Raw genomic sequence first — 132,089 nt, 5'->3', positions numbered from 1 at the left:
AGTTCAGCAGAGGGAGGGAGACTGCACTTCTGGTGGAGCAATTTTGGGGCCTTGTGGAAGGAGTAAGCCTGGGACCCCATGTTGGAAGTGGGAAAATAGTAGGAATGGCCTGTGGCCAAAGCTTAAAGAGCCCTAGGGAGACGGTAAATCCAGGAGAATGTTGGGAATGGAGGCGGGGGAAAACAGGTGTGGGGCGGATGCATGAATGAGATGATACACAATTAAGAATTGACGAGAGAAAGCTGGCAGAGTAACAACAGCAACGACGTGAATGGGAAGTTTCATCTGAGGATTTTAAGGGCCCAGAACCTCAGTAGATACCTGCCAGGAACTGTCCCCTAGATGCAGCAACAGAGCAGTTGTACCAGTTTGTGGTGTGGCCTCTATTACTCAGGTGCGTGAGTGTGGCTGAGAAAAGTCGGCCTGAAGACCTTGGAGCCCAGAGGTGTCCTGTTTCCTATTAGGTGACATCTACGTTAGCACCTGGACCACTCTGCAGAGCCTGGGACAACTGGTGGCCTGCCCCCTGCCCTTGGGGTCCTCACTCGGATTGTCTGAGCCCATGGCTGGCTCTGTAGGCTGCCCGCGGGCTGTCGGTTCCCCACCAGGGCCTTAGCCTCGTGGCTTCTGGTCCTGCCTCAGGTCATTTCCAACTGAGGTGAACTCTTGGGAAAAGTCGTTGTGGCTCCCATTACTTTCCACCCCAGGCCAGTCAGAGAGCTGGCTCCCAACTGGGTAAACTCTTTCCTCAGTTTGGGAAGGAAAACAAGTGTGAAAAGCAATAGCTCGTGTGCCCTGAAGGCCTACTGGTTGCCGAACACTCAGAGGAAACCAAGATTCAAGCCTGATTCGCGGAGAGCACTGGTCCAGCCAGGATCAAACACACAGAGGTGTGAACAGCAGCCCTATTCCCAGGGTTGCTGAGAAGCGGCTACCCCTCAGGACTGAGGGGTGTCCATGGTGCGCTGGGAACAGTCTCTGGCAGCGGAGCGCTTTTCTAGGAGCATCTCAGGAGACTTGCGGGGAAATGGTGCTGTATTTCCCATGGGCGTGCTTGACATTATGAGTGGGGTGCAGCCTGGGAGCTGGAGAAGCCGCAGAAAGCCAGAGCCAGCAGCAGTGCTGGTCATTTAGAAAGTACACGTGGCAACAGTTTTTGCAATGCTCCTAGGGAAATCACTCCATCTGAATGTCCGGCCTTCGATCCCCTGAGGATGTGTGTCCTGGTCACCTCTGCATCCTAAGTGTCCAGCATGTGGCATCAGCTTGTAGCGTTCGCCCTGTGATTTGAAACGCTGAGAGAGTGTTCGCCCTGTCTTGTCACAGGCAAGGAGGACGTCAGGTAAGGAGACCATCTGCTATGGCTACTTATGGATGGAATGTTGCCTTCTCAATAGTGGCCCCAAAGGCCAGGCCATTCAAGTGTTTTTTTCACTTGTTGGTTTGTTTGTTTTGTTTTTAATCATAGTAAAATACACGTACAATTTACCATTTTGACCGTTGGAAGTTTACACTTCAATAGGGTTAAGTATATTCACATTGCTGTGCAATCAATCTCTAGAACTTTTCCGTCTTGCAAAACTGAAACTCTGTACCCGTTAAACAATAATTCCCCATTTCCCGTCCCCACTCCTGGCCCCTCAACCAGCCCCTGACAACCGCCATTCTACTTTCCTGTTGCTGTGAATTTGACTACCCTAGGTACCTCATTTGAGTGGAATCATACAGTATTTGTCCTTTTGTGACTGGTTGATTTCACTTAGCACCACGATCTCAAGGTTCATCCCTGTTGTAGTATGTCTCGGGATTTCTTTTCTTTCCAAGGCTGAATACTATTTCATTGTATGTCTGTACCACATTTTGTTTATCCATTCATCTGTCAGTGGACGTGTGGGTGTCCTCCACCTTTTGGCTATTGTGAATAAGTGATGCTACGAACATGGGTTACAAATACCTCTTTAGGACCCTGCTTTTAATTGTTTTGGATATAGAGCCAGAAGTAGAATTGCTGGATTACATGAAAATTCTATTTTTAATTTTCTGAGGGACCACCGTATGTCTTCCATAGTGGCTGCACCATTTTACATTCCTACCAACAGCACACAAGGGTTCCGTCTTTTGAAACAGCTGCTCTTCTAAGACTGAAGTGTGTTCTTTAAATAGCTGTCTGTTGAAATTGGACACAGAAACTTTTTCTTCTCCTTTCCTTTTTCATCTTCCTGCCTCCCAAATTGTAACTGGTTCGACTGCAGATGATCTGATTTTAGGGGTCTGATGCAATGAGAAAATACTAGAAACCCTAAGGCTGATTAAGGAATCTATCTCAGCCTATGAGCCTCCACTGCTAGAGGAGCCAAGTAGACTGGCCTGGGGGATCCGCAGTTGTGTGCATTTTTCTCTAGTCCGTCGTAACTTCACTGTTCCCTCTTTAGGTGACACTTAACTGATCTTTGAAGTTACTCGATTTTTTTCTTCCATCCATAAAATACTACTTCTTCTCTTCTAAGACAAATCATTTCAAATGGACATTTATTCATTGAGAACAGGCCAGAAGTACCCAAATTGCACACACTTTTTATTCTGTGGCTCACTGAGCTAAAACCTAGAGGTGCGAATGAAACTCATTCCCTAAAGATCTGTCCCAGAGAGGGGAATTGGGCCAGTCTGTCCTCTCCAGAATGTGCCGTGTTGCATCTGGAGCAGGTGAGGAGGGATGGTTCCTGGGCTTTCAGCTGGCTGCGGGAAGGTCTTCAGGGACAGAGTCCAGGTGGTGGTGGAGCAGGAAGTCGGAGCAGCTGGAGGAACTGTGGTTAGGGAATCTCCCCCAGGGCCGCAGGTTTTGCTCCATCTAGTTCTTTCCGTGACAGCCGGATTCATTTCTTCACTCCCTGGCCAGGTTCCGAGTTTCCCTGATCGCAGCGCTGGAGGGCCTCCCTCTGCTTCAGGAATGTTGAGGGCAGCGGGTTGGGCTCCAGAGGCTGTCATGAGAAAAGCATCTTTAGGTCCCCTCCCGGGGATGTTGCAAAGATCCTTTAGCATCCATCCTGCTGTAAAGCCCAGAAAATCTGACAATGCCATTGCCGAAGTCACAGCAAAGCAAGTAGAAAATGAAAGCCAGCGTCTGGACGATAGAAGCTTCTAGTTATTCTTTTTCTTCTTTTTCTTCTTCTTCTTCTTTTCCTCAAAGGATAAGCTTTCCATTGTCACTTCAAGCCAGAAGAAATGGTGTATTAGGAGTCCGATTCAACTTCTCTGTGTCTGTGTCAATGCTTGTCTTTTTCAAAACGTGGCTAACTTTTGTTTTTCTCTCTTGACTTTCCAAGACTGGTGAGATACTCAGAGGGGTTGGAAGGGCCAGCATCTGTGGAGCAGCATCTGTAGGTGCTTTGCATACCGGTGAGGTTGATTGGAATAAAGTCAACAAGGGCATGTGAATAGAAAATTCCTTTGTCCTTATAGTGCCTTTAGAAGCAGAGCAGAAAAAAAATTCCTTTAGTGCACAGAAGACTTGGGAAAGTTCCTTTTTATTTCACAGATGAGACGGCCACCAGGTAATATGTGAAAAGCACAAAGGTCATTCAGGTCAACATTAATTGAGCATCTAACTGTATGCTTGACTCTATTTGAGGTGCAAGGACTAGGATGGTTGAGAAGAATAAACAGGACTCTTGTCCTCAGATGTACAAATAATTGCAAAACAATTTGTGGTATAATAAAAAGATAATATGTATATTTGTCCTTTGCCCCCAGTTCCTGGCATAGAGTTCCCAAAACCCTTGGAATTTCAAGAGTGAAGGAAGTGTCTTTTGTTGTTCATAACAAGCCCCTTTCAACCGAACCTGAGTTTATGCTAATGAGGTGACAGAGGTTGGCAGTTAGATAGTTTCCAGGAGGGGCCTGGCCTTGCTTAGAGGATTGGAATTTTCAACTACCATCTGTCACCTCCCACTTCCAACCTCTAGGGTAGGAAGAGGGGATGGAGATTGGGTTCATTCATCAGTGGCCCATGATTTAGTCAATCTTGCCTACATAATAAAACCATCATAAAAAAAATTTTTTTTTCCTTTGCCCACGCCTCGCATCCTGAGGGATCTTATAGTTCCCTGACCAGGATAGAACCCGTGCCCCATGCAGTGGAAGCATAGAGTCCTAACCACTGGACTGCCAAGGAATTCTTCAAACCACCATAAAAATTCTTGAACTATGAGATTTGGAGAGTCTTCAGGTGGGTGCATACATTGAGGCGCTGGGAGGGTAATGTGTCTGGAGAGGGCGCAGAAGCCCTATGCCACCTTCCCCGTCCCCTCCTTGATCTGTGTATCTCTTCATTTGGCTGTTGATTCGTACCCTTTATAATGAACCGTAATCTTAAGTACAGCGTTTACCCACGTTCTGAGCTGTTCTAGAGGATTAGCAAACCTGAGGCGGCATTGTGGGAACCCCCCAATTTGGAGTCAGCTGGACAGATGTGTGGGTAGTCTGGGGCCCCCACTTGCAGCTGGCATCTGAAGTGGGTGCAGTCCTGTGAGACTGAGCCCCTAACCTGTGGGGTCTGTGCTAATGCTGAATGGTGTCAGCACTGACATTGAACTGTAGGACACCCGGTTGGGGTCAGAGAGTGAGAACTGTTGTTGGAAAAACCAAACGGTATTATAAACAAGGTCTCTGTTCTCACCACCGCCACCATCACTATCGTTACTGTTAGGCTGGACCCTATGAAATTGCCTTTTGCTGTATGTAGGTCAAAGCTAATTGAGTCACAGCGAGTTCACATAATTCAACCTAATGCCTTTTCTTCAGCATTTATAATTGACAGTAGGCACAGTACCAAGTGCTTTATGTGTGTCCTCTTGAATATTCTTTACAGTACTCTTGAGATAGGTACTGCCATTATTCCCAGTTTATACATGAGGAGACTGAGACTTCCAGAAGTTAAGAAAAAGGCTGAGGATAAATGGCTAGGGAGGGGCAGAGCTGGGTTTGAGCTGAGGCCGTGCGTCAGCAGACTCTGCGTTCCTCTCCTAGGACTGCCTTAACAGAGTATCACAAACTGGACGCTTTTTAAATTTAATCTTAGGAGCCAGAGTAACTTTGAATATAGTTCACGTTAAAAGAATAAACCTATGATGGGTACATTTCTTTGTGTACGAAATGAAAAAATATACAATGCGGTGAAGCTAATACATATACAAAGTGATTTTTTGTGCATTTTTGATCACGAGGTTTATATTCTATATTAAATCATAAGATAAAAGAAGCTATATAGAGTTTTTTGGGGTTTTTTTTTTGTGGTACGCGGGCCTCTCACTGCTGTGGCCTCTCCCGTTGCGGAGCACAGGCTCCGGACGCGCAGGCTCAGCGGCCATGGCTCACGGGCCCAGCCGATCCGCGGCATGTGGGGTCCTCCCGGACCGGGGCACGAACCCGTGTCCCCTGCATCGGCAGGCGGACTCTCAACCACTGCGCCACCAGGGAAGCCCTATATATAGTTTTTTGATAAATGTATTCTCTCACAGTTCCAGAGGCTAAAAATCAGAAATCAAGGTGTCAACAGGGTTGATTCCTTTTTGGAGGCTCTGAGGGAGAATCTGCTCCTGGCCTCTTCCTAGCTGCTGTCCTTGCTGGCAATCCTTGACACTCCCTGGCTTATAGCTGCATCCCTCCCCTCTTTGCCTCTGTCATCACATGGTTTACTCCCTGCCTGTTTCCATCTTTCTTTTAAGGACTCCAGTGATTGGGCTTAGGGTCCCCCACCCCCCATGCAATATGACCTTATCATGACTACATCTGTGAAGTCCCTATTTCCAAATACCGTCACATTTACAGGATCTGGGGGTTAGGACTTCAGGACATTATCTTTTCGGGAGGGGAGGGACACATTTTGACCCAAAATGTTGGGGTCAGATGGGAAATCTATGGCTTCAGGATGCTGTGTGCCTGTGTTGGGGCCAGGATCCCAACATGCCCATTGGCCTCCTGGACCTCGCACGCCCTACGCACAGAGCCAGGCTAGCTGGGGTGACAGCAGAGGGCTGGGAGGGAGGGGCCAGGCTCCTCCTCTGCGGGGGAGGGGAGACCTCCCAAGTGCAGTCCAGGTGGACCACCCAGGACATGTGGGCAAGGCAAGGGGGCATTTTTCATGGCTGCTATGACCACACATCTCTCCCTGCAGCATGGTTTAAATCACCTGGACAGGAAAACCTCAAACTTAGAGTCTGGGCTGAAGATGCTTTGTTTTTCTTGCTAATCAATTCTCTTGCTTTTGGCTAGTGGTTAGAAAGGTTTCAACACTTGACAGCTGAAAAGCTTGTTAGAAGCTCCTGGAAGACATCTTGGAAATACTCTACAGAAACGGAGCAAGTTAAATGAGAAATAATTACCTAGCGAGTAGGATTCACGACTGCACATTCTCAATGCTTGCCCAAAGAGAGCGCAGGGAAAATGTGTTAAGTGCTATCGTATTGTAGGAAATGTGAGGCCCAGGAAGGGTCATAATAAATAGTACCTAGGACTGTGGTCCCACACGGCTCTGCCTTGCCATTTCCTGGGAGAGCTGGGGAGTGCTTGGATGTCCATCTTGACCTGGGGATCTGCCTGGAGCAGTTCTTGGTTGAGAGTTTAGTGCTTGTGGGAACCAGATAGGAGCCTGTCTCGTTGAGCAGACAGATAGAAGCTGGTTCTGTCCCATCTTTCTGGCACGTCAAAAGGAGTTCATCTGAGCTAACATGTATCCATCTGGTGACACTTGAAAAGCATTTGGTTTTCCCCAGGGTTCTCATGAAGCATGGCCTCCAACATTTAAGCAAGTCATGCTTCTGAGGCCAAGCAAAAAACACTGTCAAATGTTGAAGTCTCCAGGCTTCACTTAGGAAGAAATTCTACTTTGGTTATTTTAACAATGGCTTCAGTTACTAGGAACCCGGGTGCCCGGGTAGATAGACCCCTTGGGCTATCTGCTGACACTACCCTTCACCTTTTGGGCCTCTGCCCCAGGGCTGGCCACACAGACTCTTTTTCTTGGGCCAGACTGAGGTCTCTTACATGTGACTCAGACTGGAGATTAGGCCCAGCCAGAGGAGGTAATTGTTTCTAGTCTGGTTTTTCCCCGGGAGGAGGAAGTTCCCCTCCGAACTTCGCTGAGACGTCACCCGTTATGAATTTCCCTTCAGCTGCTCCCTCCTGTTCCCCAGGTTTTGAGCACTGGACCTTCGCATTCTGCACGTCCCCGCTCCCAGTTTCCTTGAGTCCAGAATCCTAGCACCCACCTCTCTCCTGAGGGCCAGGTCTAATGTCCCCACGTCTGCCGGGGATTGATCATCACCTCGAATGCAACATTTCTTACAGTCACTGTTCGTTCTGCGGCTCCCTTAGAAACGACCTGGCTCTCTCTGCCTGACTTACTTCACTTAGTATGATAATCTCTAGGTCCTATATTCACTATCTTGTAATAAACTATAATGGAAAAGAACACGAAAAAGAATAGATATAGGTATGTATAACTGAATCACCGTGCTGTACGCCTGAAACTAACACAACACTGTAAATCAACTATACTTCAATTAAAACACTTTAAGTTAAAAAAAAACAAAAAACAAAACCCTTAACGACCTGGCCCGTGACGAGTGAGGCTTCAGTCACTCAAGCTTAAGGTAGATCTCATGGGCAATCAGCTGTTCGGCCTTGCAGGGTTCTTCTCCCTCCTAAATTCTCACTGTCTTCTTTTCCTGTCTCACCACCAGGCTGGCTCACAGGCCTGTCAATGCTCGGCAGCAAGAGCTTCCCTCCTGACCGCTCTCTGGCTCGCGGCGACTCAAAATTCTTACGGCAGCTTGATTGGTGCTCTTAACTTCGCAACTCTGTGCTCCTGTCGCTTTCCTGCTAAGAAACCTCCCAGGGCGCCCCTCTTCTCCATCACGTGAAGCACGCATTCCTCCTCCTGGAATGAAGGCTCTTTTCAAAACGGGCCTTTTGTCGGGGAGGCATGGCATTCCCTTCGTGTGTTCTGTTGCAGGCACGATGACTATCATCGTCCTTTTTCAACCTCTGGGCCTTCCCTCTTTTTCTTCCCGCCACACTGCACCGCATGTGGGATCTTAGTTCCCCGACCAGGGATCGAACCTGTGCCCCCTGCAGTGGAAGCATGGAGTTTTAACCACTGGACCACCAGGGAAGTCCCTGGGCCTTTCCTGATAATCCATTCTTTGCAATGCCCAAGCTCTCATCCTCATCTCCATCTGTTTCATCACCAACCTTCAAGGCTTATCTCAGTTGCCTCCCCACCTTGCTGAAACCTCATCACACTTCTGAGGCCTCACCTGTGGTATATGCACAGAAAGGTACTTGTATTTGAACTTGTGACTTGCACGCTACTTGAGTCCCTGGGCCCAGTAGATGCCTGGTGTATCAAACTGAGTGTGGGCAAAGGCTGACTCCACTCTCCCTGGCCCCATGTCCCAGCCACTTCTGGCCCATCACAGCCTTGCTTTGTCTCCTCCTTTTTAAAATTTTTTATTTATTTATTTTTTGGCTGCATTGGGTCTTTGTTGCTGCGTGCGGGCTTTCTCTAGTTTAGGTGAGCAGGGGCTACTCTTTGTTGCGGTGCACGGGCTTCTCATTGCGGTGGCTTCTCTTGTTGCGGAGCACGGGCTCTAGGCTCGTGGTCTTCAGTAGCTGCGGTGCATGGGCTCAGTAGTTGTGGCGCACGGGCTCAGTTGCTCTGCGGCATGTGGGATCCTCCCGGAGCAGGGCTCGAACCCTTGTCCCCTGCATTGGCAGGCGGATCCTTAACCACTGCGTCACCAGGGGAGTCCTCTCCTCTTTTTAATCAGACACAGGCAATAAATTTGACACAGGAGGAACTGCCCTCCTCCCCCAACCCTCACTAATTTTATGTTCTGTTGGAGGCAAAAGCAAATTTCCAAGATTCAAGTCAATACCAATTTCGAATTATTTCTGCCAGTTGGAAGAGAAAACTTTGAAAAATACATGTGACTTTTCTTTTTTCAACTTGGGAAAAAATTTGAAAGCTATAGCCTTTCAAGGAAACAGGATACTTTAAAGAAAAAAACAAAAAAACACCAGCCTGGCTTTATGTAGTTCAATCCTGTCAAGCTAATCTAATCTTTTGTGACAAAGCAACAGACCTGGTAGATCAAGGGGGAAAACAATAGTTGGAATTTATCTTTGCTGCCTTCAAAACTTTTGATTCCTGGGCCCCAAGATGAGAGAGAGCCAGTTCTAGCTGGGGAACAGAAGTGGCCTCTTTAGGGGGTCAGCCCTGAGCCCAGTGGTCCTGAACATCGCCTAAAAGGGCCAACTGACAGAAAAAGGGAACATATTCAAAGTCAGCATTGATCTCAAGGTGGGGTCGGGGGTGTCGATAAATAAGCGGCAAGAAAAGGAACACTGGTAATTACTTAAATGATCAACACAAGTGTGCAGTCTTGACTAGAAGAGAGTTCGCATTTGGGGAAAACTACATCATCAATATAGCTTTAGGCTACGAACAGGAGACTGGTATGAAGCTACATAACACGTAGGAATCCTGCAGTCCTAAATTTGCATTAACTGGGTCCCCTTCCAAACTCCACGGCTAAAGATGGGAAAGAGAATTTGGACAACATTCAAGGGAGAGCCACAGAGGTAATTCAACTAAGGCTGGGACACGGGAATTGAAGACTTCTACCAAAAAGTTAAATGAATTTGGTTTATTGAATTTAGAGATGGACAACCTTATAAGGGCAGCAACAAACAAGAATAGAAATAGGTTTAAGTTATAACACATGAGAATAAAATTAAATGTAAAGAAGACTTTCCTTAGTCTTAAGATTGTTAGGTGGGTTGTTAAAGTAGAACGGATCTCTGTAGGATGGTTGGAGGGTGCTAGGGATTTACTGATGGGCAGACCCAGAGAACCCCTGAAAATAAGTCTCCACCCACATTGTTATGAGGTTACTTCAAAGTACAGTTGGCCTTGAACAACACAGGTTTGAAATGCACAGGTCCACATGTACATGAATTTTTTTCAGTAGTGAATGCTGCAGTACTACACAATCCAAGGTTGGTTGAATCAGCCGATGGGGAATTGCGGTTAAGGAGGAACCACGGATACGGAGGGCTGACTGTAAGTTACACGTGGATTTTTGACTACACGGAAGTCAGGGCTCTAACCCCCGTGTTGTTCAAGGGTCAACTGTTCTTAAAATCCAAAATGGAAAATAAGAGGCGGCCAGTGCCTCAAGTGTTATAATGGCTTCAGGTTTAGTTGTCATTTATAAAAAGAAATTCAAACACAGAATGAAGCTGTTCCTTAAGACCAGTGTTGGGGACGCTAGCAGTGAGCCAGCACTATCCCGTACGTGGACACAGTGCAGATTTGAGCTGTGGTGCAGCCAGACAGCACACAGGCACTGGGATTCTTTCTGTCCTCTCACTTTCACTATCAACAAGCTCCTGATAAAGCCTCTAATCTAAGAAGATGGTAACATGGGAAATTTGAGTGTAGGGCAACCAAAGCTATCCATGTCTGTTCCTGAACACTATCCGGTTCAAACATTTCTCTTTGAGGTGTGAGATGGCAGGGAGAAAAAAAAGAACACAGTGTCCCTGCAACATCGCTGAGAACTAATAATCACACAGTCATTTGTATGTAAGTTTTCTTTAAATTTAATCAGTCCTTTATAAAATTTCCCAATTAATTAGTAAAAGATGGCTTATTTGAATAGCCTAAAACATTGGTCACTATTTAAACAGGACATTCTAAAAAAAAAAAAAGCAATCACATAACAGTTTATAGTAATTTACAAGTGGACGGTATACATTTAGATACAGAGGTAGAAGTTCACTTTTACAACGTTTCACTAATACACATTTACCAAATTCAAGGCACAAAATAGTTTGCTTTACAAAAAAATACTGTAAAAATGTCATTTGCTGTTCTACAATGTGAATAAAACTTTCAAAAGAATCTTTACACCCTTCCATATGTACTCCACAGTATAAGATTTTTTCCCCCTTGCTAATCATAGTTGGCACAAAAATGGGGACGTTTTGAAATGCAGAAGTTCCCGTTTTTAGAAACTGTTTCTTTGCAGAGCTGCTATGTATTCTAGATCAAAGTCCATCCAAAGAAATGAAACACAGCAACTTCCTGAGGAAAGGGCACTTTCTATATGCAGCAAAATTCATAGGTAGAAAATGTATGATCTTTTTTTGGATCAATAGGTCTCCAGGGGAATAGATACTCAAGGAAAGACCTCAGAGACTCATTTTAAAATTCGACCAACACTGTAGTCGTTATGAGTTTAACAAAGAGACCTGATCACCTTTACTGTAACAATCAGATATCATCATCTACTTCCAATTGACAGAGATTTCAAAATGCCATTTTCAAAGAGCTGTACGTACAAACACAATGAAAGAGCCACACAGGCTTTGCAAAACTGAAACTTTGAAAACATGAGAAAATATAGCACGATCAGTCCTTGATGTTGCAAGGGTGTCGATTGGCTAGAGATTAATTACAAGAATTAATAAACTCTATGGGAATTAAGAAAAACCACACACATGAAACACACTGTCGTTATCGTCTCGAGACTCCCTGCTCATTCAGAAAAAATAATGGTAGCCTGGAGACATCACACAGCGCTTGTCTAAAAGATAAAACTGGTTTTAGGGTTCTGCCGGAAAAGGACCCCATTGGCAACAGCTTAAGCTCATTTACGCTGATCACATTTTCCAAGCACTCTAGTCGGTTAATTTACACTTTATTTTTTTAAAAAGTTGATTTGAAAAAAAAAAAAAAAGTCAACGCGGATTTAAAATCCAGAGAGTATCAGTCATGCTGATGTGGGTCGGACTGAGATATCTTGATCGTCTTCTGGTAGAAATGATATTCCATACAAAAAAGATCCTTAGATTCCGTTTTTTGCTTCGTTATTGTTTGTGGCTTGTTTTCTCTGAGCGATAAAAGGGTACATACACTTGTCCGCTCCTAGGAACCGATACATACACACAACTGCTTCGAAAGGGAGGATGCTGAAAAGGAAAAGTCACAGTTAGCCACTGTGAGGCGTGGTGTGTTCCTTACGTTACGGGGCGGACAGGGGAAGACCTGCCGAGGAGGGAGCCCCCTCACACTTACCTCTTCATGAAAGTCACGATGTACATGAGGCGGGGGGTGCAGATCATGGGCTGGTCCGTGAGGATGGCCTTCATAGCCTGCTTCACGCAGTAATCGGGCTTCAGAGGGGGCAGGAAAGGCTCAATTTCTTTCCTGAGAGTTACACATTCAAAAGACGAAATTAAGAATTAACACAAAATAGGGAAGACTGGAAATACACATCAAAACATGAAGGATGACGTTATCTGAGCAACAGGATTTGGAATTCGTTTTGTTTACTTCGTTGTGCTTTTTCTGTATTTTCTAAATTTTCCTACTATGAACACATTTTATTTGCATAGTCTGGAAAACAAGTTAAAAAAAAAAGTAGAATTGGTCTGCTTTTCTGTAAAGTGAGAAAGTCGTGTTTTCAAAATGCCTTGAAATGTATTTCAAATTACTTTTTTTTTCTCTTTCAATTGAAAAAGGAGAGGGTGTCTGGCATAACAGACACTAAACCCAAACAAGATGCCAAACTTTTAAGTGCAGTTCAAATGATGGTGTGTAAACACCAACATAACCTTTCTGAGTGAAATATAAGTCAGCTGTGTGCTTTCCCGGGTGCCTGGAGAGGGAAAGCCGTGGCATTTTCTCCGGAGGTCTCTGAAATGAAGTGTACAGAGACATCCTACCTTCAGCTGAATTCATCCAGGCACCCACTGAAATAACTTAATTTATTCTTTTGACTTTTCATCGTCCTCCCCCACCAGCTCTGGACACCTGCTGTGATGCTAAACAGGATGCCAAACAGTCTAAGCTCCTCAGACCAGCAGTGTCCTAAGAGGCAAAAAGCAAAGCAACACACACCCCGCCCACACGCGGGAAAGAGGCAGGGCTGAGTCTGTTCCTGGTCCAGACTTGGAGTCAGCCTGAAATGGAAATGACTCAAATCACCTCCACCTGTTCAGAGCGTGGCCAGACTCAGGATGTGTCCAGATCGGCCCTGACCCATGGGGAACTCGTTTGGTTCTCTCGCTTTGCCTGTCAAATTCGTCCAAGCAAAGATCTCACACAGTCAGCATGTCTTTACAAGTGTCCTCTTGATGAGTCACGGCTTTGTTTACTCCGCGTAGCTCAAGTCAGATGTGACTTGATATGGCTATTCCCACGTGCCTCCTCCTTCCAAAGTGTGGTGGTATTTCATTTCATGTTTAGAAAATCTCAACGTTTCTTCTCATTCTGTCAGAGTGAATCTAGCTACATACACTCTCTGCAAAAAGGAAGTTCCCAAACCTGGGGTGTCTCATTCAAGGGTCTTTTTGGAAGAAAGACCACCCTCTTCTATGGCAGTGACATTGTTTTGTATCCAAACCAAAGTCGCATTGATGTACTAACATTAATATTAAAGAAAGAAAATCACTCCTAAAGAAGTAGCTTCTGGGCTTCCCTGGTGGCGCAGTGGTTGGGAGTCCGCCTGCCGATGCGGGGGACGCGGGTTCGTGCCCCGGTCCGGGGTGATCCCACGTGCCGTGTAGCGGCTGGGCCCGTGGGCTGTGGCCGCTGGGCCTGCGCGTCCGGGGCCTGTGCTCCGCGGCGGGAGAAGCCGCAATGGTGAGAGGTCCGCGTACCGCAAAAAAAAAAAAAAAAAAAGAAGTAGCTTCTAAGGCAAATCCTGAGTATTTGCTACTTGAAGGTGCAGAGAAGCCGTTTCCTACTGGTGCTCGTAGGCTACCTTCTGTGAGCTAATACCAGTCCTTGCTTATCAATCGTACACACCTCAACTTTACAGACCTTGACCAACGAAAGCTACAAGTGAGCTGCCAAATGACAGATACTGAAGTGCGAGGCGGGTTACGGCTGGAGATCTGACTCATTCCACATATTCTCCCGGGATGGAAAGAGGATTTGTTAGAACCGCTTCTGGTCAGTATTAAGGCGGGTCCCTACTGACCTGATTCGGCAGCCCCTGAACATGCCAGTGTCTACAAGGTAAGGGCAAACCAGCGTGGTTTTAATTCCATCCTTCTCCGCAGCCTTTAACTCATGGCTCAGGGATTCATGAAAACCCACGACTCCAAATTTACTGGCGCAGTAATCCTGAGGCAGAGGGGAAAGAGCAGAAATCCTCAGTACATGTTCACATCCCTGACCAATCCCAAGCTGCCCTGGTCCCGTGACTCCGGTTACATGTTTGATATAAAAGGCTACAGGTGGCTAAGCAAAGAAAAGGAGAGCATTTTAAAAGACAGATATCTGATGTGGTTTGGTGCAGAAATAATATTTTCAAAGTAACAGCAGAAACAGATGAACACTTTCTGCCACATCAACGAAGTATCAGGTTACTTTGGGGAAGTTACCACAAAGGACTCTATGAAAGCTAACAAGCTGGAGTTAAAAATGGAGAGAGGCTCACTTTGAAGTGTCTGGAAAATTTACAAATGGTCTCTTGTTCAGTAAAGGAGACTGAAAAACCAGTTTGTTTAAATTAATGCTAGGAGAACAAAGGCGAGTTTAGCTGGGGTTATAAGCTGTTATGATCCAGTTTTCTTTTTAGGGCCAAGTGAAAATGGAAATGATAACTCTACCTTGTAAAGTTAAACTAGAACTTAACCTAAGGACTCACGGTATAGAAAGAAAGTTCTTCTCCATTACCCAACTTTAAAATTAGGAGTTGAAATGTAGAATGTAGAAGCTGTCTCTTCTGCATCCTTTTGCATATTTGCATGGGATGATGTTTTCAGTTTTCTGCTACAGGCACCCATGGGACGAACAGCACACAGAGCAATATACATATACACGCTTTGTAACTTGAATTTGGTGAAGAACAGGGTCTGATGAAGCCCAGCTTTACAGACTTAGGAGGCACACACCTCACATCAGCCCTAACCATCTCATCCGATGAGCTAACACAAGACAGCTCGCTTTTGGCAAGTTGACCAAAACAGAATGTCAACCTTTGGCCTCATTTATCTGTTCCCTGTGGCACTGCCACTGCCCTCCAGTTTCATCCTGACCCTGTGCCTTCCCAGTATTGTCAAGCACAACTGCTAATGAAAATGGGGCCATGCTGAGGACGGGCCCACCCACTTCTGCTGCTGCTGCTGCTTTGTCAAACTAGCATAAGTGACTTTATGGCAGAATACGTAGAGCCACGTGGGTTGCTGGGGAGCGTTCCACAAGCAGCACACAGGTAGCGTGCTTTCATGGCCTTTCAGGAACATGCGGGCAGCAGGTACCCTTCCTAGGACTTTGGTGTATTCTTCACGAGATAAACCGACTGAAAGAAGGACATGCTTTATAATGACAAACCTCAACTCCAGCAGTACTGAACAATCCCAGGGAACTTGCAACTGTCACAATATGACCATGATTAATCTCCAGCATGGTAGGAAGAAAAGCCTTAGTGGTCTGAAAGAAAAGGAGGATTCAAGCTTTAGAACTGACATTATGGGTTTCACCTAAAAAACAACAGCAACAGAAAACAAACAGAAGCCCCACAAACCCAAGATCACGAAACAAAGTTTTACCCACATAATGTTACATTTCCCAATCTGTTTGAAAATATTTTACATTTATCAAAAAGAGAAGATCCTTTAGGCGTCTGGTTCACTGAGCCCCGTATCATCGGCATGGCAGGCCTGTTATAAGCCGTGACCAACAAGACTGTAACACAAGAGCTTTCGGGGACAATGTCCAGAGATGAAAAGAAAGCCATTAGGAGAAGGCTCTTTATCACCTTTCAAGTGATAGTTATCTGCTAATCTAAACTACTCCCAGGTCAGAGATCCTTTCATGCTCTGACACTTCAGTGCAGCATCTCATGGTCTGTGAGGGACCTCCCGCTTACCCACGAATAGAAGCCTCGTGTAATGTTTACCACAGACCCATGAATGAAGAGATATTCCAGAAGCATCTTCCAGCATCCAAGCTGTATTATCAAAGTATGCTCACAGGAGGTAAAGTATTTTAGGGGTAAAAAAAGGAGGATAAAGTACAGAATCATTTTAATGAAAAACGTGTCCTAACACCAACTCTGCTGTGATAATTTATAGCATTTGAATGACCACACTCCACTGTGGGGTATACTGGGGGCTGACTTCCCCACGGAGGCAGGTGACTGGCCACTCAGGGGGCAGAGCACGTGGAAGAAGCTCCAGGGCAGTGGACCCAAAAGGCGCCATCGATTTCTCATTCACTGAACTTCTCTTTTCTCTCTAGCTTTCATGCCTTCCAGGTGCAAGGTTGTATTTTTTTTTTTTTAATTACTTCAAATTGCTTAACATGATCCATTAACTACTGCACCAGGCTCCCAACAGTTTTATAACCTGCTTCTTAAAAGAAAGCAGCAAAGAGCAATCTGTCCACTGCTGAGTTATATCCCACTGCCAACACAGCTTCCCATGATTTATGAAGTTAAAGAAACCCAAACACTGACCAGTGGACTTAAAGGAGAGTTGCATTCCCTTCTCAGAGGACTTCTCAGCTAAGAGATCACTGAATTTTTGCATACATAGTTTATTTGTTTTGATAGCTTCTGCATGTACAAGATCAAACAGTCATTCCATTAGTTTTGAAATTTTTCCATGTCCCAATCCATGATGCATTCAGTTGCCAGATGAATCTTTGTGAAATACCCCAAGGTCTTCCCCAGTCTGACTCCTGATCATCACATAACCCCCTGGTCCCCACTTATATCCATGTGTCTGGGCCTCCTCACTGCTGTTACCTGTATCACGCTTATTCTCACCTGTAAGGTTTTACCCATGATCTCAACTCTTCTCTGACCATCTACCCCGATGCCCTGCTATATAATTCAAAGTGTAATATTCATCACATATTTACATGGCCTCTCATGCTTTTCAAAGTGCTTTATGTTAATTATGTCACCAGAGTCTCTCAATAATTCTCTATCACAGGTAGTTATGATATTAAGCCTTTATCTAATATTATCCTATTCACCTTGACTTTGTCCATATTTCTTTAAGACATATAATCAGCATCATTCACTGTAACATATAATTATGTTCTGTGGTGCTTTGTTTTGTTTTGTCCTTTCAGTCTACAGCACCCGGAAACTTCAGGCTTTATAGCTTATATATGGGGACAGAATTTCAATATAGTAACATCACAAGGAAGCTTATCTATTCCAATCTAAACTACAAAACACATCCTTAAGTAATCAGGCCTATAAGTCTTATTTTAGATATCTGATTATAATTAATTGTTCCTCAATTAGCTAAAAGATATAAAATTTAGTCTTGACATTATCCAGAGACCACGTCTAAGTTTTAAAAGTTTGCTCTAGTCTTGAAAGAGAGGGATAGATTTAGTATGAAGGTCTTATTTTTAAGTTAAGTAAGTAGAGGGACTCAAGAGTACATCCTAAGAAAGTACACACAGTACAGAATACCAGTAGCAATTTTCTACTTGGTTACCTGACAAATCCGAATCGCTGACTGTGCTCATTCCCAGCCTGTTTCCACGCTAACTCTACCCGGTGGCCAGGCCTGACTAGAAACCCAGACACCCAGTGGGCGGGCTCTAATGACTTCTCCATGTTCGTGTTCCATGTTGGTGCCTGCAGGTGTTAAATGACTAATCCAGATCCCCAGCACATATGAAGGTAGGTGACAGAAGATTACCAAATTCCTCACTGTTCTGATTTTATTTTTTTAAGCCTTCATTGAATTTGTTACAATATTGCTTCTGTTTTATGTTTTGGTCTTTTGGCTGCAAGGCACGTGGGATCTTAGCTCCCGGACCAGGGATCGAACCCGCACCCCCTGCATTGGAAGGCAAAGTCTCAACCACAGGACCTCCAGGGAAGTCCCTCCTGTTTTTAAGTTTAATTTCTTGCAAAGTTCTGAAACGGATTCATGTCCCCTCCTGACCTGGCAGAATTAGCTTATTCATTCAACAAGTATTTCCTGAACACCTACTACATGCAGGTCTTGTATTATGATCTGGCCAAGCGATGACAGGTAACATGGCAGCAGGTCTCATTCCTGTCTCTAAGCAGAATTTATCCTCACCAGCATCTAACTGTGTCACATCAGTACATCAAATATACAAGTTTTAGTTTATCCTTTACAAAAGCAGGGTGCTATAGCTACATATGCTAAAAACTGTGATTTGGGGGGCTTCCCTGGTGGTGCAGTGGTTGAGAGTCCGCCTGCCGATGCAGGGGACACGGGTTCGTGCCCCGGTCCGGGAGGATCCCACATGCTGCGGAGCGGCGGGGCCCGTGAGCCATGGCTGCTGAGCCTGCGCATCCGGAGCCTGTACTCCACAACGGGAGGCCCGCATACCACAAAAAAAACAAAACACAAACAAACAAACAAAAAAAACACAAAAAAACTCTGTGATTTGGGCCTGCTTCCCTCCCTTCACCCCCCCACCAAAGTAGTTTGGAGGGACATTTAAGCTACTGGTTTTGCACTTAAAGGAAATAAGAAAAAAGAGAGAAACAAAAGAATCCAAATATAGCTATGTGACTAAAGTCTTTTCCAACTGTGGGTTGTAAACATATTTTTTAGGGAAATAGGCTTCACTTTAAGCTGCTAGTAAAGTGTGGCACAGGTCTGTCTGTTTTAGTATGAAGCTTTCTTTTAAGAGGAAGGGGTTGATTTTTTTTAAAAAAGGGCTGTGGCAGGTCAACACTTCTTATAAAATCTGTGCCTCCTGCCTCATCCGGGACTTTCTGTAGAAACAAAATCCAGCGTGCCACTGTGCTTTCTACACGCCAAGACAAAGGCCTATGCTCTTTATTTAGAAAGGCTCACCACTTACACGTCTACTACTATAGTTATTACAACTACTAGCAATGTCGGAAACACCAGACAAGGTGCTGGGGAAACTGGGAGGGGAGGAAAGCCATCCAAGGGCCAGGAGGCCTTGGGACCCAGACTGGTTGTCTTCCAAAGCTGGTGGCCACCACTCAGCTCCTACTGGATGCCGGGTGAAGGCAAGCCTGGGGGAAGAGCGTTCATACCAGGGACACTCAGGTTTCCTTTTAAACCCGAGCTTGCAGGGCTCAGGCTGGAGCCTGATCCGTGTGGCTGAGCACTGAGGCTGTTAATCATTTCCTTTGCTGCCTGAGTGGAGGTGAGCAATTACCGCCCGGGCCTTCTTTCCACAACGAAAGCCCTGCCTTGTGTCTGGAACACATTACCAAATAAACTTTGATCAACACGAAGTCTAGTCCTTACGTTATGAGAAAAAGTGCTGTAAACGGGTGGTGAGAAAGCGTCACGCTCTCGGGAACTTTCCCGAGTAACCCGACGAGTTTTCTTTTCTGATTACTCTTGCCCTCAACAGTCTGGTGGGTGACATCTGAGCGAGCACAGCACCGTCTGTCCTTGACACCGTTTGACAGCACAAAGAAATCTGGCGCTGTGTGATGAATTATTAATGTGAACAAATATTGTAGCACGTATGAAACGGGGACCAGCAAGAGGTAAAGTGCTAGTTGCCATGACACCAGTCAGTTCAAGCTCAGGTTCGTGATCTTTGTCTGAGACTCGTGAGAAGAACGAGCAAATCTGCGGCACACACCCGAACGGCTTGAGCGTAAGCTCACGCACGTGCTGCTGACAGTGAACCCGAGAGGGGCAGCTCCGCCGGACACCAGGACCGTCGTGTTCTCTTACTGTAAGGACGAATTATCCAAATCGGGAGTTACCAGCTGGCAAAGGGATGGCTAAAGGAAGTACATTGGATCAGTCACCAGAGTTAGCTGGTCCCAACAGTGGGTGGCAAGGTTAGCTAGATGTTTAGTCTAAGAGAACCGCACTCTGAGCTCTGTCCTCTTATTCAAATGTCTGAGACACAGGGGAGGACATCTAGATCGTCATGAGGAAAATGTGGTCGACTCTTGACCTGGGGGCGGGGGAGTCTCAGAGTCAGCAACCAATTTGTATGTTCAGTGAGACAATTTAGAATTGGAAGGGACCCAGGGATTATTTTATCTGCAAAAGAGAAAACTCTTTCAGTAATGGATCCTGGCTAAAAAGTATGATGATAGACCTTTGATTACCTGTGATTAATTTTATCACAAGACCATATCCAATACCATAAGCTGCCAAGCTGACAGGGTTGCTAAGTGACTACAAAGAAAAAAAAGAAAGGAAGGAAGGAAGGAAGGAAGGAAGGAAGGAAGGGAGGAAGGAAGAGGATATTCAGACAGACACTGACATTCCTATGAAACATGCTTCACAAGTTTAATATCTCCATAGCTCCTCGGGGTTCCTCTTCAAAGCACTGGGCACTTTGAAAGATAACTGTAAAGGTCATATTTATAATATAAACAAGAACTTCTTAAACAGAAGTGTGACTGGACACAGACATGACATGTCATATCTTGAGAAATCTTTGAATGTTAGGTTTACGCCAAATTAACTCCCAACAGTTCCAACCCTCCAGATCATTCTTGGTGCTCTTAATGACAGACTGCAATGCAGAGCCCACAGCTGCACTGTCAGGACAAATTAACCTAAAGTTAAACAAAAGAGAACGTGAAGAAATGTGGTATCCGGCAAAGGCCGACTTTTGAAATTTCAAGACTGACGACATTTTAAAGGTATAGGTAGAACACTCAGAATGTTTTCCATATTTGCAAGCTATTCAAGGATAATGGATACTAAGGGAAAAGCAAAGTTAATTCCTCACAGTTGGAAAAAGGCCTCAAGCTCTATTTTTGTGCATTGGCATGACTGTCCTGTGGTCAATTCAAGAAAAGGTATCTTTTTAAAAGAATCATCTCGAAGTGTTTCTCTCATTTGAATGTCCAAGAAACAGAAAACTTTCATTTCTAAAGGGGACCAAAAATCATATTACAATGGGAAAAGGCTTAACACCATGAGCACATGTACAGTACAGTTTTCTGATGTATTTATGTTTAAGGATTTTCAGAATCTCCAAATAGCAGCAATATATATGATCTGGAAAAAATACGAGCAAGACTCCATTGAACAAAGAACGTTTAACTGGACATCCCTATGGTACCCCTCCAAATGGTTCAGCGACTCTCCTTGGTGTTTTGCTGTTTCCGCCTGCTGCTGTGAGAGTAACTTATCTTTGTCGGAATCACAGAGGAACGTACTGCTTATTTACAAGGCTAAAATGACATCTGGTGGCACTCTTCTATGAAAATTCAGTCACTTCTCCTGGAAAACGATGATTCAAGAGTACAAACTATTGATGGTGCTGAAAATACAGGGAACTGGGCTTAAAAGGCTATTTAATAGGGTTAATCATTAGTGTGCTCAAAGATTAAAGAAAGGGTGACGTACTCCCAAGCTAATCTGGGAAAGGCACCCATGGCTAAGTATTCTTAATCCAGTAGATTTACAGGTATCTGCTTAATCAACGTACTGAGCACCAAACTCTAGAAACTTCACTTTGACCACACAAAGTGTAACTTGAAATTTTTCATTACAAAACTGTCTTCAACTAGGATGTAACCCAAATCTGTATTTGTTAGCAATAAACTGACTTTAAATACTTTAGTTGCAGTTGGCAGCACAAATTCTGAAATTCATGTAATTCGATGACGGCTTTTTTTTTTTTTCTTTCCTATTTGGGTGCGTTCGTAGAGACAAGAAAGGTCTCCGGACAAATTGTGCAACAGAGCCCCAAGATACTGAAACCTGGAACGACTCTCAGACTTAACAAAATGTTCATGAAAATCTCTACCTGCTTGACACAAAATGTTCTCTCTTTAGCTATAAGGAAGAATTTGTCATAAACATCAAATCCATATCAATGTTACAGCTACTGTCCTTTTTGTCATTGTGAGGCCACAGGGATTGGTTTAATGTTTAGAGGCATCAGCAGTGAATACTTAACGCACGTGCGCGAGTATACTCCTACAGCTGCCCTGCAACCAAGAAGCTAATAAAAGAGCGAGGCTTTTCAAATGAACACCTAGATGATGACACCATTAGTCATTCAGCAAAAATAAATGCTTCATTACCTTGCCTTCCCACTGTTAAAACATGGGATGAATCTACCCCAAGGCAGCAACTCAGATATCAACACTCCCTGACACTTCGGAGTTCCCTGTGCAGAAATATCAGAGAGGAGGGGACTTAAAACTCAATCTGTCTGGAAAGTACACTGGCCTTTAGAGTCCAGAAACCACATGGTCCTGACTGTCAATCACTTAACCTTCCTTGTTACTTGACCTTTCTTGGCTTAACTCATTTGTGAGACAAAAAGGAGATCTCCGAGGTTTCTTAGCTCAAAAATGTTACGACGGCTTATATCCAATAATTCGTTCTTTCTTACCACGTGTTCGATACACAAGTCGTAACACAGAGGTATGAGTTGCCTAAGACTTTCATAAATGACTCAATAAGGTATCAACTCCATCAGTGCAGTTCCCAGCAACTGGTGAGCAGTAAATATCTACTCATTCAACATTTATATGTTGTCATGGCTGTGCCTTTTAAAATAATGCAATGTGAATCCATGCCTCTTACATGTTAAAAAAAACTACAATCATCGTTTTTCTGTCTTTTACTTGAGTCCATGGAAGCTCAATGTTTTAAAAGGAACGATGAATGCTGCACACTGGTTCTGAAAGGCTGCTTTCCCTGACCCTCCCCCTGGCTGAGTCCTAGATGATCAAAGGAGTGTTCCCCAAGCCCCTGACCCGATTTAGTAACTCTTTACAGAATAGTGAAAATAGCCCACAGAATTGCAGCCAAATAGTCTGCTAAACAACAGGTTGTCATTAATCCCTCTGCTTTGCCCCAAACTCAAATCACATCGCCGAAACTGTAATGAAAACAGACCTTCCACAGGGCAGAGGCTTCGGTTCTGCTCGAGTGACTGGCAACTACTTCCATGAGGCATAACCACGTGCATGTGAGCTCAGCCACTGCTTAGGCCATCTGAAGTGGCAGGACCCAGCCCAGCAAGGCCGCCGTGATCCCCTTCCGTCACCCTTCGTATTTCGTCTGTGCAAAGGGTTCAAATTCTTCTCTACTTTCCAGGGTGCTTACTGTGGAGGCTTTATAGAAAATTAAATCTTTACCTGAACTCCAGATACATAAAATCAAGAGGTTACCCCTGAAAACTGACTTTATTCTTAAGCATGCACTGTAACTTGGAACTTGCTGTGTAAGGGGGTCTACGAGATACCTGGATTGTGCTAGGCGTTGTTAAAAAAACAAAACAAACAAACAAAAACTTTGCAAACCTCTTAAAGACACTTAAGGATTGTAAAAAGCCACCTTTTCTAGAAATCAGTTATCAAACTATGCTACACATTGGAATTATCTGGGGGAGGTGCTCCTTCGGAGGCCCAGGCATACCCGGGAGGGAATCTGGCCGGGGAAGGCGACACTCCCCAGGTGACTTGACTATGCAGCCATGTTTGAGAGCCAGTGTTCTAGAGGAGAGCATCTCAGCCTCAGCCCTGTGGCTGGGTAATTTTACATTGTGGGGACTGTCCTGTGCGTTGTACAGTGTTTAGCAGCATCCCCGGACTCTACCCACTAGATGCCAGTAATAACCACACTAGTTCTGACAAGGGGAAATGTCTTCAGATGTGGCCAAATGCCCCTGAGGGGAAAAGAACCCCATGAGAACCACTCTTTGGAAGGAACGTGAACATTAGCAAATCAAGTTCCATATAGTCCCGCGATGATTTTTTCTAAGCTCTAAGTCTCATATTGTAATGACATTTTCTAGCTTTGCAAGACATTCTAGGCTTAAAAAAATTTCACATCTTAAATACGGACTCAAAAGCCCATTGTAGTTTACACGCCAATACCTTCAAACCACCGCTCTACCACTAAATTCAGAAATACCACTGAAGGGAGATAATGCTGACAATCTGCAGGGGCTAGGAGCAGAGAAGCAGGGTGCACAAGAGGCAAGGTCTCTGCCCTCCTGCAACTTATTTCCAGACAGCTGTTTGGTCCTGGGCAGGAAGAACATCTCTCTTCAGTGCACAGCCTTGACTCTGTACCATGATGTTTATGGCTTTGGAAACTCCATCCTGGGCACAGCAACCAAGGGGGATAGTGAGCAAGAGAGCACCTGGGCTCCTCCTTTAACAATGGCCTGGAACCCAAATAAAAAACCAAAAACAACACCTAGACAAGGCGGACCCTAGAGTGCATGGTCTAGTATTTTCCTAGTCTACAAAATCCCTAAAGGGCTAATTAGCTCAGGGAATAAAATAATAATAAAAAAAAAAAGCAGAGAATATTGAGAAAGTGGGAAGGGAAATACGTGCTCAAGAGCCATTTCTCCTCAAACTTTGATGTGCACAAGGATTACCTGGGATCTGAATCAAATGCAGACTCTGATCCAGTAGGTCTGGGAGAGGAGAGGGCCTGAGAGCTTGCTTTTCTAACATGCAGCCTGATGGGGTGATGCTGTTGCTGCCATTCTGGACCACAGGCTGAGCCTAAGGTTGTAGCCTGAGCCAGGTCATGTCTACTGTAAACCTCAAGTGGCTTCAGATCAATTTCTCCTAGAAATTCCGCAAGTAAAGGCAGACCAATTTCTCTGCCCTCTATCCTACCTGTGTTCTCTGAACCACAGTATTTATTAGGGGTTGAGAGGCCCCATTCTCCACTTCCCACATCCTTTCCCCAGTAATGTTTATCAGACAAATGCCAGTTCAAATCGATGCCAAGATCCCTGGGAGCTTTGTATGGGCAACTATGGGAGTTTACAGACTGACTGTATGTATATTTGCCTTGGATCCATTTTTAGCACTAGCAAGCCCCTCTGCTGTGGTTTGAATGTTTGTGTCCCTCCAAAATTCATGTTGAAACCTAATGCCCAATGTGATGTTGTTAGGTCAGGAGGGTGGAGCCCTCATGAGTGGGATAAGTGCCCTTATAAAAGAGACCCCAGAGAGATCCCTCACCCCCTTCCACCGCATGAGGTTACAGCAAAGACGGCTGTCTACAAACCAGGGAGTGGGTCCTCACCAGACACCACATCTCCTGGAGCCTTGACCTTCAACTTTCAGCCTCCAGAATTGTGAGCAATAAATTCCTGTAGTTTATAAGCCACTCAGTCCATGGTAATCTGCTAGAGCTGCCCAAATGGACTAAGACACCCCTGACCCCATTAGAACAAGCTCTCAAAAAGAGACCTAGAAGATTTCAAAATCCTTCCCCCTTACTCACAGAGGCTTTGAGGGCTTAGCTTTCAGGACACGGAATTTAGACCCTTTTAGCCTCAGCATTTATTTACCTTTTAAATTTTCCACATTCACCTTTCTGAAGTTTTCACGCTTTGGTAAGCCTGTGAGAAAACCCTACCTAGGAAAAAGTTACCCCTTTAAAAGTCAGAAACTTGGGCCACAAGTTTGGACACCATCAGCTGGCCAAAACTGCCCAATTTTGAGAATCCATGATTAGCATTTCCAAAGCAAATCTCGTGCAGTTACCTGGAATTCTGCTCTCAAAAGAATATTATGTAACAGAATAAAGGTTTTATATTTTCCAGGAGATAAGCTTAAAACAAACAAAAGCCTAAACTAAAACCACACTGTTATTGCCATTTCAGTTCCAAGTATTTATAGAACTTTGTTCAGCCAGTCTTTGTAGAAGAGCCCTTTTTATTCATTACTTTTTATGTCTGTCCTGTCAATATCGACATGCAAACTAGGAAGAGAAGGAAGCTGAGTGACCAAGGATACACCACACTCTCGTCAATGAAGTAACCATCTCAGACACAGACCATGGAAAATTACAGAAAAGGGACAGAAGAACACATGAATTGGGCTTTGGTAATAAAATTCTAGTGTGGTATTGGGTCTTTAGAATTTTACATGTTTGTCTAATTTATGGAGCAAACTTTCCGGGGATATTAAGCTAGGATTAATTAGTCATTGCTAAACTAACCGTGCTAATAAAAAAAAAATCAACATTTGAAGGTGGATTCTTACATTATACCACAGGGCACAAGCATAAGTGACTCCTAGGAGAATCTACCAGGAGCTTTGAACATGTTGCCCAGATAAGTATTTTTAGAGCTTCTAAACTAAGTCCTAGGCTGAGGGTCTGGGTCCTAGCTTCTTCCTTCCCCAGTGGTGACCTTAGGCAAGTCCCATAACCTCTCTCGGTTTGTTTCCTCATCCATAAAAATGGGGATATTGGCTCTACTTAATTCAGAGTTGCCATGAGGAGCAAATGAGAGAAAAGTGTTTATGAAAGGGCTTTGTAAAATTTAAGTGCTATGTAAAAGTAGAGTAAATGTACCCAAGGCTAATTAAGCATATATTTATAGGCTATTTGGGTGAGAAGTGCTATCTATTTTTGGTTATGTCGTTTCTTCAAGTTCCTGCAATTCCTGGTTCTTACTATGTACGGCTCGCCCTGCCCTCCACGTAGTGTCAGACCACACTTCCGGCAAAAACCCAGGACCTGACCACTAGAAGCAGCCTCACAAACACAGGGCTAACAGCCGCTTCAGCTGCCTGCCCCCTTCCTCCGGAATCCTGGGAGATGCTGGGAAACAACCGACACTTTCCAGTAACACCACTTCTGGAATCCTTTTCTTTAGTTCTACTGGGGTCAGAAAATCAACGCTTAAAAATACAAGTTACACTGCTTGACGGAGAAGAGTCCAGCAAATGCAAAAATACTAAAAGTTAGTACAGAACTATTTAAAAATAATTTATTACACCTGATGTTTCTCTTTCCCAAGAGATTGTAGAACTATCCCCATTTTAAAAAAATCCTTGAGAAATCAGCAGGGGGCAGTATGTTAATTACAATTTGCAGGTGGGAAAAAAATTCAGGCTTTGAATTCTAAGTTGCACTTGTCCTCAAAATACCCGTGTGCTTACATAAGTTACACCACAAATATTTTCCCAGTTACACTGATTTGGAAGTGTTATTTTGAGCCCCATTGTTTAGAATAACACTAAGAAGCTGAACCGTGTTAATATTCAGAAATTCCAGTACTAAGCCATTTGAAGGAAAGGCAAGAAATTCACATTTTTGTGCAAGCAGCAAATGAGAAACACTGTGGTTTCCCCAAACCCCCCAAACGCCAATGTTCACGATGTTAACACCGTTGTCACCTTTCACACATCTTTGCGCGATCTTTGAAAGTTTCACAGACCAAGTCACGTTGTGTTTCCGAATGTGAATTCACTGTAAGTGGCTTGTCAGTTGGGCTCATTTGACAGCACTCAAGGTTGCAGCAGTAATTGCCCTTCCTTGTTAAATATTCTAGCAGCACTTGCTGCGGTGTTGAAAGTTTTATCATCATTATGAGAGGATATTCTTTTTTTTTTCCCTGTGGTTCACTTAATTTTAGCTTCAGAGCATTTAGGAAAATGGTCCCTGACAGGTGTGAACTTGAGTTTTGAGGGAATTGACAAATAAAGTAAAAAAGAAAGAAACTCAAGAACGGGCCATGCTGGGTAAGAGCAAGTAAGAGATGTTGGCATCCTTCTGTTGGAAGGCATGCCTGCCAGTGCTGTGATGGTATAAGCCTGCGTAAACCCAGAGGTCCAGGTGACGGGAAGCGGCTGGCCAAGTGCGTCAGGGTAAACGAGATTAGGTCCTAAGGCCGTACGCTGACAACCCGTACTCTAAACAGTGGTGTCTGAACAGGGTTAGGTCACAATACAGGGAGGTTCTCTAAGGCGGCCCTATTATGGGGCCCAGCTGTATGCTTTACCTGTCTACCATATATTTCCAAAGAATGAATTAAAAGACTCCATCCTCCAAGTTATTTTCTGGTTATGCTTACAAGGGATCTCCGCCTAAAAGGAGTTTTTAGCTCAGTTAATAGAAGTATAAGAAGGGGTTAGTTCTTTGAATAGCTAACTACTGATAGTAACTTCCGAGATAAGAAATCAACTAATTAAACCAAGAGAGATTCACACATTTTAATCTGATTCCTAGAGTAACAGGCTCAAAACATTGGGTTTAACCCATTCAGTTGAGGCAGGGAATAGGTCCCTATTTCTTAAGGACTATCAGTTTGTCATACTCCAGAGATCAACGACAAAAGGTCCTTTATCTTGGGACAATTGCTGGCTGTGTGCGGAAGGAAATAAGATACAAATCCACCCTGCCAGCACACCCCCTAGTGGAATTTCAGCATAGTACAACTTGGGGGTCCAAAACCATCCCGGGGATTTAGGACTTCACACAGGCTCAAGTGCACTTTTCCAAGCGCAGTGTCTGTAGCTGCGCCAAGGTCAGAAGCCTCCTTCCCTGAGCGCTCCAACACAAGCTAGCAAATCGCACACGTCCTCTCTGCATCCAGCCACGCAGGCAGACAGCGGGGTTAGACAGAGGCAAGTTGCCTACTTATCTTAATTGAAATAGGCTTTAATTTTAGTTTCTGAAAGAACTAGAACAGAAATTTTAGATGAATCTGCTATTAATATTCCTCAACTCAAGAAAAAAAACTTAAATAGAAAGGGGTTTCCTACTTTAAAAAAATCATTCCACCTTCCCAGTGAGGTTATTAAACTGCTTGGAAAGTGTTTTCTGATTGTCACATCTTAGGTATGTTCAAGTTACTCAGTTCACTAGAATTTGCCAAAGATCTTGAAAAATCTGAAAAATGGTTAGGGTAAAAACAAACGTAAAGAAAAAGAATAAGTTGAGAATGTGAGCAGTTAAGCATTTAACCATAGGGTCCGTAGCCCTCCTCGGGGCCGCAGTGACCCGATCACGCATTGGATCCAGTGGCTGAGGGCTCTGCCGGGCATTCTCCACTCAGTCTTTCTGAAAAAGCTGTTCCAGCAGTGTTAGCCTTAGCGCAGGTTAACGGATGCTTCCACTTTGACATGCCGTATAGATTAATTTCTACCTGGGCAGATACTGGATAAAGCCCTGGATGTAGAAATAATGAAGGAGAAAAGAATACCAAGTTTGCTTCCAGGAATCAAGATAAACAGCACATAATCAAACAAGAGAGGCCCATTCCCTGAACCAGGAACTTGACACTATCCTACAAGGACTGCCCCCTTAATATATAAAGACACTATGAAGTCAACATGAAAAGATTTTGAATGTATTCGTTTTTCTTTCTCAGGACTAGTGATACATTTTGTCTGAACTATTCAACTTTTGTCTCCCAGTAAGACAGGACCCAAATGGCAGAAGAGCTGCGTGTGCCGGGCCCCTTCAGGCCCAGCATGATGTCCAGCCCGGCTGGTGTTTACAGTCTACCAGGGGGTGTAATAGGTGATGAGCTTGGAAGGCAGGTGGAAAGCAGCGTTGGAAGGCCTAAGCTGCCATGCTCACAAGCCTGGACTTCACGCTGTGAACAATATGGTCACACAGGGCTTGGGGTAGGTTCTAGTCAGCATCATCTTTAAGCAGGCATGTAACAAACTCAAATCTGCTTAGATCACCCTGGGTTGGAGAGCTGAGACAGTTGTATGAACTTGGGAACTCTTAAAATCACAGTTGAAGCCACCGAAGTAAACAGATTACTCAACTAGGGGTGCACAATGAGAAGAGGTCTGCGCATGCCATACTAAACAGCCATTGTATCTCGGAGGTAGGGAGGCTAAGAGGATTGGGAAGACAGGAAGAGAAGCAGGAGAAAGGGGGCTTATCGTGGAAGCTAGAGCACCAGCGTTCCAAAGAGATGGTCAACAGGCTCACGTTCTGTAGAATGGTCACGTCACACATTAGATTTGGCCATTAAGCAAGCCCCTGCTATTTTTTCATATGACACTGGTTACTTAGCAATATTTTCTAACCAACTCAGATAACCAGACACAGATTACAACATTTATCAAAGGTGTTGGGAAGATTTTTATAGGATGGTTCCCTGCTCACACCAGTTATGTAAAGTGACAGTTTATCATGTCATAGATGTTTATTTCTAGTAGCCCTAGATTTGGGTCCAGCATGTAATATATCAAATATAGAAACTTAAAGCTCAGTGAGCATGTGATCTTATTTTACGTTAGGAAAGGAGGCTGTGAGATGACCCTGATAGGTACAGAGCTCCAAGTATCCACGCAGTTGCTATCTAAAGAGATGTTTTACTCGGTTTTTAACTGTGACCGTGAGAATTAATAAGATAAAGTATGCTGACCCTACGTCAATTTACAGTTTGGTTCAAGACATAAAAAGTTTATTTCTGAAGCTCAAACATTTGATTTTTATGCATGTGAATTCATTTAATAACAAAAGCCAGCTCTAGTACAGACTTGAAAATACACCAAGAATTTCAAGTTTTTAGTAGGGAAAACAATACTCTATAGAATTCTTAATATTATGCTTCGGAGGGGGAAGCATCAGTCAAATAATTTTATAAGAATAGAAATGTTGGGCTTCCCTGGTGGCGCAGTGGTTAAGAGTCCGCCTGCCGATGCAGGGGACACGGGTTCGTGCCCCGGTCTGGGAAGATCCCACATGCCGCGGAGCGGCTGGACCCGTGAGCCATGGCCGCTGAGCCTGCGCGTCCGGAGTCTGTGCTCCGCAACGGGAGAGGCCACAACAGTGAGAGGCCCGCGTACCGCAAAAAAAAAAAAAAAAAAAAAAAGAATAGAAATGTTGGGCTTCCCTGGTGGCGCAGTGGTTGAGAGTCCGCCTGTGATGCAGGGGACACGGGTTCGTGCCCCGGTCCGGGAAGATCCCACATGCCGCAGAGCAGCTGGGCCCGTGAGCCATGGCAGCTGAGCCTGTGCGTCCAGAGCCTGTGCTCCGCAACGGGAGAGGCCACAACAGTGAGAGGCCCGCGTACCACAAAAAAAAAAAAAAAAAAAAGAATAGAAATTTTTTTTTTTTAAATTCTAAATCTAAGAAGCCTTGACCACAACTAGATTTCTCTAACCAGAGAACAGAGGAATATAGTATTTGAGATTAAAAACCAGTAAATCACATAAGAACTTAAACGTTAATGATTAGGGACCATTCATGAGATATTAGGTACAACCATAGCACTAATGTCTTTAAGTGCTACATTACTCAGATCTAGCTGGTGGGCTTTTACTTTTCCTGGATGGATTTTAACTAAATAGACTTTAGACACTTGGATATAGATAAATGCCTAATTCAGTAATTAGTATTTTAAAACTGTGAAACCTTTTAAGTTAAGTGGTCTATTAATTAACTACCAATTATCTTGTCTGACTATCATATCAATAGAAGTAAATTACCGAATAGCGATTTGACAGATTTAGTCCTTTACCATGCAAAACTTCTTCAGAACATAAAAGGCCTGGAGTTAAATGCTTTTGCTTCCCCCTTTTGGTTAATCGGGGATCAATTTGCTGCTCTCGTATAAATGTCAAGTGCAGCTCTTTGGTCAAAAAGGATCTACAGATAAACTTTGTCTTTTAGAAATGGCAAGCAATGATTTTTTTTTAAGATTCCTCTTAAAAAATAACAAATGAAGCAATACTTAATGTTTTGGGGGAAACGTGTTTGCAGTTGCTATATGGAGGCCAACTCTCCAGATTTCAAAGGATACTAGAGAGGTATTTTCAAGCTTTTGCATCTCACCCAGATACAGAGAGAACCTGAGTGGACTGTTTCTGTGGCTTATGCCAAAATTCAAGTGCACTATATTGTACACGTTCTCACGTTCTTGTCCTAACTGTGAATGTTGCACAACAGATTACGCTGATTAGAACCTACCTCAAATCTGTCGCTTCTTGACTGCTGACCAAGAGAAGGTTCCTAGGAGAGCTGCTGGTGATAGGAGAACACTGGATGATAAAGTATCACAGCAGACTGGGGGGCTGTGCAGAATAATGCCGAGTACTGCAAAAGCTTCTAATGTGTATGCAAATAGGTTTGAGGTTAAGAAGCAAGGAAAGAACTGCAGCAGGAGTCCTCTCCTTGAGGCTCGGCCACTGGCAAATATGAATGGCTGCCATAGAGTCAAATTGAGCTGATTCAAATTGGTCTATCAGCACCAGCCTTCTCAAAGTCGCTAGCCTCGCACCAATGAGCGGAGTCAATGTACTATCGTAAAAAACAAGCTTACAGGTAGGGCAGGGAGAATGGAAAAGTTGTGGAGGAAAACAAAAGGAGACAGACACAGTAACGAATGTGAGACAGCCTCACTTTGAGATCCCGTCAATCTTATGCAACATAAGGCTTACCCTTTGAAACTTCAGAAGCCAGACCCATGGGAGCATTCTCTGAATCGGTTACCTTCTAAATGTTTAAGCAGAAGCTTAGCCTATACTATCAAACATTTACTGAGTGACTAGGAGTAGAGTTTTGTTCCTGGCAGGGGAAAACAAACAGTCGGCCATAACAAACTGCCTACAGACAGCTTGCCATCTACTTGGGGATCTCACGGCACAACGAATCAAAAGTTACACCAAAGAGCACATACTATGCACAAAGGATGGGGGAGACAACAAACACTGCGAGGGATCAAGGGAAAGAAGAGGCAAGTCATTTAACGGCAGCTTCGTCAGAAAACAACGGGTTGCACAAGATGGTCTCTAAGGATCCCTGCGGCTCTGATAAGCAAAAATGCCAGGAAAGGGCTGGAGTGGGGATGGAGGTTATATGAAGAACTTGAGCCAGGCCTCAAAAGATATGCGGAGCGGAGAAGTGGGCCTTCCAGGCTGGGGGAGTGGCACGAGGCATGGTTCAAAGGAGGAGCCCCCATAGCTCTTCAGTGAACGTCCGCATGGTTTCTAGTTCACCGCCTATGACTTTACCTCTGGGTCAGGATCAACACGCTCTTTATTATGTTATGAACACAGACACCAACTGCTACTTAAAAGGCTGGTTAAAGATGATCTGTTCAAATGATGAACAAGTCTTTGCTCAGCTGATCCACTCTTTAAAATGTATGGGGCAACTTCTTTTCCCCACCCAGATGCAGTAAAAAGACATGCTGGTTATTTTTTCTGGAAGGGAAAAAGCACACACCAATACATCTGGGAACAGTTACCACGAACATTTTCACCTAAGGGGACTACTGGAAGGGAAGCTGAATCCAGGTGCTAACTTGTACCACTTAAACCTCGCCCCTCAAAACACACAAAATAAATCACTATAAAATTATAGTAAGTCTTCTTTTAAATTTTGGTTGCTAGAGCTCTTCTTCAAAGGTCTGTAAGTCTTGGCAAGAAGCCAGGAATTCCAACTCTAAAATGAATTTTTTGACTCAATTTAGAAAATAAATTCTTAAGTTTAGATGCTTAGGGGAAAAACAGCTGGAGAATTCAGGAGCCTCCCATATTTTAATATGAAGTGACGTCATTACTGTCAAAGCTTCCAAGAACTCCCTAAATTGATGTTAAGAGACGTTAAGCAACATCTCTAAGCAAAGTAAGGACTCTGAGAAGGTGGTATGTTCCTCCTTGGTACAGAGATTCAGGTCCACAGTCGTTTTTTTCGTTGGAAATTTGATTTAATTTTCTACTTAGAAGTATATCAACTGATGTGCATTTTCAAAGCGAAAGCAATGGATTTTCTATGCTTAAGACACTCTAATAAGCTCTCTTTTTATAGGATGTCTAGCAAAAAGAAGCTTCTTTTCTCTTACAAGTACCTAACTGCTTGTAAGAGCAATTGTATGGAGTTTGTATGGAGTTTCTTTAAAAATCTCGTTATGTTTGGGACTTCCCTGGTGGCACAGTGGTTAAGAATCCACCTGCCAATGCAGGGGACACAGGTTTGATCCCTGGTCCAGGAAGATCCCACATGCTGAGGAGCAACTAGGCCCGTGTGCCACAACTACTGAGCTTGCACTCTAGAGCCCATGAGCCACAACTACTGAGCCCACGTGCCACAACTACTGAAGCCCACGCACCTAGAGCCCGCGCTCCGCAACAAGAGAAGCAACCACGATAAGAAGCCCGCGCACCGCAACAAAGAGGGTAGCCCGCCGCTCGCCGCAACTAGAGAAAGCCCGCTCGCGGCAACGAAGACCTAACGCAGCCAAAAATAAATTAAAAAAAAAAAATCTTGTTATGTTTGAAATTGTACAATTCAGCAAAATATTCATGCAGAGAAGGTAGGCAAGATGGTTAAACTTCAGAGTATTTTGTGTAGGTAAAAGTTCGTATTTTGGAAACCATATGTCATCTCAGTCAAAGGTTATTGGAAAAAAACAATCCTGGTGTTGGTGGTTCATAACTAGCTGACCGACGGCTGGATATCTGTTTAAGCATGACAACCTGACGGAAATCAGCTGGAGTTTCTCTGGCAGCCTCATCCTTACCAGGCTTTAAATATGAAAACTACAGTCTACTTGCAATTTATGTGCATCTTTTATTTCAAGTGGTGGCTGTTTGTTTTACTCAGAATTTTAAACACACAAGATTCTTGATACACTGTATTGCCAAGTTTATCCTGTTGTGCTGGCTTTTACTCACCTGATCCACTCCTTTGTCACTTGCCGCCTGTTCCTGCGGACCCCACGGCAGCAAGGACTTATATTCAGTTTCCCACCCCTGGTGCACACACACACACGCACACTCAAAGCCCTCCAAACTGTATTTGGTAACCTCCTATGCGTTTAAAACATAGATATGAGTTAGCTCATGTCATTTAAATGTTCATTTCTAGAGCTTTGGAAATGAATTAAATAAAGCTCACGTTTAAAAATACAACATTAAAATAAGCTTCTTCCAGGGGCAGAGAAATGGTTTAATGTTCAAGGAGCAACATTTGAATAAGTACTTCTATAGCTAGATTAAGTTTTTAAAACAGTTGCTAAAAAATTAATGAGGTTTAATGTGACCTATTTAGGAGAAACAGTTCTTTGTTGTGTTCTGTTAGAAGGCTAAGCCGCCTATGGGAGAGAAAAAAAAAGAAAAACAACAAACCTATTTCCTTACCCTTTCTTTATTGGATCCTACCTGCCTACAAAAGAAAAGGGGAAATACTATGGGGGAAGAAAAGCAGAAAGTGGGTCAAGAGTGTACAGTTATAGGGGAGAATTTCACACCTACCATTACTGAAGATAAATTTAGTTGCAAAACTGGGGTTAGTTTTGCCCCCAGAGCAGAAGGCCCTCCCCTCTCATCTATTTAGATGATGTAACAGCTCTGATGATTAGAAGCCGACATGGTGCATGTCCCCGGTTTGCCAGGTCTCACAACACCCCTGCCCTCTACATAGGGACTCTGTGGTCCTATCAGGGTGACTTCTGTTCTCCGAAGAGACGCATCCTCTAAGCTGAGAAAGTGCTGAGATATACCCCAACAGGACAATGTCACAGACCCTGGGGACAGTCAGTGGATGGTAAAGCAACTGCCAGGGTGGCCTGACCACTCCCATGGGACCACAAATGCTGGTCTCAGAATCTCTAGCACTTTCTAAAATGTGGCTGAGCAGTAATTTGGAAGCCTAAACTCTGACTTTAGGAATTCATAAGAACAACCAAAGTTTTACAAACTCAACAGAAAGTAAAATAAACAAACCCAGGGTTTTATGCTCCCTCTTGTTATTTTTATGGCAATCTTCCAAACTAGTTCAAAATGTTCAGTCCTCTACTCTCTCCAGAAATACTGAATTGGAGGGGGAAAAAAAAAGAAAACAACGATTTAATAGCAACCGGCATACATTGTAATTCACCGGGGGAGGAGTGAAGTGGAAGTAAGCTTTGTGGTGAAAGAGTGCAGGTGGCTTTCACGCTGGTCCCGAAGTCTCCTCCCTCCCAGCCTTCCTGCTGAGTAGGGCCCGGTAATAAAAACAAGCATGTTTATATTTACCCAGAAGTGTGCGTGGCAATTGACCATCATGGTTCTCTCAATGAGCTCATCAGGACATTCCAGAAGGTGATGCCCAGAGACCACGCCAGCATTATTGACCAGGACTGAGACCTCGCCAACCTCCTTGCGGACCCTCTCCGCTGTCAGGTAGACATTCTCTCTCTTTCCCACATCACAGGTGTAGGTAAAAACCTGCAGGTTACAGTGGGGCAGAATTTCTTCCTCACCATTCCCAGCTGTCCTCAGAAGTCCAGATGAAGAAAAAAAATGGAACAGAGAAGGGATGGGGGGGGTGCAAAACATGAGTCACGTGGCCATCAGCAGGACAAAGATCACACAAAACAAAAATCACTACAGTGAGCTTCAAATTTCTAACACCGTAAGCCTTGCCAATGACGGAGCTTACAGCTGCCTTCCTCCCCCAAAAGTCTTTGGGAATTACAGCAATTTACTGGATAACTCTGCTTAGGGGAAAATCATGTAATTGTGACAAGCCCAATACAAGTCAGACCTCATGGGATCGGCTTCCCGGAGCTAAAGACACCTGGAATGAACTGATCTCAGCCCAGAGAGTAACACCCCCTCCTCCCAAACACATGCACTACACACTCCTCTTTTTGGGGGAACAGTGGCCAGAAACAGCTCTTACTCTTTAGTATGTGCACCCTCAAAATGGAAACTCATCTCAAGGTTCACAAATCAAAATTGTAATTAATGATCTGAATTCATCCAAAGCCAAGAAATCAACCAAGTTTCTGATAAAAAAGTGGGACTCACACTGGTTTGGTCTAACTGGAGTAGCTGAACTCCCCGAAGAAGCATTCTTATATAAACCAAGTTTACAGGTAAATATGCAATTTTACCATTTAAGAACTCAATTTAAAAACCAAAAAAACCTTCCCTGGAAAACAACGACTGTTCCCTTTTAGGTTTGGGCAGGGAGCACAAAAATCTCTATTTGCTACCCTCTTACCAATGGTGAAAACATACTAGTTTTGACTTTCGATTTTCTGACCTAAAAGGCAAGTGCCAATAATTTTGGTGACAAATGATCAATATGGGGGAGGGGTGGTGCCCAAGTTAATCTTCCAGATATAGTTCAGTGTTTTCCCTGGAAACGAAAAAATTGTCAAAAAAGCAAGAGCCATTACCAAATCTCCCAGACCCAAACTTATGGTCAGTTACGGTCTCCGCTTTGGCTTTAAAAAAAAAAAAAAATCTCAGATTCAGGTTAGTTAATAAATATCCAGAAATGCAGATTTCCTAAGGTTATCAAAAACATGGAATGAATTTTACAATAGGGCTTGAATCCTTCAAGCGTTTTCCCTTAAGAGAGAAGGTTACCTTTCAATCAGGCTGAGTATGTAACTAAAGTACTGACTTGTCTCTGGTGAAACAATGTTAATTATTTTCCCGTGGCTAAAGTTATAGTGAAATCATCAATGCTGCCCTAGTCTCAGCGGTTCAGACCGCAGTAACATATACACATGCATCAGTAGAGTCTGAGAACAACTTCCCAAAGACACTAGTTTCCCGTTCGCAAACGAGACGGAGACATTTCTTTAGGATTCAAACCGGTGGTAACAAGTTCCCTCGCCTTCCTTAGCCTCCGAGGGCTTGGGAAACCCCACAGTCGTGCTCCAAGGGACAGGACCTCCGTTAAGACAAGGCTTTGGCGCACTTTCTCCCTTCTAATACAGAGGTGATCGTGTTCCTTTATTAGGGGACAAATTCTACTCGCAGAGGACCGGGCTGGGGTGGGGGTGAGGGGTTCTCTTCCTCGAGAGCAGGGTTGACCGTGACAGTGGGGTTTCGGGGCCCTCCAGGGTAGGGCGCGGGGGTGGGAAGAGGCTTGACCCAACAATGCTCGGGTGCAGGTCCCAGTTACCTTGCAGCGCCGCGGCGTCCGCCGCCTCCAGGTCGCGGTAGATGTGGCGCACCATGCCCGCCGTCTCCTCGTTGCTCTGAGTGTTGATGTCCCAGAGCACCAGCAGGGCCCGGCGCCGGGCGAACTCGAGCGCGAAGAGGCGGCCCAGGCCGCTGCCGGCGCCCGTAATGAGGCACACCTGGCCAGCCACGCTCTTTTCCTTGGGCCGCACCAGCCAGCGCGCCGCGGCCAGCACGAACGCCCAGAGCACTTTAAAAGTGACCACGAAGAACTCCACCACGATGTTCATCGCGACGTCCGGGGCCCCGCACGAGCCCAGCGCCCGCGTCCGCGCCCACCCCGCGCCCCGCAGCCCCCGAGATGCCCGGGGGCGCTTGTCAGAGCTGCTGGGACCAGAAGGCTGCGCCCCGCGCCCGCCCCCGAGGTGCCCGCCGGGATGGAGTGCGCAGCGCCGCTCCCCGCTTGCGCGGGGCCACTCCCGCCCGGGCTCGGCGCGGTGGCCCCGGGCTGTGCCCGCCGCGGCAGCCGCCCGGCTCGACGCCTCCTGCCGGCTGCCGCCCGCCTGTCCCGGAGCGCCCGCGCCGCAGGCCGGTCCCGCTGCAGCGGCGGTGACAGCCGCGAGTTAGGCGGCGCGCGCTGCTCTCATGGCCAAGCCGCCGCCGCCGCCGCCGCCGCCGCCGCCGCCCGAGCGTCCCCGGAGCCGGCGCGGCGGCTCCCTCTCACTCCGGGGGAGGGGCGCGCAGCGGAGACGGCACGGGCCGGCCGGCCGCCGCGGGAGTTGTCAACTTGATCCAAGTTGCGAGAGGGTGGAAGAGTGGGGTGCGGGGCAGCGGGAACGCCAGGAAGGAGCGACTCGCTCGGTGCAGGAGAGCGCTCCCCGACGTCTTGCAGCTGCCTCCGCTGTCTCGTGTCCCCCTGCCCTGCACTCCCCGCGGCTGTCACTCGGGAACCGGGCTCCGAACCGCAGCGCCGCTTGCAACTCGGAGCGCTCCCGACCGCCTCTGAGAAGGCTCCACACTCCGCGCTATATAACCCGCGACCGGGAAGAGCCGGCGGCGGCATCGGCCCTCCCTCGGCTCGGCCCTCCCCGCCCCCGGGCGCACCCCGCCCCCGGCCCAGCCCCCCGCCCGCTCGCCGCCCGCTCGCCGTCCGCCGAACCGCGGCGGGGCAGCCCCTCTCTCATGGCCGTGGCCGCAGCCTCCAGCCCTCCTCGCACCTCCCTTCGCGGTTCACGCCCCCTGCCGTGGGGTGTCCCGGCCTCCGCCTGCCAGACCGGACAGTCGGCAGTGCCCCGGCCATCTTCCTTTGGCCGTCCGCTCCTCGCTTGTCCCCGTCTCGTTACTTTCGTTAACCAGCGGGCTCTGGGTGGCCCCGCCTGCGATCAGGCGCTGCGGAAGACAGCCCTGCAGGCTGGAGGAACGAAGAGAAGGACCTCGGCAGCGCGGCAACGGGCGTGCCGGTCTTCTACTGGGGTTGGCAAGGAGCCGAGAAGGCGGTCAAAAGCCGGCAACTTCGAATCGTAGGCTTTGGAACGTAGGCTCAAAGGCTCTCAATTTCCCCGGCTGGAATCACCACCGCCGTGCTTCCCTACCGACCCGGTCAAGCGTTGCCCTCCCGCCAGGCGGGCCGTGAAAGTGATGCATGCCGGGATTTGTAGTTCGCGCCCCGGTCGCGCGTCATTTGCATATATTACTGGGTAGAATTCGAGCCGTATCCTGTCAACGCAGCCCAGGGATTAGGACCCCGAGTAGTCAAGGTATCGGCACTCTTTGCTCTCATCATATTGGTTAAAGAGTCTAACCAATGCATTAATTTTTCCCATACAGATTTTACTTGAAACTTGATCGTAAGAGGCTGAATCAGGCAGTTCTTAATTCTGCTTCTGCAATACGAGTTCTCAGTTCTGAGTTTTTTTTTTCTGGCTTATCCTGGGACACCTATGAGTCTTGGGGCTTCACACTCGCCGTCTTTAAGTGGGACAGCGCGCATGCGCCAACTTCCTCTTTCCCGGCTGGAACCATGGAAGGTGCTGAGTAAGTCTCTCCTCGTACTCTCGAGAATCCTCCTCCATCCCCGAAACCAGAGGCTTTTGTCTCACTCTCTCTCGTTCCATCTGTAACCTGTCTGTTTGTCGACTTACCTGTGTGTTTGTGAAGTTGTGTGACACTCCTGCTGGTCTTAGGCTGAAATGGGCTTCAGGAGGCCTTGGGGCGGAGGTTTTGGAGTTACCGGGAACGAGGTGTGAGAGCTGAATATGTGCGGAGCCGACAGGTTGTCCAGTCTCTCGTCTTTTGAAGGAGGCTCAGAATCTCTGAATGGGGTTCTTTTTCCTTAGCTGGCATTTGTCCGAAGCGTCCCTGCCATCAGGTCTCTGCTTACAGCATATGGAGCTTGAGGCTTGAACCAGGGTTGTCGTTGGGGGTTTGTTTGAGGTTTTGTTTTTTTTTTTTTTCTCCTTGAGACTCTTAAGTCCTCTTAGACTCACACTCACTAATAGTCTAGGGATCAGTGTCTTGCGGCAGCCTTTTACTCTGCACGGTTTGCTCTCGGCATTTTTGTTGTCGTGGGACCCCGGGAGTGATGGTAGATTAAATGTGAATTTGTTATTTTTGTGACTCGTTTAAAGAAAGTGGTCCGTGTTAAAGGTAAATATTACTGGCATAGGAATTTCCTAAAATCTGCATCTTACACCGTAGCACGCTACAGCGGTTAAAGAAAGGTGCGTTTGAAGTCAGTGGTGACAGTAGTGTTAAGAGTGAGCGCTCAGTACAGAATGGGAGTGCTGGCAGTGCTGTGAGCTTTCTGAATTAACGCTTTGTCTGCTAATGTTAGGGAGAAGAAAAAGAAGGTTCCTGCTGTGCCAGAAACCCTTAAGAAGAAGCGAAAGAATTTCGCAGAGCTTAAGATCAAGCGCCTGAGAAAGAAATTTGCCCAGAAGATGGTAAGTAAACTTTTTTGAGGCACCAAGTTAAAAGGCCCTACGATTGAAAATGAGGTGATTGTTTTTAACGAGGCTTGTTTACTTCAGCTGCTGTACCAGTGAGCGTGGTTAGCTTAGAACGACCTTTCCAAATGAAGTTAGTTATCTCCGTCTTGCGATGTTAACTCTCATTGTGGTGAGAAAGCTTCAAGGGAAGGGTTTTCTTGGAAAGAACTGATACTGCTCGTTGTGTCTGGGAGCTAAAAAGCAGATGAACAACTGATGTTGGTTTTCAGCTTCGAAAGGCAAGGAGGAAGCTCATCTATGAAAAAGCTAAGCACTACCACAAGGAGTACCGGCAGATGTACAGAACTGAGATTCGAATGGCTAGGATGGCCAGGAAAGCTGGCAACTTCTACGTACCCGCGGAACCCAAGTTGGCATTTGTCATCAGGATCAGAGGGTAAGTTCAGTTTTTACTGCATTCTGGTGTTCGAGGGAAAGCTACACAATCCCAGTAAAATTTCACAGTACTTGTGGGGACCTTGGCTGTGAAACATTGGAATGAAAATATTTGGATGGTGAGGAGAGTAATTCAGTGATTGTAAGCCCTGTGCCCAAAGCATCTATCCATTCTCGAATTGAGCGCTTGAGTTCAGTGTCCTGGAGATTAACTTCAAAAGCAGTTAAATTGGAGCCTCGTAAGTGCTGTGACAAAGATGTATGCAAAACTAGAAGTAATAAGAGTGTTAGGGAAAGTTGTAAACGTGAAAGGTATGTGTCAAAAGACAGTGTACTTGCAGGGGAGGCAAGCTGGCAGAGGTAATAGAACATAGCTAACTAAAGGGAAAAGTGGTCTTTGTAACATGAGAGGATTCTTATTTAGGTGTGACACGTGTTGCCCAAAATTGTAACAGTTAGTTTCTCGTCTTTTACTAGTAAAAATTCTGATAAATTCTGATAAATTCTCGTCTTTTACTAGTAAAAATTCTGATGAATATTTTGTATTTTTTCATTGCAGTATCAATGGTGTGAGCCCAAAGGTTCGAAAGGTGTTGCAGCTTCTTCGCCTCCGTCAGATTTTCAATGGCACCTTTGTGAAGCTCAACAAGGCTTCAGTTAACATGCTGAGAATTGTGGAACCATACATTGCATGGGGGTAGGTGTCTTTGATTTCTGTTTGGTAAACTGGCAGGTGTTTTGACAGTGATAGTCTTATTGGGTCATTTATATCTGTATTTCCATATTTAGGTACCCAAACCTGAAGTCAGTAAATGAATTGATCTACAAGCGTGGTTATGGCAAAATCAACAAGAAGCGAATTGCCCTGACGGATAACGTGTTGATTGCTCGATCTCTTGGTAGGTTCTGCCTCTTTGGGGAAAAATTATTATTATTAATTATAAAAGCTATTGTATCAGACAAAATGATATTTTTTGGCATCTTGTGGCCTGATTTTTCTCACTATTATGCATCTTCCTTTATTCCCTACAATATTTATGAAAAATGGAAGGTATGATTTTGTTGGCTTGAGCTGTATCTTTGTAAATAAAGTCATGTATTTCCTTCTTTGTTACTTTACTCTTGATTTACTTCTAATTCTTTATGTCACAGCCTGTCTTAATGCCTTAAAAATTTAATAGTCTCAAACAGTTTTAGTAACTTTAAATCATCTTGATGATTTATGTTCAGGCAAATACGGTATTATCTGCATGGAGGATCTGATTCATGAGATCTATACTGTTGGAAAACGTTTCAAAGAAGCAAACAACTTCCTGTGGCCCTTCAAATTGTCTTCTCCACGAGGTGGAATGAAGAAAAAGACTACCCATTTTGTAGAAGGTGGAGATGCTGGCAACAGGGAAGACCAGATCAACAGACTTATAAGAAGGATGAACTAAGGTGAGCAGCTACATCTTGAAAGAAGTTTACTTAATACTGGAGGAAAAATGACTATTCTGGTAAGGGTTTGGTTTGAGTTCTAAGCAGTATTTAGTGGGGTGGGGGGGATCAACCATCATATATGATCGCAGTTGGTTTGGTTTCTCCTTTTGAGGACATTTATGGAGAGAAGAAAAAGCCTTTTTTTCTTCTTACTTAATAGTGGAAACTGAATTGGTGTTTCTTATAACTTCCTGGTTTATGTTAATTCTTAGTTATTAAGGTGTTTAATGGGTTTTTTCCCTTCCTTTCAGGTATCTACCATGATTATTTTTGTAATCCGGTCAGTTAATAAACAGTGACTGCTCAAATTGAAATGTATTGTTGTCTTGGTGACTTTTTGTTATCTTTTCTCAGCCGTCCCCTAACTATTGTGGCAAATCTTGGTGTGACACAGTTAAGTCAGATCAACAGCCTGTTGTGTGTAAAACTTAGGGTCCAGTTTGTATCTTGTGAAAAACATTCCTGGGGTTTATTGAAGATTTTCCTGTATGAAGTCCTGATTTTTCACTTTTGAGTTGGCCAAAATGGGTCTATTCTAAGAAAGCCCATTTCACAGGCCTTTGTGCATGACTAAAGGTTCAGTTTACAAATAAAAATCCGTTTTGCTGAAATTCCATTTTCTCAGGCTTTGGCTTGCCTGTAAAGTAGTGAGTAAACGTGTCATTTTCTTTTTGTATTTCACTTTTATGGTTTTGCTTTGCATCTTCTACCCATACTTACGTGAGTTCCTAATAATTCCACTACATATTGTGTATATCAAGAAGGAAGAAATGAAATGTGCCCATGGATGCAATTTATTTGGAGCACCTAAAGAACTCATGAGAATACTAGTGAGCAAAAACTTGAAATAGAAAGGCTCTTAGAAATAACATTCCCAGTATATTTTTATGTATCATCTCACCTAGGCTAGCAAACCTGAAAGTTTTAAGTGTAGTGTAACGGGAAGTGCATAAAATAAAAGTAAAAAGGTTTATGATTCTCACTGATCGTGCCAAGGGTATGATGCCGTGTGAAATAGATGCCCTGTTCTTTTGATTTTCTTGCACCAGAATCATCACTTTTTAGTATTTGAAAGTTGCTAGACAGATACATTTAAATTCTTGGGTGTTGGAAGCTATTTGGATTAGTGAGTTTAGGGTCAGTGAATCCTGGAGGGAAATCAAGGTTATTAGTTTATAAAACCAATGTTACATGTATACATGTCTATAGTGTTTTGCAAGAAATTTAATATCTTGGTAAACAGTTGGATCAATGTATAACAAGATCATACATTAATCTCTTGGTGGAGCCTAAAAGTCTTTAAGTTTTGAAATTACCTATTTTGTTTTACTGCTTTGGTAGGTAACTACACAGTATAGCCCACGAGTCTGCACAACCAGTATTCTGAACGGTAGGAGTGGCTCAGAAGAAAACATGTAATTACTGTAATAAAGTTGTCCAGGTGGCATATTGCTAACTACCTAGGCATGTAGGATTTGGAATAGTAATAGAAATGGCATTCTCTATATCAGATGGTGGTATTTAATAATGTTTTTTTCAAAAGAGTTAACTTTTTAAGAGCAGTTTTAGGTTCACAGCAAAGCTGAGTGGAAAGTACGGAGTTCCATTATACCCTCCTGCCCCTAAACAGCCCGTCTCCCCCACTCTCAACATTGAGTGGCACATTTTTTGCAGTCCATGGATGTTGACACATCATTACCCAAAATAGCAAATACTGGTGAAGCTGGTGAGGGGGATAGGAAGATCTGTAGGTATATGGAGGGCAAAGAAACAGTGTTTGGGCTGTACATGTCCTCTGCAGACACACGTTTTCAGTCCTGGAAATTCACTGTCCACATAGTTTCCGAATGCGGCTAGAGGACCAGAGGATAGGGAGATGTATGAGAAAGTTTGGAAGTGGGGTGGACATCTGGGAATATGGTAGATAACTAAAGCAATGGGAATAAACAAAAACATGCTGTCAGGTGACAGTTACAGCTGTCAGATTGCTAGGGAGTAAATTGGGATAATCATTTGCCTTCACAGGATTGTAAGGATTAAAACTGAACATGAGAATATTTTGTGAACTGTTAGAACCTGTTGAAATGCACCTTAATATCTTATTTTACTTAAAAATCTCCCCTGAAAGTGGTGTCACTTTCTACAAGAGATCATCCACATCCACTAGAAGGCTAACCAACCTCTGATGAAAGTCTGGGCCACCCAGGTTCTACTTATACAAAGATTCACTTCACATAAGTACATTGCCTTTTTGTACCCTTCAAAGTTCCAGCTTTATTAGGTCTTCCCCTAGCTCCCCTAGTTTAGTTGTCTGTTCCCGGTGTTTCCTGGTCTTGCTTACCTTTGAAGTTTCCTTTGTGGTAAAGTGGATTAAGAATGCTGGCTCTGGAGCCAAACTGCATGAATTCATATCCAGCTTCCACTTAATAGTTTGAGCCATTAAATTACTTCATCTCTGGTTCCTTACCAGCAAAATGGGGGAAATAATAGTACCTAATTTCATAGGATTTTAGTGAAGACTAAATATGTCAGGTCATGGAAAATGCTTAGGGCAGTGCCTGGCCCAAAGTGCTAAGTAAATGCTGTCTGCTGTGTAACTTGAGCACTTAGCAGGGGTGTACAAAGGAAAATAGCCTCTGCTTTCTTGTGTTAATGGGCAAGATAGACTTAACACAAATGTAAGTGCTACACAAGGATGTCTGGGATGGGACAGATTCTTGAAGTGTCATTGGGGACCACCTGCAGGGGGAGATTGACAACTTTCTGTTCCCACTGTTTTCCTTTACAGATTTGGTATCAAACTAGCCAAAACATACACGTGCCTCTCATTCAAGTGCTCCCTTCTCTTCAGCAGTTAACTTTTTAAGGTGGGCTCTTTTTCATCCCAACCAGTACCTGACATAACTTATAGTAGGCACTAAGTATTTGTTTTCTATCACTGCTGTCACAAATTACCACAAACTTAGGTGACTTAAAACACAAGTTTCTTGTCTTAACAGCTTTGAAGGTCAGAAGTTCGAAATCAGTTTCACTGGGCTAAATCAAGGTGTCAGCAGGCCTTCCTGCCTTCCGGAGCCTCTAGGGGAGAATCCGTTTCCTTGCAGTTTCCAGTTTCTAGAAGCTGCTTACAATTCTTGGCTTGTGGCCTCTTCTCCATCTTCAAAGTGTAACCTCTGTTTCCATCCTTCCATCATCTCTGGCTCTGATCCTCCTGCCTCCCTCTTTTATGGACTTTCGTGATTATGTTGGGCCACCCAGATAATCCAGGATAATTCCCCATCTCAAATTCCTTAATACTGAATATAAGTACATCTGCAAAGTCTACATAAGGTAGCATATTCACAGGTTCTAGAAATTAGGGCAGGGAGATATTTGAGAGGGCCATTCTTTGATCTTTAATTTATGGCTCCCAGCTATATTTTTTCTTGTTCCTCAAAAATGAAGAGCTTCTAATGTACGGTCTTGGCACTTGAAATCTTGTGTCTGGAACACTCAGCCCTGAGGAGGTCTGTGTACTTGGCTTTTTCATTCTGGATAAAGATCTCTGACATCTCTTCATGTAACCTTGTTTTTTGTTTTTTTTATAGTATCTTTTACTATCAGAAATCAATTTTCCATTTACTTGTTATCTGTTACTTTTCCCAGCCACTCAAGATTTGAGTATCAGGTTTGAGTCTTAGCCTCCTCTATTCCAGCAGTTAGAGAACAATGCCTAGTGCATTGCAGGTCCTTTGCTTTTTTGATTGAGTGAATCAAGCCTTTTATGGACAATAGCCATTTAAAATTTTGCATCTCCAGTGTTAGCACATTTTAGTCCTTGGGTGTTTGGGTGGGGAATGGTGAGAGGAGGAGTGGAAGCTTATGGAGATTAGATAGATATTGTTTTACTCAGGAGGACTTGGGAAAATGAGTTTTATCGTGTAGGGGTAATAGTATGTGAAAATATGTTAGAGGAATACAGGAGATGGTTCCTGCTGTGAGGATTAGGAAGTTTCACAGAGGAGGTCGAATTTGGGCACCTGTTGGTAGAACAGCATGAGCCAGGGCAGAGAGTTGGGTAGGTGTCAGTGAGGGGTGTGGTAGCCAAGAGGAGGGGACAGCAAACTCAAAACAGACCCATTTAATAAACATTTGGTCATATATTGAGGGCTAGTGTACACTTAATCCACCTTATCCTGGGTGGGTGGTTCTCCACTGTGAGTGCAACTCCAGAACTGAATTCTTCATTGGTTTGGGGATGGGCCCAGGCTTTTTCCCTTTAAAGTCTCCATGTGATTTTTTTTTTAACATCTTTATTGGAGTATAATTGCTTTACAATGGTGTGTTAATTTCTGCTTCACAACAAAATGAATCAGTTATATATATACATATGTTCCCATATCTCTTCCTGCTTGCGTCTCCCTCCCTCCCACCCTCCCTATCCCACCCCTCCAGGCAGTCACAAAGCACCGAGCTGATCTCCCTGTGCTATGCGGCTGCTTCCCACTAGCTATCTACCTTACGTTTGTTAGGGTATATATGTCCATGCCTCTCTCTCGCTTTGTCACAGTTCACCCTTCCCCCTCCCCATATCCTCAAGTCCATTCTCGAGTAGGTCTGTGTCTTTATTCCTGTTGTACGCCTAGGTTCTTCATGACATTTTTTTCCTTAAATTCCATATATATGTGTTAGCATACGGTATTTGTCTCTCTCTTTCTGACTGACTTCACTCTGTATGACAGACTCTAGGTCTATCCACCTCATTACAAATAGCTCAATTTCGTTTCTTTTTATGGCTGAGTAATATTCCATTGTATATATGTGGCACATCTTCTTTATCCATTCATCCGATGATGGACACTTAGGTTGTTTCCATCTCCGGGCTATTGTAAATAGAGCTGCAATGAACACTTTGGTACATGACTATTTTTGAATTATGGTTTTCTCAGGGTATATACCCAGTAGTGGGATGGCTGGGTCATATGGTAGTTCTATTTGTAGTTTTTTAAGGAACCATGTGATTTTTAATGTGCAGCCTATTCTATTAGGGAAGTATACCACTGTCCCCATTTTTTAGACGAGGGGCTAACTTTCCCATCTTCCAGGGTCACACAACTAAGTGGTTAGGTTCCAGGCCTAATGTGAGTTGGTTTTCTTAACCAGAGGAGCTAGGAAAGGTTAGTATCAAACTTAACGAAAACAAAAGTGGTGTGCTGAGAGCAGTTTCAGGAGTTCTGTGGGAGCCGAAACCATCTTACCAGGACTAAGTTTGCAGCCCTAGTGGAGGGGTCAAGAAATGAAGACAGGGTTTGGAACAACTTGGCAAGAGTATATATACATAGGCTAAGCCACTATCTTAGGTCGCTAGGCTTCCCAGCTAGGGAGGATACGTGCGCCGAGGCTTTCACCAAAGAACCTCGACAGTGGAGGCGTAGAACGCGGAATCCGGGAGCGCACGATGAGGGAACTCGGGAAGGCTACGTCACTTGCCGAAGATTGCTCTAGTCAGGTACTGCTGGTCCACTCTCAGCACTACTCTGGAGAGCCTGGTTAGTTTGAATCTTAAAAATGCAACCCAGAGAACTGAACCTCACCAACCTTGTCCAACTGCCCACTACCCACCCTGTCTACAGTGAGTGGCGCCACTTTCGTGCCGCACTGACCTGGTGTCACGACTGAGGCTCATTTCCGCAGCCTCCTGCCACCCCACCCCCTGCAGCCGTGACTCCGACTGCGGCGGCCCCCTACAGTAGTCCAGTGAGTCCTAGCGGTCTCCCCAACGCCCAGGCACCATCCTGGCGCGGCAACCTGACTTGCCGCCCAGAGTCCTGCGGGACGGCGCCCGGTGACCGCCCGGAAGGCATCCCGGAAGCTCCGGGCGCCTAGCAACGGGCGCGCATCGGGCTGGCGGGGTGGCGGCCGCAGCAGCCTCTCGCCGGGCGGGGCGGGGGTGCGCCGCGCTCCCGAGCGCGTCGTCGGGCTGCAGGCCGCCGAGTGTGATCGTCCCTAGAGCGGTGCCCGAGCGAGCGCGGCCGCCCGCCCCGCCCCGCCCCGCCGCCGCAGTCAGCCCAGCGGCTCTGCAGGTCTGGGCCGGTGGTTCGGCTCAGCTCCGGGCCGCCAATGGCTCCCGCGCTGCCCGGTGTCCCCGCCCCAGACCTGGGCGCCGCCACTGCGGGCCAGGCCGGAGAAGAAGCCCCTCCCCTCCACGGCGGAGCTGCGGGGACAGTGAGTGCGACCGGTCCCGGGGAACCCCGGCCAGGGGCGTGCCGGGGGTGGAGGGGACGGGGTGGGGGGGTGGCCGGGTCAGGCCTGGAAGGGAGGTGAGTCCCTGAGGTCAGCTGGCTCGGCCCCCTCCCAAGAAGGGCATCTATCCTAGTAACGCACACGGGTCGCCCCAAGGATCCTTGTGGTGCTCTTGGAGGGGGGCTGGCGGGGAGGCCGGGGCTGAGGACCTGACGGGGAGGCTCCGGGCGGCTCGGGTGCAGGAGTATATAGACTTAAGAGGTGAAAGCCCTCTTTAGTTTCTAGTCCTTTCTTTACTTTCTAACACTTCTTACACTTAATTTAGTATTTATTCTCTTTTCATTTGTTTTTGGTCATCAGTGGAATATATGGATTCTTTTGAGAAATTGCTTTTTTTACTTAAGATGTGGAGAATACCTTTCACAGCAGTTTACTTAGGTCTTCATTGAATATTTCATAGATGTGTCACATAGATGTATGATTATATGGTATAGATGTATCATAATTTATGTAACCATTTCTCCTGAAGATCGGTTCCAATGTTTCCTTATTACAAACAATGCAACAGTGAACATTCTTACACATGGGAACAGTTCTATAAAGTGAATTCCTTGAAGCAGAATTGCTGGGTCAGATGTATGTACGTTAAAAACTTTTGGTGGGATCTTGCCTTCCAAAAAGTCTTTACTGATTAACATGTCCATCAACAGGCTGTGGTGAAAAAAACCTGTGTTTATTATCATCTAGAAAACAAATCAATATCTCCCACTAATTGAGTGTTTATTACATGCCTAGCACTGTGCTGAACATTTTGCATGCATTTTACTTTTATTTTTCTTTTATAAATTTATTTAATTTATTTATTTTTGGCTGTGTTGTGTCTTTGTTGCTGCGCACAGGCTTTCTCTAGTTGCCGCGAGCGGGGGCTACTCTTCGTTGCGGTGCGCGGACTTCTCATAATGGTGGCTTCTCTTGTTGTGGAGCACAGGCTCTAGGCGCGTGGGCTTCAGTAGTTGTGGCTCGCGGGCTCGGTAGTTGCGGCTCGCGGGCTCTAGAGCGCAGGCTCAGTAGTTGTGGTGCACGGGCTTAGTTGCTCCGCGGCATGTGGGATCTTCCTGGACCAGGGCTCGAACCTGTGTCCCCTGCATTGGCAGGCGGATTCTTAACCACTGCACCACCAGGGAAGCCCCTGCATGCATTTTATTTATTTATTTTATTTTTTTAACTTCAAAAGTAGCATTTTTAATTTTTGTGGTAATTTTCAAAGCCACAAAATCCTGCATGCATTTTAAAATTTAATCCTCACTAACCCTATGAGAGTCACAGGCACTATTATTTTCTTCATGACCCCATGGTTATGCAGCTATTGAAGTGCAGAGCCAAGATTAGAATCCTGGTTCATTTAATTGCAATGCTTATGTTCTTTGTCGGATCTGAATTCCTGGTCAGTAATTGACTGGGCATTGTGTTTCATTGGGTTGTTTGAGGATTAAATGAGATCACGCGTTTGGTGTTACAGTATTATTAATATGTGGTTCCTTTCTCTACTAACTCCTGTAGAATTGGACATGGTCCGGTTCTTCCTACGATTCTGGTTCCTCAGGATCATTTGCCTTTCCAGTTACTTTTCTGCCTTTTCTTTATCTTCCTGGCTTGCATATATTTTAAGGGAATCTGGTTTTCTTCTCCCTGGAAAATCTCCTTTGCCAACTTTATCCAATCTCTGGCCTTAATACTCACCAGTAAATTGATCTCTTAAAAGCTTCATCTCCCAACCAAACCTATCGTCTTCAATATTCCTATAGCTTAGATCCAGGTTATATATCTCCACCTGAATGTCCTAGACTAATTTTATCTAAAACTGAGCTGCTTGTTGCCCTCCGCCCCCAGACTCGCACTTTCTCTGAATTTAATTCATGGTTCCATAATTCTTTTGGTCACCCTAGTTCACAGCCTCAGTCCTCTTTGACTCTTTTTTTCCTTTCCTGAACCTCCAATATTCAATCAATTGTCAGTGTTGTCAAATTCTCTCTACTACTCTAATTTAAGCACTCTGAACTATTATATGTAGTCTCTTAACCTGGCTCCAGTCTCTGCCATCTTAATCTTCCTAAAGCATGACTGTGAATATGCCACACCTCTGTTCGAAAACCCTCATGCCTTCTCATTGCTAAAAAAGAAAGTACAAGCCACTTTGGCCGGCGTTCAAATGTGTCTGTGGTCCTGCCTCAGTGCTGAACCCCTCCTCCACTCTCCAGGGCAACTTTCACATCTTTACCTTTTCCAGCAGGGTCTCTACCCACATTTCTATCTAAATGTCATTTTCTAGTTTCTTCCGAGTCTTTTTTGAACCCCCTTGTGAAAGTTATATCTCCCTCCTTTGAATTCCTCAGATGTGAGATACTGTATATCTGTCCATTTAGCTCCCCTAAGGCTGTAATGTGACACTTTGCCTTATACTATAGTTGTATGAGTAGCTACAGTTCTTCCTTTTGGACTGGAAAATCTTGAAGGCAGAATCTCTAGTTCGCCTTTGTATTTGTCATGAACATGGCACATAGACTTGCAGATAGTATATGCTTAGTGAATATATTTGAGTAAGTGAGCTAATATATTCACCCTTGGGAATAAAAAATTGCATGTATTAGGGTATTGATAGCTATAACGACAAACAGTCCCCAACATTTTAGTGATTTAGGATACAGAACTTTAGTTCTTGCTCACATAACAGTTCCAAGGCAGGTGTTCCTGGTCGGCAGGCAGCTTTCTTCCCATTGATAGTAGGACCCAGGCTCTGCCATTCATTAGCTTCACTATCGGCTAACTGCGTCCAGCAGGATGGGAAGGAGGAAGTATGGAGAAAGCAGGCCTGGGGGAATTTCCCGGCGGTCCAGTGGTTAGCATCCTGACTCTCACTGTCGTAGGGCCTGGGTTCAGTCCCTGGTCGGGGAACTAAAATCCCACAAGCTGCGTGACCTCAAAAAAAGAAAAAAAAAAAAAAGCAGACCTGCTTCTGAAGTTTCTTGCACAAAGTGTCACACGTTGCCTTCACTCCCATTCCAACCACAAGGAGGTAACCACTTTCTAGGAACAACTGTATTCTCCGGAGGAACCAGAATTTTGGGCATCCAGTCTTCTCTGCCACAGTCCATGTCTACTTATCAAAACCCGTGGGACTTGGCTTGAACAAGCCTTGCCCATAAACAACAGCAAAACTCTCCTTCTTCCCCAGTCTGGTTAGGTCAGCAAAGGCCCTGTTGTCCCACAAAATTTAAACACAGATTTATCATCAATCGGTATCATAGTGAAGTGTAATTGTTTGGTTACTTTGTTCCCCCAGTAGACTGTACGCTTTTGCATCCTAATCATTTTTGTATTTCACCTCCTAGCACAATGACTGGCATTGCAAATATATATATAACTAGCTTTCTCAATGAATCTACAACTTGCCTTTCTTTATGTTCACTTGATGATTATTTTGGTTTAATCAAAGCTAAAAATAATCTTACCATCTGCTCTTTGATGTTGGGCTATTTTCAGCCTTTTTGCTTTTCTATTATAAAAAATGTAGGATTTGACATCCTTGAAGGTAAATATTTGGATGTATCATTGATTGTTCCTTTAGGATAAACTCCTGGAAGTGAAATTGCCGAGTCAAAAGTATATAAAATTATAAGGACATATGTATTGCTAGATTGCTCTCTGGAAATATACTAATACTTCCACTGAAACCTTATGAGAGTAGCTGTTTCCTTGAACACATCTTACACTGTCTAGTAGTAGAGAAAAATTTTTTTACCATTTTCAGGGCAAAAGTTGTAGCTCATTGTATTATTTTGCTTTTTTTTGAGTATTAGTGAGGGCAAACTTTTATTGACCATTTTTTTCTGTAATGGGTTATCTGTTCTTTAATAAACACACTGTCTTGGGGTCCACTTTCCTATTGATTTTTAAGTATCTTTACATACAAGAGAAATTAAATTCTTCAGTTCTTTATGTCATCGTTTGAAAAGCTATTCTGGGAACTCCTGGTCAGTGTGGCAGAGGAAGGCAACGTGAAGAAACCCCATACTGCTTCCATATATTTCAAATGCGGGGTAAAGTATAGTAAGATCATTTATGGCCATGCGGCTGAGCTAGGAACCAACAGGAGGAAACCCCCAGGTGGCAGAAATGAGGGAATGCTCACACAGGAAGGCAGCGTTGAGCATCTGCTGAGAGCTGGGAGTCACAAAGGAGTACTGTTCCAGTTACCATGGTTGCATCACAAACTTCTCCAAAACTTAGTGGTGCAAAACAACCCTTTATTGTGCTCATGGATTCTGTGGGACAGTGCAGGAATTTGGACAGTGAACGGCAGGGACAGCTTGGCTCTGTTTCACCATGTCTGGGGCCTCAGATGGAAGATTTGAAGGCTCGGGGCTGGAATCACCTGCAGTCTCACTCACTCCTATGTCTGGTGGCTGATCCTGGCTATGGACTGAGACCTTAGCTGTGGATGTCAGATGGAACCTTTCTACGGTGGCCCCTTCCTATCACTTAGCTTCCTCACAAAATGGTGGCCGGGTTTCAAAGGTGAGTGTCCTGAGACAGCTAGCTAGTGGAAATCGTATCATCTTTTATGACCTAGCCTTGAACATCACAGTGTCAATTCTACTGCATTTCATTGACTAAGGAAGTTAGTTTCAGAGAAAGGAACACAGACCTCACCTCCTGATGGAGGAGTGTCAATGTCACATTGAAGGAAGAACTTGCAGAGATGATATGTATTAGTGCATCCTTCTTTGGAAAATACAACCTGCCACAAGTACCTTGACACAGAGATGATAACTAGAAAAATACCCCTCATCGGCCTGGGGAGGCTGTAAGGAAGCTTGCCATCCACTTGAACTATGGTAGGAAAGAGTCAGCTGCTAGACATTAGAGCATCATACCCTGCACCAGCTCAAGTCTGAGGTCTAAATTCACATTACTATATAACTCAGGGACCACAGTCTAAGAAATTGGCATATTAACTGGCCTGACACCTCTGAAACCCAGGGCCAGGCAGAGACCAATGGGAAGCATACAGAGAGATGTATAGCACAGTTTCCACAACTCAGGGAACACTGGACTCCTGTAGATAGCAATCTCTCTAAAGATGAGCTCGCAGTCAAAGATTACAAATCATATAAGGAAATGGAACCACAAGGAAGGAGATTTGGTGAATGCAGCAAATGGGAAAACTAAAAATAATAGACATCTTGGAAAAAAATTTTATATTATTCAAAGAGAGGAAGGAATGGAAACCGTAAGGCAAGAATGGGACAGTATGAGTAAGAACAGGAGACATCTAGGGCTGCATATTTACCCTGACAGGGAAAGAAGCAGCACTGAGTCAACCAGTACCTCCTGGACCCCAGGTATTAGTTGACTCTTGTCCTATAACAATAACAGTCATGATGACTATGATAATAATAGCAGCTGTCGTTCATTTCTATGTATAAAAATACCTTACTGTGGCCTGAACTGAAGATTCTTCTTTGAGAATTAGAGCAGTGGACTGGGCATTTAGCTAGGTGCTTTTCTTAAATTCCCTTTAAACTTCACAGAAACTCTGTAAGGCAGATGATTATTCCCTAGGTAGGGAGACTGAGGCACAGAAAGGTTAACAAGAAAATAAGTGGGTTTTTTCCATCCAGGATTGGGTGACAGGCATGGGGAAGGAGCAGAGGGCTTTAGGGTGTATAGGTGGGTGTGGATATATTGTAGAAGCTATTGCTTCTTTATTTCTTCATTTTTTTTTTTTTTTTTTTTAATTTGGCTGCTTTGGGTCTTCGTTGCTGCGCACGGGCGTTCTCTAGTTGTGGCGAGCAGGGGCTAGTCTTCATTGTGGTGCGCGGGCTTCTCATTGCAGTGGCTTCTCTTGTTGTGGAGCACGGACTCTAGGCGCGCGGGCTTCAGTAGTTGTGGCTCGCGGGCTCTAGAGCGCAGGCTCAGTAGTTGTGGTGCATGGGCTTAGTTGCTCTGTGGCATGTGGGATCTTCCCAGACCAGGGATCGAACCCATGTCCCCTGCATTGGCAGGCGGATTCTTAACCACTGCACTCCCAGGGAAGTCCCTATTTCTTCATTTCTTAAATCACAGGCTAGTGTGTTCTTAACTTAGAGAATGCTTAAGTAACTCTTCCGGTGAGTTGAATATTTAAACACAAATGGGCTAATTAACTGCTTATGAATTTTGGGAAATGGGAAATACTTGTGTCCAGATAAGAAGTTTGCATACAGTTTTAGCAGTTACTTTCCCTAGTATTTTGCATGCTTCTTATTTTTAATTTTGCTAGAGCTTAATCTTAATACTTTTTAAATTGTTTTCCCTTGTCCATCTCTCCTCCCTCCTAAAAAAAAAAAAAGCAAGAATTTGATAAAATTAATAGTTATTTTTTTTGTTCCTTGTTATATGCACATTTGGAAAAGCATTTAACTCTCCCAAACCTCAGTTGTTTAATTCAAAAATTAGAAGATTAGGTCTCTTACTGGTCTGTAAATCAGTGATTTCTGTTGAACCAGTCCTTAATTTTCAAGTAAGAATTGCAATTCAGACAGCAGTAAGATATTCTTTTTATACAGATGTATAGACCTGACTGAAAACCTATGCTTACCCTACTAAATTTCCAATGACTTTCACTTATCTCCTTCCTCATCTTTAGATTTTGGCTTGTGGATGTGGGAGTATGGACAATTCTAATTCCAGGAATTCTTCTATAAGAATGAATTTTTACTGCAATGACCGAGGCTGTTTTATTTTTTTCTCTCTCTGTTTGTTTATTTACTTAGGCTGCACTCCGCGCCTTGTGCGATCTTCCCCGGGCCCTCAGGCAGTGAGAGCACAGAGTCCTAACCACTGGACTGCCAGGGAATTCCCAACCCAGGCTGTTTTTAAAAACAGAGGTTTTAAATAGTTGTTTTTCATTTCACTGAACAATTTTATTCTCCGTCACTATGAAATTAAAGATTTTCTTGATACTATAGGTTCTTAATGAAAGTTCCTATATTAACCTCAGCAACTTTTCATTAAACATGCTAGTGTTACTTCAGTGTGTTCAGTCTCTGTTAACAGGTACCTCTTTACCTTCTTAGTACTTTCAAAACTAAAAGATAGATCTAACCAGATTTCTGTTGAAGCCACCTTTTATTACATTTAAACATTTTGTGGGCTTCCCTGGTGGCGCAGTGGTTGAGAGTCCGCCTGCTGATGCAGGGGACACGGGTTCGTGCCCCGGTCCGGTCCGGGAGGATCCCGCATTCCGCGGAGCGGCTGGGCCCGTGAGCCATGGCTGCTGAGCCTGCGCGTCTGGAGCCTGTGCTCCGCAACGGGAGAGGCCACAAGAGTGAGAGGCCCGCGTACCGCAAAACAAAATAAAACAAAACAAAACAAAAAACATTTTGGCTAAGGATTCTGCTTTTTAAAAGCAATATGCTTAAGGGACTTCCCTGGCAGTCCAGTCGTTAAGACTCTGAGCTTCCAAAGCACAGGGCATGGGTTCGATCTCTGATTGGGGAGCTAAGATCCTGCGTGTTGTGTGGTGTGGCCAATCAATCAATAAATAAAATATAATACATTTTTAATTTTTAAAAAAGCAGTATGTTTAAAATGCTGAGTAGTGCTGATCTTAAAAGAATAGTCCAGTAAAAGCTAAAGCTTTTTGATGCTTGCTCCGTTCCAGGTGCTGTATTAAGTGGTTGTATCATGTGGTCCTTAATGAGCTGGGTTGTTGATGTTGCATCATTGAAAGAGGCAGTAGTACATGTGGGCAGAGTCCAGAGGAACGCTTAGTAGATCATTCTTTAAATCTACTTACACATATTAAGTGCTCGGAAAGGTCTGATGGATGGCTGAATTTATCATGTGACAGGGTCCCTGGAAGAGTCTGTGGCCCACATTAATGGAGGGGGATGTTGTGGCTTTGCCACTACTTACCATCAATATAGATTCTACTGTATCGATTATTCAAATTTTTCTACTGGGCTTGGAAAAATTCTCTATTATAACAGAGACTATGGTTACAATGTGGGTTATTGTAGTAGTATTTGACCTATAGTTAACTGATAAGTTTTCATCTTGGTTTTATATTTTAGGAGAGCAACGACTTATTGTCTGTTTTTAAAGAGTTGTGACATAATGACCCAAAATCTGTCATACTCTGATACCTTTTGCTCAAATTCTGCTGGACCAATTATTAAATAGGTCCTGTATTATGTTATCACACATGGAAGGACACGTTCACATGTTTAAATAGATATTTTGCCTTAGCCAGTGTGGCAGGACTGCTAAAGTTTTCTCACAGCGCCTGTTGCCTCGTCTTTCTAGTAAAAGGAGCCCTGATTTTTTCAGCTGGGTACATGATGCCCAGAATGGATATTTTTATCACTTCCTTGTACACCTCGCTGTGGCCACGTGACTACGTTCTGACCAATGGGATGTAAGCAGAATTGTGTGTATGACTTCCAAGAAGTGACTTTAAAGAGAGAGAATGCCTCTCTCTCTTCCCTTCCTTCTCTCTGTAAGCTGGAGCTCAGTTTGGTATTTTTTTAACCGTGGAGAGTGCCCAGCGTATCCAAAGGTAGAAGGTGGTGGATAATAAAATCCAGTGTCCCAGCCCCTGAGCTGTGACAGTTAGCAGCTCATGGCTGACCTTCTTTCATCTCTACTCTCACCACCACCGTCGCCCTCTCACACCCGTTGTATTGAAGCAAATCGCAAACATTTTATCCTTTTATCCATAAATATTTCAGTACGTCTCTCCAAAGATTTCTTTTAAAACGCAAACCACTATTTTCAAAACAAAACCCACTCTTACACCTTAAAACATTAATTGTAGGGCTTCCCTGGTGGCGCAGTGGTTGAGAGTCTGCCTGCCAATGCAGGGGACACGGGTTCAAGCCCTGGTCTGGGAAGATCCCACGTGCCACGGAGCAGCTGGGCCCGTGAGCTACAAATACTGAGCTCTGCGCGTCTGGAGCCTGTGCTCCGCAGCAAGAGAGGCCGCGACAGTGAGAGGCCCGCGCACCGCGATGAAGAGTGGCCCCCGCTTGCCACAACTAGAGAAAGCCCTCGCACAGAAACGAAGACCCAACACAGCCAAAAATAAATAAATGAATAAATAATTAAAAAAAAAAAAAAAAAAAAAAAAAACACTACATACTAAAAAAAAAAAAAAAAAAAAAAAAAAAAACATTAATTGTAATCCCTTAATGTTACCAAAGATCCAGTCAGTGCTCAGATTTCCATGATGGTCTCATAAAGTATCTTTTTTTTTTTTTAACAGTTTATCCAGATGAAGTCCATATATTGCAACTGTTTGCTATGTCTCGTCTCTGTTAATCTATATATTATCCCTCCCATCTCTCTATTTATTTATAACAATTTATTGGTTGAAAGAACAAGATTATTCATCACAAGTCGAAACTCCACAATCTGTTATTGCTGATTGCATCCCTGTGATGCCATTTAATATGTTCCTTTGTGCTCTATATTTTTTTCTAAATTGATAGTTAGATCTAAAATCTTGGTCCGCGTCATGTTTGTTTGTTTTGGCAAGAACTGCCTTTGATAAACATTGCTGTATCTGTCCGGAAATATACACACACACACATACGTGTGTGTGTGGTGTGTGTGTGTGTGTGTGTATATATATATATATATATATATGTCTATATATATATATATAGACAGAGAGAGAGAGGAATTTCAAGGAACTGGCTTATGGGATTATAGGGGCAGACTGGCTGGAAACTCTCAGCCAGGAATTAATATTGCAGTTTTGAGGTAGAATTTCCTTCCTCAGGGAAAGCTCAGTTTTGTTTTAAAGCCTTCAACTGGTTAGACAAGGTCCACCTAGGTTTTTGAGGGTAATCTCCTTTACTTAAAATCAACTGGCTGTAGGTGTTCCCCACATCTACAAAATACCTTCATAGCAACACCTAGATTAGTGTTTAATTCAATAGCTGGGTTCTAGAGCCTAACCAAGTTGGCACATAAAATTAACCATCACAATTGCCAAGATCCGTTAATTAATTAAGGTTTGCAAGACTATAACACTGTAATGCTATCATTTCTTCATTTAGTAGCTGGGATACTCTGTGAAGAGAAACTTCCCTATCATCATTCATGTGGATAAATGCTTGATTCTTCTCTTATATGACCCGGGTTTCAAATCAAGTTGATTCTTTAGTGCCCTCCGAAGATGATGAGTGAGGTGTTGTTGTTTTCTTAAAGTATCATTATAAACATTTAATATATTTGTGGACTTTGGGGTTTTTAACTTATCATATTGATGTTAGATCTGTATCTTTTTGTCCACACGATAATACTTGTTCCCATCAGCACTGATATGAATTTTCATTTATTCAAACAGCCATCTTGAACTCTGAAGGTAGATACTGTATGTTCAGGGTGGTGGAGCCATAAGATAAAAGGAGCCTGGGTCCCTGATACCTTGGCGCCATCCCTGTGGGGGGAGAGGGGGGTCTGTCTAGGCTATTATTTAAGGGAAAATCTTCTTGTTAAGCCACTTGTTTTGGATTTCTGTCATTTGATGCTAAATAATACAGAAGCTATAGAGGGGTGGGATAGGGAGGGTGGGAGGAAGATGCAAGAGGGAGGGGATATGGGGATATATGTATATGTATAGCTGACTCACTTTGTTATACAGCAGAAACTAATACAACATTGTAAAGCAATTATACTCCAATAAAGATGTTAAAAAAAACAAAAAAAAATAAAATAAAATTGTGATGGTTGTACACATCTGTGAATATACTAAAAACCACTGAATTGTACACTTTAAATGGGTGAATTGTATGGTATGTGATTTATATCACAATGAAGCTGTTAAGAAAAAATATAATACAGGAGCTACCATGGATTTCCAATTTTTAAAGGATTCATGTATAGTAAATGCATGTAACACTAAAATATTACTGAACTTAGCCTTCTCATCGATAAAGACCTCTAAGAATCTTTCCTTCACGTTGCTATGAATATCAGTAGCCATTATTGTACTGTAGAATTGTGAAGGTCCCAATTATAGCTATATTATCCTTTCTTTTTTTTTCTTTAGGAATTGGTTTGGTAGGAGTGAATACATTCTTATGTCTGCTTGTTTTTTTTTGTTTTTTTTTTGGCTGTGCCACGTGGCTTGCAGGATCTTAGTTCCCCAACCAGGGATTGAACTCGGGCCCTGCAGTGAAAGTGCTACATCCTAACCACTGCACTGCCAGGGAATTCCCTATGTCTGCTTGTTTAAGTAGCGTTTTTTTTCTTAATTGTCTCCAGCACATATTTTATATTGGCTGTGATGTGTTATGTGTTAAATTGTACCCCTCTGCCCCCGCCCCCCAAATTCATATGTTGAAGCCCTAACCCCAACCTTGGAATGTAACCTTATTTGGAGATAGGGTCTTTACAGAGGTAATCAAATAATATGAAGTCATTAGAGTGGGCCCTAATATAGTATGACCAGTGTCCCTTATAAATAGGGGAAATTTGGACACAGAAATATGTACAGAGGGAAGACAGTTGTGAAGACACAGGGGGAAGGGAAGTCATCTGCAAATGAAGGAGAGAGGCCTGGAACAGATCCTTCACTCACAGCCCTTAGAAGGAAACAACCCTGTCGATGCCTTGATTTTGAACTTCTAGCCCTCCAGAAATATAAGACAATAAATTTCTGGTTTTTTAAGCACCCTGTGGTACTTTGTTATTGTAGCCCTAACAAGTAATATATATTTATTGTTTTCCTTGGTTCTGTTCCTTATTCTGTCTGCTATTGTTTAATGATGACATTTTATTTTTTTTTATAGATCTTTATTGGAGTATAATTACTTCACCATACCGTGTTAGTTTCTGTTGTACAACAAAGCGAATCAGCCATATGCACACATATGTCTCCATATCCCCTCCCTCTTTTTTTTTTTTTTTTTTTGCGGTACGCGGGCCTCTCACCACCGTGGTATCTCCCTCTGCGGAGCACAGGCTCTGGATGCGCAGGCCCAGCAGCTCCGCGGCATGTGGGATCCTCCCGGACCGGGGCATGAACCCGTGTCCCCTGCATCGGCAGGCGGACTCTCAACCACTGCGCCACCAGGGAAGCCCGACATTTTATTTTTTATCTTGGATTTTAAAAAGCCAGATGTTCTTGGTCCTTACTCTTTCATCTCCCCCAGGAAAATGCTTAATCAATTATTTTCAACTTCTGTGTTTTCAGTGTCTCTTTTTTAATTGTCTTCATCCTCAAAATACTATACCCATGCTCAAGAGTCTCTCATGTTAAATATAGCTCTTTAGACATTGTCATTCTCTAATGAAATTGCTCACTGCTTCCTTTTTCTTAAAACTCTCTTTGCCTTTGATTTTTATCGGCACCCCATCTTGGTTCTTCTGTCTCTTTAACCATTCCTTTTCCGTCTCCTTGTGGTCAACCTATTCTTTGCCTGTCCCTCAAATATTGGTGCCCTTGGACTTGCTCTTACTCTTAACTTTTCACTTATACCCTCCACTAGCCCTGGACAGCCTATCTGTTCTCAGAACTTTAACTATGCTGATGACTACTAAATCTGTATCTCTTGGCTAAACCCCACTCCCACCTCTGGACCACATGTACCTTGAGCTCATTTTATCCACAGCTGAATTTCGCTTCTCATTCAAGCTGGTTCCTCATCCCTAACTCTTAACATCGTGAATGGTGCCAGTCATATACAGTTCCAGGTCCTCTAGATGCTACCCACATTAAACTCTATCCAGCTTGTGTCTCAGTCGGCTTTTTCCTTGGTTTGGGCCCTCACTACCATTCACCTAAACAATTGTAATAGTTTCCTAATTGGCCTTCTCATTCCCATCTGTCTTCTAATATTGCCAAAGTTAAAGCAATATTTTAAAATCTTAGGTCTAGTCCTTCACCAGCTCCCACTGTTTATAGCTGTGGCCTCTAAACTAGGATGCATGAACCTCAAGGTATGATCCATTGAAAAAGAAAGTAGAATTCCTGTAACATATATATTTTTAAATTTCAGAAATTTCATCTAGCATAACACCTAGTAAGTACTCAGTAGATGCTTGTTGAATGAATTAGAGCCGGGGCTGGCAACTTTAGTAAAATATGTACAGTAAGTATTTTAGACTCTGTGGGCCATAGAGTCTCATTTGCAACTACTTAACTCTGCTCTTGTAGGCCAAAGGAAGCTATAGAAAATATGTACAAATGGACATTTGTTTCTGTGTTCCAATGCGAAGGTACTTACTAAAACAGGTAGCAGGCTGGATTTGACCTGGGGACAGTTTGCTGACCCCTGAATTAGAGTATGGGAGAGGGGGAACTGTCTAGTGACAAGATTGCAAAGGTAGGTCGGGAAACAGATCCTAGGGGATTCTGTTTGCAAAACGAAAGAGCTGGCAAAATAGAGTTTGGAGTTTTATTCAAATACCTGTGTCAGAGACAGGACAATAAATAATAACAATAAATACATTATTATAAACTATGATAAGTGCTGTGAAGAGAATGACAGGATGCTATTAACATGTAGCCGAAAAGCCCAGAAGGCTGCTTGTCCACTCTATAGTGATACTAACTGAGGCAAGAGCTGGCTGAAAGGTTTTAGCTCTTCTGCTCCCCCTTCTGTTCTCCAGGCGAATAGAGATATGTGAAGAGGTAAGAATCGTCTTTTTTAAAAAGCAGCCTTCTGGGACTTCCCTGGTGATGCAAGTGGTTGAGAGTCTGCCGGCCGATGCAGGCGACATGGGTTCGTGCCCCAGTCCAGGAAGATCCCACGTGCCGTGGAGCGGCTGGCCCTGTGAGCCATGGCCGCAGAGCCTGTGTGTCCGGAGCCTGTGCTCCGCAACGGGAGAGGGCACAGCAGTGAGAGGCCCACGTACCGCAAAAAAAAATAAAAATAAAAATAGCAGCCTTCTGGGCTTTTCACCTACATGTTTATAGCATATTGCCCATATAAGTGTGGGCTCATTTCTGGGCTCTCTCTTCTGGTCCATTGAGCTATATGTCTGTTTTTGTGCCAGTACCGTACTTCTTTGATTACTGTAGCTTTGTAGTATAATCTGAAGTCAGAGAGCGTGGTACCTCCAGCTTTGTTCTTCTTTCTCAAGATTGTTTTGGCTATTTTGGACCTTTTGTGCTTCCATATACATTTTAGAATTATTGGTGGGCCAGGCTGGGGCCACAGGATCCTGGGGCTCGTGCCCACCCACTGGTGCGTGAGTCTGGGTCCTAGGCCTAGTTCTGCCCACTGGTGGGCAGAGCTGGATCCTGGGGTCTCTGGCTGTAGGACCTTGCGTTGTCCCAGGGTTGGTGTGTTGGCCCACTGGTGGGTTGGACCAGGGCCCTGGGGTCCTGGGGCTGTTGCCTGCCCACTGGTGGGTGAGGCTGGTCCCCAGGGCTAATGCTGGTACACTGGTGTATGCAGCCAGGTCCTGGGGCAACTGTGGCTCAGGGGTTCTTAAGGCCAGCCTGCTGATGGGTGAGGTTGCCTCCCTGCCTGGCCCAGTTGCTTGGCCTGAGGCGTCCCAGTAGTGATGTCAAAGGCTGATGGGCAGGGCTGGTTCCCAGTGCTAATGAACTAGAGGAAGGACTCCAAAAGGGCACTTGCCAGCACCACTGTCCTTGTGGTAGAACGAGAGTCCCTGAATGGCTCCCATCAGTTATGTCCCCAGGATGAGCTCCAGGGGACTCCTGCCTCTCTAGAAGGTTCTCCAAGATAAGTAGGTGTGTCTGACCCAGGCTCTTTTCAAATTACTGCTTCTGCCTGGGTCCTGTATGTGTGAGATTTGTGTAGATTTTTAAGAGTGGTGTCTCTATTTCCCACAGCCCTCTGGTTCTCCTGAACTTAAGCCCTACTGGCCTTCAAAGCCAAACATTCTGGGAGCTTATCTTCTGGTGTAGGACCTCCACACTGAGGATCCCAATGTGGGGCTCAGATTCCTCACTCCCTGGGGAGAACCTCTGCAAACTGTAATTATCCTCCTATTTGTGGGTCGCCCACCTGGTGTTATGTGGTCTCAACTGTACCACATCTCTGCCCCTCCTACCTGCCTTGTGGTTCCTTCTTTATATCTTTAGTTGTAGATCTTTTTTTGCTAATCTTCTGGTCTTTCTCATCCATAGTTGCTCTGTAAATAGTTGTGATTTTGGTGTGTCAGTGGGAGGGGTTGAGCTCAGGATCTTCTTACTTCACCATCTTGGCCACACCTTCTTTAATCCCTGTGTTTTCTAAAGGAGTTCTACACTTTCAGGTCCTAGGTTTATGTCTTTAATTCATTTTGAGTTGATTTTTTTTGTATGTGTAAGATAAGGGTTCAACTTCATTCTTTGCATGTGGATATCCAGTTTTTCCAACACCATTTGTTAAAGGGCTATCCTTCCCCTATTGTGTATTCTTGGCACTCTCGTCAAAAATCTGTTTACTGTATATGTATGGATTTATTTCTGGAGTCTATTCTGTTCCATTGACCTATATGTCTGTCTTTATGCCAGTATTATATTGTTTTAATTATTTTAGCTTTGTGACATATTTTGAAATCAAAAAGTTTGATGCCTCCAACTTTCATCTTTTTCAAGATTATTTTGGTTATCTGGGGTCCTTTTGGGATCCATATTAATTTTATTTATTTATTTATTTAAATTGAGGTATAGTTGATTTACAATACTGCATTAGTTTCAGGTGTACAGCAGAGTGACTCAGTTATACATGTAAATGTATATATCTGTATTCTTTTTTTCAATTCATTTCCATTATAGTTTATTACAAGATATTGAACATAGTTCCCTGTGCTATACAGTAAATCCTTGTTGTTTATCTATTTTATATATGGTAGTGGGCATCTGTTAATCCCATACTCCCAACTTATCCCTCCCCCCTTTGGTAACCATATGTTTGTTTTTTATGTCTGTGAGTCTGTTTCTGTTTTGTAAATGAGTTCATCTGTACTTTTTTTTAGATTTCCACATATGTGATATGGTATAATATTTGTCTTTGTCTGACTTACTTCACTTAGTATGATAATCTCTAGGTCCATACATGTTGCTGCAAATGGCATTATTTCATTCTTTTTATGGCTGAGTAATATTCCATTGTATATATATTACCACATTTTCTTTATCCATTCATCTGTCAATGGACATTTAGGTTGCTCCATGTCTTGGCTATTGTATATAGTGCTGCTATGAACATTGCAGTGCCTGTATCTTTTCTAATTAGAGTTTTCTCTGGATATATGCCCAGGAGTGGGATTGCTGGATCACATGGTACCTCTATTTTTAGTTTTTTAAGGAGCCTCCATACTGTTTTCCATAGTGACCGCACCAATTACATTCCCACCAACAGTGTGTAGGAGGGTTCCCTTTTCTCCCATACCCTCTCCAGCATTTATTATTTGTAGACTTGTTTTTACAATGGCCATTCTGCATGGTGTGAGGTGATACCTCATTGTAGTTTTGATTTGCATTTCTCTAATAATTAGGGATGTTGAGCATCTTTTCGTGTGCCTGTTGGCCATCTGTATGTCTTCTTTGGAGAAATGTCTACTTAGGTCTTCTGCCCAGTTTTTAATCAGATTGTTTGTTTTTTTGATGTTGAGCTGTTTGTGTATTTTGGAAATTAAGCCTTTTTTTGCATCATTTGCAAATATTTTCTCCCAATCTGTAGGTTGTCTTTTTGTTTTGTTTATGGTTTCCCTTGCTGTGCAAAAGTTTATAAGTTTGATTAGGTCCCATTTGTTTACTTTTGCTTTTATTTCTATTGCCTTGGGAGACTGATCTAAGAAAACACTCCTACAATTTATATCAGAGAATGTTTTACCAATGTTCTCTTCTAGGAGTTTTATGGTGTCATGTCTTATATTTAAGTCTTTAAGCCATTTTGAGTTTATTTTTGTGTATGGTGGGTGTGAGGGAGTGTTCTAAATTCATTGATTTACATTCCATATGAATGTTTTAATTGTTTTTAGTAAAATTTTTAATTCTTTTACGTTGGCATTTTTCTTTTTTTTTCTTTTTTTTTTTTTTTTTTGCTGTACGCGGGCCTCTCACTGTTGGGGCTTCTCACTGTTGTGGCCTCTCCCGTTGCGGAGTACAGGCTCCAGACGCGCAGGCTCAGCGCCCATGGCTCACGGGCCCAGCCACTCCGCGGCATGTGGGATCTTCCTGGACCGGGGCACGAACCCATGTCCCCTGCATCGGCAGGCGGACTCTCAACCACTGTGCCACCAGGGAAGCCCTACATTGGCATTTTGATAAGGATTGCATTGAATCTCTGTAGATCATTTTGGGTAATGTGGATATTTTGACAATATTAAGTTTTCCAATCCATGAGCATGGGATGTCTTTCCATTTGTATGCGTCTTCTTTAATTTCTTTTATCAATGTTTTATAGTTTTTCAGCATACAAATCTTTTACTCCCTTAGTTAAGCTTATTCCTAAGTAGTTTACTCTTTTCGATGCTATTATAAATCGGATTGTTTTCCTAATATCCTTTTCAGATAGTTTGTTGTTAGTGTATAGAAATGCAAGTGACTTTTGTTTGTTAATTTTGTATCCCTCAGCTTTCCTGAATTCCTTTATTATTCTAACATTTTTTGTGTGGAGTCTAGAGTTTTCGATATATATAAGATTATGCCATTTGAAAACAGTGATAGTTTTACTTTTTTCTTTCCAATCTAGATGCCTTTTCTTTCTAATTGCTCTGGCTAGGACTGCCAATACTATGTTGAATGGAAGTTGTGAGAGTGGGCATCCTTGCCTGGCTCCTGATCTTAGAGGAATGCTTTCAATTTTTACCTTTGATTATGTTAGCTATGGGCTTTTCATATGTAGCCTTTTTTATGTTGAGATAATTTCTCTCAGTTCCTAGTTTGTTGAAAGTTTTTATTATGAAAGTGTGTTGAATTTTACCAAAAGCTTTTTCTGCATCTATTGAGATGAGCATGTGATTTTTTAATCTTTCCTTCTGTAATGTGGTATATCATATTAACTAATTTTTGTATGTTGAACCATCCTTGCATCCCAAAGATAAATCTCACTTGGTCATGGTGCATAATGGTAATATTTTTGAGAGAATCCTAAGCATTACATTGTCATGCACATGATAATTTGCTGTTGAACCTTAGATGTTTTTATATTGCCAAATATCTGTAACCTCAAATTTGAAAGAATTCATTAAAATATAAAATATTTAAAAGAAAAAAGTCTTACAACTTATTTTAGCTATGTTCTTAAAAGCCTCTTGCTTTAAAATCCCAAGAATATGTATTTACATGTTATAAGTAAACTTTTCATTTAAATCTATGTTAGTATTTAATTTGTATGATGGAAAACAATTTGTTTTTCTGTATTTTGTATCCTGAATCTGGTGCAGCATCTTACTTTCATCAGCACTGTTGAAAAAAGAAGAAAAAATGCCAATGCTGCCTCCTGAAATCAAATTTGAACCTTCTAATGTCACCAGAAATTCCCTTGACAGTTGTTTTCTTTTTGAGAGGAAAGCAGTTTTAGAAACACAAAAGATGAGGAAAGGTAACTTCATTTTATTCTTATTTTACTTACAAAAATATAGAAGTAGTACCTTGAATTTACATGTACTTTTTTAATCAGTCAAGAGACATTAAATAATTTTTGTAACATTTAGGTAAGAAGGATAATACCGTAGGCTTATGGAAAAGAAAAATGGAAGCAGATTAGGAATAATTTACTTAAGGTAATTCTATAACTCATGATAAAAAACAAATTCTAAAGAACTACTCTTGATATCAGTGTAGTGCTACCTCTGTTGGATCATACTTCTTTTTGTAAGTCATGTTTGTTTTAAAATACCTCAAGTTGGTATTTATATTTTAAGAAACCCAAATCTTTAACAGCACCTTTTTGTATTAATAATTCTAACGCAAACTTTATTTTTTGAGTGAGCTATGTGGAAAGTATATTATATCTTATAGTTGCTCAATAAAGACTAATTTCAGAACTTTTGACTTGTATACGAGTGTAATAACTTTCCCCCTTAATTTCAAATTATAATTGTATTTCTTGTTTATACTGAATTTTGCCTTTGGCTTTATTAATGGAGATAGAATTCTTGAAAACAGCAAAATTCAAACTCCCCAGCTATTTAATCACTCCTGGTTTTGAGTGTGTTACTGTATTTTTTTGACATTTTTACTAGATTCCTATTAAAAATACACCAGTTTATCTGTCCTCCTACCTCCAAATCTAATTACTGAAAAGAAACTCTACATGATTTTGATCAAGAGAAACTATTTTTTCCAAAAACGAATAATCAAAGGTTGAAAAATAGCATTTTGAGCATTTAATATTACTCTAGTCCCATTAAATACTATTTCTATTGCTATGCTAGATTTACTTAGTAGAGAAAGCTTCGAAAACAATTCTCTATGTTTAAAAATCATCCAAACCTTTAATCACTTAATCTTTTTCCATTTACTGTCTTCATTTTGAAGTTTTTTTTTAAAAAAGAATAATTTGAACAACGTCTTATACCAGTGATACCTGAGGTCAGTAGAAGAAGCCCTCCTGATGCTTCAGATGTTGCTGTTTATAGATTTGTTGTGGGATTTTGCAGAGTGAAAGTTAAAATCAATGCCTGAAATGGAATTCTTTTCTCTCTCACTGCTAGCTCCGATAATCATGTATTTGTACCTCTTGATTTCTACACAAAAGCAGGAAGGTGAAAGGATTTAAAGTAGCAGATATTACAAGATTCTTGAAAGTGCTTTTAATCTATCTTTCAATGTGAATGTATCTAATGTTCTGGGAATTCTGATTAAATTAAATAATGAAGAACAGTGAGGACTATGGGAGATCTGTGAAGCTGCCCTCCTTCCTTCTTCTAATAGTTCTTACCCCCTTAATCAGCTCTTGCTGATTAAGTCCCTATCCTCGGAATTGAAAGGTATTCTCTTGGGAAAGATGCTAGCTCAATTACAGTAGCTTAATTTTATTTTCTTAATGACTGATTTGGTATATTTATTATACCAAATTTATTTGGTATATTTATTATACATTTTAGTAGATAGTAAAAAAATTATATACATTTAGTTAAGAAGTAATACAGATGGTTATTATACTATCTTTAATTAGAATACACCACAGCATTTGGTCTAGAAGAATTCAAAGAATGTGTCAAAATGCCACATTTACCAGGATTGCAAAATTGCCAAAAAAGTGTAAGTTCCACTCCACTAGAGGTTCATAAAAGACTCCTGCATGCTGATACCGAGATGCCTCCTGTCAGGTAGGTCATTTCTTTTCGATTCTCTTTCGTTGAATATTTATTTATAGTAACACTGCTGAATGTAGAGGTTTTTCTGGCTAGTGAATCTAATTCTTTCTTGCCTACTATTTTTTGCATAAAGGATTTAATTTAAAAATATCTCAATTAGCGATTTTATTCAGTTTGACCAGTAGGTACTTTTTTCTGTTTTCAAGTGACATTGCCAGAAGGAATTTAAGGACTTACCTAAAAAAATCGTTATTGCTTTAGCATAGATTGCTCATGAGAATATTGGAATTTTTAGCAATATAAATAAATGAACTCTGCAATATTAACAGGTTTCTGTACCCTGAATAGAGAACCTTGTGTTTCATTTCTAGTTTGACTGAAGTGGTGTGAGGGGAGATCCTGAATGAGATGTCAGCCTAATGAAGACCTTGCATTGCTATCAGATGAAATGAATTTGTCAGCCAGAAAAGTCCCACTGACTTTGAATACTGGCATTTAAACACATTATGATAAAACACCTTTCCTACTATAAATCAGATTGCCTGACATAGCATTAAAAGAAAACTTCTTTCTCCAAAGGGACCTGTAAGTTAGTAAGACAGTCTCATATCCTATTTGGTTTCTGCTTTGATTTATTTATTTATTCATCAAGTATTTATTGAATGCCTAGTACTAATTCATTTTGCCAGCCTAAAAAAAGATGAAGCATTTACAGCAGTCTGAGTTGTAGCTCTCTTTAGGGGAGGATGTATATTTTCATATTATCTCCTGCCATAGTGTGCTTTGAAGTCATCTAGTTATACACAGCACACACATATTGGAATTTCAGAATATATTTCTTGAGTTTTCCACTAGTATTATTGGTCTTGTTAATTACTCTGGAAACAAATTTTGGTAATATAAATAAAGAATTAGAATATACTGAAAATGAAAAGTTGTGGATAGTTTATATCTAAATTATGAAAATAAATAAGAACTTTGTAGAAAATTTGGGGAAAAAATAAAAATAATTATTTGATAATTTATCCATCCTAACATACCCATTTTTATTGTTGGAGGTTCTCTTCTACCCTCCTTCATTTTGGATTTTTATTGGAGTTGTGATTTTAGTGTACTTACAATTTTTTATTCTGCCCTTTTTTACTTAATATTACACGCATGCATTTTTTTCATGTTATGACATAATCTTCAAACAGTCTTTACTGGCCACATTATATTTCATTGTTAGAGCCATAGTTTATTTAATTTTATTTAATTTCCCTATTGTTGGACTTTCAAGTTGCTTTGACATTTTTTTGATTTTGCAGATAACACCATAATGAACAATAACATACATAAAGTTTTTCCCATCATTTTTTTTTTTTTTTTTTTTTTGGCGGTACGCGGGCCTCTCATTGTTGTGGTCTCTCCTGTTGCGGAGCACAGGCTCTGGACGCGCAGGCCCAGCGGCCATGGCTCACAGGCCCAGCCGCTCCGCGGCATGTGGGATCTTCCCGGACCGGGGCACGAACTCGTGTCCCCTGAATCGGCAGGCGGACTCTCAACCACTGCGCCACCAGGGAATCCCCCCCCCATCATTTTTAATATCATTCGAGGACAGATTGTCAAGCTATAAATATAAAAAGCAAAATTACTCTTTCTGAAGTGAGGTTATGGTGAAATAAGGCAGAATCAGAGATGGTAGAAGAGAGATTGTGAGTTGCTAGTGGAGTAGATGGTAGCAGTTAAAGAGGAGGGATGGCAGGGATGTAGAAAGAAGAGACACCATTGGAAACATGAATATGAAACCTACTTAAGGGCAGTGAGTTTCCACTGTTACCAAGACACCTGTATCCCTGACACTCAGCTCACTCTTGACCTCTGGGCAAACGTATGTAGGGCTGCCTATGGCCATGGACTTGTCTCAGTACAGACCAGTCTTTCAATGCATATGATCATCTTAAAGAAACTGGAAACCCAGAAAGCACCAACAATTAACCCATTGGGCCTCTAGATTTTAAGTCTTCAATTTGCTTCCTTTTTCATCCGATTTCAGTTCATTATTTTTTCGTTTGCAATTTGGCTGTTTGTGAAATGATCCCTTAATATTTTATGTTGACTTGAGCGTGAATTTACTTAATTTAATGAAGAATAATGTGACTATATTATATTCGTGTTATGACAAGTGTTCTTCAGACACAAAGTGGAAGAGTGGTGGCTAAGTGTCACACTGCTTATGAGCTGCTTGGCGAACGTAAATGTTGGTTCTTTTCCCTTGTCTTTATTTATTTAGCCATTCTACTGAGAACATGTTGGGTTGCCTACAAGTATTTTATTCTCTGCATATTGAACAACGCCTTGTGAAAGAACAGTCTTGGCAAAGCAGGGAAGTACTAATTTTTGTCTATCTTGTATATAACCCCATATCCTTTTTAAAAAAAATCTCCATATGTGGATATGTAATTTAAAAACTTTGATAAAAGTTTAATGTGTTTTAAAATTTCTTAAATGATAAAATTTTTCAGTGAATCTCAAGGCATACTTTGGTAATATAACTGAAAATAGTCTTAGAGGTGAAGTGCATTTAAAAATTACAGCTATCCTGCGGTATGACAAACTGCCTCTAGCTGGCAGGCTAGCAGACCTGAAACGATGATTTGTGAGTTTAATTACCTTAAATTAATATTATGAAACTGAAGCAATATGACCTCTCAACTCACCAGTGTTATGTTTAAAAGTTCCATGCAGCCAATACACAAAGATATTTGTTCTGATATTGGACACTGTTTTAAAAAAATGGATGTTCTATGTTTTTCGAAGGACATAAAGCCCTTCACGCTAAGGAGATGAATCATAGAATTTCAGTTATCAGTCAGTAGGTGGAAGAGAGTCTGAGGAGTGTCCGTAGGGACCACTAAAACCTTATCACATAACAATCATTAAGGCTGGTCTTGAGTTCCAAACCTCAGTGTGAATACTAGGTCGGCTCATCTTGACTGTACCCATATTTGACAACTAGGAAGTGTGATGTTGCCATGGTAATAAGTTGCTAGGATACCTCCAAGCAGCTGTGTAAGCTGACTTCATTAAACTGTATCACATGGATTGAGAACTAATATGTTTTGATTGAATAGAGAACAAAAAAAAAGTTATAGCTGACTTCTAAAGTTTAATGAAGTTACAAGAAATTTGGAATTCTTATGGGTTATCTCGCCCACAGCAGATTCAATCATGACATATTTCCTCTAATAACCTACTCATTATCTAGATCTATTCCAATAGGAACAAAAGTTAATTATGACAAAACTCAGATTGTGGTAATCAATAGGTAAAAAGGGTACAAATAACTGATAATTGGTATCTGGCATATCTAGATACCCTGTTCATCTAATCTTGAGTCCCTTCCTCTAGCATTTCCTGAATCATGATTAGTGATAAGATAAAGGTGGGAAAAGTCAGACCTAACACTCATCCACTGGTAAAATTTATTAACAAAAATCGAGATACTGAGTTGGTTCATATCTGTTTCTGATTGGATTATTTGTGATAGATGGAGTTTCCTTGATAGAAGGGGTTTCCTTTCTTTAACGTTTATTTAATTTTCATATGATGTCCTTCAACAAGTGAATTTCACTGAAAGCAAGCTTCTTATCTCTTACTGTATTAAAAAAAATTAATGTACCCTGGATTTATGTAAGAGTGAATTTATGATAATATATAATTTTAGGTTAAAGAAGACTAAGCCACATGTACTGTGGCACCACTTCAGGAGAAATCAAAAGGTAGGCTGGATCATCTTTTTCTCCTACCACATGTCTTATTAACTATTCCATACTTATCTTTTTTAAACTTCCTTTCTTTCCATTGACTTAATTGTCTTTGTTTTGTTAATGTTTCTTTTAAGCTTTGTTTATAAACTTAGTGGATGTTGTGTTCAATATATACATACCATTATTATCTCATGTTGGAGGATGGAGGGAACAAAAAGTGCCTACCGAACTGAGAAGGCATCTTGAGACCAAAAACCGAGGCAAGCAGCTCCATATAATCAATGGATCAGCTTATTATATGGTAACTTACTCACAGGATGGGATTAAGCGGACAACCATCTGGAAACATGTGTAGTCACACTCCACACTGCCGAGGGGCCATTGGGACAACTTTATAGTTAACCTAGGGCATGGGGAGTGTGTGCTTGAAAACAGGAAGTGTATTCCTAAGTCAAGATTTATGAATGGGTAACTACTCTCATGGACGCCAGGAATATGTCAGGGAGGTCTTCAGCATTGTTTGGAGGCTAACAGGGCATAGAGGTCACCTGGTCCTAATGATTATTAAGCAATATCTATTAACTACAAAGCCCTTAACAACAGAGAAGTGATTGCACAGTACAGTCCCGGGTAAGGTCCGTGGGAAGACAGGAGAAACTGTGTGGACCCAAGATGGCATCAGTTATGCTAACAGGCATACCTCTCAGGACCCTGGGATAGGCCCTCATCATCTCTCATGTGGACCGTTGCATAACCTGCAAAATGGTCTTGCTTTAGAGTTTCTGACCTTGGAAGTCCTTTAACACTACAACAGAAGCCTAAAACTTGGCCTCTAATCACATCACTCCCTTCTTCAAAAACAACTTGTTGGGTTTCCCTGGTGGCGCAGTGGTTGAGGGTCCGCCTGCCGATGCAGGGGATACGGGTTCTTGCCCCGGTCCGGGAAGATCCCACATGCCACAGAGCGGCTGGGCCCGTGAGCCATGGCCGCTGAGCCTGTGCGTCTGGAGCCTGTGCTCCGTGACGGGAGAGGCCACGACAGTGAGAGGCCCGCGTACCGCAAAAAACAAAAAATAAAACAAAAAAAAAGCAACTTGTTACCTACAGACTAAAGTATGAACTCCTTAGCTTGGCCTTGAACTCTTTACTCTCTTCCCCTAACTTTCCTTTCTAGCCTTATCTTCTAATTAATTTTTTCATGAATCTGTGTACCTATAACATCCAACTACAAAAACCTATCTATATGCCAACAGTTTAGGTTACATAAAACTACTCCATGGTGCCTAAGACAGCACCAAGGAGCATTTCCACCTATTTGGAGTATGAGTTTGTCCTTTGAAGCTTTAAAATCAGACATTCTCACTTCCACCTTTCTGATACATTTAATCAGAATTTTGTTTTTCAAAAACAGACACTGTTGAGTCAGTTAGTTACACTTTTAATGATGCCTACAAGATTTTGGAGAATTTCCTGGCAGCTCTGGTATCTACACTTACTGCCTCACTCCTTGCTTCACGTGTTACAGATTCATGGGGCAACATATTAAAGGAACCATTTATGGCATATGACACAGTGCATATGTCTAGCATTTATGTTCTCCAATAAATTCTTAGCCATTTCCTGAAGTGATTTTACCCAAAGTCAGTGGTGAAGATTCTTGAGCTGTACAGTCAAACATTTTTCATTTTGTCATTATATTTTCTTGCCTTCTGTTGATTATTATCTAAATAGGATTTTTCAACAGTGACAGTATTAAAATTTTGGACTGGATAATTCTGCTGTGGGGGTCTGTCCTGTGCATTGTAGGATGTTTAACAGCATCCATGACCTTTACTCACTAGATGCCACTAGCACCTCCCAAGGTGTGGTAACCAAAAATGTCTCCAGATGTTGCCCAATGTCTTTGGGGTGGCAAAATCACCCTCAACTGAGAACCACTGTTTTAAGCATTACATCTTCAGCATTATATGTTACCTGTTACTTGTCCTTCAGACTATCAAGTGTTTCATCCTTCACCTGTGCACAACAGTTATTTCCTTACCAGCATAACATGTTTTAAACCTTACTTATTTTTAATTTTTGTCATAATCATAGTTGTCTTCTTATAGTGCATTCATCACTTCCATGATTTTGCACTTATGGAGTAATGGAGTTAATAGAGCACCTCCAAACAAACAACAAAAATGAAAATTACTAAGCAAGACTTATATTGAGATTGTCAGTGGCAGTCAGATTGATTTGTTAGCAGCTTTGTAAGTTTAGCCTGTGGAAGTTCATAAACTTCTTGGATATTTCCCTTATCTGAATTTCCATCAGCTATAAACAACTTCTGTAATCAACAGGTAACATGAAATAAAAATATTAATGTTAATTAGAACAAAAGACATTTGTTTTGCATCTTGGCCCAAATGAATATTTGCCTGCCTATTTTCCAGTAGGCCAACTTTATGGTTCTTCTGGGCTGGGTACTATGTCTTATTCACCTTTGTATCTCTGTAGTGCCTGTACCAATCCTACAACATATGGAGTCTTCAGTAAATATCAATACTTGTTGCTTTTCCTTCAGAGTCATATAAGAAGGCAGTTCATTCATTCATTCACCAAACATGAATTTAGCATCTACTCTGTGCCATTCATTGTTCTAGTTCTTAGGCTTAGAGTACGTCTCTCAACAAAACAAAGATCCCTGCCCTTGTGGAGCTTACATTCTAGTGAGAGAATACAGCCAACAAACATTAAATATAATAAACAAATCCATCACACAGTATATTAAAATACATAGTATTTTTTTAACTTATTTTTAAATTTTTTATTTTATTTTATTTTTATTATTTCTGGCTGTGTTGGGTCTTTGTTCCTGTGCGCAGGCTTTCTCCACTTGCGATGAGTGGGGAGCTACTCTTCGTTGCAGTGCACGGGCTTCTCATTGCAGTGGCTTCTCTTGTTGAGGAGCACGGGCTCTAGGTGCATGGGCTTCAGTAGTTGCAGCATGCAGGCTCAGTAGTTGTGGCTCACGGGCTCTAGAGCGCAGGCTCAGTAATTGTGGCACATGGGCTTAGTTGCTCCACGGCATGTGGGATCTTCCCGGACCAGGGACCGAACCCATGTCCCCTGCATTGGCAGGCGGATCCTTAAACACTGTGCCACCAGGGAAGCCCAATACATAGTATTTTAAAAGGTGGAAGTGCAGTAGAAACAACAACAAAAAATAGAACAGGGTAAGGTAGATCAGGAGATCTGGGGAGAGAAGGATGATTTACAATTTTAAATAGGGTGGTTGGCAGTAATATTTGGGCAAAGATTTGAAAGAGGTGGAGAGAGTTAAACTCTGGGAAAATGTTATTCTCTTGGGGCCAGCAAAGGTCCCAAGGTGGGATGGGTACCTGACCTGTTGGAAAAAAACATCAGGAGTCAAGTATGGCTAATCTCAGAGGGTGGAAGATGAGGTAAGAGAGGTAATGGAGTATCTGACCTTGTGGGGCCCTGAAAGGGACTTTATATTTAACTTTGATTGAAATGAGGAGCCATTACATGATTTTAACAGAAGAATGATTTTAATGTGATCTGACTTAAATTTTGAAAGGATCATGTGGTCACACCTTTCCAAAAAAATGGCTCAGAGAACTTCCATCTCTGATTATGATGGAATAACTTATATCAGACCAACTTTACTACCAAGAATTCGCATAAGAGCTAATCATAAAAAATAATTTAGGGCTTTCCTGGTGGTGCAGCGGTTGAGAGTCCGCCTGCCGATGCAGGGGATGCGGGTTCGTGCCCTGGTCCGGGAGGATCCCACATGCCGCGGAGCGGCTGGGCCCGTGAGCCATGGCCGCTGAGCTGTGCGGTCCGGAGCCTGTGCTCCGCAGCGGGAGAGGCCACAACAGAGAGAGACCCGCGTACTGCAAAAAATAAATAAATAATAAAAATAATAATTTAAATATATTTATGATATATAAAATAACTATAAAAGTAATATATTACATATATATTAATATACAGTAAAAACATTTTTTAAAAATATAAAGTAATAAAAGTATTTAAAAAAACAATGTTTTAAGTTGTCAAAGAGCAATCATTTCCAACTCAGAAGGCTGAGATTCTGAAGGAATAACTGCAGAGAACTGAGCCCGAATATCTGTGAGCAAATTCCCCAACAGGTGTTTGCCTGTTTCTAAGTGACATGTATGCTGGGTAATATTTTAGGACATGAAGCAGAAAATAGCTTCTTGGAGGCTAAAGGGACTGAGCAGAGATTTCAGTAACTTAGCATTTGCCGGGGAGACAGAGGTGGGAGTTGAAGGGAGTTTAAGGCTTGCCAAGATGGAAAGCCCTTGGCAAAGACAAGCTTTCAGTTGAAACTGTTGAAGAGCTACACGCTGTAATAACGGCATACAATAGACTAGCTTTTAAAAAAGCCTAAAAACCCCATTTTTTGACATTTGGCATGCTATTTATTTCATCTTTAGCTCATCCTTTACACTTTCTATTTATTGTGTTAAAACCCAGTTTTGACTGGATTAAAGTGATATGCCTACCAGAAGAAAATTAAATTTTCTTTGGAAAACTGTAAGATAAACCAGAGCCTTACAGGTTTGTGTACACAGTCTCAAGCATTCAGTCAAAACTTACCAGACATTAAAAGAAATATACCTTGACTTCCCTGGTGGCGCGGTGGTTAAAAATCCATCTGCCAATGTGGGAGACACGGGTTTGAGCCCTGGTCTGGGAAGATCCCACATGCTGCAAAACCACTAAGCCCGTGTACCACAAATATTGAGCCTTGCATGCCACAATTACTGAAGCCTTGCGCACCTAGAGCCTGTGCTCCACAATAGGAGAAGCCACTGAAATGAGAAGGCTACACACCGCAACGAAGAGCAGCCACCACTCGCCACAACTAGAGAAGAGCCCACATGCAGCAATGCAGACCCAATGCAGCCATAAATAAGTAAATAAATAAATAAATTTTAAAAAGTACAACTTATCAGGCATAAAAGAATGACAAAAACCAAGAGAAGAAATAGACAATATCAGCAGACCTACAAAAGATCAAATAGACATTATTTGACAGGGATTTAAAAAACTATATTTAATATATTCAAGATAATAGAGAAAATGATGAAAAATTATATCAGAGAATTAGAATCTATAAAAAATAAATAGAAATTATTGAGCTGAAAAATACAAAAATAGATTAGATTTAACAGATGATAGGGCATGGGCAACAAAAGCAAAATAAACAAGTCGGGTATATCAAACCTACAGGCTTTTGCACAGCAAAAGGAAACAATTAACAAAAATGAAAAGGCAGCATATGGAATGGGAGAAAATATTTGCAAACCATGTATTTTATAAGGAGTTAATATCCAAAATATATAAGGAACTCCTACAACTCAATAGCAAAAAAACCAAATAACCCAATTTAAAAGTGGGCAGAAGGACCTAAGTAGACATTTTTCCAAAGAAGACATACAAATGGTAGTAGATACAGGAAAAGATGCATAACATCACTTGTCATCAGGGAAATGCAAATTAAAATGTAGAAAATAAAAGGAACAAATAATAAAGAGCAGAAATCAATGAAGTAGAAAACAAATATTCAGTAGAGAAAATCAACAGAGCCAAAAGTTAGTTTTTTGAAATGTGAATAAAATTGATAAATGTGTAGCAAGTCTGATGAGAGAGAGACAGAGAGAAAGAGACAGAGAGAGAGAGAAATTACCAATATTATATAAGAAAAGAGAAAACACAACTTAGAATTGACACAGAATTGACACTGGTGAATTCTTCCAACATTAAAAAAAAAACAAAAAACTATGTTACGTAAATTATTCCAGAAAATAGGAAAAGAGGGAAACACTTAAAGACCCATTTTATGAGATCTCTAACCTTGATTCTAAAACCTACCTTTGACATTATAAGAAAGTAAAATTATAGACCAATTTTTCCTATAAAAATAGAAGTAAAAATTCTAAACAAGACACTACCAATTCAAATTCAGCGATATATAAGAAGGATAATGCAACACAATCATATCAGATTTACCTAAGACATGCGAGATTGATTTAACGTTAGAAAAAGCAATCGGTGTCATTCATCTTATTAATAGAATAAAGGAGAAATCTCATATGTTCACGTTAATAATTGCAAAAGATATTTTAATGAAAATTCTATATTCATGATTAAAAATATTTTTAGCAAACTGAGAAGGGAACTTTCCTAATTTGATACAGATTATCTTTTTTTAAACTCCTACAGTAACAGTATACTCTTAAACAATTAATGGGTCAAAGAAGAAATCACAAGGGCATTTAGAAAATATCTGGGGACAAATGAAAACAGAAATATAACATACCTATAGATTACAGCAAAAGCAGTGCTAAGAGGGAAAATTTATGGTAAACACATAAAAAAAGGAAAAAGATTTTGAATGAACAACATAAACTTATACCTCAAGGAACTAGAAAGAAGAATAAACTAAGCCCAAACTTACAAGAAGGAAGGAAATAATAAGATTAGAGAAGAGATAAATGAAATAGAGAACAGAAAACAAATCAACAGAAAGAAGATTTAGTTTTAGAAAAGATCAGCAAAGTTGACAAATCCTTGGTTAGACTAAGAAAAAAAGCAGAGAAGACTCAGATAGCTAAAATTGGGAATGAAAGAGGAGACATTATAACTGATCACAGAAATAAAAAGGATTATAAGAGGCTACTGTGAACAATTATATGTCAACAAATTGGGTAACCTAGAAAAAAATGGATAAATGTATAGAAATATACAACCTACCAAGATTAAATCATGAACAAATAAAAACTGAACAGACCTATAACTAATGAGGAGATTGAAGCAGTTATCAAAAAACATCCCAACAAAAACAAAAAAGCCCAGAAAATCTAGGGTAAGAGGATTATAATTTAAAGATGACCACAAACTTGCACATTTGCTCATATCTTATTGGTTCATACTTATTAACAAAGCTCTACTTAGCTCTGAAGCAAGCTGAGAAATGTAATCTCTACCTGGATGATCTTGCGCTCAGTAAAATCCTGTTTTGGAAGAAGGAGTAAAAAGTTTCGAAAAGATCATTAGTAGTCTGCCATAATTTTTTTTTTTTTGCGGTACGCAGGCCTCTCACTGTTGTGGCCTCTCCCTTTGCGGAGCGCAGGCTCCGGACGCGCAGGCTCAGCGGCCATGGCTCACGGGCCCAGTCGCTCCGCGGCATGTGGGATCCTCCCAGACCGGGGCACGAACCCGCGTCCCCTGCATCGGCAGGCGGACTCTCAACCACTGCGCCACCAGGGAAGCCCCATAATTCTTTTATAATTAAAATTTCTAACATTCTATTGCAGATATTTGGAAATATAGTTAATTTTTGCAATTTGATCCACATTGCTAAAGTCCCTTATTATTTCTTGATATATATTATACATTTTATACTGTGTATACATACATATTATATATGATATATATAAATTTTTGAGTTCTCTACATAGATTATCATAATCATATGTGAATAATGTCAGTGTTATTCTTTCTTTCCAAATCCTATGCCTTATTTTTCTGATTTTTCTAAGCTGGCTAGAACCACCAATACAATAGTGAAGAGAAATGAAAAGTCGGCATCTTTGACTTGTTTCTGATTTAAAGGAAATGCTTTTAATGTCTTCTCATAAAGAATGATGTTTGATGTATGTTTTGGGTAGATATCCTTTATCAAGGTAAAGAAGTTCCCTTTGACTTTAATTTGCTGAGAGTTTTTGTTTTTTGTTTTTTTTGTTTTTTTTAATATAAATGAAAGTTTAATTTTATCAAACATTTTTCTGAATGTGATTTTCTGTTTAATTTTTTAAAATAAATTTCTCATATTTTTAAAAATATTTATTTGGCTGTGCAGGGTCTTAGTTGCAGCATGCGGGATCTTTTTAGTTGTGGCATGCGAACTCTTAGCTGCAGCATGTGGGCTGTAGTTCCCTGACCAGGGATCGAATCCAGTCCCCCTGCATTGGGAGCGCGGAGTCTTAGCCACTGGACCACCAGGAAAGTCCCCTGTTTAATTTTCTAATGTGGACAATAACTTTTGTAGATTTTGTAATGTTAAGCCACTCTTACATTCCTTGGATACCCCCATTGAAGGCATGATGTATTATCTTTTTTTGTGTACTGCCGTATTTAATATGCTCATATTTTATTGGGTTTTAAAATCTATGTTTATGAGTGAGCTTACCACTAATTTTCCTTTCTGTCCTCTCCTTATCTGGATTCAGTGTCAAGACTGTAATGGCCTCATGGAATGAACTGGGGAGTATTCTGCTTTTCCTATTCTCTGAAGGATATGACCTAAAATTGGAATGATCTCTCCCTTGAAAGTCTGATAGAGTTCATTTGTAAAATCATTTGGATCATTTGTTTTCTTTGGAGGAATCTTTTAATGTTAATTCAGTTATTTTAATTTTAGGACTCTTAAGGCATTCTAATTCTCCTTCCATCAATTTTGGTAAGTTATATCTTCTAGAATATTTTACATTTTGTCTAAGTTTTCAAATTTATTGGCATAAAGTTTAGTCTTTGCTCTACCTATACTTCTCCTCATATTATTTATTTGGACCTTTTGTCTTTTTTTAAATTTAATCTAACTGGAAGTTTTCCTTTATTAACAGTCTTTTCAGTGAAGAACTCTTATCTTTTTAAAAAATCTTTCTAATTGTAAGTTTGTTTTCTACTTCATTGATTTTCTCCTCTTTCCTGTATTGTCTTCCATGTTCTTTGGGTTATTCTTTTCCTAACGTATATCTTATACCTAGCTTACTAATTTTCAGTCTTCTTTTCTAACACAGGAATTTTAGGGTATAAACCCCTCTATGTTCAACTTTTGTTGCATCACACAAGTTTTGTAATATTTTCTTATCATTTAGTTACAAGTATTTTAATGTTTATTACAATTTCTTTTTTGATGGATGAATAATTTAAAATGTGTGTATACATTTCTAAATATTTGAGAATTTTAAGACTTATTATTAACAACTTCCAACTTAATTGTATTGGTCTGTATGATACCAATTCTTTAAAGTTTTTTGAGGTTTGCTTAATGCTCAGAATCTAGTTATTTTGTAGCCAGAAAGTCTAAGTGTCAAGTCCATCTTACTGCTAGAGAACTGGAATCCTGATTGATTCTTCCCTTCTACTCTCTGTCTGAAATTCCCACCCTCATTACACACCCAAATAAAACAAAACAAACAAAATACCAACCACATTGGAGATTGAGGTCAATTTTATTTTGGCACTTGAAACTGAAGTTAAACAATAGTATTTTAAAGCAATATGGATCAGTGTATTATTTTCAAAGCCTTGTACGCTTCTAAATAAAAGTATTTATACATATTACATATTTAGGGCAATATTTGTGATTACATGGGAACTCCGAATTGATGCATCTGGGTTTAAATCCTGCCTCTAACAATGTCTAAACTCTTTTTAAATCTCTGATCCAAGATAGTACTAGTTACCTATTTCATAGTACTGTTGTGTGGATGTATAGATGAAAAATACTTGAATAGAGAGATCATTCAATACTTGTTATCTGTTATTATTGTTATTACTATCCTTCAAAACAGAAGCTTGATTAACGCTGTTTCAGTTAGTGAGTGACTTCTTTTACTTTGTAATTTTACTCTTTCGCCTCGTTTATGAGAAATCGTTTTGTTTGGAGACAGTAACTTGATAAGCATGTAAGGTAATGAAACGAGTCATTTATGGAGATCATGCCTTTTATTTGGAATAAATTCCACAGCCATCCCATGTTTTAAGAAGCACATGACAGACTCAGAGTTAGTTTTTTATCATTAAATGATAAACATTAAGCATTTTTTAGTTAATATTTTTTGAGAGGACTTGCCATCCCAGTCACTTTAGAAAGTTAAGTAGCTTTCATTTCTACTTCAGAGAATGTGTTATATGAAGAGCTAGTGGTGTTTAATGGTGATTTGAGGACAGATATTTGGTGTATGCTCTTTTAGAGAATATCATTCATGTGTGCTTAATTTAACTGTAATAACAGTTTTAGGTTTTTTCTTTACAGGTTCTGGCTTCAGCGATCCTCTCACTGGAGCGCCATCTCAGTACTTACAGAGACTTTCTAAAATGGCCATTTTGGAGTATGATACCATTTGTCAAGAAACAACCAGAAATTTAAAAAGAGCAAGAAACAAGAGCTTTGAGACCGCTGATTATCCTTTCGTGTGATGCTTTCTTCACTGACTTCTAAGGTTTGTCTTTTCCTTTCTTTTCCTTTTTTCGATATATGATATGATGTGCAATGATTTACATACAATGGAAATGTAAATAGGAAACAAATATTTCTGTTACATACGGCATATGTTGTATTTTGTTAATCTTACAGACATTTAAGTTATTATTTATACAGTTTATGTATGGGGACATAAGCCTAAGAAAAATCATATTCTATGAATTTTATGCACATTGGTTATATCTTTTGATTCAATTTGATAAATGTTTTTTGAGTATCTGTACAATGACGTTTGCTAGGAGCTGCAGAAGATTCAAGAGTGAGTCCTCACTGTTAGGGTTAGAAGGCTCCCCATGAGAAACCCCCTCTTTTCCCTGCTCGAGCTTGAAAGCAGTTGTGAGATAAGTATTCAGCAGATGAAAATGAAAATATTAGTTTTGTTTGCTGATAAAACCTGGAAGGGAAATCCTGGCTTAGATGTGTGGCAACAGTGGGTTTCCTAACACTGAACTTCAGAATTGGCAAATGTACACACTCAGATATTGCTCACCTCAGACTCACCTGCTGAACTGGGCCTTTACTACCAAGCAGAACAAGGCATCTCTACTGCGTAGACAGGTGGATCCCTGAGGGGAAAGTGGGTGGGAAGAGAGACTCGCTCAGCCTCTAGGGGAGGAGGAAGAAGGTCTAGGTCAAGAGGAAAAACCCCTCCTCAAGAAAGCCTGAGGTGTTTGTCAATGCAAGTCCCTGAAAAACCGGAGAAATCAAGGATACCAATGGCCGATCCAGCGGAGAATGAGAAATGGGCCATAAGAGAACAACACAGTGTTAACAGAGGAACGAAAATGAGGCAGTAATGTCCAACAGGGAGGTAGAGAAAGCTTCATGGAGGATGCAGTGTTAGAAATGGGCCTTAAAGACATGAAAGATGGAGGGAGAAGGCATTTCTAGAAAGATGGAATAACATAGCAAGGACATACTATGCATTTGGGAATGATATACTTGGCTGGAGCACTAGGTGGTATAGGGCAAACTTCGTCAATTCACATGCCTACAGACACCAAGCCAGTAGCACAGTGAATGATACCAATCAGATGAAGGCTGTGGTGACCTGGGTCATGTTTCTCCATTCATAAACAGGCACTCACTGCCTAGTTTCAGCCCGCTTGTCATGTGGGAATGTGGACCCAAAGTTGCCAGATATTCTAACTTTTCATGAGAAGCCAGAATCTGGATTTTTGTGAAATCTTCCAATGTGTAAATATTAGCAACTAATTCAAAATAAGCAACTTATAATTAAAAATTTATAAAGCCATTGTGCAAGCCAAAGAAAATTACATGGGCAAGCCAGATCTGGCTTTGTGGGGCTATTTATTTAAGTTTGTTTGTTTATTTATTTATTTATTTGGGCTGTGCTGGGTCTTCACTGCATGTGGGCTTTCTCTAGTTGCAGCAAGCTGGGGCGACTCTTCGTTGCAGTGCACGAGCTTTTCATTGTGGTGGCTTCTCGTTGCAGAGCGTGGGCTCTAGGCGCGTGGGCTTCAGTAGTTGTGGCACATGGGCTCAGTAGTTGTGGCACATGGGCTTAGTTGCTCCGCGGCATGTGAAATCTTCCCAGACCAGGGCTTGGACCCGTGTCCCCTGCATTGACAGGCAGATTCTTAACCACTGTGCCACCAGGGAAGTCCCTGTGGGGTCATTTATTTATGCATCCTCAGGATCAAAGGACTAGAGGGCGATAGGGCTCAAAGCATAACTTGATCACATCTGGTAGAGAACCTTCAGATGCCAAGCATGAGTCTATATTTCCTCTGTTTCACAATGGAAGATTTTGACAATGAAAGTAAATTATTGCTTTTCTGATTTAGGAAGATTGATCCACGTTTAATTGTAGGCTAGATTGTAGTGGGAGGAGACTGGAGATAGGGAAACCAGTCAGGAGGTTTTTATAAAAATTGAGGTAAGAATCTCTCAGTAGAAAGGTAGAAATAGGAATGGGAAGGACAGATTAAGATAATTAGGACATCAAGGCAAAGAACTTAAGATCCTTTGATATAGGCTATCAGGAGAGGAAGGATCAAAACCAGCTTATTTCTGGTCTTAGACATAAGATTCTCAGGAGATGCTAGTTTGGGGGAAAATGAGGATGAGTGCAACTTTGGGTATATTCAGTTTAATGTGCCATCAGGACATCCACAGAGAGATGCCAAGCAGGTAGTTGAAAGCAGATGTGTAATTCCAGAAAAAGATACTGACTGGAGTTAAAAACTTTGAGAAACATTTGCATAACCAAGGCTGTGTTTTCCCCAATAAAAGAGGAGAGAGAGAAAAGAACCCAGATTTATAAGGGATGAGAGGAAATAGGTAGAAGACAAATGAAGAAGGAGAAGGAGAAGGAAGAGAAGAAGAAGAAGAAGGAGAAGAAGAAAAATAAACTATCACAGATGTAGGAGGATGAACATATTCTATGTCCTTGCATGCTCTATATTAATGTATAAAATACACTATTATGTGTGTTTATATGCATTACATGATGCATTAGTTTCTAGGGAAATAACCAAGTAAACTTAAGTGGATTGTGTTTTTGCCTAACATCTGAATTTTGACTGAGAATAATTTAGATATTACCTGTACCTTTTCTATGTTCTGACCACCTCCTCCAAGTGTGGCCAATGATTTAAGAAATGAGAAGCAGGAGGAAAGGTTTTCTCAAACAAAAATTTGATGAACTTTTAAAAATTTTATTTTACTAAAGTATAGTTGATTTACAGTGTTGTGTTAATTTCTACTGTACAGCAAAGTGATTTAGTTATGCATATATATACATTCTAAGAACACAGTACAATTTATGTCAGAGAATATTTTGTGGATAGGCACTTCTAAACACCTTTGATTATCAGATGGATTTCATTTATTGAGCTCCTACATGTACTCTAAACATTTAATATTTTTGTAAACCTTATGAAAACCCTAAAAAGTAGGTAGGTGATATTATTCCTAGTTTATAAAATAAGTAGATCGAGGATTGTTTTATACTTGGTCTCCAGCTAGAAATAGGAGAGCTAGAGTTCTAACCTACTAGGATTTAAAGCCCATATACATAAAATCAGTAGAATAATAATTGTTTTGAAATGTAAACTTAGTTGATACAGCATGGTTTAATTACTTAAAATTTAGAGCAAGATAGTAAATACTTGCACAGAAAAAAGTATCTCCTAGTATTGAGTTGAGTTCCTGACTTATGACACTAACACATCTTGGAGCATTTATACCAGTAGAGTAGAAAGACCCCTCCCCCATCTCCCCTATGAAAGAGTTCAACTGAAGCCAATTCAAGAAAGGAGTGGAATGTTTATTTCTTTTTAATAAGTGAGATATGCTAACGATAATTAATCATCTTGGGATTGAATTTAAAATGTTTTTCATTAAATCGTAAAAAAAAAAAAAAAGCAACACAGGCTCTACTTCCTGACATTGCATTTACTCTTTTTGTTCCTCATGAACTTTTTAGAAAAACCAACATGTATTTGGTACTCAGAAGGCTCAAATCATCCCAGTTGAGCACACCCAAGATTTAGACATAAGGATAAGATGCCAACTTCTGATATTGTAGCTACCATGGATGTTAATTTTATGCTTGGGATGAAGACAATGTTGCCAGCATGACCCTTTTGCATTTGTGATTTGGAAATTCCTCCAGTGTAAGCAGTATCAGTCACAATTTGGGGAAACTAGACCTTATGATAAATATTTAGGGTGGGAGAATAGAGTCCTGATTTCAGGATGAGAAAACAGTTCTTTACAAAAAGTGATTACTTCAGTGAAGGACAAACCATTAGTCAATGATAGTTCCGAAGACATTTCCTGAGAAGACATTGTTCATCAAGCAACATTTTAATATGTAATTTAGACTCCTGAGTACATATGGTCACCATGAATCAGATGCCATGTCTTAGATTAAGGAATGGGTATGTTAGTTAATATCTTGTGATTCTGATTCACAGTCTCTGTGAGTTTGGTTGATGTGAATTGGTACACAGATCCTGATCATCCTGGGCAAATTAATGAAATGAGGGTTTTTTTTTTTTTACTAGAAAAAATAAATTTAGTATTTTTGGAAAAATAGTATACATTTTTAGGAATGTCAGCAATGTAGAAAAGTACAAATAAAAAGTTACAAAACACTTCAAATCTCACCCACTCGTAAATAACATCAGGTAAACATCTTTCTCTGCATATATGCAGATAGATACGGAAATACCTGTATTAAAACGGATCATTCTGTGCCTCCTATGTTTAGATAAAGTTAATTTTACTCTTGTAAAAGAAATAAGTGAAACTGAAGTCATTGCTAAAATCCAAATGTTATTAATTTTAAAATATTTTATAATATAGGTCTAGATCTTCTTTCCTAAAAGAGATTTTTTTTTTTTCCCTAAAATATTCCTCTTCAAGAAACTTCTGGTTCTGGTCGAAAACATTGTCAACTTAGAAAAAACCTACATAGTCGTCTAAAGATGAGTTAAAAATGTTTCCAGGTACTGCCTTTGTTGCAAGGGAAACTTAAGCATAAGTACTACACAGAGACCTTGGAACTTGAACTGCATTCTCCACTAGGGTTGGTCTCTGTTTCACTTAGTCACTCACACTTATAAAGGGTCTTCTATGGGACAATAAGTCACCGCACCCAAAGATAATTAACCCCTTTGCAGAACCAGCAAATCTTTATAACATTAATAAAGTGAACAAAATGTTGAGAGAGACAGAGAGAGAGAGATTCTTCTGTAAGGTTTTTCAAAGTTAAGCGTGCATCCAGATCTGGAGAGCTTGTTAAAATACAGATTCTTATAGGTCTGGGGTGGGTCTGAGAATTTGCATTTCTAACAAGCTCCCAGGTGATGCTGATGCTCTGATCCACGGATCACACTTCGAGTAGCCTGCCTGAGAATCACCTGCACTTAGACTTACCTGGTGCATTTTTGAGACACACCATAGTCCAGGCTGTACTCCCAGAGAATCTGATCTAGCTGGTTTGGGGTGGCCACTGAACATGGGTAAGTTTTAAAATCTCCCCAGGCATACTAATGTGCAACTAGGTCTGAGGATTACCGTTGAAATGTTAAGAGATTATGAAAAATATCAAGAAATTAAAATAACCTTTTTCCTTCTATTCAGAGCTTTATGGACACTATTACATTGTCTCCCGGTATTAGTTGTTGCTGTGGAGAAATCTGATTCTTCACCATTTTTTAATCCCTTGTAGATTATTTGCCATTTCTGCCTGGATGTCTAAAGATTTTCTTGATTCTTGAAACTGAATCAGAGTATGACTCACTGTGTGTTGCCCTAGATCAAAATTGCCTGGAACATAGTATGTTCTTTCAAAGCTGCATATTCCATTTTTTCTACATTTTTGGGAAATTTTTTCTTTCATTGTATCTTTGAATACTTACTCCTTCTGTCCCATATTTTTGAATTCTCTACTTCAGGAACACCAAACATGCCTGAGATCATCTTTATCTGTTTCAGTGTCTGGCGAGTTGGAAAATAAGATTTGTCAATATTTTTCTATTTTCTTTCTGATTAATCTGTGGAATTTTTTTTTCTCCCCTAGCTGTGTTGGCTGTTGATGATTTTAGTGTTTCTTCTAGGTCAGCTATTCTCCACTGTGCCCAGCAAGGTGAAGGTATTATTTTCCCATTTTATAGACAAAGAAATTGTGATTTAATAACTTACCCAAGTTTCCACAGCTCACAGATTCCAGAGCCCAGGTTTGAACCTGGGTTTACCTGAATCCCAGGTCCCTGCTTTCTCCATCACAGTACAACCCTCTTTGAAAATGTCATCTTGAATGTCCTTCCAATTCAAAAAGTGCTTGTGGGCAGGTCCCCGCCTGCCCTACTCAGACTCACCCATCGACAACATTTAATGGATGGGCCATTTGTGCTGGGTGCTAGATGAGGGCTGTGGGGACATTGTCGACTGTCGTTAATTCCTCCTTCCTCACGCCATGTAGGGCATGAAGCTTCAGAGTGACAGTCTAGCTTTCCCACCTCAGAAAATAAATAGAAATATTATAGAACCCTAAGGAATAGTTTAAAATTTAAATAATCACTGGCATCTATAGTGATTTATGGATTACAAAGCCCTTACACTCACACAATTTCACTAGCACCTTGGAAGATGACGTTACACAGGGATGTTACATATGGATGATTTCTTGGATGAGGATAGCAGAGGGTTCCCTTGGTGCCACGCGGTTACTGACAGGCAGCTCCACTGTACCTTGCCATCAGAAACACTTTCTAAATCTCCTTTAGGTCCACTGTAGGCTCATATAATTAGCCGTATAATTTCAAGTGCTTGACATTTATTTGTTTTTTCCATCTGGATTTTTTTCCTTTGAAAATAAGGGTGGACTGCCAATTGAAATTATGAACTGGCTCCTATTGGAATGGGTTTGGGGTGTTGAATAAATGACTGATGTCAGCAGACACCCCGAGTCAGAAGAAAGGTGAACTAAGACCTGCTTTAGAATAAATATTTGTGATTCCTCGAGCAGTTCTTCCCTCTTAATGTATGGCTTTTTCAGAATGCTTACGGTCTGCGTCCTGACTGATGCCTGTGTTTAAAGAAGTATAGAGATTGCCACCAGTGCCTGGTGATTCCATCAAACTATTCAGCTAAACATAGAAAATGTACGAGTTCACAGTTACAGGCATAATTTACCTTCCTCAGAATACAAGTTGATACCTACATAAAATGGACATGTGAGGAGAAGAATGCTTTTGATTCATGGCGTGTTTCTCTTGTGTTAAATTTTTAATCTGAAACTAAAGAGATATCAGTCTGTAGTTTTTCTACAACTCCACAAACCTGAGCATAAGCTGAGATAATGTGCTCATGAAGAGAAACCAAAATCCTATCTTCCAAAAAACTGAATCTGGTCAAATAAGGCCGCCAGGGACCTTATCCTAAAATTGATAACTCTGAGGGATATGACAGACTTAAAGTCCATGCTTACGGAGCAGTGTTTTGGCAACAACAAAAAGATGGAAGAAAAGACATCTCTGGCGTGTGTCAGGTCAATTTCATTTAATGCAAATGTATTTTAGCAGATTAAATACATTCACAAATTGAGTTACACTTTAGGAGATTTGGCACGTACACTTGAAACAATTATGGACGGCTATCCATCCCCCCACTACAGGTCTTGTTTGGACAGTCTTTCTGTGTGTGTGGTAAAATACACATAACATAAAGTTTACTATCTTAGCCATTTTTTTTTTAGCACACATCCTGTCTCAATTTTATTAAGTTTAATATACATTAAATTTTCAATCCCATTCACTAAAACCATGCAGATTCAATGTATGCATTTCTACAACTAAAATTCCCTTTCTAGTGGATGGCAGAAAGAGGAAACACCAACATATTGATGATTCAGTATTTTCGGAAGTTTTTTTTTCTTTTTTAATATCTTTTTTTTTATTAGAGTATAGTTGATTTACAATGTTGCGTTAGTTTCTGCTGTACAGCGAAGTGTATCAGTTATACATATACATATTTTAAGTGTTCAATTCAGTGGCATTAATACCCTGCCATCGACAATCTTGCATTCTCTTGGTTTTTTGTTTAGGACTGACTTCCTTTCTCCTCTCCTACTTCACTTCTCTCTTCTTGGCTTGACTCTGGCCATCCTAACCCATAGGCAAAAAATTCTGACACTTTGTACAAAAGCAAAAAAAGAATGATCCACATGGCACCCCTGGCAGGATATCTAATCAAAACCTGACCTCAACAATGATGGAAATTGGTCTTAGAGAAAGAGTTGCAGGCTCTCAGGGAAATGCAGGCACTCTGATATGTGTACATAGACTGAACAGGGCTGAAAGCAGAGTCCTGGTCATGCACTGCGGTGGGAACTCAATGCACAGTGGCAAGATGTAGCCTCCGCTTTGGGAATGGAGCCTTCCAAGAGAGGAAGACAGGACACTCCTGCTACAATGTAGTTCAATCCCCTGAATTCCTATAAAACCTGTTCAAGGAATCTTTTTTTATAATTTGGTAAAATTAGAAGTCTACTCCTATACAACTTCAGCATAAGTTGTAGATGGCCTTGGGTGAGCATTTCCATCTAAGCATAGGGTTTCCGCTTATTAGAGATTATTTAGATCAACTCGACAACCGCGAAGCTGACCACGTGCAAAGCACAGCAGAGGACATCTAAAGGGAAGTAGGATACAGCTCTTGCCTTCAAGGATTTTACACGCTAATGCAGATGGGTGAGCGTGGATAGCTGTGTGATGGGATGGCATAAATGTTGTAAACTTAGGTAAATACTCAGCACTGACCTTCTCTGAGACTTCACTTCTGGTATGCAGGGTATATGAAACTAATAAGTGAAATACAGTTATGAGGAAATCTTCAAGAAAAATGACTAATTAATCAATTTACTTCAATGTGTATTGATTTCGCATGGATCAGGCCCTAAGTTAGTGACTGGAAATCCAAAGAAAAATGAGCACAGTCCCTGTCCTTGAGAGTCTGACACACAGGAAGGGGAAACTGACAGCCACTGACAACACAGTGTAAGGAGAAGCATCTGGTCCCCCTGGGTGTCTGCAACCCTTTCTTGGGTGGAACTTCTCAGGGTCATTTGGGCCCTGGAGCATCCTGATCGCTGAAGTTGTTGAAGGAGTAACGGGCCTAATCCTGCAGTGCTTGGGTAGACGGGACAGAGGGGAAGGGAGCAGAAGGGGGAAAGGGGCAGTGCCAGAAAGGGCAGAGGAAGGAAGATCATCTGCCAAGAGTCCAGATGTATCGCCACCTGCTGTCTCAGTGATGGCTCTGCTGTGGCTGAAACTGATAGCTGCCTCTTTAAGATGGAATAGTTAAAGCTTCAGTTGCCTGAGAACATTTGTCAACTCTGCAGGTGAACTCATCTACCCCTTTCTACTTCTTGGCAAGCCAAACCGTAGGGTTGTGGCTATGGCCCGAAATAACTTCTAGTCCCTCCTGAGATCCAGCCCAGGGTCAGGGAGAGAGGGCCTCGGGGTCCAGACTGAAGTCCCACATGGCCGACTGGTTGCTGGGTGCCACATGTGTTGCTGTCAGAACAGTTGGGGAATGTGCAGTATCCTGGACCTTAGACCTCCCAGCAACATGGCGAGTAGCCCAGCTGGATGGAGTTCTGAGAGTCGCATTAGAATACGGGTTAAGCACGTGGCGTCTGATGTCAGGCTGCCTGGGGTCAAATCCCCACTCTGAAACTTGCTAACTGTTTAACTGTGGTCAGGTATCTTTGCCTCCCCAAGTGTCACCTGGAAAAGGGAGAAGTAAAAAAAAAAAAAAAAAATCCAGAATAATAACAATACCTACTTCTTGGGGCTATTGGGAGAGTTAAATAATGTATATAAATCTCTGAACCCCATGTCTGCCACTTGGTGTTTAATTATGTTATTTTAATCCTTGGGGATGGTTCCCACCTTGGAGTGTCGGGGTGGTGTGGAAACAGACGCCCTGTGTGAATAGCGCTGTAACCCGAGAAGGGCTGATCAGACGCTCTCCCCAATTTGGAAGGGGTTGAGTGGGATACAATTACCAATTCCTGATTTTCTTTTCAGTCTTGGCAGAAAGGGTATAATTTTTTTTGCGGTACGCGGGCCTCTCACTGCTGTGGCCTCTCCCATTGTGGAGCACAGGCTCCGGACGCGCAGGCTCAGCGGCCATGGCTCACGGGCCCAGCCGCTCCGCGGCACGTGGGATCCTCCCGGACCAGGGCACGAACCTGCGTCCCCTGCATCGGCAGGTGCACCCTCAACCACTGCGCCACCAGGGAAGCCCAGAAAGGGTATAATTTTAATAAGATGAAAGGAGGCTTGCAGGTTCCTGACAACAAAGAAAATCACAGGCTACCGCTGTGTGTTCACACCTTCTCTGGATCATCTTAAGGAAGCAGATTAAGGAATCCACAGGGAAGGGAGACTCTGGTGCTCCCCACTGAGACGTGGCTTGCCCTCTGGGGCACAGGCAGGGGAGAGGAACCCAACTCGAGCCCTCTTTTGATAACTGCTGATGGTAAGATGGGAGTGGTTGGTGGTACAGATGTGTTGGGGGAGACTTTTCTGAGCATTCCTGAGCTCTCTCGCCAGGCCTGTGGCTCTGATTTCTTAAATGACCTGTTCACAGTTGTGAACTCAGGGGGAAGTGAGTATGTCCCTAGCTCCGTGTTTGAAAGATAATAAGTAAATGCTCATATCAGAGTTTAAATGTTGATACATATTCTCTGAAATGAACTTTTACATTGGCCCCTTCTTCTCGCCTTCACTTGCCAAGTAAAGAACAGCAATATCCAACTCTTGTTACTATTTTGGTTCAAGAAAACAGCAGAGAATCTAGGACTCCTTCCCACACACCCCTTCTGGCAGCCCTCTAGTGGCTTTCTCCTCCTTACAGTGTTTTCATTTGTTTGTTTTTTCCCTTTATTCACAGCCCTATTGGCCAGTGGTTAACCCTGATACAAGAAAGACACATATGACCAGTGCACTGCCTCTGTCTTGAGAACAACAACTTTTGCTGTCTCCTCCCTCACCCCCACTGCCCTAGTTGCCAAGGAAGTATTACTAGAAGTCTGAGAACAGCAAACCATAAGAGTTGTTAGATTGCTAAGAAGAAGTGTGACATCTCCTTGGAGACCTGTGAGCTGAGGATGGGTCCAAAGCAGGTGACGTTTAGAAGATGAACAGATCAGTAACTACTGCTGTCGTCTGCCCTGTCGATGTCAGATGCTAAGTATTTAACCAACATTGTTTCATTTATTCCTCACAGCGGCCCAGTGAGCCAGGTATGATTGTTATTATTATTTTCCCCATTTTTCAATGAGGCTCAGAGAGATTCGGTAACTTTCTTGAGGTCTCATAGCTGGTTAATGCTAGAACTAGTATTTGAACCCATGTCTGTCTTACACCAAAGCCCATGCTCTTAACCACTCCAGGATGCAGGACCCTTTGTGGGGTTACACTCTACTGAAGCAGCTTATAGTCTAGAATGATCTGGAATGCACGCCATTGTGTCTTAACACATCATCACTATTTGTTTACCAAACAGAACATACGTAGCATCTGATTTTGTCACATGAGGGAAGAGTCGCACTGGTAGGCTCAGGTCCCAATGTGATTGAGGCTCACTTTCCCCAAAGGCAGTCGCATGGAGATGTGAACATTTACCCCGTGAGCACAAATGACAGACTCAGCACGGTCCTACCAGATGAGGAAACAGCATGGGGGCAGGGGTGGACTGGCCATGCACTCTTACTGCAGAGGACCTGTGTTCTATCCCTGGCTGGGGAAATAAGATCCCGTAAGCCACGCGGTGCAGCCACAAAAAAAAAAAAAGATGTGATTTGTGAGCTGTTGCAGACAAATCCCAGTATTTTTATCGAATGAAGAGTACTGTTTTCTCCAGGGGTGGCCAAGTTGCAGGCCCATAGCGTGACAGAAGGGTGGGTTCCCCTAATTATTGCAGATTTAGTTCCACGATTCAGCACTAGCTGTGTTATGGGTGGTAACAGGATAGGCACTGTGACAGGAGTTAGGAACGCAGAGATGATTTGTCCCTTTGGCCCTTCATGGAGGGAAAGCCAGACCCACAAGCAAACAATTCTAATCCTGAAGTCCAAGTGCAGAAGTGGGAGTGTGCGTAAGGTTCTGTGTGAGCATGGAAGTTAGAAGGGCTAATTTTCTTGGAAGACTTCGAGGAGAGTCTCAACTTTTGGAGGAGGCTTGGCGCATAGAGAAGAGAAGAAGAGGTCGTGTCAAGGGAACAGTATATTCAACGACTTGGAGGTCTGACCGTGTGGGTCATTACTGCGGGATAGTGAGTAATTTGTGACCAAGGCATGGGATGTGTATGGGGAGGTGAGGAAGTTGGGGACCCCCCCCCTTAAAAAGGGTTTATGACAAAGATATGCAGCAAATCTCTTCGTGTTATAGTTTAAACCCAACTTCATATCGGTAAAAGTAGGAAAGAAAGCACAGCAGTATAATGTTCACGACCACTCTTTTTAGAAAAAGGTTTATCTTTCCAAATACTCAAGAGCATAATAATTCCTTCGGGTCATGGTCAATTTCTGGACACTGAGCTCCCCATTCAAGCAGAACTCTAGAAAGTAGAGGGATCTTCTTTTTACAATTACATGGAGGCAAGACTGGTGATCATTTATAAGAAGGCTCTCTGGCAAATGGAGGTGGGACTCTTGAATATTTTCTTGATCTTGGGAGGAAAGAAATTTAAAAAAACACTTCAAGATAAAATAGATAGAACAAAGAGTAAATCCACAGAAGTTTTTGTCTCTTTACTCTTATCATTCAAATAACTTCCATGAATTAGTATGTGCATGCAAAGAATCCACTGGAAAATTATTTCTAGCTATTTACAAGGTTGCTCTATTTCATAATTGTAAGCTTTCAAATGGACATTAATAATGAACTCCAAATGCCAAATGAAAAACTTAATGCATGTCATAAGTCATAGGGCTTCCAGTCCATTCCAGTCTTTATATCTGCTACTCAATTAATGATGACACTTAAGCAAATTAGAAACTACGGCAAAAAAAAGGAAACTTAATTTGAGAATATGCGCTTTGGGATAACGCTAGAGTGGTTGAGAAAACGATGGAGGTTCTGGAACCCCTAGGACATCTCCTGAGTGCTTTGGTGCATCAATTTCAAGTTTGGTTCTCTGAGCCTCTCCCAGAGGATGAGTTCTGTCCAATTCTGGCTCCTGACGCACTCAGAAAGGTCCTCAAAGAAAGAACAAGTTTCTGGAATAAAAGAAAGGCTGTTGACAACTCAACCTTTCCTCTTTGGCAATCACAGTGAGAGGTAGAACACATACTCGTAACAGAATGGCTTAATTTAAATGACAAGAGGAGATAATGAAACATAAATACAAAAACATAATTCCAGTTCCAAGGAGAGATGGAAATTAGCATCAATTCCCCAGTTGGGCCCCTTCTGTGTTAACAGAGTCTGTACTGCCCAAGGAATCACAGGGCTGGCCATTATCTTGGAAAAGGAATTTATTATGAGCGTAATGATGTGTGTCCTAAACCATTTTGTGGATTTTAGTTTTCAATGCCCCTCTTTCATGTTTCTTGAGTTTTTCTGGGACAAGATCTCTCCCTCCCACAGGACTACACATGGCCAAATTCATTTTACATTGGATGACAAATTGCATTTGAATTTGTAGGGTTGAAAGGTCAAGGCTGTTCTCTGTTAGTCAGCCAGGCTCCCTCCTGGTGTTTCAGTCATGAGACTGTGTTTGAAGGTCCTCTGAGCCGCTGCCTCCTCCAGTCCTCATGAATACCTAATTCTGCCCTGACTTGTATTCCTAATTACTGACTCTACCCGCAGGAGGGGATCATGCCAGGGGATTGACAAAATAAACTGCAGCGGGCCCAGCTCCATATTATTCACCCTGGGGCGGTCAATAGTCAACCATAACCCAGAATTTTGAAAAAGGTCCATTTTCTGAGCCCGTGTCTTGCCCCAAGCTGTCAACCAGGGAACGCTCCGTGAGAATCAGCCTCTTTGCCAGAGCTCTATATGTCCAAAACATTAATTAGCAGGGGATTCCCTGATGGTCCAGTGGTTAGGACTCTGCGCTTTCACCGTTCAATCCCTGGTCGGGGAACAAAGATGGTGCAACTGTAAAATGCATGAAGGGTGTCTCTAATCTGAGTAGCCCGTGGGCCCACCAGCCTTTAGCACATAACCTTTACCTAGTGGAGAAGGTTTTGTTGTGCTAAGTTGACGTTAATTGGATTAAAAGTGACTGACCCCAAGGTGCGTCGATCTCCTATGAGGACTCTGTCACGTCTCCGCGTGTGCTACGTATGAACATCACGCTGCGTACATACAAATGCACACGAAGAGAAAACACACATCACTCAGACCGTGCTCATTTGAAATGTTGTGCCATTCACACAGATACTAGTTAGAATTTAATTTTGTACTCTCTGCTATAAAATGAGTTTTCATAGACCCTTAGTAGTATAACAGAGATTATAAGTAAAATATTCAGGAAAAATTTTTTTCCAAGTACTTAATAAGCTCTAGCAGAAAGACAACTGAAATGCTAATTCAAGTCATTTTTACATGGTCATTTAAGGAGATCCTTTCAAGATGTTTACTAGGTTATATTAAGAGTTGTTTCGGGACTTCCCGGGAGGTCTGGTGGTTAAGACTCTGCGCTTCCACTGCAAGGGGCACAGGTTTGATCCCTGGTTGGGGAACTAAGAGCCTGCGTGCAGTGCGGTGCCTGCCCCCGCGATAAAAAGAGTAAAGTGTCAAGAGGAAAAAACACGAAGCTAGAATTCTATACCCCATGAAATTATTCTTCAAAAGTGGAGGGGAGATAAAGACCTTCTTAGACAAACAAAAAATGAGGGAAATTGTTGCCAGTAGATTTGCCTTGTGAGAAATATTAAAAGAAGTTCTTGAGAGAGAAGGAAAACAATATAGATCAGGTACTTGGATCTACGTAAAGAAAGGAAGAACATCAGAGAAAATACGTGAAAGTAAAATTAAAAAGAAAAAACAAACCCTGTTTCTTCAACTAGTTATTCACCCCTTCTTTAGCCTATGGCACAGAGTACCCTAAATTAAACAGGTTTTCAGAAATGTCTGTTGATAATTCTGTCTAACATTATGATAGTCATCATGTGTAGTTTAGTTAATAAATGTATATTAAAGTAAAAAATATATAATAAAAAATTCCACAAACTTTTCCCTTCAATAAGTACTTAATAATAGCTACCATTTATTAAGCCCATATTTTATTAGGATGCTAAATGCTCTATATCCATCATCTTTTAAAATTTTTCACCAGCCCTGTGATGTAAGTATAAATATGATATTGCAGATGAAATTCAGAGAAATTAAGTAACTTGCCTCAGCTCACACAGCAAGTGAGTGGCAGAGCTGGGATTCAAACATGAGTCTTCCTGATTCCAAACCCAGGACTTCTAATCACTATGATGTACCACATTCAGGGCATGGTTAAACTTGTCCCCCATGTGTCTGAATGGGTAGAATTTTTACTGACGGTATCTATGCCCCACAAGGCCTGGCCTCCATTCAGTCCTTTAGCAAACACTTGCCCTGCCCTTGTGGACACTTTAGAATGAATGAAGAGCCAAGGTTAAAGTCAAAGCAAAAGGTAATATCTATCGTAGGAAAGACTTGGTAGCAAATTTATGAATCAGCTTTTGATAATCAAGTGTGAAACAAACCCCCAGATCCTGCTTGCTTTTGTTGGAATATGAAAATATTGACTAAAAGACTTAGCAGTTATTGTTCATACTTTTGTAGAAGGCAGAAGACTTTAATTAAAGTGATAATTAATGTGGAAAGTAGAAGTGCTAACATCTTACTCATTTTTTAAAACGCACACTTTAGTTTTGTTAGAGTGAAAGAACCTAAACCTTTCCTTAAAAGGTTTCAGATTACAGATCCTAATAAATTCTTTTTAATTGATCTGAATCTGTTCTTTAGTCTTTAGATACATTCCATATATAAAAATGTGAGAAATTCACTTCAATTCTTCACATATTTCTCGACCATCTACCTATACCTTTCTCTGAGATGGATGTTGGAGACACTTTTCTTTAGGGACCCATAGGTAGCAAGTCAGGCAAATGTACATGCAATGAGTCTGGAACTGAAGTTTTTTTAAAAAAATATAAATTCATTTTTTAATTTTTGGCTTCACTGGGTCTTCGTTGCTGCGTGCTGGCTTTCTCTAGTTGCAGCAAGCAGGGGCTACTCTTCGTTGCGGTGCACGGGCTTCTCATTGCGGTGGCTTCTCTTTGTTGCGGAGCACGGGCTCTAGGTGCACAGGCTTCAGTAGTTGTGGCTCATGGGTTCTAGAGCGCAGGCTCAGCAGTTGTGGTGTACGGACTTAGTTGCTCTGTGGCATGTGGAATCTTCCCGGACCAGGGCTCGAGCCCATGTCCCCTGCATTGGCAGGCAGATTCTTAAGCACTGTGCCACCAGGGAAGTCCCTGGAATTGAAGTTTTTAAATGATGTTTGTGAACATTATGACTCACGTAAAGACATTGGCCTGAGCACCGTCACACCAATATTTGGCTTCAGCAGTAAGAGAATAATAATAAAATCATGAAGCACTTTCCTTCCTTCTGTTTGCTTGAGTTTGATTTACTTTTCTTTCTCTAGTTTCTTATGTAGTTGAAACTTACATTATTGACTTGAGATCTTTTTATTTTCTAATATAAGCATTTCGTGTTATAAATTTCCCTCTAAGAACTGCTTTAGTTGCGTCCCTCTAATTTTGGTATGTTATGGTTTCTTTTTCACCTTATTAAAAATATTTTCTAATATCTCTTGTGAATTCTTCTTTTAACCAAGGATTATTTAGAAGGATGTTGTTTAATAGGAAGTATTGGGTGATTTTTCTAGCTGTGCTTGTGTTATTGATTTCTAGTTTTAACCTACTGTGGTCAGAGAACAGACTTTTTGTGTGATTTTAATTTTTAAAAATTATGGAGGATTTTTTTTCCATCTTTTTTTTGCCGTACGCGGGCCGCTCACTGTCGTGGCCTCTCCCGTTGCGGAGCACAGGCTCCGGACGCGCAGGCTCAGCGGCCATGGCTCACGGGCCCAGCCGCTCCGCGGCATGTGGGATCTTCCCGGACCGGGGCACGAACCCGTGTCCCCTGCATCGGCAGGCGGACTCTCAACCACTGCGCCACCAGGGAAGACCATGGAGGCTTTTTGTATGACTCAGAATGTGGTCTATCCTGGCAAATGTTTCATAGGCATATCAAGTGAATGTGTACTCAACAGCTGTTGGTTAAAGTGTTCCCTAAATGTCAATTAGGTCAATTTGTTTAATAGCGTTGGTTACTATAGCTTATTGCTTTCCTGTCTACTTGTCTATCAATTATTGAGAGAGAAGTACCAAAATTTCCAATTATAATTGTATATTTTTTTGTTCAATCAGTTTATGCTTTCACATATTTCGAAGCTCTGTTAGGTGCATGCACATGGAGGATCATTACATCTTTTGGATGAATTGACAGCTTCATCATTATGCAATGTCTCCCTTTATCATTGGTAATATTCCTTTTTTTCTGAAATCCACGCTGTCTGATATTAATGTACCCACTTATGCTTTATTTTGAGTAGTAATTTCATGGCATATCTTTTCACTTCGAACCAGTTTTGTGTTTCCCTATTTTTAAAGTGGGGTTCTGATGGACAACATTATATTTGGGTCCTGTTTTGTTTTTTTTTTAATTTATTTATTTTTTATTTATTTATTTTTGGCTGCGTTGGGTCTTCATTGCTGCCCGTGGGCTTTCTCTAGTTGCGACAAGCGGGGGCTACTCTTTGTTGCAGTGTGCAGGCTTCTCATCTCAGTGGCTTCTCTTGTGGAGCATAGGCTCTAGGCACACGAGCTTCAGAAGTTGTGGCTCGCAGGCTCAGTAGTTGTGGCTCGTGGGCTCTAGAGCACAGGCTCAGTAGTTGTGGCCCACAGGTTTCGTTGCTCTGCGACATGTGGCATCTTCCTGGACCAGGGCTCGAACCCGTGTCCCCCACCTTGGCAGGTGGATTGTTAACCACTGTGCCACCAGGGAAGTCCACTGGGTCTTGTTTTTTATCTGAGAATCTTAGCCTTTTACTTGGGCTTTAGCTACACCTGTACCACTAAGAGGGTCTCTCTCTGGTCTCTTGCTCTTTCTCCAGTCCTTCACATCAGCACTGGCTACAGGCCAGTGGTAAAGAGCTTGCAAGTGCAGAGTTCTCTTGCGTCTGGTGATCCTACCTATTCCAAACTGATCAGCTAGCCCACACTGGCTTTTAAGAATATGTCAGAATGTTAGATAATTTCTTTCTACCCACTTGTATGACAACCACCCCTTCCTTCCTTGCCCAAAACAATATTTGTATCCTTACAGTCGCCTCGTGACCTCAACTCCTTCATGTGTTCAAGAAAATTAGGATTTTGTAGATTATCTGCCATTTTCTCATTGCTGGGGAAGCTGTGTTCTCTTGCACCCTGAGCAGAAGCAGAAGCTTCCTGGAGGGTTTTAAGCAGCCAAGTGATATTATCTGATTTACATTTTTTTTTTTTTTTTTTGCGGTACGCGGGCCTCTCACCGTTGTGGCCTCTCCCGTTGCGGAGCACAGCCTCCGGATGCGCAGGCTCAGCGGCCATGGCTCACGGGCCCAGCCGCTCCGTGGCATGTGGGACCTTCCCGGACCGGGGCGCGAACCCGTGTCCCCCGCATCGGCAGGCAGACTCTTAACCACTGCGCCACCAGGGAAGCCCGGATTTACATTTTTAAAAGCTCTCTCTGGCTGCTTTGTGGAGAATGCATTTTAGGGTGGGTTGGAGTGGAAGTGGGGAGACCATTGAGGAGCTAACAGAGCAGTTTAATCACGAGAGAACGGTGGCCTGGGCGAGGCTGGTGCTGGAGGGGAAAGAGGGGTTTGGGACATATTTTAGAAGTAAACTAAGAGGATTTGATGATGGACTGAATGAGGAGGAGGAAGACTCAAGGATGACTCTTAGGCTTAGTTTGAGCAAAGGAATGAATGTTGGGGCCACTTACTGGTAGGAAAACAGATCTGGGGGCAAATCGAGTTCTGTGTTGGAGATGTGAAGTCCTCGATCAAGTAGAGGTATCAAGTCAGAAGTTGGATCCTCAAGTCCAGAGCTCAGAGGAGAGTTCTGGGCTGACAATTTACCTGTGAGAGTTAACAGTGTGGAAATGATATTTAAAGTCCTGGGACTGGACGAGGTTACCCAGGGAAAGGAGATGATAGAAAAGGTCACCCATTTGACATAGGATGGAGGAGGGAGCATAAAGGAGACAGAGAAGCAGTGGCCAAGGACACAGAGGAGAGACTTTAATAATCCCTTGAAGGAAGATTTTAATCTAGACTTGGTAGGAATCCATAAGCCACAAAAACACTGTATTTCATTCAAGAGAAACTTGAGATAGTACAACTCTATTAACTCTTTTGATTATTAGGTAAATAAAACTGCCAGTTGCTTCTGGAATCTTGGGCCTAAGATCTTTCATTGATCCCAGGCAGGAGTCTGCCACTGCTGGGAGGTATGGGGGCGCTCAATAACAAGGTTTATTGTAGTTCCATGCATGGGTAGCTTACCGAAACTTTATTAAGCTTGGCAGATATGTGCACATATCAGAGGCTTGATCGTCCTCTTTAAATTTTTCCCCTCCTTTCTCTCCCTCTGAGGCAGATGCTCCTGGCCTGTTGGGTCCTGGCTGCATCACAGATTCCTTTCTTGGTCTTTGCATGTGTTATTATGAAATTTAACGCTTCTTCAGAGGAGACATGCTCTATTAAGTAAGAGAAATGTGGCTAAAGGAACATAATAATGAGGCTGATTAGATGTTTTTATTGGTGGTGACCTTTCTACTTAACTCCGAGAATGTGTTGTTTTGGGTTTTAAAATACATCATAGGGACTTCCAATCGAACCAGACGTGTGGGTGAGTTGCAGGCTGAATGTGTTTGATTGGCGTGGAGATAGACTTCAGGACAGCATAACTTCACATTTAACATTAGACATCCTGTTTGAATTAGTCAGGATTCTCCAGAAAAACAGAACCAATAGAATGTGTGTGTGCGTGGGTGTATGTGTGTGTGTGGAGAGAGAGATAGAGATCTATAATCTATAATCTATAATCTATCTAGAGATTGATTTTAAGGAATTCACTCCTGATTATGGAGACTGGTAAGTCCTAAGTCTGCAGTCTGAGTCTGACGGCTGACAGACTGGAGACCAAAAAAGAGCAATTCAAGTCCGAAGGCCACCTGCTGGCAGAATTTCCTCTTGTTGGGGTGTGTCGGGGGAGGACATGTCAGTCTTTTGTTCTAGTCAGATCTTCAACTGATTAAATGAGACCCACCCACATTATGGTGGGCAATCTGCCTTCCTTAAAGTCCACTGATTTAAATGTTAATCTATCCAAAACACCATCACAGAGACATCCAGAATAATGTTTGACTACATATTTGGGAACCTCATGGCTCAGCCAAGTTGACACACAAAATTAACGGCCACCCTAGTTCTCAAAACTCTTTTTCTACTGCAAAAAGCTGCTTAATAACCCAGTCTCTCTGCCCACCCCAAATGCCTGCTAATTTATAACCTCGTGAAGTTTGGCCACTTCTCTTACTTGGTTGAATCTTCAGTGTCTCATTTTCTATGCCCAAATGGCTTATCAATGTGTTTAGAGTACTGGGGCCAGATGTTAAGATGACCATTTCCCCCACTCTGTTACATCTATAAAACTGCTGTTGATGTAATGGCAATTTAAAAACCTTTCAGGGTGTCCTGTTTTAAAGAAACTGAGCAATCACTTGCATTTTTAAAACCTATAATAACTTATAGTATAAAAGGACTTATTGTAAAGAGTCTATTAAAAAGGAGAATTCCCTTATGCATTTAAAACATGATTGTATATAAAGTTTGGTTTCACTGCAATCTCTCAGGACACACTGATAATGAAAAACCAGGCACAACTGGGACGTCCCTGGTGGCGCAGGGGTTGAGAGTCCGCCTACCAATGTAGGGGACACGGGTTCGAGCCCTGGTCTGGGAAGATCCCACATGCCGCGGAGCAACTAAGCCCGTGTGCCACAACTACTGAGCCTGCTCTCTAGAGCCTATGAGCCACAACTACTGAAGCCCGCGCGCCTGGAGTCCATGCTTTGCAACAGGAGAAGCCACCGCAACGAGAAGCCTGTGCACCACAACGAAGAGTAGCCCCTGCTGGCCGCAACTAGAGAAAGCCCGCGCGCAGCAACGAAGACCGAACGCAGCCAAGGTAAATAAATAAATTTATTTAAAAACCCCACAAAAAGCAGGCACAACTAAAGTTTGCCTTTTATCAAGCAAGAGTTCATGGTGTGTGTCCAGAAAGCTGGAGTCTCCTCTTGTACTTTGCGTTTGCACTGGGTCAGTTCTGTCTCATGCCCACAGCTAAAAATACCTCACTCCTGGCCAACCCTAGAGTGGCTGGGGACACTAGCTACTTAGAGGCAGAGATGCTTTTTCCTATGATTTTATTTTTAATCATTAGTACTCACATGTACTTATTAAAATGATAACAGCTAATATTTTTGGATACCTGCAGTGGGCCAGGGCCATGCATTAAGCACAGTATATGCTTTGTCTCACTCAATTTTTACAAGTCACTCTTTTAAAAAAATTTTACTTTATTGAAGTATGGTTTATTTACAATGTTGTGTTCATTGCTACTGTACAACAAAGTGACTCGGCAAAGTGTGTATATATGTATATATATATATTATAATTATAATTATTATTACTATTATTTTTTTGCAGTACGTGGGCCTCTCACTGTTATGGCCTCTCTCGTTGCGGAGCACAGGCTCCGGACGCGCAGGCTCAGCGGCCATGGCTCACGGGCGCAGCTGCTCCGCGGCATGTGGGATCTTCCCGGACCAGGGCACGAACCCGTGTCCCCTGCATCGGCAGGCGGACTGTCAACCACTGCACCACCAGGGAAGCCCTATATATTCTTTTTCATATTCTTTTCCATTATGGTTTAGTACAGGATATTGAATATATAGTCCCCTGTGCTATACAGTAGGACCTGTTGTTTATCCATCCTGTATATAATAGTTTGCATCTGCTAATCCCAAACTCCCAATCCTTCCCTCCCTCACCTCCCCTCCCCCTTGGCAACCACAGGCCTGTTCTCTATGTCTGTGCATCTGTTTCTGTTTCATAGATAAATTCATTTGTGTCACATTTTAGCTTCCACATACGAGTGATATCATGTAATATTTGTCTTTGGCTTACTTCAGTTAGTATGATAATCTCTAGGTCCATTCATGTTGCTGCAAATGGCATTATTTCATTCTTTTTTATGAGTAATGTTCCATTGTACATGTGTACTATATGTTCTTCATCCATTCGTCTGCCAGTGGACATTTAGTTTGTTTCCATGTCTTGGCTATTGTGAATAGAGCTACTCTGAACATTGGGGTGCATGTCTCTTTTTGAATTAAAGTTTTGTCTGGATATACGCCCAGGAATGGGATTGCTGGATCGTATGGCAACTCTATTTTGAGTTTTCTGAAGAACCTCCATACTGTTCTCCATAGTGGCTGTACCAGTTTACATTCCCACCAGCAGTCTAAGAGGCTTCCCTTTTCTCCACACCCTCTCCAGCATTTGTTATTTGGATTTTTACAGATCACTCCTATTAGGTACTTTTATCAGCTTCATTTTACAGATGAGGAAATGGAGATTTGACTACTGTTCCCAAGGTCACACGGCTGTTTGATCCTGAAGCTGGGACGTACATCCAAAAGGATCTGACTCCAAACTTAGCCAACATGCCAGGCCCTCCCTTAGCCAATATGGCAACACTCCCCAAGCTCTCTCTGACCATGTGCTGAGTATTCTGCTAGATGTCTCCTCGTTTTGCAAAACTTTAGGGATTCAATCAGATTACCTACTAAACCGCTTTGTAGTATTTTACAATAAAATTAAGAACTCCCTTTTTTCTCCATGCCTTTCCACAAATCAATTTTTAGTGTGTGGGAGGGAGCCCCTGGAGGGGTGGGTAGATTCTTAAGGCTCCAGCCTGCAGAGTCTGTGGAACAAAATTCTGCCCCGTTCATCAGCCACATAGCTTGGGGCCAGTGTTGGCGTCAGCCTGGCGCTGTTAATGGCAAAGGCTGAGGAATCATCCTGCAAGGCTGCCACCTGCTCTGATGTCTCAGTGGCTGTTATCTGTCTTGTTCTGAGTGACTTTTAGAAAAGAAGCTTCTTGGACAGTTTCCTGAGAAGTTATCCCAGAACCTTAGAACTATCTAAGTCAGGAAGAAAAGAAAAATGTAAGACAGAACGACAATAAGAACATCTGGAATTTCACACTGGGCAGGACTGGTGATGATATCCATGATATCTATGGAGAGGAGGAAAATGAGAACTGTCACTTGGTGTTTCTCTTGTCACCCCTGCAGTAAGGGGCACACAGCGAGTCAGCCACAATGCCACCAAGCTCCTCCTGAGCTCTTGGGAGACTGAGAGGAGGTGTCTGTTTAATGCGTTGCACAGAAAGTAACTAGGCTGGAAGTGGATGCTCCCAGTGGGAGGGGCTGAGAGCAGCCTTCCACTGCCCTGGCGAGAGAACACTGGCCACCATGGGGGTGGGGACCTGGACACACTGAACTGAGCAATTCAACAGCAGTGGCAACAGCACCACCATACTCTTTCCTACCAAGGAGCACAGGCGGCCAGGGACGTTAGGACATGTTGACGGGCAAGACAGCCTTCCACTCAACACTTAGGAGACTCTGACCAAGTGCAAGTAGAGCCTGAGAACGCTGTAGCAGACCACCCAGCCTAAGGGTGGAGGGAGGCCCAGCTGGACCATGCTACTCCCTTCTCCATGCAGATGTTGGTTAGGGAGGGTACTGGCCGGGTGGGCGCAATTTACATTGTTAAAATTGCTCTTAATCATTTCTTTTCCTTGTTATCCAAGTAAAACACAGTGATTGCAAAGGAAAGAGAGAAGGAGGGAAGGAGAGAAGGAAGGAAGGAAGGAGGGGGGGGTGGGAGAAAGAGAAGGAAAGAAAAAAAAGGTGAGCAAAAAAACAGGGGTTTGCCATTTGGGGGAGCTGGGTGAAGGGCACATGCGCCATGTCTGTACCATTTTTTGCAACTTCCTCTGAATCTATAGTCATTTCCAAATAAAAATAAAGGAAGCAGGAAATCCCATAATCCACTCCACGGAAATCACCACCATTACTATTGCAGCATATGTCTTTGGTTAGTGTTTCTGTATAATTTGTTGTAATTAACAAAGGCCTTCATACATTTTTCGGGGGAGGGTCTCCCTTTGATTGTTCACAACAATCCCACAAGGTGTAGCAGCAACTTAATATTTATTGAGGATGGTAGCAAGCAACACAGACATTGTTACTCTCAGATACCAGATAAGTTAGTGGTATAAGTAGAAGTAGGATGAGACCTCCAATTCCCTGTTACCATCCTATTACAAGGGATGAACATGGTGTAAAATCCCTCTTAGACAGTGCTGACTGCGACTTCCCTCAGCCAGCAGGCAGAGGTGTCACTGGGAGAAGAGGCAGGCTGGTACTCAGGCAGGGTCTCACGGACAGGTGGTGCCTTGGGGTCACATGGGCCAAGAGATCCAGATATGCAATTCCAGAAACTGTTCAGGCCAAGAGGCGTAACTTCTCCTCACCAAACCTGCAAAGACTGACATGTCAACCAGTTCTCCAACTTGTTAGTCCACGAGGAGATCCATGACTGCCAACTGTCATGGATGTGTGTGTCAACTGTTCAGTTTTAAGACGCACCTTTCCCCCTGACGTTTTAACATCCCTGACACAGGGATTCATTCTACAACCACTGCCAGCCAGATAGCAGCTCCGACACAGTTGCTGTTGCCTGCATATAGAAGAATTTGGGTGTTATTTCCTGTGACGTGCCTGGAAAACTACAGCCATTCATGCTTCAGTCAGCAAACAAGTGAGGACCACTTAGGGGGACAATAAGAGGTATGATTCTTTTGTTGTTGTTGTTTTGTTTTTTCCTCCTTCCTTTTTAAAAATTTTTAATATTTTATTTTATTTTATTTTGAGTCATGATTCTTGTCTGAAAACTTCTACTGACATCCATCTGGTAACATCAAAAGAGCACTGGAACCAGAACCCTCCAAATTGGTATTGGCAGCTTGAGAAAACTTGGAAGAAAATCTGAGTGGATTTCTTTCTTTCTTTCTTTTTTTTTTTTTTTTTTTTTTTTTGCGGTATGCGGGCCTCTCACTGTTGTGGCCTCTCCCGTTGCGGGGCACAGGCTCCGGACGCGCAGGCCCAGCGGCCATGGCTCACGGGCCCAGCCGCTCCGCGGCATGTGGGATCTTCCCGGTCCGGGGCACGAACCCGCGTCCCCTGCATCGGCAGGCGGACTCTCAACCACTGCGCCACCAGGGAAGCCCCTTTCTTTCTTTTTTTAAATAATGTTTTAAATTTTTAAAAATTATTTTATTTTATTATTATTTTTAATTTTATTTATTTTTGCCTGTGTTGGGTTTTCATTGCTGCGCACGGGCTGTCTCCAGTTGCGGCGAGTGGGGATTAATCTTTGTTGTGGTGCGTGGGCTTCTCGTCGCGGTGGCTCTTGTTGTGGAGCGCGGGCTCTAGGCATGCGGGCTTCAGTAGTTGTGGCACACAGGCTTCAGTAGTTGTGGCTCGCGGGCTCTAGAGCGCAGGCTCAGTAATTGTGGAGCACAGGCTCAGCTGCTCTGCGGCATGTGGGATCTTCCCGTACCGGGGCACGAACCCGCGTCCTCTGCATCGGCAGGCAGACTCTCAACCACTGCGCCACCAGGGAAGCCCCCTTTTGAAGATTTTTAAACTTACAGAAAAGCTTAAAAAGTTATTTGACAAATACCTAGATATCCTTCACCTAGATTTTCTTAATGATATCATTTAGAGACATTTACATCTCCTCTCTCTGTTTTTTGGGGTGGTTTTGTTTGTTTATTTATTTGTTTGCCAGATCATTTTGAAAATGATGTGCAAATATCATGACACTTGACTCCTAAATGCTTCAGCACGTATCTTTTAGGAACAAGGACATTCTTTTCGATAACCGCAGATTATTATCACGCTCAGGAAATCTAACATTGATATCTTAATATTATCTGATATGCAGCCCATATTCAAATTTCTAGTGGAAAGAATACGTGTATCAGTTTTATTCTCTTTTAAGAAGTGCTGCGTCACCAACATTGTTGAAAGTAGAGGATGACTGTGTAGGAAAAAACAGAAACATCAAAGGCTCTGAATCTAAAAGTGATTCAGAGAATTAGACACCAGACATGAAAAAGCTTTAGGAAGCCATTTTAGCCATTTTGTTTCCCTTCCATTTTTCCTTTTATGGATGCACAAGGCTTGACGTATTAATAAAATCTGTATCTCAGTAAGTCACAAATCCTCTAAGTGATTAAATGCCAAAGTGATAGGAAAGCATTGTATTATAGTGTAATTGGCATAATTGTTTTTATTTTGTGGTATGTAAAGTGATGGTGCATCTAAAATACGATGAAAAACTTTGGGCAGCTGGAGGTTCAGAGCCAAGAAGAAAACATGGCGGTACATGATCTTCGTTGATCGTCCTGAGTGTGACTGTTTGCACACCTGATCCCCAGCGGTCTGCTTTCAGTCCACATGGACCAGCTCTTTCCAGCTCACCTCTGTCTGAGCTACTCTCCTGGCGCATCCTTTAACTTGCTCAGCTGGCTGATTGCACTCATTTGGAATTTATTCTTCCCTGTTCTGCTCTCTCAGAGCGGTTGGATTTCTGCTTTCTGGGCTCACCTTCCCCGCAACCTTCTGAGTTCTGGCTCCCAGTGCCCTGGATTCTACTCTGTGTGCCATGAGTATGGTTGAAGTTAGCGGGTCCCGCTCCAGCTTCTCCCAACACAGAGGTGCAGGGAAGCCCTGAACCAGTGACATTTGACCTTCTCTTCAGGGAAAATTTCAAAACAGTGAATTTGCCTTTGGCAGCTTCTCACCTGCCACCCACAAGTGACTCCTTCCTCCCTTCTCCAGAAACCCCCAAAGTGCCTTTCATTCCCTTCCTTCCTGTCTCCTGCCAAACTTCCTACCCCAGTAAAAGTTTTCTGATAAATTAACCCGTGCACAGGTGTGAATATCTCCCTTCTGTTGATGGTTTGGGAGCAGATTCTGTAGAGAAAGGATAGGAAGAAAGTTTTTGTTTTCTGGAAATACTCAAGCCCTAGCAACCCGGGCCAGAGGGGTGGGAACATCTCCTTGCTTGATAGATCCAGGGGATTGTTTAGTGGGACCTACGGAACTGCTTGACCAAATTCCACCATTTGAGTGCAGAAATGCTTGCTTTCACCTGGCAAAATAATATTTAGTAAAGTCATTTAACTACAATGAATTTTAATAAATTGTAGTGGGTTGTCTTAGCTATGGTTTTTGGTTTTCTAGCAAACTTTCTTCCATCTCCCTCCTTTTGGTAGCAGACACCCTCCCCACTGCCCCCTACCCCACCCCGCCCCGGCCATAAACGTGTGGGTACATAGCCTGGGCTGAGCCAGTTGGAGAATTCAAGGCTTCTGGATCCTGACCCAACTGGGGCTATTCAAAATCCTCCTGCAAGAATCGGTCATGTTCTCAAAGTGGTGGAAGAGAGAAGCTCTCCTTTCAAAGGGGTTGCTATACTCGGAGTATGTAAATCTAGAGATGCCAGCATCATTTTCCTTTCCCCAGAGACAGAGATAGAGATCTTTCTTCAAAATAAAGGCAAGACTAAAGAGACAGAAGGAAACAGGCAGTGATGAGAAACAGAAAAAGAGAGGTCTGGTGGTACTAGGTCCTCTGTCCCTGAAGGTCCTCTGTCCCTGAAGACTGGTTTCTACACAAATTCTTCCTTTGATGCTATGAGGTAGATCCCATCCCTCTTCTTAAAATCTAGTTTTAGTTGGATGTCTGCCACTTGCATCCAAAAGCATCCCAACTAATGCAGCCATTGTATCCATTCATGGCCCCCAAGCACTGTGTCAGGGACACTTGGCTGTACCTTTTATTTGATTACAACACCGTACTTTCCCTCTGTTTCCAACAGTGTTTGCCCACTAAATATGTTTGCTTTTAAACGACTGAAAAGACAAAAGGGGACTCTGCTGCTATCCAGTATTCTTTCTATTTTTACCACTGCTATGATTGGTGCCTTCATTTACACACACACAAGCCACAAATACACACCCACAACCCATATCAGGTCTAGATCACAGATTACAAGCTCATTTAATTACAGAGGTGAAGCAGGTAATGTGAAATGAATGAGGAGAGGCAGATATTCTGGTAATACAAGGGGTGGTAGAAAGGCTGCAGCAGACTGAAAGGAGGATGCTCTGCCTGAAGGCTGCCAGATTCAATTGAAAACAACAGCCGCAGCACTGTGTGGGCCACAGTAAACGCGTCTGTGATTCGCCCTGCAGGCCGCTGTTTTGCAACTCCCAGCCTAGACTGTATCTACTTGCCTCCCTCTCTTAGTCAAGAGGAGGTTCTGGTTGTGAAGAACAGAGCTCCACTCGAGATACCTCGTGTAAAGGACCATTGCTTAGAAGAGTATAACATAATTTCTTGGATATAAGATCCAAAGTATCATCCAGCCTCATGGGAACAGGGATGTGGGCACTGTTCAGAGCCAGGTGTATTCTCTGCTCTGAGTTCTGTCTCTCTGTTGTACTTCAGAGTCTCGAGGGAGTGTTGACTAGCTGCTGGCCGGTGGACCAGACATCCGTTCCTTGTCTGACAGGCATATGCTGGAGACGGGGTCATGGACAACCGTGCCCAACTAAGTTTCTGTCTCCAGCAGAAGCTCTGGATTGGGGATAGGGTTAGGGCTGGGCTGGGGCAGACAGTTAAAGTTGCTTCATACTGTGGCTTTGCCACTCCAAACATCATCAACGCCACAGTTAGTTCGGATTCGGCGCATTTGTTAACTTTGCATATTTCCTTTTAAATTTTTTCCCAATCTGAAAGAGGATGTGGGGCTTTGAATAGGAAGGATGTGTGTATGTATGTGTACCTACCATTAGTCATCAGTGAACATTCTTCTGAGCTTAAACTGGGTCAGCTCTTACAGCATCTTTTCTCTGTCCCCTTGGTGATCATACGTCTCTCTTTCCAAACCTTCTCTTCCTCTTATTCCCACAACAGTCCTGTCTCATATTCTGCACAGATTAGTATAAAATGTCTAGTTTCTTCTACCTTGGGATAACCCTGAATATCATCTCTTAATTAATCTTTTCAAAGTGCCATTGCAATTATATTACTCTTCTTCTGGGAACGTACCATGGTTCTCCACAGGTTTTTGGTCCTAGAAAAGTTAACTAACATCTCTGGATCTTGTACTTTATTATAAAATGGTACAATATTACCAGTCTCGTAGAGCTGTGATCAGGGCTAGAGATAATGTCCCGAATGCCTGGGACAGTGCCTGGCCGAGTATAGGTGCTCAATCGATGTTCATTTGTACTTCACATTTCCACACCATTTCCTGAGTCTACATCATTTCCACAGAGAGACCTCAAGCTCCTTTAGAACATTCTCTTGCTTTCTTCCCCTTTATTATCTACAGCCTCGGAACTTCTAGATAGTTGGAACAGCCTGGCACCCCATACACATTCAGTGAGGCGTGGGCAGTGAAGCTAAAAATGGTGAGAGCAGCATCTGTAGGAGACGTGGGAGGGGGTGGGGCCCCTGTGGCCAGGAAACAGGTCACTGCCATTGTGCTCATTCCTCCCAACCCCAGGGGAGGCCCGAGGGTGGAGCCCATTGTTTCCCAGCACCTACAGGTTGATTCCTAGGCGGCTAATGGGTTCCAAGCTTTCCTGACCCTGCTCAGGGTGCTTCTGTGACACCTTCCATAGCCCTGTCACCCCACGATGAGGACTGTGGACACTTACACTTCTCTTCCCAAGACAGGACTAGGAAACCGCACGATAGCAGGTTAAATAACAGTCAGTACGCTGCTGACAAATCTGAGTTTGCATCAACACATCTCCACCGGGGTTTGGCTCCCTGGATACCTATGTGTGTTCCTCGTCCCTCCTGGGTTACCAGGAACAGAAGCGCACTCACTTGACTCACTTGTTGTCAGGACGCCATAGAAATAAGGCCAGAGGTACCTCTGCCACAGGGCCCAGCCTCCTGGGCACCATGAAGAGCTGGGGCTCACCCAGGATGGACGTGGTTTGGGAACGGAAAGGTCTGTGTTTTTCTGGTGCCCCATCAGCGGCATGCGTACCCCTTACCATGTCCAGACCATCCTATCTTCGTTTTTTTTCCAATAGTTTTTTTCAAGTTCTGCTCCTTCCACTACTGTTTCAAGCCTCTTTTTCATCTCCTGTTCCAACTCCTCAGATAATAGGATTCGAGTAATGTACAAGGTCATTGTCAATGCCTGATGGGCAGTTTTGCCCCAAGCCATACCGTAGGTCCTGAATGGGTTGCCTCAGGTCTGGTGCCCACCCTAGTCCAACAAACTGTGGCCAGGGTGGAGGGGTCCCAGGCAGCAGGAAGGCACCCACAGGAACCACGGAAGGGGTGTGGGTCTCAAGAGGGGTTTGTGCTCAGGACTCCTTGCTTTTACCCTTGTCCCATAAAAGATGTCAAGTAATAGTCAATATTATGGAGAATATATTGCTTAGGGAAACAAAAACGATTTCCTTTTTGAAACCGTCTTGAACTTTACTGCTTTCCCCTTTCAATTCAAGCTCCACATACTACTGCTAAAGTTCTCTTTGTAAATGTGTATTAAAATCACATCAGAAAAAACATCTTGCATTGGTTTCCATTACCTTCAAGGCTGAATTTTTAACTCCTTGGCACGATGTTCAAGACCCTTATGATCTGGATGCAACCTGTTTCACTGGTCTCATCTACTCTTCCCCTGCACACACCTCTCTCCCCCCACAGTACACACACACGCGCACACACACACACACACACACACACACACTGTGCATATAGGCACCCTTTGCTCTAACCATGTCCAAATTTTGCAGTCCCCTGAATTTATCATATTCTCCCATGTCTGGGGGCCTTTCTAGAATATCTTTCCCTCTCTCTCCTGTTTAGCTTCTATTCACCCTTTGGGATTCCAGTTTCTTAACACGGTCTTCCCTTATTGTCCAGAGCTGACTTGGATGCCTTCTGTCATGTATGCGTAGCATACGACCCCACCTGGAGCAACTCACCACACTTCTTTGTAACTGTTGATGTACTTGTTTATTTTCTCTGCTGAATGACAGACCTACTGGGGGGCAGGAGCTATATTTTATTCACCATGATATCCTCCCATTTTATGGGAGCTCAAAAATTTTTTGAATGAATGAATGAATGAATTTCCTCCAAAACAGGTTCCTGTTGCAAAAGCAATGAAATGAAGTTAAGAACATGTGCTTTGGAACCTTGAATCCCAACTCTGCCACTCACTAGCTGAGCGACCTTGACCTCTCTAGGACGTGCATTGTTTGTTGGGTAGATTGAAGGCTTGGGGGTTGGGGTGTATGGACTGAGGTCCTACTCTCTGGATTCTAGACGCTCAAGGACAAGTGTCCACATAGGGCCACCCAGCAGAGCCGAAACGGACCTTCCCTGCTCAGGACAGCTAGTCATCAGGCATGGGAACAAGACTTTGCCTCCCCTCCTCTCAACTTCTGCAGCATGAATGACATCGTTCAGTAGCTGCTTCTCTTTGGCATTTTTAAGAAATGGTGCCTTGACTCAGTTTATTTTCTCTAACTGGCCTTTAAGAACAACAAGCTTTAGGATTTCCCTGGTGGCACAGTGGTTAAGAGTCCGCCTGCCAATGCAGGGGACACGGGTTCGAGCCCTGGTCTGGGAAGATCCCACATGCTGCGGAGCAGCTAAGCCCGTGCACCACAACTACTGAGCCTGCGTGCCACAACTACTGAAGTCCGCGCGCCTAGAGCCCGTGCTCTGCAACGAGAAGCCACCGCGATGAGAAGCCCGTGAACCGCAACAAAGAGCAGCCCCAGCTTCGCAAGTAGAGAAAACCCACGCACAGCAACAAAGACCCAGTGCAGCCAAAAATAAATAAATAAATAAAAATTTTAAAAAAAGAACAAGGTTTAAACCTGGGGACTAGCCAAAAAGGGGGAAAACGGGACTCTGCCTACAAGTCCAGACTTTTCCTTGTGCTATATGTCTCACTACATACTCCCTTTTCTTTGAAACTTTTCTTTTGAAATATTTTTAGATCTTTCCTACTTAAATCCTCTCCTTGATTTGGAATTTTTCTGGGATAAATAGTGTCCCAGAGACTTTCTTCTTTCTCGCGATAGTATTAAAATTTTGAAGGACCATGAAATGCATGGAACGCCCAGAGTACCTGCATTCTGGACAAGGCACAGCCACACCCACCCGTTGCCATGTCTGTGGCCAGAATGTGTTGAACTGAAGCCCAAGCAAGTGATTTCAGTTAGTTGCTGATATCAAAAACCCATTGCCTTTCAAGTTTAATATCGGTCCGCCTGGTCATGGTGGCCAAGAACTCTGAATAGGAAACATAAAAGACGAGGTGGATTATGGGCCTCCAAGTGCCCCTCAAAGGCAAACCTTGCCTTTAATTGGGTTTTTATGTGGATATTCTCTCCCATTATGGTGTTCAATACCCCTTGCCCTGCACGCCAGAGCTGAGTTATTGGTGGGGGAGTGTTTACTAGCCTTCTGGGGATAAGCTTTTAATCACCTGCAGAGAGCAGTTGGCCGCCTCTAAAAACACTTCAATAAATTGAGATTCAGGCCTTAGTTGGCTCAGCCCTTGTCAGCCCCAGGCTGCCTTGTGCCAAGATGCACTGGAGCCAGAAATGAAGGTCAAAAAGTTACTAAGCATTGGCACGTCTTGCTTTCTGGCTTGTTTGGTAGATCCTTATTAAAACATAGGTGAATGCTGGCTGGCTTCTTTTTCGCAGTTATAAATACTGTACTGTCCGTTTTCATTCCTTTCTTCTCTGCCCACTTCTGCAAAGATGGTTGTGACGGGGGATGGACAAGCTGAATGCATTGGTAGAGCTGTCACCTTAGAAGAGGGATTCCGGATGTCCCACATGATTAGCACTGATGGTGCACATCAAGGGAGTGGTGTTATGAGATCACCTGGAAGCTGGCCAGACGGACCAGAGCAGTTATGGCTAAACCCTTCCCTGGAATCCAGCTCTTCTGGGAGGGCTTCAGAACAGCGGCTAAACTCTGAGTCCACTAGATGGCACAGTGACACTGGCACACACATCGTGGTGAGCCTCTGGGTGTCCTGCACTCACTGTTCTGGGCTTGATCCCTCTTGAACAAAAGTTGGAGGCTCGTTATTAAGAAAGGGAGCTGGGGATAAACTCCTTGAAGTTCTATATCTTGGCTCTATTTCTCTAAATCTTCATATAGCCGTTGTGAAAATTGTGTGGATTTGGTAAAACTGTGGACAATAATTAATGATGAAGAATGATAAAAATACCTAAAATCCTTGATTATGTAGCAGAAATGCCACAGAAAGAGGATCTAACCATCTCTGATACTTCGAAAATGCATCCTAACATTTTGGGGAAAATATATGTCTTAACTAGCTCTTGTGTTATCCCAAGTAGTAAGTACTTTATCTGCATTAATTCCATTAATCCTTATAGTAACTTATGAGGTAGGTGCTATTTTTTTTTCTTTTTTACACATTTATTTATTTATTTATGACTGCGTTGGGTCTTTGTTGCTGCTGTAGTTGCGGCGAGCAGGGGGCTACTCTCTGTGCGGTGCGCGGTGCCAGGGCTTCTCTTTGTTGCGGAGCACAGGCTCTAGGCACGCGGGCTTCAGGAGTCGTGGCACGCGGGCTCAGTAGTTGTGGCTCGCGGGCTCTAGAGCGCAGGCTCAGTGGTTGTGGCGCACGGGCTTAGTTGCTCCGCAGCATGTGGGATCTTCCCGCACCAGGGCTCGAACCCGTGTCCCCTGCATCGGCAGGCGGATTCTTAACCACCGCGCCACCAGGGAAGTCCCGAGGTAGGTGCTATTAACATACTAATTTTACAGACAGGAAAATCGAGGCACGGAGTGTTTAAGTTACTCACCTAAAGTCACAGAGCTAATAAGTGCTGGAGCTGAGACTCAAAGCTTGAGAGTTTGGGCTCCAAAGTTCATGCTCTTAGGGACGATACTCCTCACAAAAGAGAAGTCTGGGGAGCCCTGCCAAATAAGCTTTTATGCTTTCTCATGACAAAGGAACAAGCTTAGGTTCTAAACACCTTGCTCCCTGTTATGTCCCCTTTAACATTACTGCCCTGGGACATCAATGCTATGTGTCAGCGTATCTGTATTCTCAGTGTATTTGTTACGTTCTGATCCTACAACAAATGCCATCGTCCTTCTAGAAATCATGCTGCAGTAACATAATGTTTTGTCCTTCTATTCGGAACATTGCTTCAAAAAAGCAAAAGCCCTGACTTGTTGATTCTCATCCTGACTTTCAGTTTCAGATAGGAGAATTAATATGCTAAGTCATTTATTACATTCATTCCTCCATTTATTCTGTGATGGTGACAGAATGTATGCAGCGTGCCTGGCCCTGAGTTTAGAGCGATAACTCAGGCGAGTGTGCTACCTTCACATCACTCACAGCTCGATACGAGAGGCAGACGTGTGAACACAACACGAGAAGCAATCCAGTTGTGACTGTATCAGAGCTTCGGACAGTTGGGGGAGAAGGGGCGCCGCCCAAGCCTTTGAGGGGTGGGAGCAGTAGGACAGCCTTTGCAGAGGACGGGATTCGTGGGCGGAGGCATAAACGATAAGCGGGGGTCCTCTGGGTAAACACAGCGTCCCCAGGAAGAAAGAACACAGCGTGTTCCCAACGCTCAGAGCTTGGACACTGTAAGAAATGAGCCTGGAAAACACCCGGAGGCCGGTCACAAAGTTCTCCATGGGCCAGTCAAAGGTGGAGCTTTATTCTCTAGCCAATGGAAAGCCACAGTGAGCTTTCCAGGAAGGGAATGATACCATTAGATTTGTGTTTTAGGAAGAGGCCTCTGGTCTGAAGGATAGACTGCAGGTCAGGGGGGCAGCAGCCAGCCAGATTGGAGGTAGAGACCAGTTAGGAGATCTTTGCAGGGGTTGAGATGAACTGAGACAATTAGGGTGAGGGACCATGAGTGATATGGGGTTCAGAACGAGCCTCCCCCAAATGTATCACTCTTGCATGAGGATTATTTTGAACTAAAGGCAATCGAGACCCTGTGGGTTCAAGAGAAACTACTGCCCCTCCCCTAACTACCTACAAGAATTTAAACTGGGGATTTTTCCCAGCCAAGAGTTATTACCAGAGACAAATTTTATCCAAATGGTCCCATCTGTATGGCAGGGCAAATATCTAGATGCCAAGCATCTGCTCTTCCTCTTATCGTCCTGTGAGGGACCTTCTTTCCTTGGAAGCCCCAGGCTCCTATATCATTTCTCACTCAGGATGGCATATAGACCTCATTTTACCTTTCTGTCTCTGACCCTCTCATGTGTGTGGGGTTTCCGTATGTGCAAAATTAAATCTAATTTTCTCCTGTTACTCTGTCTCATGTCGATTTAAGTCTTATACCAACCAGAAGAACCTAGAAGGGTAGAGGAAAGTTTTCTTCCTCCTTAACAGTAGGATAGGGGAAAGGAGTTTTAGAGACATTTCAGAGATAATGTAAGTAGGGCCTTTATTTATATATGGAGGTATGAATTATTTATAGCCAGCTTTCTCCCATGAAGGATTTGGGGTAGAACCGCAGGACTTGATAATGAGATGAATTCAGGGGCTGAGGGAGAGAAAAGGATCCAACAAGATCCCCAGTTTCTGGCTTGGACAAGGAGGTGGATGGGGTACCATCGGTCAACATGGAAACTGAAGAGAAAGAAGCCCATACTCAAGGGGATGCCCAAGGTTTCATTTCAAACATATTGCATTTGAAGTATCGTGGACAGCCAAGTGGCTCTAAGGATCTACACCCTGTGGGAGAAGTCGAGGTTGGAAAGGTAGAGTTTGAAATTATCAGCACGTTGGTGGAGGCTGAGACCAGGAAGGTGGATGTCATTACAGCTTATGTCTTATAGCTCTGTCTGCATTGTTTTCACCTCTCTTCAAGATAGGTAGCTCCAGGGAGTAATAAGAGAACTGAGAAGAGTACGGTGTCTCCAGGATTTCTTTGGGTCTGCCTTTCCTTCCGTGCAAAGTCTGTGTACATTTTATATTCCAAGTGCTTCCCAAGATAACTCGAAGACTGGTGCAGAGGGAGAAGACCCTGAGCTTTCAATCACATCACTTGCAGACAACGCTCCACCTCCAGCCCCTGAGTACCACTCTGGCTTTTTGAAGAACTGGAAGAGAACATGCTTCACTGGCAGGTGAAGACAGGGAGGGGGCTGGAGCTGGCTTCAGTCTTGTATTTATTTTAAAACTGTGTAAATGTTTAAAATATGATATGTAAACTTGCTTTCAGGCCACTTTTCATGGTAGGCGGCCTTGACAGTTAACCATTAGGTTTCTCTGGGACGGTGGAAACTTGTGTGCTTTTGGAGAGGACAGCAGAAAGCCTGCTCGCTTGATGGTATGGGGGGCAAGGCGGGTGGGTTTGCCATCTGCTCTCAGCTTTGGCAAGATGGAGGAATTGAAGGCAGCTGTGACAGCACTCGGGAGAAATTAAACAGGAGATACTTTATTCCCCCAACCTCAGGGCTTTTGTCATGGCAACAACTCCCAGACTCGGTGGCTTACAAACATTGACTTCTCCATCGTGCTGTGGAATGGCCACAGCTCTGCACTAGGCTGTGGGCTGACTATAGGATGGCTTCTAGCATCTTCCTGTTCTGGGACTCGGGCTGCAGGAGCAACCCCTACCTGCAACCCGCAGCCCTGTGACAGAGAACAGAAGCACAAGAGGCTGAGCTAAGCCGTGCACTCTCCCTTCAGTCCGCTCCTCGGAAATGGCGTGCGTCACGCCCACTTGAATTTTGTTGGACAAAGCAAGTCACATGGCCAATCCCAAAGGGTTGTGCTCTCAGGAAGGAGGAATTGAATACTTGAGCATAATAATGTCATCTGCCAGAGCTAGTCATTCTTTCGCTAAATACTTACTGAGTACAAGCACTGTGCTGGAACTTGATCTATGGAAATAGACCTGTTCCCTCCCCTCATGGAGCTTACAATCCCACTTGGGACATAAATGATGAGACCAGAAATTACAATAAAGGCTGAGCCCAGTCCCAGATTTCAGCGCCCTCACAAGGATAGTGGAGGCTGCAGAGAGCATAGGATGACTGCCATAGGACGAATTACTCCAGAAGGTTACCATAGCAAGACCTACACAATATTTTTCCCTGGATGGGGTGGGGAGTGGTGGAGAGATTCTGTTCTTCAAAACTCCTCTCAGGTCACCAGCCTTCTGAGGCTCTCTATGGCCTTCTTTGCCGAGATAGTGTCAGGCCTGGTAGGTTACCTGCCTTGACACCCTTTGTCCCACCTGCCACCTGTAAACCCAGCCCCACCTCGCTTCCCAGTCCGGTCAGGTCCTGAATCAGCAAGGACTTAAACAGATCCAGCTCCGTATTTGGGTGCTGAGGATCAAGTTACCCTTGTCTGTTTTTCTCTCCATGACCAGCTGTCCCAATTTTAAAAACTGGATTCCTGCCACATTCCTAAGCTTTTTCTATAACCTTCCAAACCCTTCCATACCATCACACCCATCCATACTGCTCTGACCTAACATCCCAAGATTCCAACCCAGTGATTCCCTTCATACCTGTTAGACCCCCAGGTCCCAGGGTTCATAAACACCCCCATTCCCTCAACATCTTCACAGAGGCTGTCTCTCAAAAGACTCTTTCCTGTGGGTGCCACTTCTGCAGCCCTCTTGAACTCAGGACCGGGAGACCAGGGAATGTTCTCCTTACTCCCCACTGTGGCTTCCTATACCCTGGTGTGACACCGTGTGCTGCACCGGATCTTCTTTGTGGCACACGGGATCTTCGCTGCGGCATGCTGGACCTTTAGTTGTGGCATGTGAAATTTTTAGTTACTGCATGTGAGCTCTTAGTTGCGGCATACAGGATCTAGTTCCCTGACCAAGGATTGAACCCAGGCCCCCTGCATTGGGAGTGCGGAGTCTTAACCACTGGACCACCAGGGGAGCCCGGAAAGGAGAGATTCGTGATTACGTATATGTAGATGGCTCCATCGGGGTCCAGGGAAGACCCTGGCGGAGGCTGACGGCTGCTGTTCATATTCACTGCCTGGTGCAGCCAAAACATTGTGCAGGTATCAAGAGGTGGGTCCAGGCACACGGTACGCAGATGACGCCCCAGGTAGGGGATGGCTTTGAAGTTTGGCAAGCCAAGAGTTTCTATCAATGACTGGCTCAAATTTACCTTTCATATGAGCTCTTGGCACCAAGAACAATACCCTAGATGTTGGGGTCCAACGTCACAGGTGAATATAAGTATATCCAGAGGTCCTATAGAAGTTTACACAGGGCTAGTTAAGCTGAAAGTAAGCCAGCCAAGTGGGGAAATAGCTCAAGAACCCTGTCTGCAGAGCTTTACTAAGATTTATTTGGAAAGTTATGGTCTCTCCGAAAACGAATCCACAGATTGCTTTGCTCTGATTACAAGAAGAACGTTGAGGTCTTTATTAACAGTCATCATTGGATTCCTTCCCTCCTTAAGGAGATTAATTAGGTAAATTTCATTACGGTAACATCAACTTTCTTGGAAAGAAACCATCCAACTTCAGCATGACTGTGAGTTTATATCTGGAAACTAAGCAATGTTAATGTTTACAGTTGAGAATGTGAAACATTAGGTTTTAATAGATGTTGATGTCATTCTTGGCATCCTGCAATGATATAAACTACTCTGTGAAGAGGTAACACATTGTTAAATGGAACCAAAATGCAAAGAAAGAAGTTGGAATGTACACACACAGGGTTCATCCCTACCTCCCACTTACCCATCCTGCATCTGCCGTCTGAGCTGAACCAGAAAATTATGGTTGGCATGCCCCATCTATCGCAAGTGTCCGGGTAGAGAGACGAAGGAATTTCTCCCATTCTATTTAGTGCTTTGCTGCTCTAGTATTTTCAAAGAGGGCCAAAATGGCCAAGGAGAGAGAGGTCAATTTTAGTCCTGGTTCTGCCACTAATTGTTGCATGTTCCTGGACCAGTCCCTCCCTCTGGGTTGTTTCCCCATGCAAAAAGTGAGAAGTCTAGGCTCACTGGCCTCCAATGACAAGCATAAAACTCTGTTTAAAAGATATTTTTCCTGCCTTTTGGGTAGACTGTCTAATATGCAGCCATTTGACAACCCCCCTTCAACCCTGAGGGAGTCTGGGAACTTTGGGGCTGAATCTTTTTTTTTAAACCCCTCTCTTTTTCCCTGTTATTTATTTTTAAATTAACTCTGAGTTTATTTTAAAATATTTATTTACTTATTTAATATTTATTTATTTATTTGGCTGTGTCGGGTCTTAGTTGCAGCACACGGGATCTTCATTGCAGCATGTGGGATTTTTGTTGCAGTTCGCAGGCTCTAGTTGCAGCGCACAGGCTTAGTTGCCCTGAAGCATGTGGGATCTTAGTTCCCTGACCAGGGATCAAGCTCATGTCCCCTGCATTGGAAGGCATATTCCTAACCACTGGACCACAGGGAAGTCCTGGGGCTGAATCTTTAACCCTGCTAGGTGGGTGCTTGGGTCCTTGAACTTGCCTCATGACAGCCAGGGGCTGGGGCAGTTCTGAGATGGCCTCAGACACAGATTGTGTAAAAATTCGCTCTACCCCCACCTCCCTCTCTCCTCTCTCTGCTTTTACAGTTTTTAAAGGATATCGCCATATATTAGTGCATTCCTGCAAGGTGGACAGGGAAAGATTCTTACATGGAATTGCTAAAAGAAGCTCATACATGTTCAAATGGTTCTGATGAACCTAGGGACAGGACAGGAATAAAGCCACAGACATAGAGAATGGACTTGAGGACACAGGGAGAGGGAAGGGTAAGCTGGGACGAAGTGAGAGAGTGGCATGGACATATATGCACTACCAAATGTAAAATAGATAGCTAGTGGGAAGCAGCGGCATCACATGGGGAGATCAGCTTGGTGCTTTGTGACCACCGAGAGGGGTGGGATTGGGAGGGTGGGAGGGAGACGCAAGAGGGAGGAGATATGGGGATATATGTATACGTATAGCTGGTTCACTTTGTTATACAGCAGAAACTAACACACCATTGTAAAGCAATTATACTCCAATAAAGATGTTAAAAAAAAAAGAAGCTCATATGTGTTCAGTAATTGTAGAATTTCTCCCCTAGTGCTGGGAAGAGGGGCATCTTTGTGATTTTTTTAATGTCCCTAATATCATTCTGCATAATAGCCTCCCATAAATAGGCTACTTTCATAGGAGTTTGTCAAGTTCCAGAATGACCTGAATGCCTGATTTTACTTTAATTTGATTCCCTAGGGAAGCATTAGGACTTGTCAACCTTTTAGTAGTGACCTGGTACTAAACTGGACTCCCCACTTATGGAATTATAGGGTGTACCTCTGAGGACCCTCCTACACTACCTCTTACTTAAAATACCGCGTGGATGGAACTTGAACAACCAAAGCCCCCAGAACAGATTTGCTCAGGCCTGGAGAGTCCAGAGGGACCTGCAGACTAGAGGAGGGTCAGTCCTCCCAAGGAAGCAGGAATGTTGAGCACTTTTGCACTGACTGCACATACCCTCAAGATACCATATTCTGGATTCCACAGCTTTAGAGTGACAGGAAAAAAACAACACAAAAGCTCGGAGGATGATGAATAGATTGGAAAGTGTTATTTTATGCATGGAATGGAAAAAGTGGGTACATTCACTTTGAGGAGAGATACTTGAGGAGGTTAGTGATCACCTTCAAACACATAAAGATTATTTTACAAAGACTGGAGGACATTTGCTGTCCGCGGAGGAAGGAACAGAAGAGGCACACACACACTCGTGCCCAGGTGGATTCAGGTGGCGTGAGGGAGGCTAGTCAGAGTGGTCAAGCCTGGGATGAGACCAAGGAAGCTGTCCCAAGCCTTCCTCTGGGACCCCTGTAAGCAGAGGGAATTCTCCTCTTGCTCCTGAGGTTGAGTTCCGTGATGACAGCAGCAGAGGGCCTAGACCATACATGCACATTGACTCAACCCCGGTAGCTCTGCTTTTTCACCAAAGGGCAACTAAAACCCACCTACAGATTTATGGAAAATAGCATTGTGTGAGAGTAAAAACATGAGGGAAAAAAAGGAAGTATTTTAACTGTCAGCTCCAGGAATTTTGAGTGTGAGAGCTGGGGACAGGGCTGGGGCCTCAGGACATGGGAACACCCAGCTTTGCTTCCCTCAACTATTTCTTTCTTTTCCTTTTTAAAATTTATTTATTTATTTATTTTTGGCTGCATTGGGTCTTTGTTGCTGCGCGCGGGCTTTCTCTAGTTGTGGCGAGCGGGAACTACGCTTCGTTGTGGTGTGCGGGCTTCTCACTGCGGTGGCTTCTCTTGTTGCGGAGCACAGGCTCTAGGTGCACGGGCTTCAGTAGTTGTGGCTCAGGGGCTCAGTAGTTGCAGCACGCGGGCTCTAGAGTGCAGGCTCAGTAGTTGTGGCACTCGGGCTTAGTTTTTCTGCGGCATGTGGGATCTTCCCGGACCAAGGCTCGAACCTGTGTCCCCTGCATTGGCAGGCGGATTCTTAACCACTGCGCCACCAGGGAAGCCCAAGAAAGGACGTTTAATCACAAATTACCTGACATTTAGTACGCACTAATGTTTCTATTCTTGGTCTATTCTGGGTCTATTGTAATGGCTTCATCTTACAGGAAGGGAAACTGGAACTATGAACGTTGGGTGGCTGCTCTACAATGACACAGTCCCTAGTGATGATGGTGGGGCAGGTATGCAGATGAGGGAGCCCTCCTGGCCATTGCCCATTCCACCACCCATTGCCGTGTGACTCATGACACAGGAGTGCCAAGACCAGCTCTACAATAAGAAACACAGCTCAGCAAAAAAAAATGCAGGTAGCATTTGGCGGGTAAAGATAGGACTTTTTTTTTTTTGCGGTACGTGGGCCTCTCACTGTTGTGGCCTTTCCCGTTGAGGAGCACAGGCTCCGGACGCGCAGGCTCAGCGGACGTGGCTCACGGGCCCAGCCGCTCCGCGGCATGCGGGATCTTCCCGGACCGGGGCACGAACCCGTGTCCCCTGCATCGGCAGGCGGACCCTCAACCACTGCGCCACCAGGGAAGCCCTACCTGCACTTCTATATTAATATTTATTAACTTTACATTAAAATTAAACACAAATATTTCTATATATTAAGTCATTTCTAATTATATAAATCTATTTAAAAGGTAATTGTATATCTTACCACGCAAGGACAGCTACCCCACTTCCCACAAATAGAAAGTAAATACAATGAAAACAAAACTGAGGTATTAAATTCTAGCTGGTAACTGTTGCTTGCCAAAGACTGAGCCAGAGGCCTGTGCTCTCTTTATTAAAAAGGGAGATTAGCAAGTGTTAGAAAAGTCTTAAAGATATATTAATCCCAAACTGATACTTTCTCTTTGACATAATCATGAGGGTTGAAAGAAAATTGAAAGACTGGCTTACTCTTTTGTAAGAAAACTTTCTATTTGGAAATAATTTCAAACTTATAAAAAAAAAGGTGTAAGAATTGTACAAAAGAACTCCAGTAGAGCTTTTATCCACATTTACCAGTTTTGAATATTGGCCACATTTACCCTCTCTATATATGCTCATAATATATATATATTTTTTAGCCACTGACTTGGTTGCATCAACCATGCCCTTTCTACTTCAGTATGTATTTCCTAAGAAGAAGGATATTCTCTGTTATAATCACAGTAAAATAATCGCATGCAGAAAACTTAACATGGCTGCAATTTTTCTATCAAACTGCAGGCTATAATTTGATTTTGTCAATTGACCCAGTAATGACATTTATAGCATTTTTTCCCCAGTGTAGACACTGGTTCAGATCACATATTGCGTTTAGTGGTCATTTCTCTTTACTCTTCTTTAATCTGGAGCAGTTCCTCAGCCTTTCTTTGCATTTCATGACACTGACATTCTTTTTTTTTTTTTTTTTTTTTTTTTTTTTTTTTGGGGTACGTGGGCCTCTCACTGCTGTGGCCTCTCCCGCTGCGGAGCACAGGCTCCGGACGCACAGGCCCAGCGGCCACGGCTCACGGGCCCAGCCGCTCCGCGGCATGCGGGATCCTCCCGGACCGGGGCACGAACCCGCGTCCCCTGCATCGGCAGGCGGACTCTCAACCACTGCGCCACCAGGGAAGCCCACACTGACATTCTTGAAGAAGGCAGGCTAGTTACTTTATAGACTGACCCTTAATTCCTGGTTGTCTGAGGCCGCCTCTTCTTAGATTTGGGAAAGATGGGCATAATTCTGATTCCGTGCTATTTAATTCCATGTCCATGTTCCTATGAAACTGTCTCTTGTATCCCAGTGAGAGCCACATACGCTGACACTGACTGAGACTGAAGGAGATCACTTCTGTGGTTCCTTTTAGTACCTTTTAGTTTATATTTCTGAAGAAAGCCAGACCCTGGTTTTGACCAAGTCACATGATCTATAATGAATCACGTCATCTGCAGTATTTCATGTTGTTTCTGGTGCTACCAGAGGTTGAATAGACAGTCAAAAGTCTAAAGAGGAGTTCTTCATACCTTTCTCTGTCTCTGACAAGGGTTGGTAATGCCTTTTATTTGAGAGTCAGGCATGGCTGGGGAGAGAGGGTAAAGAGAAGAAAGGATACATGAATTAAATGTAGAGTGGATGGTTGTAGCAGTAATTTCTGCTCAATGTGACCTCCACTGTGAACAGAAATGGAAAATAAACAATGGGGGAGAAATGGCCCCTGGTGAGGAGCTTTTTGGGTCAGGGTGTAAGTCTTCGCAAGCACTTATGGAAGCAGCCAGAAGGTGGTAGCCAAGAGTATGATTCAAGCCTGCTGCCCCTTCTGCTGTACGAAGTATCTAATGTATAGAGACAAGAAAACCAATTCAAAGTAGCACAGGTAAAAATAATTTATCACCTCACTTTTTTTTTTTTTTTTTTTTTCTTCGGTACGCGGGCCTCTCACTGTTGTGGCCTCTCCCGTTGCTAAGCACAGGCTCCGGACGCGCAGGCTCAGCGGCCATGGCTCACGGGCCCAGCCGCTCCGCGGCATGTGGGATCTTCCCGGACCGGGGCACGAACCCGGTCCCCTTGCATCGGCAGGCGGACTCTCAACCACTGCGCCACCAGGGAAGCCCTATGACCTCATTTATTAAGCCTTAGGAATGGCTAGACCCAGGGGCTCAAATGATATCATCAGGATTCTCTTTCAGCTCTGCTTTTTTCTGTTACTTTCTTACTCCATTTGGATAGAAAGATGACCCCAACTAATTTGCATATTATCCTCCAAAGTGGACTCTGAATGACCTTGCTTGAGTCAAAAGTCCACCACTGGACCCATTATTGTGTTTAGGAAGATGGGATATTCTGATTGGCCCAGGCTATATCACATACCTCCCATTCACGGAGGGAGGGAGTCAAGGCATGTTATTGACAGTACCTTCAAGGGCAGAAGAGGCAGTTCCCCCAAGGAAAAGATGTTGTTCAGGGGGCCTGATGTTGTTCAGGGGGCCTCCCTGGTGGCGCAGTGGTTAAGAATCTGCCTGTCAATGCAGGGGACACGGGTTTGAGCCCTGGTCTGGGAAGATCCCACATGCCGCGGAGCAACTAAGCCCATGCACCACAACTACTGAGCCTGTGCTCTAGGTCACGGGAGCCACAACTACTGAGCTCACGTGCCACAACTACTGAAGCCCACGTGCCTAGAGCCCGTGCTCCGCAACAAGAGAAGCCACTGCAATGAGAAGCCCGCGCACCGCATCGAAGAATAGCCCCGCTCACGACAACTAGAGAAAGCCCGCGCGCAGCAACAAAGACCCAACACAGCCAAAAATAAATAGTTATTTTTTTAAAAAGATGTTATTCAAGGAAAAACTTAACGAATATTCGGTACAAAGTTATGGTGCAGTATAGAGGATGATTTCGTGAGCTCTCTGATGTTGTATGAAGAACTGATGCAGTGCAGTAGCTAAGATCCCAGGCTTTGGGTCTGAATCCTTACTGTACCATTCACTAGTTCAATGGGCCATAGACAAATTCTCTCTGAACCCTAGTTTCTTCATTTGCAAAATGGAGAAAACATTTATCAGAATATCAGTGTTCTTAGTTGCAAACAAGAATTCTCTCAACCTAGTTTAAGCAGGAAGAGATTTATTAAGAGATAGCAGATGGCCCATAGGACCCCAGAGGATCTAGAGAAATGGGCTCCAGGGTGCACTTCCAGGAGTCCCTCCCAGAATAATGCTCCCTCATGGACTTGATGGAGGCATTGCTACCTCTACCCTACCATTCTAGTTGCAGTGGTGTAGAAATACTGTCTACCCCAGAAACATACGGCTTCCATGGGCAACTGTGTTGGCAAAGCAGAAGGCTCCCTGCCACACCTGTTTCTCTGCTCAGCTCACTCCTGAATCGAACTCTCTCAGGGGTGTGTCAGATCCCTGGGACCGTGTTTACATGCACGGTGGCTCTATGGTGCGTGACCTGGGCAAGTTTGTGCACAGGGCTCCCCTCTCAGAAGCGGCCCATGCTTGGTTTAATGGTCTGCTGCTGCTGCTGTCTTGAAATTCTGAATAGTCTCATCTTTGAACTTAGTTTTGTATGTGAAGTCTGCTGGGGCGTTGGAGCATGTGTGAGTGCAGAGGAGACGCACTGGGTGGCAGCATATGCACACATGGGCTCAGGCATGAGGGAAGTGTGTACCCTGAGCAGTTGGCTTGGATGCCCAGTGCCCGTGGCCTCACCTGGGGACAGTCCTGGGTACTGTGAAATTCCCAGGTGGGAGCCGGGCAGGGACCTGGACCCAGATTGGTGGTGGTGATGGCAACAGCGACAGTAAAAGAAGCAGCAGCTGTGGTGGCAGTGGCCGCGCCCTGGGAGAAGGAGAGGGCTGCATATGGAGTAGGGCAGGGATTATGGTGGGAAACCAGGCGGTCTGTGCATTCTTGCAGCATCTATACAAGTATTTATACAGTGAATCGAATTGAATCTAGATTCTCCAGCCTGAGAGCCAGGATGGGAACTGCTAGGGCTTATTAAGTTTTTTCAAAATAAAAGCTATGTACACATAGACATTGCAATAAAGCATATTAGGAAATAATTGGAATTCTTCAAAGAATTTAGAATCCGGTTTTTAAAACTGCTGCAACTTTGCAAAGCAAATTGCCACTGGGTTAGAGAGGGAAGTTAAAAAATTTTAAGCTTGCCATATTTGATGGAAAAGAAAATTCTTTTCATATGAAGCTTTGGATGAACCAATTATTAACAAGGAAGATAATTTTATGATTAATTTTTCTTTGTATTTGAAGATACCGTGACAGAATGTATGAACAGGTGTGTTTTGAATTATGCACAAATCATAGGACCACTTTCGGTTTCCTGTATGACCTCAACAAATTATAGGAATTGTCAGAGGAAACATCAAAATGTCATTGTATAAATTTACATTTAAAATTAATTTCAGACTTACACAAAACTGATTTGTATGAGGAGTTAAATCTTTTTAGAAAATTCGTTCTGCAAGAATCGTCAACTCTAGATGTACTAAAATTTGTATTTCAAAATAATTTATCAAAAATTTATCCCAGTGTTGTCGGAGACTGCAAAATACTCTTAAGAACGCCAATAGCAGTGGCATCAGAAAAGTCCTTCTCAAAATTACAAATTGTGAAAAGTTATTTGTGATCTTACATTTGCTAAGAGCAGCTGACTTCATTTTGATTATATTGATTGAAATCATGTTGTTAAAAGCATAAATTCTGAGAATGTAATAAGTGAAGTTTTAGAAAAACAGGTTAGAAAAATCTTAAGATCAGTCAAGATATTACATTAATAAAGTATTTTCCTTAGAATATTATTTAAAATTATGGTGCAACTTTTTTTGCAATTTATAAATTTATGTAGGTATTAATGTATCACTATTACCCCACAGTACATTTTATGAGTAATAAAATATTTTTAAAGAAAAATGAATTCTATTTTAGTGCCTTTAACTGTAACTTTCACTCCTACATTTTAATAAAGGACCACACATTTTCCGTTTTCTCTGTACCCCACAAATTACGTAGCTGGCTCTGGTTACATGTCTATACTATAGGTATGAGTGAAGCTGGAAAGTATAGTTTTGGGGGGTTCCTAGCTTGAGAAGGAGAGCTTCATAACGCAAGAAACCAGCTAGTCAGGAATGACACAGTATCAGCCCCCCACCCACCTTATTGGCTGCCAAGCCACTAACCATACTTATTTTCTCTCTTGCTTTGGTTGGCCCCAGCAAAGTCTGAAAGAGGATGAGATCACAGCATTAACCCTGCCGTTCTAAGGAAGGTTCAGCAAATCCCAAAGGCCAGGGTGGTGCATCAAACCGAAACTGGCTATCTTCTAGCTCTGTGAGGGGTGGTTTCCCTAACTATACATGCCCCCCTGGCTCCAACTCAATGCCTCTGGGCACCTGCCTGCCTCCCAGAAGTCATTTTTGTTCTTTAGTGCTTTCCTAATGCTGTCTAATGCACAGAATGGAGTATTTACCTTTCTCAAAGTGCAAGTATTTACCTTTCTCAAAGATAGGTCTCAGGAAACTCTTATTGATCTAAAAAGGTTAGTCATTTAGTCTCACACCATTTTTATGTTCACTGAATGACTAGTTGATCCTAGAATTTGCCTCCACAAATATCCTGAAAGGAGAGGAAGAGGAACAAGTTGTTCTGGATTGAGGAATGAACTTGAACCTGTAAATCAGAAAGCTCCCCTCCAGGACTTGGCAAAGATGCATTCGCCGTCAGTGTTTGGGTCTTGCTTTTTTATGCCCCAAAGGACACCATGAATACTTGTGTGTGTGGATGGCCAGTTTCCCAAAATTAACCTCTTTGTGTTTCATTCCTGCCCAAAGATAGACCCATCAGGCTCCCTGGGAAAGCCTGGTGGCTACAAAAGGAGGACTGACCAGTCTTACACACCCGGAAAGAGACCATCGAGGCACCATTTGTTAGAGTTTTAGAGACGGCTGAGACGAGTTTCTTCAGTTTAGAGAGAAGAATCCTTGTTGGTTGTTTGGAGGCAGAGTTGAGGTCTCCAGAGCCCGGGGCTCACCTGCTTCTCCTCCACACTGCTCCCCTAAACAGCACCAGAGAAACACGTGTCCAAGGGCAGCCATCTAACGGGCTTAGAGCGCCCATTCATCCTAATACGTGGTGACCTCCTAGCCCAGAGCTTTCACAGCAGGAAACGTAAAGGAGGAAAGCTCAAGACCTGAACACAGCTGCTTAGATTTGCAGCTGGAATTTGGGGCTGAGGCAGAACAGGGGTAAGGGTCAGAAACTCGCTTCAGGCTAGGATTGGGAAGGGGGGAAAGTGAATAATGTGCATGTCATCTTTCTGCACGAGGGAAAAAGAAAAGCCGTCTGACTCTAGCATCCCAAGAAATCTATGTATGTGTGTGTATGTGAGTGTGTGTGTATGTGTAGCATATAGTCTAAGAGTGACGGTTGTGGGATCGCACTGCTGGAAGAACTCACAGCTCCATCAGTTACTGGTTGAGCCCTCTGGGCAAATCAAATCATGCCATCTCTCTAGGCTCCAGATTCCTTAGTTATAAAGTGGGAGAATTTTAGTAGCTACGGCATAAGGGACATTGTGAGGTTTAAAGGAGATTATCTATGCAAAGCACTTGGAACTGTGCCTGGCTGTAGGTAAATGCCCCATCAAGGTGTTATCACATCTGTTATCACATCAGACAGCGGCTGTGACCCATACTTTCCAAGCTGTTGGTTTTCTGGGATACCTGCCCGCCAAACATGCTCTCCTGCTGTACACGGAGCTAACACCCTCCTATCCAGATTGTATGCTAGCACTTTTGTGCTTAGAAAGGGAGCAGCCCACCTAATAGGTCCCTTCCTTCATGGGGTGATGCCTGCTCCCCTCACCCCCACCTCAAACGTGCCACTGACTGGGGCACTGACATGGTCAGATGTCTACCAACCACAACCTCTATCCCCATCCCTAAACGAAAGTATATTCTCCTTCCCTCCATAAGGACTCTTTTTTTAAAAAAAATTTATGTTATTGAAGTACAGTTGATTAATAAGGACTCTTATGTCTGAATTTTCCTATGAAATAAGTGAGATCTTAGAACTTGTTCCTTGTAGTAGATTTTTCAAAATAAAAAAATACCTTTTGTACAACTAGAACAAGGTCACTTCATTAAATAGAAGATTTTTACCCAT

At 42.9% G+C, this 132,089-nt stretch overlaps 3 protein-coding genes across 4 annotated transcripts; 2 read left to right on the top strand and 1 right to left on the bottom strand.

Moving 5' to 3' along the window:
* Positions 1–10,645: 10,645 nt before the first annotated feature.
* RDH10 (retinol dehydrogenase 10) lies at positions 10,646–38,113 on the bottom strand. Its single transcript, XM_032609884.1, has 6 exons — positions 37,636–38,113; positions 35,748–35,983; positions 15,410–15,508; positions 14,052–14,197; positions 12,143–12,274; positions 10,646–12,036 (listed from the first exon to the last, which is right to left on the bottom strand). Exons 1-6 carry the CDS (start codon positions 37,922–37,924, stop codon positions 11,913–11,915), a joined length of 1,026 nt encoding a protein of 341 aa, XP_032465775.1. The 5' UTR covers positions 37,925–38,113; the 3' UTR covers positions 10,646–11,912.
* Positions 38,114–38,768: 655 nt separating this feature from the next.
* Positions 38,769–43,115, top strand: RPL7 (ribosomal protein L7). Of its 2 annotated transcripts, XM_032609886.1 has the most exons (7): positions 38,769–39,668; positions 40,468–40,576; positions 40,852–41,018; positions 41,577–41,714; positions 41,807–41,916; positions 42,248–42,457; positions 42,751–42,817. In XM_032609886.1, exons 1-6 carry the CDS (start codon positions 39,655–39,657, stop codon positions 42,454–42,456), a joined length of 747 nt encoding a protein of 248 aa, XP_032465777.1. In that variant the 5' UTR covers positions 38,769–39,654; the 3' UTR covers position 42,457; positions 42,751–42,817. The 2 variants fall into 2 exon arrangements, with proteins under 2 accessions (XP_032465777.1, XP_032465776.1); XM_032609885.1 differs by having other exon boundaries at positions 39,518–39,668; positions 42,248–43,115.
* A 24,023-nt stretch (positions 43,116–67,138) lies between these two features.
* C17H8orf89 (chromosome 17 C8orf89 homolog) lies at positions 67,139–82,979 on the top strand. Its single transcript, XM_032610350.1, is given in 6 exon segments — positions 67,139–67,281; positions 68,860–69,013; positions 72,708–72,721; positions 72,724–72,762; positions 82,832–82,933; positions 82,936–82,979. Coding segments are annotated over 6 exon segments (471 nt in total). The 5' UTR covers positions 67,139–67,163.
* Positions 82,980–132,089: the final 49,110 nt, after the last annotated feature.

This window comes from Phocoena sinus, chromosome 17 (assembly GCF_008692025.1).
Source record: "Phocoena sinus isolate mPhoSin1 chromosome 17, mPhoSin1.pri, whole genome shotgun sequence".
NCBI lineage: Eukaryota > Metazoa > Chordata > Mammalia > Artiodactyla > Phocoenidae > Phocoena > Phocoena sinus.
Note: the sequence above shows the minus strand (reverse complement) of the source record. Positions and strands in the feature narration are given on the sequence as shown.

What these genes read in the sequence shown, in the direction of transcription:
- RPL7 (XM_032609885.1), top strand. An exon ending in TTTGTCATCAGGATCAGAGG is followed by an intron (nt 41,019 to 41,576) that starts GTAAGTTCAGTT and finishes TTTTCATTGCAG; the next exon opens with TATCAATGGTGTGAGCCCAA. An exon ending in GTTGATTGCTCGATCTCTTG is followed by an intron (nt 41,917 to 42,247) that starts GTAGGTTCTGCC and finishes ATTTATGTTCAG; the next exon opens with GCAAATACGGTATTATCTGC.
- RDH10 (XM_032609884.1), bottom strand. Translation starts at nt 37,924, where the DNA reads ATGAACATCGTGGTGGAGTTCTTCGTGGTCACTTTTAAAGTGCTCTGG. An exon ending in GGACGCCGCGGCGCTGCAAG is followed by an intron (nt 35,984 to 37,635) that starts GTAACTGGGACC and finishes TTCTGAGGACAG; the next exon opens with CTGGGAATGGTGAGGAAGAA. An exon ending in ATTGCCACGCACACTTCTGG is followed by an intron (nt 15,509 to 35,747) that starts GTAAATATAAAC and finishes CTTTTCTTTCAG; the next exon opens with ACCACTAAGGCTTTTCTTCC.